General features: G+C 42.5%; 1 protein-coding gene across 1 annotated transcript; it reads left to right on the forward strand.

Moving 5' to 3' along the window:
* Window positions 1-26,510: 26,510 nt before the first annotated feature.
* Window positions 26,511-100,097, forward strand: TAF4B (TATA-box binding protein associated factor 4b). Its single transcript, XM_086609238.1, has 15 exons — window positions 26,511-26,829; window positions 44,275-44,423; window positions 45,198-45,305; window positions 49,556-49,723; window positions 49,828-49,950; window positions 52,132-52,221; window positions 55,544-56,137; window positions 61,263-61,401; window positions 61,998-62,103; window positions 67,217-67,389; window positions 70,127-70,257; window positions 75,838-75,963; window positions 77,023-77,079; window positions 89,685-89,804; window positions 99,930-100,097. Exons 1-15 carry the CDS (start codon window positions 26,511-26,513, stop codon window positions 100,095-100,097), a joined length of 2,571 nt encoding a protein of 856 aa, XP_086465364.1.
* The last annotated feature ends 11,893 nt before the right edge of the window (window positions 100,098-111,990 follow it).

A 111,990-nucleotide genomic window follows, 5' to 3' on the forward strand; every position in this document is an offset into this window, starting at 1 on the left:
TGCGGAGCGGCGGTGGCGGCTGGTGCTGTCCTGTTCTCCCCTGGCGAGGCCGCGGCGGTTTCAGCATGGCACCTTCGGGCCCGCCTGTGAGGGGAGTTCGCAGGCGCGGATCCGGCGGTCGCCGCCGGGCTGTGACACTTTGGCCGTTTGCGGTGCCGCTCCGTCAGCAGCGCCTGTGCTGCCGCCGCTGCTGGCGCTGACAGGTGGGGAGAAACAAACCATGAGGAGGAGAAGGTTGGAGGGGAGCAGCAGCTGGCGCTGTGCGACCCCCTGCCCGTTCGTGTGAGGCGGCTTCCCCTGCTGACCGGGGCGGCCGCAGCCTCCCTGTGCTGGGAACGACACGGAGCGCGGAGGAGCAGCTGCTGCTGCAACTTTAAAAAATCACAGAGTCTGAAAGTGCTAAAATTAGCCATGATTTTCAGTGCAGCCACTGGAGGGAATCTCGGTTTCGCCATAGGTCCTCATGTACAAGTTTGCAAAGTCTAAGACAAGTTCTTTACAAGGGTAAGAGTTTCAAAGGGTAATGGCACAGTAAAACAGAAAATCCCCAACTAAAGCATTTTAAATCTGCTTTTACCCGGGCACATCCGCAGCTCAGCCTCTGTGCTTTTCAGTGCTGCGCTGCAGGCTGTGAGTACTGTACCCTTCCCAGTCTATGGCCTTTTGTAAACCGGTTTCTGCGCTTGCAGTTGACAGAAGCGTGTGCTGCTGTGGCTGATGGGCACTGCTTGGTGACGTGACACTACACCACAAAACATGAATCTCGTTCCTTACTCCGTGCACTGCTTGCCCTCTTTCTCAGCTGTTGCTGGCTGAAGTCCCTGGCTCTTCCCTCAAGCCCTAACCCTTTTGGTTACAGCACACATTTGGCAGTGGCATCCATGGCCACCCTGTGGCTGTACAGCTGCTTCCCAACTGGCATGCTCTCTCCTCAGACTTTTTCTAGACTGGCTTCTTTCCCCAGCCCTATGGAGATGGCTCTTCCTGACTCTGCTGTGCTAGGGTTGACTGACTGCCCATCGCCCCCTACTTTTTTCCCTTGACAACCAGTTCCCAGGCTGCCAGCTCCAAGCTGTTCTTGTATTCGTACAACATCCCTCTCTCCAAGGGCCCACCACCTGGGCCTGATACTCTCTGTTACCAGAATGGCACTGCTTCTGCCCTGTCTCTTCAGATCATACAGGACCTTGAGTTGATGTGATGCTAATCTGGTTTGCTCTCCTCTCCAGAAAATGTCTCTGGCCCAGTTCTTACACTGTAGGTCATGCTAAGGAGAAGGAGTGATGCCAGCATTATCCATAAGGCTGTTTATATTTCTATTTCACTCATCACCATGGTATCTGGGTCCATTTTTTGTACTACTAGGGTTTTTTTTTTTTCTATCTCCCACACATTTTATCATCATCATCATCATCACTATCATAGTTGTAGGAAACCAAAAGCAAAAAAAGAAAGGGTTGAAGAAACCCATTTTTTCTAAAGTTGATAACACTTCATGGTGATTCACGGTTCTTCTTGTATGTTCTTGGACTGAACTCATAGAATAACTGTTGTAATAGCTCTGTGCTCAAATTGATACTATTTCTAGTTATGAGAAATGACAACAAAGAATCCAAGGAATGAAGAATGCAAGACAGCCGTGGCCAAATCAGCATATAATCAGAGGGTACCATCTCCTAGCCAGCTGCAAATAGAATCACGAAGACTTAACTTCTTTAGCAGAAGTACTTGCTTGGCTCTGGAGAACTCGTGAGGTATCTGAAAGTGTCCCAAGGCTGCAGGCATCTTCAGCATCTGGAGGGCAAACATGTTCTCATGAAATACTCTGAACACTGTTTTTTCTCTTCCCACAAGTATAACTTACCTTGCTCTCATCCTCCAGTTACCCAACCGCTGTTTATAAGGTATTTCACACTGGGGTGTCTTGGTGATCACAGAGTTTGAGACAGTGTGAGTTAGGTGTCAGCCACATAAATACTGCTTTTAAGATCTGAGTGTTCCATCATATTCTCCCGCATTTTCAGGTTGGTTTTGAATAGAGGACAAAAGAAGGCTTGCAGGATGCCACAGGTGAGGAGCCTTACAATGAAAGGAGTAATCGCTCACTGTATTTCCCAAAAGTGGTCCAAGTTAAATATGAGAAACTTTTTAGTACATTCCTTTTTCCATGCGAAATATGAGAGAACAATGTTTGGAATTCAACTGTTTTTAGAGGAAGAGACACATAAGATCATTCAGTCATACTATTTCTTTTGCTTAATTATTTCTGATGATTAAATCCATTTATTCCCTTTTGTGATGATTTTTCATTCATATGTTTAAAATGTTGGACTTCCGTATTCATAAATAGCAACAGATCTAAAGAAACAATGGAAAAAGAGTCTGCAGCTCCACTTTTTTACTGTGGAAAGGGAAATTCACTCTCAAAATCAACATTTAAATAATGGCACAGATGCACACAAGCAGGGAAATAGATAGCTACAATGGAAATGCGCCACATGTCTCAGAACACATAACCACAACAGGGTGTCTCTTTTATGACTTTCTTAATGCACTGCAATATGCCTAGATATCAAAGGACATATGGTATATTTTCTCTTTAATTGCACATTTCTTTGCTCTTGTGAGTTACTCACAACCTTAACATTATTTAATTGTAATTTAGATGCATAAATCTAGATCATCACCAAGAGTTTCAAATGCAAATATGTTTCAGTCAGATCTTCTTCCATCTCTGTTCCAACTTTTGTCACTGTACTGTCTTTTTTGTTGATGTGTTTCAGTATGTCATATTTTTTTGAGAGAAAAGGATGTAGATAGAGAAGGATGGACCTTTTCTAAAAGATTTTTCCCCATGTTTCCAACTCATTTCTCAGTTACAAGTAGTAGGTAAAGATACAGTTCCTGAGACTAGGGTCTGGAAAGCATTAACATTTAGTTCCTAGAGAAAGCTATCTGTTTGAAATGAAGTGCCAACAGTAGAGTGATTTTAATCTTCTAAGGACTGTGTCAAAATTCCTCATTGCAGAGGAATTGATTTAGTTTTGGAGAAAACCTATAATATTTGCAGTGATCCAGTCTTCCAACAATTCTGAGAAAAAGCGATCTGCAGTTTCTGTCTCCATTTTCTTGCATTTTTATTATCTAAGTTTCCATAAACTCTCTGGAATCGGAGAAAGGTAAGAGAAAGAACCCGCAGACATTCCCAACCACAAACAGGAAAATACAGAATGCTGATTCATCGTCATTTTCAAATTTACATTGAAAATTAAAATTTCAAACTTGGCATTTACAAAACTATGTATACAGGAAAGAGGACAGCAAAGAATTTTATGGTAGCACCATCTGCTTAAACCTGCTTGACTAAAGGTCTCAGTATCAAAGTTGAGAATGATTCCTGAGAGTTAGACTGTTAGACTGTTTCTCACACAAAGCCTTTAACATGTTGGTGATAGCACCTCGTTTTGTGCATTCACTTCAAACTGACCAAAAAAAACCCCACCCTCTTTACTACAGCAAGTATGATAGCTCAAGATCTACTGCTAATAGGATGACAAGGTGAATTTGAGCCTCTTTTTCAAGATTACGTTTCGGTCTTAAAATTTAAAAAAAGAAAAGGATATTTATGCATGTGTTTTTATCATCAGCAATACAATCAGGTAACAGAGCAGATCCCAAGGAAGGAGTATCTTTCAGTTGATGAAGAAGGAAGAAATACTATTTTGGGTTTAGTATTTCTTCACCAAATGAACTTGGTAGGATCTCATAACTTTGGTGGGATTTCCTATGTGCCATGTCTCCCCATTAATTCATCTTGTTGCAAAACAGAACTTCCCTCTGAAGGTCTGCTGTGTAAATGGTTGAGTCTTCAAAATGGTTCAGATTCTGTTTATTTAATAAACGGTAATTTGTTATCAAAATACACAACAATATCAGACTCTTGGTAGGGTAAATGGTGCTTTTTGCTTCCTAAAAGGAATCACACTAACAGGATAAATTTGTCTTCAATTTATTCTGTCAGCTTCTTGTCTTGTTATTTTGACATTTATATTCTGCACTGGCTATCGTAGAGAATATTAATAAGAAGTAGCACCTGAAACGTGAACCTATATATTCTGATATAAAGTGAAGTGCCCAAACAGCACTGCACGCCACAAAGATATCAGTGGCTCTGCCGTGTTCCAGAGGGGCAATAACACACTCAGAAAAAAATCATTGGAATGCTAAATTTTTATTCTAGTATCTGTCATTTTAGTCTGCAAATAATATGAATATTTAGAATAAAGAAACTCACAGCAGGTTCAGCAGTTTGCACTGATGGGAGTAAGCGCAACAGCTGCGGTGAGAAATCTTTCTGTGTCCTGATTTTATTCTTCAGAAGGCAATCTCCAGCTACTAGGAACGTACACTATAAATAAAGAATAGCAGAACATCTAATCTAAGCCTCCTTAGAGCTGAAAATTCTTCAAGAATTCGTAGAGGTTAATATTTTATTTTAGGACGCAGAAGCAAAGCACTGTGGTTCACTAACTTCCTCATTTTTTGGATGTCAAAAGCAAAGCAGAAAAGATAAACAGGAGAAGGTACTGCCAAGCAGTGCTGAAGAAAAGGTAGCAATGATCCTGGTGATCTGAATATTCCTATCTGTTAAAGGCAACACATTTGCAATGGAGACTTCTGGAGATGCTTCTGTGGACTCTCACTTCTGCATCATCTACATCATCATCTTCAGCTTCTGCCTTCTGGAGACTTGTGACAATGAAGGACAGAGGAGATGACTGAATGGCTAGAAGACAGCATGTCTATCTTACTGTCACGATCCTAATCAACAACTTGCTGAGGGAACATTGAAAGATAATTGTATCAAGTGCAGTTTTCTTTCAGCAAGCCTCATCCCATGATCTAAAGAAGACCTCCCTCATTCTGCTAGCAGTGCTGGTCCCAATGCTGCCCAGGATGCTGTTGGCCTTTGCTGCAGGGCCACATTGCTGGCTCATGTTCACCTTGTCCACCAGGACCCCCAGGGCCTTTTCTGTAATGCTGCTTTCCGGCTGATCAGCCCCCAGCATGTACTGATGCCTGGGGTTGTTCCTCCCCAGGTGCAGGACTTGCACTTCCCCTTGTTGAACTTCATGAAGTTTATGCCTGCCCATTCCTCCAACTTGTTGTAGTCCCTCTGAATGGGAGCACAACCATCTGGTGTATCAGTGACACCTCCCAGTCTTGTAACATCTGCAGACTTGCTGAGGGTGTACTGTCTCCCGTCCTCCAGGTCATTAATGAACAAGTTAAGCAGTACTGGCTCCAGTATTGCCCCCTGAGGTGTATCACTATTGATGGGTCCCCAGCTGGACTCTACACCACTGACCACAACCCTATGAGCCTGACTGTTCAGCTAGTTTTCAGTACACCTCACTGTACACTTATTTAATCTGTACTTCATCAGCTTGCCTATGAGAATGTTATGGGAGATAACTGTCTAAAACCTTACTAAGGTTGAGATTCAAAAAAAAATCCACCGCTCTCCCCTCTCTGCATGCTCAGTCAGTGTCTCTGTATTGCTGCAGCTCACCTGTCCCTGCTTCCACCTCTGGTATGTTTCCTTTTTATGTTTGGGTTTTCTCAGGAGCTTCTTGTTGATCCCTGCAGACCTCCTTGCTCAATTTTCTGCAGGGCGAGGTGGACCATTCTTGAGTTTGGAGGAGCTGATCTTTGAAAATTTACCATCTTTCTTGGATTGCTCATCTCTCCAGGGCCACATCCTGTGGGACTCTTTCAAGCAGGTCCTTGAATGAACCAAATTCTGGTCTCCTTAAATCTAGGGCTACAATCCTGCTTTTTGCTTTGTTCCTTCCTTTCAGGATCCTAAACTCCACCTTCTCATAGTCATTGCAGCCAATGCTGCCCCAGACCTTCACATCCCCAACCAGTCCTTTCTTGTTTCTAAGTGTGAGATCCAGCAGAGTGCTTCTCCTTGTTGGCTCCTCAATCACCCTTGTTAGGGATTTGACAGCAATGCACTCCCCAAAGCTTTTCCATTACTTGTGCCCTGCTCTGCTGCCCCTTCAGCAGATATCAGGATGATTGAGGTCCCTCATGAGGATCTGGGCATGCAAACATGAAGTTTCTTCCAACTGTCTGAAGAAGGCCTCTTCTACTTCTTCTTCCAGATCAGAGAGTCTGTAGCAGACACCCAGAAAAACTTTGCCCATGTTGTTTTGCCCTAGCAGCTCCCACTTGACTCCCCATCCATCCCAAGGCAGAGATATATGCTCGACTCCTGCTGCAGTCCCACATAAGCAATATTTGATTTTCTTCTCTCCTGTCTGCTCTCTTTGTGGATATACTCTGTATATTGCTTTTTAAATTACAGAAGAACAATAAATAGCCATTTAACATTGTGTTCTTTGACTTTCTATACATAGTGTATCTCAAAGTCATTGTGTGTTTTATCAGAACGTCTTATTAATTATTTCAATTAATAAAAAATAATAGATTATACAATGAAATACAAAGCAGGGAATACAGTTATATTTGACCAAAAATAGACTATAGTCTTGTCACTGTTAATAACCAGTGGTGCTATTTCTCTTACACAGCACCTCAGTGACAACAAAGCACAGCAAAAGAAACAACATACATTTCTGCAAATATGCTTTGTGAGTATTACCGTACTTGAAACCAATTTGGGAAAATACACTCTAACTAAAATCTTGTCGTATTGAATGTGCATTTATTGTTTTCCACTTTTAATGTCTGTGGGATTCTTGCTCTTGCTTGCTTTCTTCCACTTTTCAAGTATTTTCAAGAATTTTCAAGAATAAAATTATGATGACTGGAGATCCAGTTGCAGAGTGAAGCTCTATAACATTTCTTATATACACAATGCATACATTTCACTCTTACCATGCAATGACAGATACAGCACAGTCATATTTTATAATGTTTAAAAAGAAACCAAAATAAACTGATGCTGAAGATGCATATCGCATCATTGTTTGTACCATGGAATTCATCCTTCCAGAAGTGGCCCCATTTCTTTGTCCCGTTTCTGTATTTGGTATGTGTGCAGTAATTGAGTCACCGGGACCACTCAAAAGGCACATGATTCACTGAAGGACAAAAATCCTCCGTTCCTGTGAAAGTTTACTCGTTTATGCCTTTCTGTTCTGAGTTGTCCCATCATCAGTGGAAATACAATAACTGAGTACGTACGTATTTTCGAGAGCCGAGAAAGTCACTGGGACAAATAACTATGATATTTTGAAATACTTCTTTTATCTAGTCCAAACTACTAACCATAGACTGTGCAGGTACAGTGAATGGTTGCTTGGAATGGTAGTGTCTCTCCCTTGCATTACTATAATTATCTGCATAATATGTATCAATACATGTGTGTTTCTTTTCTAGTAGGAGCAAAACGGCGGAGGAGATGCTTCATGTGAATGCAGTCTGTGAGAAGAAGGTCCCAGGGTATAGGAGGTCTGCTGTTCAAAACCAGAGATTGCATCCATGGGGAGAAGTTGGTATTTACAAGGTAGGAACTACAGGCCCTGGTATGCCCTTGTTTTAGGTAATAGCAACAAGGGATGTGTCCTAGAAATAGGTAAACTGCCTTTGAACTACCCTACAAAGAGGAATTGACTGTAATTTTCTCTAAGCAACATATGAAACCAGAAAAAGATAATAACTGTTGATTTCTAGTATTTATTTTGCTTTAAGGAAGTAGCAATACTTTTTACCGCTCCCCATGTTTTCTTTTTATTTAGCATGAAATTTTAAAGCATGACTCTAGTCTGAAAAGATACTCTAGAAAAAGTATCACAGTGTTATTCCATAATTACTATATATTATTTTGCAAGTAAAATAGCAATGTATATTACTATTAAATTTGTCTGAAAATCAAGTTGGGTCTGCTCTGGATATCAGTAAGAAAAATTCTAAATTAAAATACTAATTAGAAGCCATGCTGATGGGCGTGTGGGCCATAATAATACCTATGCGTCTCTTTTATTGATTCTATAGGAATAAAAAATGAGTCTTTTGTTAAATAACGTAATCTGACGTCATCTACATGGACTTGTTCGAAGCATTTGACACTGTCTCACACGACAACCTTGTCTCTAAATTGGAGAGACATGGATTTCACGGATGAACCACTCGGTGGATAAGGAATTGGCTGGATGCTCACAGACAGAGAGTTGCAGTCAATGGCTCAATGTCCAGGTGAAGACCAGTGACAAGTGATGTTCCTCAGGGGTCAGTACTGGGGCTCTTGCTGTTTAACATCTTTGGTGGTGACATGGACAGTGGGATCGAGTGCACCCTCAGCAAGTTTTCTGATGACACCAAACTGTGTGGTGTTGCGAACACACTGGAGGGAAGGGATGCCATCCAAAGGGATGACCTTGACAGACTTGAGAGGTGTTGCCTGTGCGAACCTCATGAAGTTCAACAAGGCCAAGTGCAAGGTCCTGCACATGGGTCGGGGAAATCCCGAGCACAAGTACAGGCTGGGTGGAGAATAGACCAAGAGCAGCCCTGAAGAGAAGGACTTGGGAGTGCTAGTTGATGAGAAGCTCAACATGAGCCAGCAATGTGCACTTTCAGCCCTGTATCCTGGGCTGCATCCAAAGAAGCGTGGCCAGCAGGTTGAGGGAGGTGATTCTGCCCCTCTACTCTGGTGAGACCCCACCTGGAGTACTGCGTTCAGCTCTGGGGCCCTCAAGAGAAGAAGGACATGGAGCTGTCGGAGTGGGTCCAGAGGAGGGCCACGAAGATGATCCAAGGGCTGGAGCACCTCTCCTATGAAGGCAGGCTGAGAGAGTTGGGGCTGTTCAGCCTGGAGAAGAGAAGGCTCTGGGGTGATCTTATTGCAGCCTTCCAGTACCTAAAGGGGGCCTACAGGAAAGCTGGAGAGGGACTTTTTACAAGCTTGTGTTGTGACAGAACAAAGGGCAATGGCTTTAAACTGAAAGTGGGTAGATTTAGATTAGATATAAGGAAGAAATATTTTACAATGAGGGTGGTGAAATACTGGAACAGGTTGCCCAGAGAAGTTGTGGATGCCTCATCCCTGGAAGCGTTCAAGGCCAGATCAGATGGGTCTTTGAGTAACCTGATCTAGGGGAAGGTGTCCCTAGGTGTCCCCTAGATGATCTTGAAGGTCTGTTCCAATGCAAACCATTCTGTGATTCTATGAATCTACACTTTATTATTAAATAATACTAGTCTTTGATAATGCTAAAATGTGATTTTGCATATCTTTCTAAATACCTTCACATATTAGAGTGTATGTATTTTTTCAAGAATAAGATACTGTTGCTGAAATAAATTATTATGCAATTTCTAAATGCTACGTTCTTTCCTACTTGTTCCAAGTGGGTCTTTGATTCTGCCTTATGCGGTGCATCATCTTGTCCTGCTGATTTAGCTATTGGGAATAATTCAGTTTGGAACAATTCTGTTCTGTAGGATTCAAGGTTTATGTGTTTATTGAAAATATTAAGTATAGATTTTATTTCTCATTGATGATTGTCTTTCCCAGACTTCCTCATAGTGTTTGGTCAGCATCAACCCTAAAAGTTGGTTAGACACTGGCATGGGCAAGAAATTATAACCCATGAATCAAGAATAGAGGTAATCTTGCTCTCTGGGGATAGGAAACAAAAACCTGAAATTCATCAGAAATTATGAAGAGAAGAGCCAAGTGGAAGAGCTAGTGTTCAAATCTGGTGAACAGAAGCAGATGAAACCTCCTATGTTTTTTGATACTTATTGGTTCAGACCTAATTTTTGTAAGCAAAGTAATAAATTGTAGGGCTAGAACAGAGGATAAAACTTTTACTGGATTGAAAATGTAACAAGAAATTGTCTATGAAAACTTTTGCTGCCCATTTAAAATGGAAGTTATATGAGCTCTAAAACAAGTAGAATTGATGGCTAGATTGTATGTACCTGTTGGTTTGTTTTTTTTTTCAAGAATAAAGATTTATAGTAGAAGTATGAAACCATAGTCTATTAATTCTTCCTAACTGCCTGATATAACAACCGATATAATCAGCTTATGTCTTTTTAAAATAATGTGCAGTTTTCTGCATTCATTTATGTAGTATTTTACCCTCTGTGTACTTTGTGTAAAATAGTCACAGAAACTGAGAAATTTGATGCTGGTTATGATGTAGCAGAGCTTTGGTCTTAGTTGATAAGGAAAATATTTATCACAAGGAAGTTGTGTAAAAAGAGGTGAGTTTTGCAGGTAGTGTGCTCAAAGAGCTTTTCTTTCTTGAGTGCTGGGTAAGATGATAAATTTCTGCAAGGAACAGACTACTTTTTTGTTCCTGTAAGCCCTCTTTTGCATCAATTTCTTACTGTTGGTAGGAGAGCATCTTTGAGGAAGATTGAGAAAACAAAGGAGGAGATGCTTATGTGCTGTTTCAGTCATGCTTGAGACTTTCAGCTCAAAATCATAGTTTATTTATCACTGATCATATTGTTCATTTGTTTTCCTCAGCCCACTGTCAGACCTGACACAGTGCTGGTCTGTTTTTCTTTCTTTTTCAGTATTTATTGATTTGTGTCTTCTAAGAAAAGGGTTTATGAGGCGAAACACTGAATTTCAAATCAACCAAGAAAGAAATGAAGTTCTCTGTTCTTGAGATGTTGACCTTAACATCCTTTCCATTAGTCTTTCTGAGAAGTTTTCAAAGCGGCAGTCTTCGTCTTTCTTTCTACCTGTGGATATGAAATGTCTGATAAACGTCTGTGGTACTTCATTGCTTACCTTCAAAACTCTTCCCCACCAAAATACTAATGAAAGCAATGACAGCATTTAAGTTGCAGTCTGGTGTTATCTTATAGCTAAGTAAACCTCACAGCTAGCTGTTATCAAAAGCCACGTTTTTCCTTCGGCCCCCTCTACACTCGTGGCCACGTACTCCCACTCTGTCTCCTGTGCCGTCACATTTACTCATCTGATTGTGCGGGGAGATGTTTAAGGAAGCTAAATTAGCAGAAAAACAATTGCTTTTCTATGAAAGCTGTTTTCTGCCTGTTGAGTTTCACAAATTGGGAGCACATGAGTTTCAATGTCAAAGCAAGGGAAGACAAGTACTGGGGCACAAGAGCGGAGCAGCATTGCCCTTCTTTGCCAGCAGTTAGCTTTTAGGTCAGTTTAGCCATGGTTGCACCTACCAACAGCGAATAGACTGAGAATACTGCTTATCACATTGATCTGTGTTGTCTTGCTATCTCCCTGGGCTCTTGTGTCTGTAACCACCATATTTCCTTTGTTTTCTACTTTGGTTGTGAGCCTTTTGTTCAGGGGCTGCCTCTCTGTACTGTATTTGTAAACCACAACTTTCACAACTTTGAAACTTTTTGCTGTGATGTTCACCGCACCTTATCATTTTTCCTTCCTAACAGATGTCAGACTGTTATTTATTGTTCAGGGAAGATGATGGAGCCTCCACGTAGCTGTTTGCTGATGCCCTTGTGAAAATACTTGGTATTATAATGTCTCCTCTGCATAACATAAATAAAGTTAATATTGGAAATAAGAACAATTTCCTTATCCTTATCTAACAGGTTGGAATTTGAGGGCTAGATACAGCTCTGTTGGATACACAGAAAAAAAAATCTCTCACCAAGCTTCAAGAGGAAGAAACTATGAGGAAAATGGTATGCACTGGTTGATCATGTCTGTTTGGCTTTTGCAGGTATTGTTCCTAGTGCTACTGCTCCACAATTCATTCTGTTGCAGGTATGGAGTATATGAAAGTCCTTTAAAGGCTGGATTTATGAAAAACATTGTGAAGGTGGACACAGTGATTTGGGAGATTGGTACTAGGATATGAAGGCTTGGGTTCCTATATAAATGATTTGAACATAGCTGAAGGATTCTTATGGGGCCACTGGGAATTATTTTGGTTTTTAAAACTTATTAATCCCTCTTTTTTTTAAAAAATCATCTTATGCGGGTCTGTTTGCATCTCGTCATCAGAGACAAGCTGCTTGGATATCAGAAGCAGCTGTGTACTGGTTGCAGGCAAACTGAGAGGAACAAGAAAGGCAAACCTAGAGATCAAATTCAGCAAAAGAAATGAGGATGATATTGGAAATATTCCTGGAGAGTTGGAAGACAACTTTGGGCTTAAATCTGTGCTGTAATCCTCCTCCTCTGCCCTAGAAGCTATCTCTTGACATGCCTGTCTCATTTATGAAACCCCTTTTCCATATGTTAACTAACATTTGTGAACATTTGCCACCACAAGGAATATTTTCCTTCAGACGAGGACTGAATGAAGGCAAAACTGCATGGAAACTCAGCAAATTGGTTAGCAAAAGTGCCTAGAGCATACGCCTCATCTCAACATACAGTTCCATGTGACCACTAAACTGGTGGTAGCTAGTTGCCACTGCAAGACAAGGGTCTTACTCCGAGCTGTGCTCTTCCATCGTCACTTTTGTGCTGGCTTTGCTGCCTGGCTGAGGCATGGTATGCCAGGCTGGAAGCCTGGCTGGCAGAGAGATAAGCCAGGAAGAAAAGATTTCTTGCAGTGTCTAGCCAAGTTCAGGTGAAAGCCAGCAGAGGCTCAGGAGAAAGGGGAGCAATTCACAGAGGAGAGCCACAGTAGCACTGACTTAGATCAGTCTAAACTCTCATACAAGTGTATGTTCCTGAGTGGTGCCACTTCTTCCCCCTGTCTCTGCGCTACCCTAGGCACTGTCATCTCCTGCCTGGTGCCCTTTCTGATGCTTCTTTCACGTGTTGTGAACTGACTCAACTCACTGACCTCACAGAAAAATAACTCTTCATTTGCTTTTTGAATTGATTCAACGTGCAACTGTATGAACTCCATAGCTCTGTGAGAGAAGAGGGGAGTGAAGGAAGAAGTTGGAGGAGGAGATGGAACTGTCCTTTTTTGGTGGTCAAACTGTTATGACCACCCACTGAGGGTGCAATTTGATGTTACACCTAACCAACTGTGCAAGAAAACTGCTGCTGAAGAAAATAGTCCTAAACTCACTGATCTGATGCAAAGTGATTTTTTTTTTTTTGGTGAGTTGCCACAAAGTTGTGTGATTGGTAAATCCAGTTCAGGGGAAGCTGCAAGAATGTCTATGTAGAAGTGGCTGAGAAGAACAGAGCTGCTGCTTTTTGTGGCAATCTCCATTTAGGTCACGCTATCTCAAACTCACTCTTGAGAGTCCATTCACAGTAGAATGTACTATGCACTGCTTTGCAACTTTAGCAGGTAAGCAGTTCAGCACTCTTAGGTTTCCACTTAAAAGTGTCCAACGATCCTGAGTATTGAAAACAAACCAATTGTTTCTATTATAATCTGTTAAAAAAGGGAGTCAGGTTCAGTTTCCTTTGCACGACTTCTTTAAAAAAGTGAGTATCACTTGAGAAAAATAGCTCATTTTCACAAGAAAATAATCACCATTATGAGCTCTTTTTTAAGAAGCACTGGCAAACATAACTGTTCCTCATCTGTATTGATCTGTGAGAACTTTATTGTATAATTTGGAAATAATAATGCAGAGAGACCAAACAATATTACTGTATAAAAGAGCTGAGATTAAAAAATATACTTAAAAAGAAAACAACAAAACCCCTTACAGAAGAGAGCAATGTGAAAGGCCAAACTGAATGAAAAACTCACAGATACAGACTCTTATTTTCAAATACTAAATACCAGCAGAATACCTGTGAGCAAGCTGATTGATTGCAACCATCTGAGATGTTCTTTCAAATCTGTTCACAACTGTGCTTGAGATCATGTTAAAGGATAATCTGATTAAGCCTTAATTCCTGTAGTCTATGTTGTTTTAACAGGGAGTAGTTTCTTCACAGGGAAGTCTGTTTTGCCTCAGTCACTTGTGTGGGTCTCGAGTGGAGTTGTGCAACTATAACACTGACCACAAACTGACTTCTGAAGATCAGAAATAAGCTGTTGATGTATTGGAGATGAAGAATTTTATGGTGAATACCTGTATCCAGCCTTTTCAGTCTTGTGCTTTGCTTGTGTATTGGGCCAGTAAATATCTTAATTTGCTGGGATGCCAAAACTGGTCAGCTTTTCCATAGTGCTGCACACAAAGCAATGGCTGTAGACCTTGTGGTATGTCTGCTTTGACTGTGGGCTTTGATTGCAGTGGGAGTCCTGAACTGCACCAGACAGACACAGCTGGTACCCACCAGTCTTGGGAGGTAAGTGTGAACTTGATATATATATATATATTTGTAGTCTGTAATTATCTAAGTACTTATATCTAAGTACTGCGTATATGGACTGTATGAGAGTCAACTTTATGCATTAAAAGTTTTTGTATAGTCATTGCATGTCTCTGATGGTGGCTGTTGAATTCTGAACCAAATATTAACAGGATCAGAAGGAAGGTTCAAGCTGACTAAGTCACAAAAGCATAGTTGGTTTCGGAAATAATATTATAATAAATTATAGCAAGAATACAGAAAAAGATGTAAAAGCTTTACAAAGGCTTGACACTTGCCTCAAGAAATGGTAGCCTGTTCATACAGAAAAAAAAAAAGTAGATTCCATCTGAATGTTGTCTTGTGTTTCTTTGTGATTATGTTGTTCATGAGTCATTTTTTCTAGAAACTTTTCTATATAGATACTGAAAACTTGTGTATTAGCCATACCTCAAGGAACACAAACAGCAACTAGGCTGCTATTGGAGTTTTTATGCCAGAGAATTTTGAGTCATACTTTGCCCTTTATCAAGGGGTTTTGTAATTGACTCAAGCTGGACTGGAACAAATATGGTGAACCCTTCTGTGTATGGTCTGTTCACACTAGAAGCTCTCCTTGCCAGCGTTGCAGCTGTGCCACTGGAAGCAGTAGCAAGAGAGCAATCTAGATGATTATATTTAGGCTTCCATTCCACTTGCAGGGAAACTGTTGAATATGTTGGTTTGTTGTGGAGGCAATGACTAAGGGCAGTAGTAGTATTACTAAATGAAGACGGATAGAGGCAGGGTTGAGGAAGTCCTCTGAGTTAAGAAATGGTCACGTGACTGCAGCTGGTATTGTCCATATTTTGCACTTAGTCAGATATTTACCGCTTTAAATTACTCCTTTCATTGCTGAGTTTGTGCCTACTGGTTGCTGAAAGCTATTACAGTGCATGAGCTGATGGAGTGAACAAAACTGCCAAAGCCTGCTTTTTGTCCCTGAGACCAGATTCGTACCAGGCTCTCCTTGCCTCCAAAATGGGCTAGCTGCATCCTGCCTGCCTGATCCCAATGGGAGCCAGAAACCATTGTAGCAATGGAGGTAATCAAGCTCCAGTGTCTGAACCCATGCACTGACAACTTTTCTGTTCTGTCGTAGCTATAGCTAAGGTAGCTGAAAGCTGCTGCAGTGAATTGGTCTCTCCAGTGCAGACAGGAGCGGTGTCCACCTTTACTGGTCAGAAGGCTTTAAACTAATTCTCTTTGAAAATAAGTATATTCCTAACATCATAGGAGAAGAGGAGAGAGGAAGATAGTATGCTAGCGTGTTGAAATAGCTTCTGTGCTTTGGTTATGTGTAAATTGGAACAATTTTTCTGTAGAATGGATTAAAACCTGCAAACATGTAAGAGTATATGCCTTGGTGAAGGCAAAATCAAAGATCACATTTGCTTTAAGGCGAAGGACTGAAGGGCATAAGGATCCTTTGAAGTTTTACCCTAGTTTTATGTATGTTCTGTGTATTTTATTAATTTCTCTCTGTCTTTGGCCACCAATGAAATAAAAGATCCAAAGAGAAAGTTGAACAGTGACTATCACTTCTATATCCACCTATCTTTGTTTCCAAGCGGATAGTATTTCTCATTACTGTGTTGATACTGTAAGTGCTCATTTTATCCATTTGATATTTTAGCTATTTTTTTTACACCTCTTAATGCTATTGATGGCTTTAACGTAGCTGCTAGTACTGGCAAGTAAGTAAACACTTTGTGTTGTGTCTAAGAAACTTTGTGGGGAAAGTTGCCTTTAGGTACTTATGTCAAGTGACAGCCGTTCTTGCTGTTAGCATGATCTCCCTTCCAACTCCCTTTTGCTCCAAGATCTGGGTTCTTAACTTGGAGATTAGGACTTCTCCTTACCTTTCGCCCATAATTTCTTCTTTCTTCATTATTGCATGTTTGTTTGTTTTTATTTTTCCCAGGGCGAGCAGAGAGTAGCAGAAGAGTTACCTACCAATGCAAGTGGCAGTGTTTTTGCTTTGCAGTCTTCTATTATTCTATACTATTATGGGCCCATCATTCTGCCTTCTTGGTTCCCTACCTCCCAGTTCCCTTTTAAATGAAAAAATGTTAGAGTTTTTTTTTTATTATTATGTTAGAATATTTTTTTAATTCTTAGATGCCAGTGAAACTGATAAAAGTTTTGAATTCCATTTGAGAGAAACTCTCTGTGTGCCTTTTTTTCCTCTCATGTAAAGAAACAGGTACCAAAGTTTGGCAGTTCTTAAAAATAGAAATTCTTAGCTTTTACCTGAAAAAAACACCATAAACAACATGGCATTTGTAAAACTCTGATGTATTCTACATCCTGGCTTACTTGGAATGTTTCTTCCATGGACAGAATTTAATTTGAGTTTCTTCAATTATTGCTCACAGGACCGTGTTAAATGGTTTTGAAATTTCTGTCCTTCTAGCTCTACAGAAGAGTTTCAGCAAACACCGAGTTGCTAGAAAAAGGCATGGCCAGCATGACAAAGTTGAGAACTGCTGTTCTTATCTCTTTATGTTCCCAGATACCCTAGGATCAAGTATTGAAACGTTAGCAGAGTCTAAGTAGAAGCTGCAAGGGGGAATGATTGACCTGGCAGACAGGAGAGTTGTGCGCTGCATATGGCATAGTGGTGGTGAGAGGGTCTTAGTACGAAATGTACACGAGCCTTTATAAGACCGATTACAGCAGGTGAGTCAATGTATGTTGTGGTGAGATTTATAACTTCCTTTCTGTCCTCCACGGGCCAATGCAATTGGTGGCAATGGTAAAACTGGGTAAGCATTTTTGGAAAAGAATTACACAGAAGAAGGTACAGGAGCTCAAAAGGGCACCATGGAATTGGCAATCAGCTTTGCTAAGAAGTAATCCGGTGCAAAGCATGTGATAAATTCTTCAAGAAAAGCTTGGGCTTCTTTCCTTCACGAAAATGTGAAATGCTTGGTAAATATACTTGTTTCAATGATTTAATTGTTTGCAACGCTGTGAAATTTGGGGTGGAAAAAACATTGAACTTCCTATAATAGCAGAAACCAGCTACCACAGGTATGTGTTAGTGACTTTATAGGAAACGAGTATATAACTGGTATACAAAATCTTCATGCAAAAATTATTCCAGGTGACACCTGTGCATTCAACTTGATGTATGAAATCTCCCCTAACATCTGGTGGTACAATGTTAGGTGACTTTTGTAGTGTCTCTTTAGATTGATAGTGCTGGGAGCTATAGAGATTGCTGCTAATTTATAACAGTGTAAGACACTGTTGGGAACATTTCATGCAGGAAGCAGTGTAGGAAGGTGTATGGCAACATGCTACTTGCGTGGGTTGTATAAGACATTATCATTATCTTTGAAAATGATAAAACGATAGCAACGTTTCATCTTGTAGTGATCCTTATCACAGTATTCCTGACATGCTGTGATCTCTTCATAGCTTAATTGCTTCTATCACAAGCGGAAAATACAGGCTTTAGAGTATATACAAAAATTTGCATTAAAAATAGCATTGGAATACAGTATTTTAATTTTTTTGAACAGTTACTTTAACAGTTACTACTTACTACAAAGTATTCCCAGCAAGTCGAGGGAGGTGACTGTTCCTCTCTGCTCAGCACTGGTGAGGCTGCACCTGCAGTACTGGGTTCAGTTCTGGGCTGCCCAGTACAAGGAAGACATGGACATACTGGAGAGAGTCCAGTGAAGGGCCACAAAGATCAGGAAGGGACTGAAGCATCTCCCCTAGAAGGAAAGGCTGAGAGAGCTGGGACCGTTCAGCCTGGAGAAGAAAAGGCTCAGGGGAATCTTGCCAATGTATGTAAATTCCTGAAGGGAGGGTGCAAAGAAGATGGAGCCAGGCTCTTGTCAATGGTGCCCTGTGGCAGGACCTGAGGTAACAGGCACAAACTGAAATACAGGAGGGTCCCTCTGAATACCAAGAAACACTTTTTTTTTTTTTTTTTAAAACTGTGAGGATGACTGGCACAGGTTGCCCAGAGAGATTGTGGAGTCTCCTTCCTTACAGATATTTACAAGCTGTCTGGACATGGTCCTGGGCAACTCTTTCTAGGTGGCCTGGCTTAGGGAGGAAGGGTTTGGACCAGAGGACCTCCAGAGATCGCTTCCAACCTCAGCCGTTCTGTGATAGTTGGTGGAAAAAATAAAGACATCATCTTCAAAACTGTGTTCATTTCTCCAGCTCATCATGTTTTGGGCGGTATGTTGTTTGGGTTTTTTTTCCTCCAGTAACTCTCAAGTGTGGATGGAGTGAAGGGGTGGACTCAAATTTACCTGGCCTAACTACAGGTACCTAGGGTTTCCTATCGACTGTCTCTAGACCTTCAGCTTGAATAACAAATTTTAACAATAAGTGTGTGCTATGAAATCCAGTACGCATTTCATCTCTCCCAGTACAATAGAACAGTAAGTAACTCTGTCTTGGATATTTAGGAAAACAGCACAGAGAAAATGGGTGAGACAACAATATGTAAACACATTTTCCCAAATATTTAAGGAAGTTAAGGAATTCATGTGCTTTGCATTAATGCTTTTGACGTTAATTAAACTAATTTCTTAGTTTTAACATTTGCTCAAAGTTTAAAATACCTCTCCACCCCTTCAAATATGAGAACAGTGCAGGAGAGCGAAGAGGAAGGAAAAAATCTCAATTTTTTGATTATTCACCAAAAGAAGTAAAAAATAAATCCAGGTGTTCTTTGCAGGCACTTTTTATTTTTTTATCAAGAAAACCAGCTGGTTTGAAACATCCATGGAACTAAAAGAAGGAAACAAGATTGCACTTCCAGGTTCAGAAATCATGTATTTCCATGCTTTTATGTTTTGTGTGTGTTAAGGGTGAATCAAATTATGAATTCCCAGTGGAAGGCCAACAGTTCAGCTAAAAACATGCACGTGCTTAATCCAAGATGATATGCAAGCACAGGGAGGTGAAAATTAAACGCACCACTGCAGCACCAGTTTCCTACAATGTCGTACTTATGAAGGTAAAGGAAAACAAGGACACAACCTTGTCATTTGAAGGCGAATTCATGATTTACCCTGACAAAGCTGATTTGCTATGTCCTTTTTCCAGTCAGGAGTGAGGTTTTTGATTTTCTTATGGTTTGTTTTTTGTTGTGGGTTTTTTTTTTCCCCTTAGAAAAAAATAACTGTGCTGCAGGCTTATTTTCCCAACAAAGTTGGAATACTCACCAGAGTGTTAATTCTTGAGTGTTCTGTTTTCTTTTAGGAATAAAAATTTCTGATAGCTGGTGTAACTACCTATGTGTTTATAAATGCTGATGGCTTTAAACTGAAAGAGGATAGTTTTCGATTAGATATAAGGAAGAAATTTTTTACATTGAGGGTGGTGAGGCACTGGAACAGGTTGCCCAGAGAAGTTGTGGATGCCCCAGCCCTGGAAGTGTTCAAGGCCAGGTTCGATGAGGCTTTGAGCAACCCGGTGTAGTGAAAGGTGTCCCTGCCCATGGCAGGGGGTTGGAACTAGATGATCTTTAAGGTCCCTTCCAACCCTAACCATTCTATGATTCTACATTTTTAAATTTTGGAAAGTACCTGGTGGAGTATAGTTCCGACTGACATCTGAGCTTGTTTAATACCAGAGTACAGCATGAAACAACAGGAAGACATCCTATATGCTACAACAGAATTCTGGTCTCTCTTTAAGGAGGCAAGTGAACACCAAAACCAGTTTTAATTTGTCTGCAGTTGGATTTCAGGTATCACAGGCATAGGTTGTGTTGCAGCTTTCGCTCAGCCTTATCGTAGCTGGTGTTAAGGGGTGGGACGGGATGCAGCCCCGTTCAGCCTCTCTGGTCACTGCACTGTTGGTTACCAGTGGTCTTTTAATTCACTGTCACCTGATTAATAAATCTGATTCTGACTGTTTGCATCGCTTTGCAGTGCTTTACAAATACTTAGCAGCACAGGTTTTGCTATGGAATGTAATTAAATAGGTTAGAGCATCACAGTTGGAAATCAGTAGTATTATAATTTTGTCTTACTCAGATTTTTAGTGCAAAAGATATTGAAATGCAAGTTGCAGAAATACAGAAGGGAGAAAGAATCTGAAAAGAAAAAAGAGGAAAAATACCTAAGCCACAGAACAATTCTGATGACTACTACAATGTTATAGAAGTTCTAAGAGGTTGTAGTTGTCTACAGTGCACAGAGTTGCTGAATGAACTTGCTGCTTCTTAAGCTGAGTTCTGTAGTTTTCCTGAAACTCGATGGAGGTACAGTTTTGCTAAGCCCAATACGCCCATTTATCCTGCACTGTGCAGAGAGGCGTATATTCACCCATTCTTCCTTTTCCTTGCACGTGTTATTTGCCACAAATAGTTACTAACACGTTTTCCAGAAGCTGATGATTGACCCATATCTTGGGATAAGATATGTAAAGTCTGTCAGAACCCCTATTTTTTTTTCTTTTCTACTGTAACTTTTTGCAAATGGGATAATTACTGCTCAGTAATATTACAAGTCCAGTAATGTTCTTATTTTTGTTCTGTTTCTTTTAATGAAATTAATGCTAATAAAATTCATGCAACGCTGTATGTTATTCATGAAAAATAGATTAGCAATGTCACTTTACATATTGCTGTATTATTACAGGCCACTGCAGCTTCAGCGATAAAACTGCTTTCTTTCAGTGAATTTTACCAGACAGAAAGTGGTATTCAGTACGACTTCTTAATACAGTTATGTAATTCTCAAAATGTTAAGTCTTAGATAATTATTTTTTTACCCTGTGTTGCATTGAGAATATATTTGTGGCCAATGGCTAAGACTTTAATGCTGTGAATCTCTTTTGCTGAAGCATTTTAACCGTACCTATTTCCTATTACTGTATATTTTCAGCTACTCATTTCTATTGCTTGTGTCTGTTCCTTCCTTTGTTCTCCCACTGTTCTCTTAGTCTTCTGGTATTTCTTCCTCACTTAAAGCCCAGCTTGTGAGGTGCATCTGCTTCTCTGTGCTTCATCAGATCACTTTTGTGGCTGCGGGTTCCCCAAAACAGCAGGAACTGCAGGTGCACATCCAGGTAGGCTTTCCTCTGCTGGGACTTAGCATGCCTCACCGTGTGCCTAAGCTCCATGTTCCGTTAGCTCTCTTGTCATTTGTAGCTCAGTGTGGTCAACCAAGCTTTATAGCTTAAAACAACGTAAAAGTATATGCCTAATTCTTTTGTCGTACCTTCCTGTTGTACTTTTAAATGTTTTACAAGCTTTTGAAACTACAGTATATTGTACCTCATGGAACAAAGAGTTTGACTTATATAAATAAGTGTAATGCCTGGTTTGGCATCTGTCACCTGAATGTCTGAAAGAAAGAGGCACCTCTGTAAACGATCATTAGTCAAGACAGAAAATATAGGGCAGACTGTAACACTGATTATAAATTTAGGAAGAAAAAACCTCAAATCACAAACTTAATGTAGCGGTGTGATTACTGAAGATATTAAATAGCCAGTCATGATTTCACTTGGTTGTTTTCATAGAATCATAGAATGGTTAGGGTTGGAAGGGACCTCAAAGATCATCTAGTTCCAACTCCCCTGCCATGGGCAGAGAAATCCTCCACTACACCAGGTTGCCCAAAGCCTCATCCAACCTGGCCTTGAACACCTTCAGGGATGGGGCATCCACAACTTCTCTGGGCAACCTGTTCCAGTACCTCACCACCCTCAATGTAAAAAATTTCTTCCTTATATCTAATCTAAATCTCCCCTATTTCAGTTTGAATCCATTGCCCCTTGTCCTATCACTACACGCCCTTGTAAAAAGTCCCCTCTCCAGCTTTCCTGTAGACCCCCTTTAGGTACTGGAAAGCTGCTATAAGATCACCCCAGTGCCTTCTCTTCTCTAGGCTGAACAGCCCCAACTCTCTCAGCCTGTCTTCATAGCAGAGGTGCTCCAGCCCTCTGATCATCTTCGTGGCCCTCCTCTGGACCCACTGCAGCAGCTCCATGTCCTTCTTATGTTGGGGACTCCAGAGCTGAACACAGTATTCCAGGTGGGGTCTCACGAGAGCTGAGTAGAGGGGCAGAATCACTTCCCTCTCATTAGTACATGAATTCATTTCTGCAACTGGATTCCCATTAGTTAATCTTTTTTTTTTTTCTTATTTTCTATTTCTGCATTTCTAACTCGTTCTCACTTTTTTTTCATGAAATTTTCTATTCCCTGATTTTTGCTGCTCTTATCTACAGTATCTCATTTCTTTCAGCATCTTTTGCTGAAGAGCTAATCTTCTTTGTTACTGTTTAACTTGTTTCATGGTAAGCTTTTCATTTTTTCAGTTAAAAGTAACTATTTTAACTAATGAGATTAAATCTTCACGCATATTTCTTCCCTTCATGTTGCAGTTACATGCTTAAGTTAATTCTGTAGTGCTGCCAAGTCTCTGTCATTTAAGAAAAGCTTAAGGCAAATATTACAAGTTTCTCATTCCAGCTAATTTGCTGGTTGTATTTAATTGATGATTTATCAATCAGAAAGAATATCAAACTTTTGTAAAAAGGATCACTGACAGATTAAAAACCCTAAAGCATCTTAGGTGGGTTTTGTAGAATTGTACGAAACTAAAACTGAAGCATTGGATGTGAAACTGACTTAAGATCTGAGGACTTTATAGAAGTCTGTCTTTGGAAGAGTTAAGGCCTGCTCTCAGGACGGGAATTTTGGAGGATGGGTAGTTGGTTTATGTTTTAAATACCCTGTCTGAAACACTGGAGAAAGCTTAGTACAGCAGAGACTGATTCATTGTGCATGGTATAAGTCTCAGCTGTTGGAAGGGGGTTATGCAGACCAAACTACGGGCAGTATATAACTTAATAGCTCCTGGGAAGGAAATCTGAACTGTCGTTTACAGTAATGCTTTCCTATGCCCGGAAGGTAAAGAAGACACTTCTGCATGAACATCAGATGAGTCCATTCATTGGTTATTTGAAGTAGTAAAGCAGATCAATCTGCCAAGGCTGGGCATTCATGGAATGAGCAGCTAGATGTATCTTCAGCTGACTTTGAAAAGCAGTTACCATATTTATCAGTATGTCCTGGACAAGTTCTTGGGGAAAAAAGCTATAGACAAGAGTTATAACTTAATTCAAAATTTTTTTCAATGCACAGGTGTTTTGGTGGTAGCAGTCACCCAAGAAAATAAAGAACAAAAAAATCAAAAAAACTCCAGGTATTAACAAGAGTAACTTTCCTTACATGTGCTGTAACCTGTTCAGTTATGAAAATAGCTTTAAAATTCCAGATTCTTTGTTCCTTGTTGTTCTGAGTGACTTTTTGCATTTCTTTTACTCTAGGTTATGAAGCCTGCATACTGGTAATATATTACAACATGTTTTTCCAAATAAGAGGACCCACCCTTTTATTTCTTGTGCAGTTTCATAGATTGATGAGTGCATCTGCTTTGTTTGGAGACAAAATTTATGACACTTTAACTTAGCCCTGTATTTTTTTTAAGATATGCATATTTCTAAATCTTCTGGGCTTTGTTCAGTGTTGTGGGTTTTTTCCTCTTTATTATAATTGTGCTGTACCTTTTCCTATGTTTTCTTTCATATCACTTCCTTTGCTCATTTTGCAGCCTCTGTATGTTTTTCTCTCAGTATGCTGTATTTTCTGCTTCCTCTTTTCACGCTCTGCTGTGCCTTGCAGCTTTACTGCATACACTTCTGTCTTCTTCAGCTGTTTCTTTTTATCTCTTCCAGATACACTTTCACTCCTGAGCATTCGCATGGGAGTCTCAGAGATCCCTTCAGAAGTTGAATGGCCTCAAGAAGAGAAAAACTTGGTCTTAAGTTAAGCCAACTCTGTTCTACCTGAAGTCCAAGAACAGTGGGCAGTGTGCCTTCCCTCGCATCCTCCTCCTTCTGCCGTCAGTCACTGTTGGTCTTTGCTGGAACTGAAGTTTTCCTGTCTGCTGGTCTCTGAGCATCCTTTGGCACGTGGGAGGTAACTCACTGTACCTTGGTTGTTAGTGTGCGTAACACAGCTTCACATCTGTAAGAAGTGATGTAACTTGCTCAGATTTGGCAGAGCTTTAAGGGGTACAGAAACTGCCTCCCTCTTGTGTTATCCCATCACCTCCTCTTCCTCTGTCTTCCTAGCCTGGTCTCATACTTGGAAGCTGTAACCATTGCTGCTGCTGCCTCTTCGGGATTTTGGAGTGTTTGTTCTGGAATTGTTGGCATGGTGAGAGCTGTGGCAATGAGGGAGAGGGGATGCCATGTGAGAGAGTGAATGCTGGTTTTGAATCCTAAATAGGGTTTTTTCCTATGTTCTTGAATATAGAATTCTATGGCACTGTGTGTTTACCTGGCATGTTGCAAATGCAGGTGTGATAGCTGCCCTCCCTGCAATCTGTTAAAGCTACTGGTGTGAGAGTAAACGTGAAAGCACGGTAGAATGAACATTTATCCAGCTAGTCCATGTGACTTATCTTCATGCCTGTTGTTACCTGTGCTATGGAGTTTGGGAGGGTACGGCTACCCGTGTTGTAACCATGCTGGAAATTAAGCTGTGGCCATATGCTTTCAGTTCTCATCTCAAGCAATTTCAGTGCTACAGCTGTTTCAGTCGCTGCTGCTAGCATTTTAAATCAGTAACACTGCAAAATCAAGCAAGGCTGTGAATGGAAACGGTCAAAAAGAGGAGGCTTTCCTTTGTTCCTGCAGACTGACAAACCTGTAAGCAGCAGTGCGTGGAACTATCTATCAGGGCATGGAAGACAGCTGTATAATTTTTTGCGTTCTCTTACATTTTACATGATTTTTAGCGTATCCTCAAGTATTAGAATTTCTTGTCTATATTTCTACCCAAAAAGCATAGTTGCAAAATATGTTCAATACACAAGTAATTAAAATGAAAATAATTTATCTCCTAAGATTTTGCTGGTTTTTGTGCTTTTCATACCACTATAATGAACTCCATACCAGATCTTGGTCTTCGTAGTCAGTTACACTGTGAGCAATGCCCCTTAAGTCTTATGGGTAAAGAGAACCATGTGCATAAGCATGCTTCAAAAAACCTCTTGAAACTTAGCCCAAACTTGGCTATGGCAAGTAAAAGCCTCAAAACAGAATTACCGAAGGTCATGACCAAACGAGCAAGAACTTTGTTATTCTGGGGAATTGTTCTACAAAGCTGCGTTGTACACATCTTCTGACGAGTACGCTTGCTTCGCGAGGGGAGCGAGCTGCACGTCCCTCCTCAGCCTCTCGTCAAACCGAGCCCGGGGCGCGAAGGTCAGACGGGACAACTTCGCCCCCTTCACCCTTACAGGCAGGCGCTGCTTCCGCCTTTTCGGCCTGTCGGCAAGTTCAGCTCCGGTCCCGAGCTGATCGTGACATGGGGAGCTTCCTACACTTGCCCGAGCTCCTCGCGTTTTCGGCGGAAGCCCCAAGGCCACCTGCAGCCCCCAGGTGCCGCGGGAGGGCTGGCGCGGGTAGGCGGGCCGGGAACGGCACGGCGGCGGGAACGCCGCCCGCAGCTTCGCGGCTCCGCTGCGGTCACCCGCGCTCCTCCCGCTCACGCTGACCGAAACCGGGGCGCCGAGAGCGGGCGGGCTGGCAGCCGGCACTGCCAGGCGGGACGGGAGCCGGGTCCCCGCAGCAAGGTGGGGGCGAGGGAGGCGTCGCCGCCCCGGCGGGGCCCTGCAGCCTGTTCCGAGTGCGGGATGCCACCCCCGGGGCAGCACAGGCCGCGTTCCCTTTCTCCCAGGGGCAGAGCCCGGCGCCCTCGAGCCCGACCGCGGGACGCAGCTCTACGGGTGCCGCCAACTTTCTCCTCAGCGCGGCCCACCCCGTGGGGGAGGGGGGAGCCGCGGCGCCTGCGCTGGCGGCCGCATGGCTCTATAAACACGGAGGGCGTGGGCGCGCCGCGGCTGGGTGGGCGGGCTCTGAGGGGCGGCGGGGCTGGGCCGGGCCGGGCGCCGCCGCAGTAGGGCGCGCCGGCGGCGGGGGCCCGCCCTTCGCCCGTCCCCTCTCTCCTCCCCTGCCCGCCCTCCCGCCCGCCGCCGGCAGGGGAGGCCGGGCCGGCGGGGCCCACGTGCGCGGCGCCCGGGAGCCGGCAGGACAGGGCAGAGCGGAGCGGAGCGAGGCTACCGTGTGTTTCCGCGGGCGAGCCGGCGGCCGGGACAGCGCCTGAGCGTTCCTCGCCCGTGATGCTGCGGGGCGGCGCAGGGCTCTACGCGACGCAGCCGCCCCCCGTCCCCTCGCCGCCTCCGCCTCCATGAGCACCTCGGCGGCGGCCCCCGTCAGGCTGATGCCCGGCGGGCATCCGGAGCAGGCGGCCGCCGCGCCGCCCGCCAGGCTCCTCTGCGTCCCCGCCGCGGGCCCAGCGCCCGACCGGAGCAGCCCCGCCGCCAAGGTGCCCGGCGGCCCGGCGCCCTCCGCCGCCGCCGCGCAGCCGGCGCCGCCGCGCGTGGCGGCCGCCCCCGGGGGAGCCCTGGTGACGCGGGGGGCCGCCCCCGGGGGGCCGCGGCCGGTAGCGCCCAAGGGGCCGCCCGCGGCCACGCTCCAGTTACCGGCCAACTTCCAGCTGCCCCCAGGTGAGTGGGTGGCCGCCCTGGCGGGCTGCCCCGCCTTCGGGCTGGGTCTCGTGTCGCGTGTCGCGACTTAACCTGGCGTGTTGTGCTCCCTGGGAGCGGGTCGGGAGGACGGGGCGGCAGGCGGGCGTCCCCGGGAGCTCGCCGCCCTGCCCTTGCTGCGGGGGACGAGCCGTGGCGGAGGACGGGTAGGGCGGCGGGGGACACCGGCGGCTGCCGCTACGGGAGGAGGTCTGTCACGGGTGTGCCGAAAGTTTGGGCGAGTTGCTTTTCTGCCCCAAACTTCTGGGAGTTGGGGCGTTGGGAACGTTAAATGGGTGAAGTCATTTAGCACTTGGGGTGCTTATAGCGACTGAGATGCTTGTAGCATATCTGGAGGATGGGTCTGGAAGTCTCTGGACTGAGACAACTTTTTGCGCTGCTGGATAGATAGCACGAGGAGCAGGAGCACTAACCGAAAACTCGGTGGCCAAGTGACCTCGATTTGTGACTTGAAAAAGACTGCTTGAGGCTTTCCTGGAGCTTGGATGAACGAGTAACACGGGGAGCATGAACGTGGGTCAGCGGCTGCGAAGTAACTCCCAGTTGCAGTGGGAGCTCTCAGTTCCCTCCAAGCAAGCTGCTCTGGAGGAATTGTCCTCCCTGTTACGACCAGGCCAACGTGAACCGCTGTCTGAAGGAGCAGCATGTTGAAATTTCATTATGTGTTGCCCTTTGAAACGCTTTTTTCTATAAAGTATACGAGGGAAACGAAGAGTTTAGAGAGGTGCCACGCTTATGGATGTGCTTCCTATAGTGGCAAAGAAGATATTAATGTAGGAATTGCGTAGTGCTGATAAAGATGGCTTAACGCTTTGGATAGCAGCAGAGGGTTAGCTGGGGCTCCTACTTGTGCTTTCTCACATGAGGAGGAAGATGCTGTTGGTTCTAAACTTCCCACTCTTCCCTGTCAGGCTGTACTTTAAATGCTTTTTCAAAAAGAAAGTGACTTGGATTCCACCGGTCTTGGTCTCACTGTATTGGCACCCCAAGATATGTAGTCACTTTATTGCTATTGTTGGTATAATTATTTCCTGCCAGAACAGTTCCTTTGCTGGAGCATCTGTTGCAATTATTTTCAGGTAGAATGTTGCCTAAAAGGATGGGTGGTTTTACGTTAATTCCTGTGCTGCTGGTGCATATTTGCATTTTTTCCCTTTCTTTCTTTTCTCCTTTTTTTCTCCCCATGACTTCATCGAAGACATGCATCTCTCAAGGAAATAGATAACGCTAATGTAATTAAAAAAATAGTATTGTCTTCAATCAGTAAGTTTCACTGTGGATTTCCCAGCATTCGCGTGATGCTATAATATCTGTGTAGTGAGCAGTCAGGGATGAGTCTAAATCCTTGCCAACTTTCCTCTGAAACAAACCATGGTGAAAATATAATTTTTTTTTTTTTTGTAATAGGACTCCCCCAGATCTTCAGGTTTCCTATCTAATGTTTTGGCTTTCTGGAGTGTACTTGCATTCAGTTAAACATCTGTCCGTGAAGGTGAACGCTCATGCGAGTTGCCTGTAGTTTGAGAGCTACAAGTTAGTAAAACTTTTGTTTTTCCTGGTAGCTTGGGTTTGAGTACACCAAGGTATGGTGCTGAATGTCATCTGGCTTGTATTATGACTGTAGGCAGGTGTAACAAAAATAGTGTTGCCCTTTGGTTGCATCAGCTTGTTTTCTTTCTCCTGGGACAAGAAACAAAGCAAGTAGACTTTGTATTGGAAGTTCAGAGGTGCCGGTACTGTGCAGCATTGTAAATTATAAGTTAACTGTATGGAGTTAGGTACTTCAGAAGGAGAACAGAAGTTGTCGAATTTCAAACCGATCGATGTTTCAGGGCAGCTTGTCTAAATAAATGTCGTAAGGATGATTTAAAAATGCATTCTGGCTTGAGTAAATGTTAGTATTCTACCTCCAACTTCTATGTGAATTCAATTTTTAATGAATAATAAAACCATTCAGGAATTTAAATAGAAGATGAATAGCATTAAAGCTACAAGTGTTAGCATCCTTGGGGAAAAAAAAAAGTGGAGTAAACCACCAAATTCTTAGGCTTGAAAAGTTTGTATTTCAAAGAAATTGCAGAATCTAGCCAAGCACGATAAAATAAAGAAGGGAGAAAGCGCCTGACTGGAATCAGGGCATTCAGCCTGTGGCACCTGCCAAGAAAAATGCATACAGAAAGCATTCTCCCCCTGAGTTTCAAAGGGAGGTATTTGAACTGGCTTGTTCTGAGGAAGGCTGGACAGCACTGCCCTACTCATCATCCTGACGTACCTGTGAACTGCTTTGTGGCCTGGAACAGGCACTGTTCCTGTGCTTCTACAGGGCTGCAGTCTGGACGAGGAAGGGCACCAGAGGAGCTGTATTTGTCCCCATGGCTTGGAGGGCTGTGGACGTTCATGGAAGTCATGGATTTAGGCTGTTCTTTCCCTTCTGTCTCTACTTCCCCCTCCCTCTTGCCCAAAATAAAGCCAGGGGGGTGGGAAAGGCTGGTGACCAGGTATGACTCCTCACCTCTCTGAGCACAGATTGTCCCTCTGCCAAGTGCCACTTTACCCGGTTACCCAGGAAAGATCGCTGATCTTTGCAAGTTCTCCAGGTCTTGCAGGACCCAGACTTGCTCATGAGTAACAACGTTTTTTGATCACCTTCCTATGTTTTCTCTGACTTTCAGCTGAGTAGCAAGTGGTTAGACCAGTGCTGGTACTCGAGACCTTCCTCCTCTACCACCACCCTCAAGATGTGCCCTATGCTAGCAGTCAGGAGATGAGGGTCCACCCCTAGCATATGGCTGGCCACCACTGGGGGTTTTAGCACGCAGTAGGACATCAGCTGGGGACCAGTAGGACATCAGCTGGGGACCGTGTCCTTCGTACACCTTCAGCTGGACAGATTCTGCCTTGAAGGTTTGGTTGTGGCATTTTGACCTTACATGCCATCAGCTCAGATTGGGCTACGCGTTCCTAAATGGAGGGAACTTGTGTGATCTACCAAAGGGACTCTGCTTCAATTGCCCATTTTGTTGACAAGGACACGTTAGCAGCGTTTCAGAAGGCTTTGCGTGTAGCAGTCTGTGGGACTGGCAGAGAGCAGACCAGCATGGCCAGTGCGGCACTGCCTCAGTCCTGAGTTCTGCTGGTCTTCTGGTCTGTGCTGATGCTCACAAAACTGCAAACGTCTCGTGTCATGGACCACCTGCTTAACAAGAAATTGTGTCCTTGGTTCACTCAAGCCTAATGTGGAGGGTAAAATGCTTGGGCTGTGCTATTAACAGGAGGAAACAGTTAAAGACTTGGGAAGGGGAAAGGAGTGACAAGGTTTCCATGGGCCATGATGAATGTCTGTAGCTCACCTTAGTGTCTTTGGGCCCTGCACTGCTTTGGAGAAGTGGAGAGTAGAAAAAGAGCATAAAAATAACATGGGAAATGTTGTTCCTTGACTTGCTTTCTTCTTTACTTTTCTTGAACTTATTTTTTTCACTTCTGTGTCTGTTCTTGTGGCTCTCATTCTGTCCCTGGCTCTGGAATGCTTGTTATAGGCAGGCGTTGAAAGGACAATTAGCAGATGTCTGCTTCTCTTGTGGAAGGACAAAAAAATACAGAACTCGACCAGACGCCAGGGATCCTCCGTTGTTACCTTAGGATCTACTTGCAGCAGGAAGCTCTTCAAAAAGCTCACCTGATGCCACTGCTGCTAGTTAGAGGGCTGTGACAGTGACTGCCAGTGCTCTTCACTGTAGCATCAGTTTTCTCTGCTGCGTGTATTTCTGTTTTATGCTTTCCGCTATTGCCAACACCAATGGGCCTGAACAAGTACGGTGTCAGCAAAGAGAAGGTGCCCTGAGTCTGCCTTGATTTGCGCTAGGAAGCTGGTCCAAGGCGTGGCTGTCACAGAGTTTCCTTTGCGCCTGACTTGGAGGGGAATGGCAGCAGGTAACAGGTTCTTGGTTTCTGTTTGCAGCTCCATGGACTTCGCTTGGATGTTTTGGCTTGTCCTTGGCAGGTTTTCCACTGCCTACAGCTTATCTCGGCTGATAGCGGGTAACTGTTCCGAAAGCACAACCGCCGTTCATGGCGGGTGGCCAGGGCTGTGAGGCAAGAGGCTGGCAGTCGGCGTGCGGACACCTGCGAGTGGGAGGGAGAGACAGACCTGGTGCGGGTATCCCAAAGCTGCTGTGGGGTGGTATGGAGCTTGATCTCTTTGGGATTCTCTTAATTGGATATAGAAACTAAGGTAACCTGAAGAGGTAAGGGCTGGGAAACATCTGGATGCTGCCACCTTCTGCTTTTGAAGTTGTCCTAATACCTTTCAAGTACAGTACTCTGAATCTCCCTCTTCACGTTCTGGTTGTTACTTCTCGGTTGTAAAGCTACATGAGGAATCTGATATTTTCTTATTTACATCTAGTCCTTCACTTTGGAATAGGGGGAAGCGCTGATTTTAAGATACTTCTTCGTTTTTATTATGTTTGGGTAGGAGGAGGCTATCTAAAGATTTCTTGTTTCAACGAGGCAAAAAACCTAGAAACTACTTCAAAGTCTGCAATCTCTGGATGTTGATAATCTCATGAAGTCTGAGCCTAATACTTCTGCTAAGGGCTAGATAATATATGGTTGTAACCTTTTATATCCCAATAGTGTCCTCTGTTTAACAGGTTTATCAGAACGGATTCTTTACAAACTTCTCTCTTCATGTTTAGTGATATTAGTCAACTTTCTTTTCTGAGCAGGGGTCAACAAAGCTGTGACAGGCTTGAGGAATTAAGTCAAACTTCAAAAAAATAGTGAGTGAATGTCTTCTGCTGTAACCAGTAGAAATTTTGGCTGCTCTGTAGGACTTGATTTTCCTTTCAGGACTGAATGTGCCTAGCAAAACAATGCCTTCATATCATTAAATGCACAACCCTGTGGGAATTAAGATTTAAATCTTGGCAGAAGATATAAAGCTAACTTCTAGAGTTATGATATTCACAAAAAAAACCCAGATGCATTCTGAATGCCGATGGACTGAAATATGATGCTCAGTAAAATTAATGTTAAATGCTATTCAGATTTTATAATCAATTGGAGTGTAATGCAAAGAATTACAGCTAGACTGATGAATAGTAAACTCTTTTTCATCCTTAGAAGAGAGAGAATGTGAGCCTGACTTCTGTTACTTTTGCAGTATTTAAAGGACCCTCCAGCTTGTAGCATTAAAAATAACATCATCCACGCACAAGTGACAGCTGGAAGAAATACTAATTATATTTCAATATTCTTTTCTCAAAGATGCTGATAAAGTAGGTAAGTTCATGAGTTATTTTGAGTAGTTTGCAATACCAGGTTTTTTTTAAGTTAGAGAACCAAGTGTTTGTCATGCTATGTGGTAGAAATCTACACTGTGCTTAGTGGGTAGGATTATATGTCACAATTGTATATGTGAGTTTTGATGTAAGTTGCAAAGCCTCTGATAACTATCAAAGATGAATAATTAGTACTGCCCTAACCACTTAGACAAAAACCCAAAGGCAAATACTTTTTTAAAAAATTCTTTTTGCATGAAGCTACTTCTCTGAAAACTATGATGACTTCAAAAGAAAAATGTATGAAATTTGCGAAGTGGAAAAGATCACAATAGATGTTTCTAAGTTGCTTGCTATTTTGTCAGAGTTAAGATCTGTTCTGCCATCTGGGTCACCTTTAGAACAAAGTACACTAATGGGTCTTTTCCACTAATGCCTTGAGGAAGTAGTCTCTAATCACAACTGAAGCAGGGTAAAAATGGCTGCATATGGAAGATCTTTGTTGCTCATGAGCAAATCTAGGATCTGTTAAGACTGGAGAACTCCTGAACCTCAGTGATCTTGCTGGAGTGATTTGGTGAGCTAAGAACAGCGAGATGTTCTCAAAGAGTTGTGGTCAATGGTTCAATGTCCACGTGGAGGCCAGTGACGAGTGGTGTTCCTCAGGGGTCGGTACTGGGACCAGTGCTATTTAACATCTTTGTTGGAGACATGGACAGTGGGATCGAGTGCACCCTCAGCAAGTTTGCAGATGACACCAAGTTGTGTGGTGTTGTGGACACGCTGGAGAGAAGGGATGCCATCCAGAGGGACCTTGACAGGCTGGAGAGATGGGCCTGTGAGAACCTAATGAAGTTCAACAAGGCCAAGTGCAAGGTCCTGCACGTGGGTCGGGGCAATCCCAAGCACAAATACAGGCTGGGCGGAGAATGGATTGAGAGCAGCCCTGAGGAAAAGGACTTGAGAGTGCTGGTGGATGAGAAGCTCAACATGAGCCGGCAATGTGCACTGGCAGCCCAGAAAGCCAACCGTATACTGGGCTGTATCAAAAGGAGTGTGGCCAGCAGGTCGAGGGAGGTGATTCTGCCCCTCTACTCTGCTCTCGTGAGACCCCACCTGGAATACTGTGTTCAGCTCTGGAGTCCCCAACACAAGAAGGACATGGAGCTACTGGAACGAGTCCAGAGGAGGGCCACGAAGATGATCCGAGGGCTGGAGCACCTCTGCTATGAAGACAGGCTGAGAGAGTTGGGGCTGTTCAGCCTGGAGAAGAGAAGGCTCTGGGGTGATCTTATAGCAGCTTTCCAGTACCTAAAGGGGGCCTACAGGAAAGCTGGAGAGGGACTTTTTACAAGGGCGTGTAGTGATAGGACAAGGGGCAATGGATTTAAACTGAAAGAGGGCAGATTTAGGTTAGATAGAAGAAAGAAATTCTTTACATTGAGGGTAGTGAGGTACTGGAACAGGTTGCCCAGAGAAGTTGTGGATGCCCCATCCCTGGAAGTGTTCAAGGCCAGGTTGGATGAGGCTTTGGGCAACCTGGTGTAGTGGAGGATTTCCCTGCCCATGGCAGGGGAGTTGGAACTAGATGATCTTTAAGGTCCCTTCCAACCCTAACCATTCTATGATTCTATGTTACGATGGCACTTGGTTTTCATAGCTCGTGTTTGCAGACCTCTTCTAGCACACACTTCCAGTTTGGTGGAGACAGAGGAGATGGCTTTGTTAGCACTGGCTGCTCCCTGGAGTTACCTTGGGTGGATGTCCACACTAGGTTAACAGGCGAGTGAAACAGCATGCCCTGGTTATTGCAGTGCCTGAAGACACTTGCAACGGGCCAAGTGGCAGTTGCCATCTAGTTCAAGCGGAGCCCTCGGTGCCAGGTCCAGCTGACTGCTTGGTGGTGTGTTACTAAGGAGTCTGCTTAGGGCCACCGATGGTGTGTTGAAGGCGGTAAGTGTATTCAAAATACCTTTATATATGACTTGCGTACTAGCCACGTGATAAATGCCACACAGTTTTGGTGACAGTTTCCACAGCACCTATGTAGATAGAAGTTAATACTTCCATGAAGGTTTTGCTGTCTTCTACAAGAATTTTTGTACGCTCCGTCCCACTTAGAGCAAGGTGATAATCAGTGTTAAAATTCAGTGTTAAGCCCTTGCTTGCCCTTCTGAAAAAAGTGAAAATCCATCCAACAGAGGGTTGAATATGTACTTTTAGAGGAAATCAAGTGGAATTCAACCTTCTGCTGAACACCAAGGAAACAAGTGCCCCTTTGCAAAATTGATCTGTGTTGAGTTGATTCTCCTCTTATTTAAAGGAGGCTGATCTTGTCCTTTATTAGAACCCTACTAAGACACCAGTTGCGTTTTTTAGCATCTCTTAAGATTTATAGTTCAACACTCTTTAAGTTTCAGGTTTCTGTCTAGCAGCTTAATAGCTCCCAGTGTTTTAGAAATGTTAAGTGCAGGGCATTGGCATACCTTCTGGTCCTTAGAAAGCTATGCACTGTATATATATGGCTGCAATGTGACAAGCATCTAACTTCCTATTTAAAGAATTTCACTCCAGTGAATATTAGGAGTACACTGCAAACTTGAAGAGGGTGTGGTGTATAGATTCAGTGCCTTTTTCATTGCAGTAGGAGTGGTTTCGAAAGTAAGGAAGTGTTACTTTGGCTCCATGGAGGTACTGTTTCACTGCCATCAGCCGAGTCATCTGCAAATATTTGAAGCTCCTTCATGAAGTTACTTGGGTCCTGGAGAACTCTTAAGTCAGATCATCTTATCTGTAGACAATCCTGGAACTGTCTGATTACTCGGATAGGAAAGCAACCAAGCCTCAAGTAGCAAAGTTGCAAACCACAAAGATGAGATGGAGAAATGCTGATGGGAAATGATTCCGGTTGCTGAAAGACATGGCCCAAGGAAAAGGGCTAGATGTTCTCATGATATCAAATAAGACTCTGCCTTGTGGAATGCAGCATTGGCAGGGAATCCCGTGTATCTACCCACAGTAAAACCAAAACCTCTTGGGATTCAAGTGTAATAAATACACTTTGAATTTGAATAGAAACAGTAGTGTCATCTTGGAACTATGCCCAGAAGCATCTATGACCTGTCAGTAATTTACAGCCCCTCCAAGAATCAATGCAATGTCCAGATTTTCTTTAGATGGTTGGTATGGACATCCGCTGTTTACTATAAATAGAAGGTATACTACCTTGCCAGTGGGACAGTTATATTTTTGCACAAGAGTTCTACTATAACTGTAAAATTGTGTGGTTATAAATGTATTCTGAAGTAATGAAGCTCAACTGTGCTTGCACTTGAGGAAGACTCTCAGGTCTTTCCTAAAACGTGGGCTGGTATTCTGTGAAAAGGCATCAGTACCATGGAGTCCAGTTGCTCGTCTGTTAAATAAGGATACCCATCTGGGCACCGGAATGCATTGATGAGCAGCTGGCCTCTAACAGCTTGGATAAGACTTACTGATTAAGCAGTGTGTGAAACCTGTCTTCAGATCTTTGTGTTTTTTAGCACTTTGTGTCTAGTTCCTGGAGGAAGGGAGGGACAGGGGATGTTGTTTAGACTCTTTGGAAAGATTGTGGTGTCCGTTGTTCTGGACGATTTGAAACAATAGGTTGTCAGACTCTGCTCCATCCTGTCTAGAAAAGATATCTTCATCCCTTTCCTGGCTCCCTACGCTTGAAAAGGCTGTGCCTGTAGTGGGCATCTCAGGAGCTGGTGCCCACTGTTAGCATGGAACCTTGCTGGAGAAAGGTTGGAGTTACTGGAGACAGAAGCCTTCGCTGAGGCTGTATGCCCATCCAGCTGTTAGTGTGACAGAGTTGTGGGTGCTTGGTGGTTTAAAAATCTGCTCACAGGAACCCAGGCAATCTGGGAAACAGTAATGCTAGTGAAGCAGCGCTACCAAGTGGACAGTGATGTATGTGAGTAAGGCTAGTCCCTGGCCTTGACAAGGTGAGATGTGGTCAGACATCTGAGGCCGATGCAACTTTAAAAGTTGTAGGCCAGAGTCTACAAGAATCTGCAGTGTGGTGTTTGTGCAGTTGGCAAAGATGCGATCAACTTCTTTAAAGGACTTGCCGGGTATAACGTTGTATTGTATTTTATTAAGCCCATCTGTGTTCTGTTGCAGCATGAAAGCATATTGGGATTACGCCCTTTGAACTTTTCTCCTGACCTGGAAATTAATGAATTCCCTCTCTGTGGGCAAAACAAGGTGTCTTTCATTGAAACTCAAAATCAGACATCTCATCGTGACACTACAGTATCTGCATGCTAGTCACTCGTCCTGAGCTGTTGCTACAAAGACCCATCAGGATAGAAACTTTGTTGGAATAGAGGGAAAGGGCACAGAGAGTGATTTCTGAGATACGTAATGATTTGGTTAGAGAAATGACATGTGAATGGAATGAATTGGTTGAGGGCCTGGTCATGTGGTAAGTGATTCTGGTTGCTGCCGTAACAGTGTTGATTATGGGTTGGTCATTGCTGAATTCTTCTTACGTCAACTGAAATTGACTTCCAAAGGTAGGAATGATTTGTTGTACACAGTAAAATGCTTTGTGGATGTAGTGTACAAGCTGAACAACTCAACTTTACTCATATGGTGTAGATGAGAAATCTGCCTGTCTGGGAAATCTAAGAGCAGTCGGAGATGTTTTCCCAATGAAAGCCCCAAACAGGCAATCTTTGTGGCTTCCCAGAAGATCAGTTATCCGAAGTCAATTGTATTTGATTTAAGGATAAAAGTTAGAGCCCATCATTGGGAGCCTGTGGTGAGTTATCCTTGAGCAGCTGCCAGATCTTCGTTGTAGCTTCGTTCCTAAGACAAAAAGAAGCACAGCTAGATGTTGCCTCCAGATTGGGCTGTCATCTTTTTTTTTCTTGCTCTTCGCTACAGAAATCTGCAGTAGACATCTAGGAAAAGTCGAGCACCAAGTGAGGGTCATGGGGAATAAGTAGTTCTCCTGCATGCAGTACAGTCCATACTTCATCTGAAAACATACAGCCCCAACATATTAGAAAGGTTATGTAAAAGTTAGGTCACTTCAGTGTCGGATTTACCTATCGTGTCTTTGCACAATATTTCATTAGCACTTTCTTCCTCTTTACCAGTCTTTTACAGTCAATCTACAGCATAACACACCTTGATATAATCACTGCCTGAGCAATCGATGTCTCTAATAACATCCACTCTGAGTCTGTCTTATTCAGTCCTGTAATGTGTTTTTGTAACTTTTAAGTGATCTGTTCTGTAAGCCTCAGTAAATGGGATTGAAGAAGAAAAAAAATGTATTTTTTTAAAGGATGCCTTTAGAGAGAAAAACTTTTCAAAGCTGTTGCATGGATTAGTAGTATTTGGCCGTTTATTTTCTGAATTTTGAGTCATCCTAAATAGTCAAGCTAAGAAACTTAAAACCAATATTTCTTTCTAGTTGCCATTCAGTTTCCTACAAGAACATCCCCTTTAAAGCTTGGTCTTACCTTGTAACTGCCTTAAAAGCTATCCCTTTGTTTTGAGTAGTTCAGTGAAAGAATGAGATTTGTTTAGGAACACAGGGCACTGAAATGTTACTGTTGTTTTAGAACAGTTTTTGTTGTTAAACTGTTCACCTACTGATTTGGAACCTGAAAGTCTCATTTAGCTCTGTATTTGTAGTTGGTGTTAAAGTGAACTTTGTTATGGTTGGCAAATACCTGATGGCAGGCACCCCTTGTTTTGAAATAAGCTAAAGTTGCCCTTCTTCGAAGCAGCTTTTGTGACTTGTGTTCTCTTAAATGAGTCGGGTCTAGCGCAGTTGTTTCTTGCTTGCATTTTATTTTAAGAGCAGGAGATTTTTCATTTCATCCTGTTGCTCCCCAGCCAGCAGTTCCAAAGAGCTGTTATGTTGAGCAGTTGTGTTGGAAACCACATAATCGGAGTGGTGGCTTAGCTTGACAACTTCAGCTTCACGTGTGACAGCATGCGGTATATCTCCACCAGAGCATGTCTGCTGGCCGGTTCATCTCAGGAGATTCCCCTTAAGAAACGGCCTTAGGCTTGTCTTACGTGGCACAAATTTAATGGTGGAAGTAGCCCTTACGGTGGAGTGCTTCTAGCGTATATTGGTGTTCAGTGCTGCTGGATGAAACCTGACTTTGGTTGACAGCACAACTTTATGTTAACAGTGTGGTTTCCTGAACGCTGTTGTTTGAAATACGGTGATGCCCAGGCAGGTGGCCTTACATACAGTGGCATAAACAGATCTCTGCCACGATCCCACAGCACCTTGTTCATGTCTCTGGTGAATTTTTGGTTCTCTGTCTGTAGTTACAGTGAAGAGGTGTCTGGAAGCTGCTCCTCCTGCTAACCTGTGTTTCTTCATTCCTGAGTTGGATGCTGAACCCAGCTACAGCTTAGAAAATTTGAAGTGCATTATAACCAAGTTCAGAAAAAGCTGAATTTCCTTGTCTGGTAGTGCTACAGCAATAATTTACGGTGGAGGTATCTCAGGTTTGAGCAGCAGATGGAAATTTAATAGAAGGCCTCCAGTTTTCCATGGCATGCACTGCTGACCTGCCTAGGTAGAGGCTGTTCTGAGTGGTGGCTGCCTGGGCATGCAGGAGTGATGCTGGGTGCTCTTTCTGGAGGCACGATTCCTGGAGCTCCTGTTCCAGGAGAAGGCAGGTCACTGAGGAGAAAGGGTACACATCCTCACGGAGATCTCTTCTATAGTGTGGCTCCTTCTGGGTAGCTTTGGAAGAAGTTGAGACGGATTTCGGTTGTCAGTTCCTTCCCCTCCAGCCTTCCTGCAGGATTGCAGGGAGCAAAGGGCTGAAATAGCTGATTTTATTTTCATAGAATAATAGAATGGTTTGGGTTGGGAAGGACTTTAAAGATCATCTAGTTCCAATCCCCCTGCCATGGGCAGGGACACCTTCCCCTAAATCAGGTTGCTCTAAGCCCCATCCAACCCGGCCTTGAACACTTGCATGGATGGGGCATCTACAGCTTCGCTGGGCAACCTGTTCCAGTGCCTCACTGCCCTCAGAGTGAAGAATTTCTTCCTTATATCTAATCTAAATCTACCCTCTTTTGGTTGAAAGCAATTTCCCCTTGTCCTATCACTCCATGCCCTTGTAAAAAGTCCCTCTCCAGCTTTCTTGTAGGCCCCTTTAAGTACTGGAAGGCTTCTAGAAGGTCTTCCTGGAGCCTTCTCTTCTCCAGGCTGAACAACCCCAGTTCTCTCAGCCTGTCTTCCTAGGAGAGGTGCTCCAGCCCTCAGATTATCTTCGTGGCCCTCCTCTGGATCCACTCCAACAGGTCCATGTCCTTGTTGTGTTGGGGACCCCAAGCTGAATGCAGTACTCCAGGTGGAGTCTCACCAGAGCAGTCACAAAAAATAAATGACTTTCCAAAGGATGTTTTTGGCAGGACAGGCAGAATTTCTAGAGACAGAAGTCTCAATTTATTGTATAAAAAGGGCTGTTAATCTCTGAGACACACCTGGTCCTCCAGTGAAGACTGTAAGAACTGATCCCTGCTGGTAACTGGTCGCTTTGGTTTTCTGTTTGTGATCCGAAAATAGGAACAGCCTTGTAGCCATAAAGGGATCGCACCTTACTCTTAGTATCGAAGTGCATGAGTGGTGAAAAAGTCTTTCCTATTCTCTGAAACAACTTCAGTGAAACTATCAAACTGTGTATCCTGTAAACACTGCTTTCTTGGAAATGCTACTCAAAAGAGAGCACCTTTGGTGTTAACAAAGATGCATGATGCTGTTCAGTAACTACAGCTGATGTTGATATGGTCGGAGTTTGCAGATATCTTTTCTGCTTGTAGATGCTGTGCTGAGAGGTGTTAGCTGAAACATCACTGTTTCAGCTGTTTAGTTTTTTTCCCCCCATTTTCCTGTGGAGTTGCAATGTAGTGACTGACTTCAAGACCTGATCTGTTGTCACGTTTAGTTTGGCAAAAAATTGCTTTCTAGTGAATGTGAAAACAGCTCTTGAGAAGCAATGTTGTTGTGTTTGGGGCTTTTTCATATTCGTCTTTTGTGTGAAGAAGGTGAATTCTTGCACTTCTCTTTGGTTCTGATGATATCTGCATGAGTCTGTTTACGTAACCTTTCTATTGAGAACCTCAAGGTTATCATCACCTGCTATTCCTTCACTTCACACATGTGCAGCTGTATGTAGTGTATGAAACTTCAAGTGTTGGTTTTGAGTGCTGTGGAACCTTTTCTTCTGGCAGAAGACTCCTCCTGTATCTCCTCTTGGAGACAGCACTGTTGACTTCAGCCTTGGATCATTGCTTTTGTTTCAAGGCAGAGGGAGTACCAAAAGATTTGAAGTATTTTTAAGTTGTGAAAAATGTAAGTAAATTGCAGCCAGAAGTAAATTTTCCACCAGAAGTGAAAAATAAATGCCCTTCCAACACTAACCGTTCTGTGATTCTATGATTCTCAACAGCTTTCAAACCAACGTGTCAGTTTACTGTCACTCTGTGGTGATATAGATTGTAACTGCCCAAAACTGTGTTTCATGCTTGAAGTGATGTCTTGTGGCTCTTCGCTATATGGATCTGTAGCTATGACAGTTGTTTCAAATTTGTCTTCAGCTTTATTGTGCTAGCATCAGACATTTACAGTATTAAGGCTACAATAATATTGGTGGGCTACCATAATATTGGTTTTGTAGTTCTAATTTTGCTATCTATCACGAAAAGCTGCCATGAAAAGGCTACCACCATATTAGAAGTTCTGCAAAATTGAACAAATATAGGGAAATTAATGTTTGTTCCAAGTGGGACAGGTTCTGCTGTAACTTATACGGAAGTAAACAGGATTCATCTTAATCATATGTTCCAATCAAGGCTATGGCCACTGGAGTGGCCTTAGGTAACTTCTTCTGTGGATGCTCTCACCAAGTATAAGCCTAAAGTTATTTTGCACTGTTTTGCTGAAGTATGGATGTATTTGTGTTGACTAATCCTGTTACTAGGAGGAAAGTTGATTCATGCTTCAGGGTACAGCGCTGTTGGGGAACATTGCAGTCATAGTCAAATGTAAAGGGACTACTGGGATTTGTTAGTCATAGAATCATAGAATGATTTGGGTTGGAAGGGACCTTAAAGATCATCCAGTTCCAACCCTCTTGCCACAGGCAGGGATACCTTCCACTAGATGAGGTTGCTCAAAGCCTCATCCAACCTGGCCTTGAACACTTCCAGGGATGGGGCATCTGCAACTCATCTGAGCAACCTGTGCCAGTGTTTCACTACCCTTATTGTAAAAAATTTCTTCCTTATATCTGATTGAAATCTGCCCTCTTTCAGTTTAAAGCCATTGCCCCTTGTCTTACCACTATATACCTTTGTAAAAAGTCCCTCTCCAGCTCCTGTAGGCCCCATTTAAGTGGTGGAAGGCTGCTATGAGATCACCCGGGAGCCTTCTCTTCTCTAGGCTGAGTAACCCCAGCTCTTTCAGCCTGTCTTCATAGGACAGGTGCTCAAGCCCTTGGTGCTTGTTTTTTGTTTACTCTTTTTTTTAGATGTTTATGAATTCACATATGAACTGTATTGTATTCGCATAAGCTTGCTAGCTGTGCTGCTCTTGAGTTAATTTCAAGGCAAATGCAGTCTACAGGAAACTCTACCCATTCCAGTGATGGGAGGATGGGATATTCTTCAGGCAGGATCTCCATCTGTGGTGAATGCTAACTGAAACTTCAGAACAGTAGTGCAAAAAAAGCCAAATCCAACCCTATAATCAAGTTGACTGGTAAAGATGCTGTTTCTGATATGCAGTATGATTTGGAGAAGTAGCAATTGTGCTTCTGACAGTTTGACTTAAAAAAACCAAACATAGCGAGTAGTGACAAGATATGCAATATATGAAAACAAAACAATGCATTCTAAATCTCTAAAGGAATTAAATGATAAATTTATATGTGCCTTCTCAAAGAGTAGAGCTAGCAATGACGTTTTAAAGCAAGCTTAGAAAAGAAAAGCCTAAAACCTCCAGTAGCAACACTTCTGCCATCCTGACTGTAGACCTAGAGCAGAGAGAAAGTAGTAGCTATTGCTATCAAAAGTGTATGGCATCATCAGTTTTCTCTCTTCCCCTAGAACCTGCATAAGCATGTGATGTGAACACGGAAAAAAATGCACGTTTTTGACTGAAGATAACTTGTATGCCATTAATCACTGTCTAAATAAGATGGCATGAAAAGAAGATTAGAAATCTGATCTGTTTTCTGTGAGTCCGGGTATTCATTGATTAAATTAGAAGATCCATCTGTACCTAAATATAATTGTAGTCAAGAGTTCAGTGGCGGAGGAGGAAGCTGAGTTGTCAGATGGAGTAACAGTATTTTCTGGATATGCAGCTGCCTTGTGCGTCTGCCTCATTTAGTAAAGGCTACTTGAGGAAGGGGGGAATCACTCCAGATGCTGCTCTTGCAGTCCCGGTTTGTGTGTGCTATGTAAATGGCAATATGTTGATGTTACAGAATTTTATACCAAGTTTTGTGTTGCCTTGTGATATCCTCTTAATGCTTTTAGATGTGGAAGATGAAAAGCTGTTTCTAAGCATATGGTTATAGCTTGATTTTTTTTTTAAAAAAAAAAAAAAAACAAGGAGCTTGTGGCTTTTGCTGTTGTATTCATTTAAACTCAGACAGAAGCAGTGTTTTAGGCTGCACCGTACTACAATATTTTGACAGCTTCCGGACTAACCAGGTAGTAAAGACACTATTCCATTGATGCAGGCTTGTTTTATGCTGGGAAAGATTGTAAGTGTTCGTGGAAGATCTGGGATTCTTCAAATATTGGATAGCTTGCAAGAACATTTAGTGCAGGCCTCAAAAATGTTGAGATACTCTTATTTACGTATTTGGCGTTCTCCTTTACCTTCCCCCTTTCTTTTATATGAAAAGCCTTCGTTAAGTGAAGTGTTTGAGGACAGAAGTTTCAGTGGTGGACTCTGCAGCAGCTGCTGTTGAAGGTAAAGGAGGTGAGGCACCAGCAAAAGTAGGGTGCTCTGTACCTCCCTTGAAGGATCTGAAGCTGTTCAGACTAGGAATCCAGCTAGTATATTGTATTTGTGACCCTGATGAAATGTCTGCGTTTTCCCGGGCCTAGCCCTTAGGGGCCTGAGGAGGAGGAGGAGATGGCATTGGTAGCTGAATGGTTTCCAAATGCAGGGAGGACGGCACTGTGGTGTGACATCTGACTGATTCGCCTTAGGGTGGCTTTCATTTGAAAGCTGTAGTAAAAATACTCCTTGTTTGTTAACTGTTTAATTGTTTGTTGTTACAGATGATGGGGTAGGAGAAAGGTGGTAGGAGTTGAATTGTACTGGGCTGACATAGCTGTAGGTTTGAAAAAATAACAAAAATGCAAGGAAACAAGGCAGAAGAGTCTTCCTCCCCCACCCCCTTGGAATATCCCTATTTGGCTGTACCCTGCTTTGATTAAAACCATGCATTTTAATGCTTTTGGACAGATCCTTGACAGAGGAACAGCTTCACATGTCTGAATGGCCTTGGCCATTCAGTGTTCTCTCACTAAGGGGGATGGTCTTGATATAGGCAGGTGAACTGATATTAATCAGGCTTCGATTCCCATTGAAGGTTTTCTTTAAACCATATCTTCATCTGTAAGTATGTGCCTAAATGTCCAGAAAGTGGAAATTAATAGAGGCAGCCAAGTCTGATAATGGTGATGAATTTTGCAGGTTAAAGAACTGCTTAAAGAAGTTACTGTTAAAGTAATCCCAGAGCGTGTGTATGGAGTGTGTATGTCTTTTTAACATCCAAAATATCTTTTTGACTCAAAAGATGAACTACTTTGCAATTTGCGTCTTGTTTGCACATAGTGTTTCGATGTAGCTGTCTAGTTAAGTTTTTCTCTTGACTGTAGGAATTGTTTTCTGTCATAAAATGCAGAGTAAAGCTGGTGTACATTTACGTTTCTTGGCAGCTGTTCCTTGGAGTAAGAAACTAGATATTACATTATCTTATGAGTATGGTCTAGTCACTTCTTCTACAGAAGCATAGGAAACCCATAATATTGCTTAATTTCTATCCGTCTGAATGTTTTTCTCCAACAGGATCTGTTCTTATCGGAAGCAGTAATGGCCAACTGATGCTAGTATCTCAACAAGCAATAGCACGAGCGCAGAGTCAACCACAAAATAACACAAGCATGAGACCATCTGTACTGACCACCACACCTTCAATCAGAATATGTGCGGTACAGGTAACTTCTTTTGTAGCTTTTAATTTGATGTAGCTGTATGTCATGTAGTTACAACAGGGCTTGCAAATAAGTTATGGAGGTTTAAATCAGCATTTGAATGCTTTCTGCACAGCTGATGGTGTTTGGTTTTGCACATGAACATCACTGTCCTTTGCTTTCTCAGTTTGAAAAAGTGCTAGCCGTTACATATGGTGTAGTTCAAATTAAGGAATTCCTCTCTGATAATGATGTAAAGGGTTTTAAGAAAAAAAAAAAATCCTGCCACAAAACCAACCCAAAACCAAAAAATTTACTTGTGGTTACTGTTAGCAACTGCAACCTTGTGATCCTCTGGTGAGATGTTTCTCAGAAGCTGAGTGAAGCTGAGGACCGTTTCTGTGTCCCCAGGATGTTCCTCCTTCCCTGAGCTCTACTGGCTTTTCCCTTCTCTCTCGTAAGGTGGTCAGCACGTGAGCGGGTACCAAAAAAGGAACCTTCTGCATAGGTCTCACCAACATGCTTGTTCTTTAACTGTTTTGTTCTGATTAGGTGTTGTGTCTAAATGTCTCTGACTCTCTTCTTGAGTATTAAACTGGTAGACAAATGGCTTTGAACAGTGTTTAAACTATATGGACTATGTGAATGATGCCTGTATTGTTACTGTAAGACTGGGTGTCTTGGTTTATATCGGACAAGAGCAGGTACGTACCAACTTCAGTGTCTGTTTTGTGATTGACTTATCTGACAACTGTTCTCTGTAGATGTGTAATTATTTTTTATTTTTATTTTTTTAAGAACTCTGGCACCCAGTTACTGAAGAAAGTAGCAGCTACTCCTGTGAAAACATTATCTCAAACAACAAGTGCTGTGGCTTCTACTGTTCAGCCACCTGCTGTAATACAGGTAGGTGGCAAGCTTTATAGGGTGGTGGCATAAGTGACAGAACTGAAGAAAATATGGGTGCATTCTTGTTATTTTTAACTCTAATCTGGTTTTCAGTAAGCTTGGTGACTTTTGCCCTCTCAATAAATTCTTTCCTGAATGTCTTTTTTTAAATGCATAATTTAATTATGCTTCTGCCAGTGCATGTCAGATCATCTTCTCTCACTACAGTAGAAAGCATATGAACGATGGATAAAATAAATACTTCAGAGAGCCATTTCCAGTGATTTTTGTACCCTGTGACAGAGCTCCTTCAAGCTCTACCTGAAGCTATTCTGGGAGATGGAAACTTCATAATGCTCTGTCTTGTTGGAGTTCCCTGATTCCTTAGGGAAGATGTTGTTGAAGATGTTGTTGAAGGGAAAATGAGCTGTCTGCACCAGTCAAGCTGTTTTTCTTATGTACGGGTTTTTTCCCCCTCATTAAAAGCTGAAGGAAGGTCATAGCTGAAGACCACTGTTCTCTAATTGAGTTTGACAGACAGGTTCCACAGATACGACTGTAAATAGACAGTGGAAATGCCTCATTACTTTTAGGTAGTGTTTTTGTCTTGTTTCCTAGGTCTTATTTCTCTCGTTCCAGAGCAAAATGTTGCAGGACTCTTCGGAAGAGGCTCTTGACACCTGTAGTGTGTGACACTTCGCCTAGATAGAGTTCATACTCTGTTCTTGGGGACGAGAGTTCTGGATAAGCACGAGGGATAAAAAGAAAACTACTTCTTTCTGCAACTAAAATATTCTGTTCTCCTCATCGTCTGGAAGAAGTCTGGCTTGTACATATCTTTTGTGAGCAGGAGCTTGGAGGAAACTAGGCTGTAGTGGTTGACCCAAGCACTCAGTAGATGAGCAGGATCAGACATTCAAAAAAACGTGCTGGATCTATGTTCTTGACCTTGAGGGTGTTTGAAGGATTGGGAGATATGTTCACTGACAGCGGTAACTAACAGTCTGACTCACAATTTGTCCTCCTGCTGTTCTTCTGTATCAGCAACTGAAAACTATTCACAGCTCTGTCTGTGATCTTTTTTCTCTTTTTCACTACAGATGGATAATATTGAGGCTAAAGGGGAAAACCAAGAGGCCTCTCTTAATACATTTTCTATTTTGCTTAGAATGGGAAGAGCATATGCTTTGTGTCTAAGAACAGTAACAGGTATTCCTTACCCACTTTTATTTTGGAATACTAGCTTGCAAACCATGTGCTTGTGATCTCTGCATAGAGATCTTTAGGATGTAAAAGCCATAGTAATCTACTATGCTGCCCTTGCGCTGGGGAGAAGAGATGCAGGCAAAGATTTCTTTCATCTGATGAATGAAGCTGCCTGCATCCTCACACTCTCATGTGGATGAACCATGAGATTCATCATGCTATTAACTTTTCCTTTTTTAACTTACATCTGCCTTTGACTTGTTTCTTCTGTACTTTCGTATTTCAGTTTTGATGTAATCAATTTAACTTGTGTTCTTCTGAGATATTTAAAGAGGTAAACACGGAGTATTTTTTATAATCTGTATTTTTTTCTGTGTAGAAACTTGAACACTTCTAATGAGCCGTAGGGCTGGGTTTAAACAGCAGGAACAATGGCTCTAGGGAAAATTAATAGTGCTGTTTCTTTTGGAGTGGCTTCCTCAGAGCCCCAGTTTTGCAGAGGATTGCAAAGCCGTCTGTACAAGCTCCTTGTACAGTAAAGAGTAAACAAGTGCAATATGGATACATCCTGCCATCACAGGGCCACTTCACTCCTTGCCCTGGGGTGGACAACCGAAGAGTGCTGACAAGGGAATCTGTGCATAAGGTTGCCAGGAACTGTCTGAAGAAAGAAAGGAAGAGCCCTTGGATCTGACTTCCTTAGCAGCAGTTCATTCATCAGTCCTAAAAGAACTTGCTGATGTTAGCCTTGACAGTTTTTTGAGATCACAGGAGAGGAGTGTTGGTGTGGAAGTATGATGTCATCACAGAAAAGTGGGAGACAGTAGAGAAGAAATAATCCTTGGCTTGGTTGTATATCTCCTATCCTGTGCTAAGTACAGCTTGGAACACTACTATCTGCAAACCCTCTCTAGTTACGCCAGGATTATTCTCCTCATCTGCAAAAATATTTCCATTTGTTGCCATTCCTGAATGTTCAAGCTTTGAGGTTAGACAAAATACCTGCACGTTTTTATTTTTTACCTTCTTCCCAGGTGGGATAACGAAGCTGCAAAGTATCTAATTAGCATCATGCTGAGGCACTTTCATTTAGATGCAGAGCACTTCTCTTGAAATTACTTCAAAATATGCAGGATTAATGCCATTTTTTGTGGCAACTGTTTCTCTGTTGCTCAAAGTGAGAATGAGAATTGTCAGTAGTGAAAAAGGTTGAGGGCAGATGACAGAAGTTAATTCCCATATATTCATCTTCTTGGGAAAAGGGTCCAGCAGACTTCCTGTTGTTCCCTCCCTCAGCTGATAAAATGCTGTTCTGGTCTTGATGTGTAAACACGTTGGAATTTGCAAGAGATCAGCTCCCGAGAACCTCATGTTTTCGGCTTTTAAAAGCCCAGGGCATTGCAACTTGACAGATCTGTACTTCTTCCCTTTCCGTCTTCCTCCCGTCCATCTGTTTGTGGGATTCTCGTGCCCAGTTTGCCTCCCTGTGGTCTTAGAGCTGTTGAGCCTCATCCTTGGAAGAGGCAGTGGTGGTGGCAAAGATCCTGCAGAGAGCTATTAAAGTGTTACCAACAGTGGGAGCCTAAGCTGGAAAGCTTTCTGGTAGCTGCCTGCTTCTTTCATGTCAAGCTGGCAGCAGCTTGGGGAGGGGGACCCACCCAGGAAAAAAATAATTTATAAATAAATTACAAAAGTGTCAGTGTTCTGCTTTAGCTTTAAATATTTGTTCATTAATTTTCCCTATCCTGCAAGATATAAAAGCACTTCAATGTTCCATATGATGTATGTCCTACTCTTAGTTTTTGTTTTATCCATGGTAGGGTAGGTCCGACTCTTCTGCTACTGTCTTATCATTAATGCAATTAGCAAGTATTAGTCTGTGATTGCTGGATTCAACTGTGCAAAGTGTGTTAAGAGTCAGTGAAAGCAATTGTCGTGCGGATTGGAACCTGGAATTTGGCCTACAAAACCAGACACCCTTTCTCTTGAGAGGTTTGGAGAAAAAATGGTATGCAACTTCAGGTTTCAAATGCTGACCTGAAACTCTTGCTTTTCTGTAACCTGCAGGTTCAATCTGACTTTTTAAGTTTTGAATTGAGAAACTAAAAGTAGCGATTTTTGTAGAGGCAAAGTCTTTTACTCATATTGTATTCTGTTGTATCAGAAGAACTGTGTTGGGTTTTTTTGGTGTGTGGTTTTGTTTTTTGTTTGTTCTTCTTTAAAATCTGAAGTAGAAATACATCCGTTTAGTAGGTTTTCCTTGGGAAGCTACTATTTAGCCTGGTTTGCAAAGGAGAGGCAATTGTGTTCTTATTTTTTTCCTAACCCTTCGTTGCTCTCCTGTTGCTGGAGTTTCTGAATCTGTAGGTAAATTCTAATGAGATTTTTAAAAGAGGCCTTAAAGTAACTGACTTCTGTGAGAGTTTGTGTCTGGACAGAGGAGAGAGAGATCCAGATTGCGGCCCACAAGGAAAAGCCTGAAAGAACTTATTAGGTGCATTTGCCCAGCTGGCTGCTTCTGCTGGCACATACATCCTCCCAAAGCGGACACGATATCTTTTGCCTACTGCATGTGTGATAGGAACAGTAAGGGATATTGCAATTGGGAGAGGAGCTGCCAGAGAAGAAAGGAAGATAAAGAATCTTTGTCTGAGGACGTACTTGTCTTCAGAGTAGTAGCACCTGGCCTAGCATTGCCCAAAATTCATTAGTCTTAGGCTGTAGGAGCCTGGCAAACTTAATCTATTGGTTTCTTCAAGACTTTTACCTTTGTCTCTTCACTTGAAGTTGCAGGGAGTGCTTCAGTCTGGGTGAGCCTTTGTCATTTCTTCCCTGTGCCCTTGATTTAAAAACAGAATTATGGCTGTGGGGTTTCTGTCACTTACTTTATTAAATACAGCCTCTCAAAGCGAATGAATCCAAACTTTAAAAACAAAGGTAAAAGCCGTCTATTTACATTTTAAATAGTAATGTGGAGTGAGAGTATTACCTTACATGCTAACTGAATATGGTATGTTTGTCACGTTAGTCTTTGGTCAAAAAGTGTTAATTTTTCTTTTCAGCCAGCAGCTGCAACAGCTAGTGTTACTACTGTTACTGCTGTAAAGCCTTCGAGTACTGGAACACCTGTAAAACTTCCAGTTACAGGCCCACCTGCACAAGCTATCTCCCAAAAGGCAGTCTCTGTGAAAGCAGAGGGCACAACAGTAGCACAGACCAGCACTTCTACAGTAAGGAAAAAAAAATTTTAATTAAAAATCAACATTCTCTATATTCATCAGAGGTTGGAGAGCCAGTGCAACATCTAACTGTCTTCTCTTTATTTCCACACTAGGAGATACTAGAGAATGTCAAGAAATGCAAGAATTTTCTTGCTACGCTAATAAAACTGGCATGTAGTGGACCTCAAGCCCCTGAGATGGGGCAGAATGTGAAGAATCTGGTTCAAAATCTATTGGTGAGACTTTTTTTAAACAAAGTCTGCATTATTTGTGTATCATTTTTGACATTGAATTCATCATAGTTTTGTTCCTTGTCTTTTTTTCTTTTAACAGCTGAAGAGTTGGATTTGTGGCTGAGTACATCTGACCCTCTTACATTTTAACTCTTTTGTTTTTAGCTGGATCCCATGCTGTTGTTTTTCCCCCTCACATTGCTGTTTCATTTTATGCGCAAAGGTAACTGACAGAAGGAGGAGCTGAAAGTGTTAACACAGCTTCTGAGTCTGAGCTGCCTTTTTTTTTTGTATTAGTATAGTTTTGAGTTCTCAACAGCAAGAGTATTACTGTGGAGGTTGTAGTGCATACTACTAAGTCCATACTACTGCTTTTCTCCAAGACAGAACAGACTTATAGGTTGATAGTGAGCTCCAGTGGAACAAGCATGCCATTATCTCTGTCTTTAGCCAATGTGATGGAGAAAATAACGTGGTGGCTGCCAACTCCTCTCTCTCCTTGCAGGTGGCTTCCGTATGCTGCTTCGTGCTGTACCCCAGCACAGCTGGGTTTTCTTGGTAGCGATTTCTCCTGCCACTTCTCGTCTTGGCATTTGACCGCTGCTGCTGTTTTGTTGTTCCACTGTAGCAGAAGGCTGTGGGCTGGTGGAGGGGGTTGGCTTTGCTAGTGGTACCAAAGGACTTCTCAGACTAGAAAAACGTGGTGTAGACAGAGGTGTAATTTCAAAGAACAGATTATTTTAAGATGCAGCCTTGCAAAACTACTCGATTCCTTTTCTTCCTCTGCCTTTGTGTCGCTGCTGGACTGTACACCTTGATTCTGTAGGAAAATACTAGAATTGTTCCTTCATGTGCTTACAATACTTGAATTCTTTTTTTTTTAAGAACAATTTTTACCAGACATCAATGCATCATTTAATTGTGCATTTGTTTGCTTTTGTAATACTTTTAAAATGCTGCTGTTCTGCCATTCAATGTGTGTATATGATTTAAAGGCAAAATAAATTAATGTTTCCTGTGCATGAGGGAAACAAGTAAATGGCAGCTGTGAAGTAAAATGGTCCTTAAGTCAGCATCTTGTCAAGAGGATGTCAAGTGCCTTACATGGATTGAGGTGTAGTGTACCAAATCACTGCATCTGTATTGGTGAGACCTCAGTGACCTATATCCACGGCTCAGTGAGACCTAACAGGCAGCAGATCAAACTACTAAATAGGAGAGATGCTGTAAGTTTTGTTTGTCTGTGAATATACAGTCCTTAAAACCCCTGCTCTGGTCATGTGGCTCCTTGGAACGGTTGTTCTGAAGGAGAATATGGGTGAGAGGAGCAGTTTCTCTGCAGACAGAGATTGATGCTGGCGTCCCCCTTCCTTGTGTGTCTATATACCTTCTTGGAGCAGATAACGTTCTTGGTGACTCTGTGGCAGGGTCTCACCTGAAAGGGTGGGAAAGGGCAGCAGTGTCTGGGGCTACCCACCTCCTTAGCCCTGTCGTGATGGCACTGAAGCAGTGAGTGGGAGGTCTCAGAAGTCTACTGCAGCTTCTCAAGCCCTTGAGTCAGCTGTTTGTGTTGGAGCAGAGCAGAAAGCATTAAGAAGGGAGACTGTGCTCCCCAAGCCAGAGGACTGTTACGTAGTGGTATGCAGAAGGGATGTTCAGTTTCTCCTGCTTTTGAAAGACGATGTTAAGAGTTCTGCTTTCTTAGGCTATGTATGCATTAGACTAGAATTGTTTTACAAAAACTACTGAGTTGTCTTTTGTCTCCGGTCTCTTTAAATTAATCTTTATGCAGATGAACTTACCTTTACAGGAAAAAAGTGCTCATGGTGGATTTTAAGTATTTCTGCATAACAATGAGGTACTTGTTGCTACTCAGTGCTACTTGTAAACTTTTTTCTATCAGTTCACTTCAGTGAACTGTTTGAACAAGTATCCTTAAGTGTTTTCCTTAAACCTGCCTGGAGTTTAAGAAAGTAATTTAATTTGATAGTACTGTATCTAAATTACAAGATCATTTTGTCCTAAACCCTTTTGTTCAAAAATATAATGGGAAAAAAAATTGAGTGTAGACATTGATCAGTTCCATGATAATGTGAATTTCCATGAGTTTTTGATACATCTGAGAAAAAAAATACCGTAGATTCATAGTTATAACTTACCATTGTAATTATACTTTCCTTTTAGGAAGCAAAAATTGAACCAGAAGAATTTACAAAAAAGCTATACATAGAACTCAAGTCATCTCCACAACCATATTTAGTTCCTTTTCTCAAGGTAAGTGCCTGATTGTGAATATGTAGTATTTAATAAAAGGAAGCAGGAGGACCAGAAAAAGAGAGGAAAGAGAGCATTCAGATAGGTGTTTGCTCAGGTCAGTTGAGGGAATGGTGTTTAACCTAGCCCTGTGTGACTGTTGCTCTTGGAAAGACAATTTTTTTGGGGGAAGAAGGATTTCAGAGGAGTAACTTATACTGTGTTCTTAAATTGGAGAGTAATTACCCTCTAGTCATTAGTGGAGACTAATGTTTTGGAAGCTGGTGCATCTACAGTAGAGCAGCTATACTAAGACCACCATTTACTTTCTCAGCAAAACTGTAGCTCTACTAAATTCTAATAGGGAAGACTGATAATGGAGGCTGTGCACAGTTTATGCAGTATTTAAGCTCAAAGAACCTACATAAAGCTGGTATTCATCTGTCTGCTGCTTTGTGTTTAACTGGAGGCAGAAAGACCCCCAGCCCTTTCTCCAGAAAATCTGACAGGACTACTGCAACTTAGAAAGAGTAACCCAGGATAACTCTACCTCCATTCAAGCAAATAATCATGTAAATAAAAAACTTTTAAAATCATATGGTAGAATGGAATTTATTAGCAATCAAAATAAAAGTGAACATCTTTGTTTTATAGCAAGCATTTAATTCCAGTGAAAATACGGAAAACTCAGTTATATTTAATTGCAATGCACATAGTATTCTTAGGCTTGATAGATCTGTACTTTTCCTTGCCATTTACTGTAAGATATAGTTGAGAATCAAGGAAAAATAGTTACGTGCAAAAGCTAGGACAGAAGTTTTCTGGAGTTTGTCTTCCTCTGTATTTGACAGCACGTATAACAACCATATGCTGATGTTGATATTACTTTAGATGGCTGATGTTAATCTGTTAAAGTGTGCGATGAATATTTTTGTTGCAGTGGCAGCCTTTAAATGCTTTGCTAGAAAGTTTGCCGTGAGTCTAGAAGACTACAGTCTTTTCTGCAGGGCTTTAGATAGAATTTTCATATTGATCACTTATTCTCAGTTTAATTTTATGGAGGTTTCTTAAAAGTCCATGCAAAATCTTAAAAAAAAAAAAAAACCAAAAAAAAAACCCCAAAAAAAACGCTCAGAGTACAGGCCTTCCTGCATCCCGTGTAGCTCTGGCTGCAGAAGGACCAGGTTGTGAACGCAGGGTCTGTGTGACTGGCAGAGGTTTTCTGTGAGCTGTGTGAGGCCTCAGCAAACTGTAACTAACTGCCTGGGCAAGTTTGGCTTCAGAAGTAGCGTAGCTGCCTTCTGCAGGACCATGGCTGGTGAATGCATCTGGACGTGGGCTGGCTGCTTGTGCGTGGGGCCAGCTCTGTGCTGCGTTTCTGAAAAGAGCGGAGGTGAACCTCAGTAGCTCCACACAGACCCCACCCAAGTCTGACGCAGCTAGACCTCATGAGGGCTGGTGAGCCCTGACAGCCCCGGGCTAGTCCACACAGAGGAGCTGAGCCAAGAGGTGGCTGTGCAGGGCTTGCTAATGCTTCTGCTCCTTTGGGTCCCCACGGGTTTGTTAGCTGGGGCACGGTGCTGTCCTCATGCGCTCCTGGAGGTGCTAAGCCATCCCACAATGTGGAAAGCTGCGACATGGTGCACGAACCTCGAGGCAGTACCACAGGAGTTAAGTTGGCTTCGTCAGCATGGGTCAGACTCTGACCCATCACCGTAGAGGCATTGCACGTTTCTCCTGTGGCATGCTGCCAGGTGCTGATATCATCTAGGCTTTTCTGTTTGGGGCAGTATCTGTACCCCATAATCCTTGACAAGGTGCTCTCTTCCTGTTGTACTCTATATTAAACAACGAAATACTATGACTTCAAAAACTTTGACCGTGACAGTGACTAAACAACATTAGCTGACTATGGTATTAACCATCCTTTAAAATATCTTGCACCCTGATTGCCTTTTTTTCTGAAATACCTTAAGGATGTGTATTTGATGCAGACCAGACTTAATTGGTGTGTAAGGCTGAGCAGCTGTGACAGGACTGAGTGCCAAATGGAAGATGACTTGAGGAGCCCTTCTCTAAGGTGCTATGAGGATCAGTGCTGGCCTCGTTTGCGGGGGAAAGGCTTGCAGCTCGAGTCTGGAAAGAAATGTGATACGGCTTATTGCCAATTGACTTTCAGCTAGTGAAGTGGAATTTTAGGGAGGACTCTGTGGAGTTGTCTCTTATCTTTGAGCTGCAGGTTTTTGATGAAGTCTTTGCATGTGTTTTCATTTTGTCTGTTCCAATAGGTGGAAAAATACAGTGACTTTGGCTGTAAAGCCTGCTTGATTTTCAAATCTATACTGGATGTTTTTGGCAAATAAATTGCATCAGGAGCATGAGGAAAGCTCAGCAGCCTTTTAAAAGAAAAGGAAGCGAACATTAAGGATAGGTGTGCCACGGCAGGTCTAGATATGCAAACAATTTGTTCACTCAGTATATTAGCATGGGAGACAACACGTTCCTTTAGCACGAAGCCCGGAGCAACAGCACTGTGCTGGAGACTCTTAACAGACTTGAAAAACTCGTGGGGAAGGTTTGTGAGAATATACAGGTAGCTGCAGAACTGATTTCCCCTGGTTCTGAGCCATAACGGATTGTAAATAGTCAAGGAGAAAAATCTATAGAGGACTTGAAGATTATTCTGTCCATTAACCTTCTCAGACATAGCTGTAGTAAAAATGAGGTGTTGCCAGATACCTTTACTAATGTTCTCTTGTTGCAGAGAACTATCTGGCTTCAGTTGTGCTGCTGCTGCTATACAGACATTATTAAAGTGGTATCCCCCCCTAGTGTAGATACAGCTGTATTGGTATAGAAGTGCTTAGCTCTTCAGAGCTTGTTCTAAGACTTCCTCAGATCATGTGGAGTTCTCTGTCAGACAGGCTCCATGGAATAAACACAGCTGTTAAAATATAGCAGGGGGTTTTGGTAAAACAAATTTTTGAGGTGTTAAAATGGTGTTCTTTTTTAGAACACAAATTTCAAATTGAAGAAATTTAAACAAAAAGAACAAGTTATAGGTGAGTTTACCTATAGATGGGATTTGCTATGTGCAGTGAAGTCGTGGTGATTGTTGACCTTTACTCAGCCTGTGTTGGTGAATCCTGTGGTCTTCTCTGAGCAGTATGGTCATCAATTTAAGCGTGCCTGAATTCTAGCAAAACTTATTTGGAGTAATCCATTTATTGTCTCATGAAAAATTAAATTAGAAGACGAGGAAGAACATTCAGTTGCTAATGTATCAGTATTGTGGAAGACTCTGCTGATATTACGTCCAGTGTTTTTTTCGTTTTTCTTCTAGAAAAGCATGCTTGCCTTACGGCAGCTAATGCCCAATGCTCAGAGCTTCATCCAGCAGTGTATGCAGCAGCCAGCTCCCACCCAAGAAGCTGTTTTGACTTGTACCTCTGCAGCACCAGCTCCTTCGATAGTAGTGGCAACCTCATCAGTGGCAACTTCAACTGTAGCAAAAACTTCTCTTCCAGTTATAAAACCAGTGTCTGCCTCTGTAACAGTCACAGCCTCTCCGGTTATAAAACCAGTCCTTGTCAGTGCGTCGGCAACAGCTTCTCTGCCGACTGTGAAGCCTGTTCCTGCCTCTGCAGTGGTGACAGCATCCGTTCGTCCTGCAGCTTCAGTCCTCACCACAACGATGGCAACATCAGGGCTGACTGCCATCCAAACCGTCAAGCCAGTCTTCACCTCTGCAGTAGCAACGTCCTCTCTCCAGTCTGCCAAGCCACTGCTGGTCTCCACAGCGGCATCTTCAGCAACGACCCCTCTACAGACTCTGAAACCAGTCATTGGAACCCCAGTCAGTATTAAAATCTCACAGCCAAACTCCATCGTTGCGCAGTCAGCAGGTGCTCAGCAGGTGGTTAAAGTGAAACAGTTGGTAAGATGAATTTCTCTACTTCTCTGTAACCAGGTTTCTTTACTTTCGCTCTTATCGTTTTGTGAAGAGGATACCAATGTGAATCTTAGCTCTTTTTTTAACATATGAAGCTAGTTCTGTCATGAGTTAACCAGTCATGGTTGTCACAATTAGGGATATTGAACCTTTGCTGAAAAGGTGACTCTAAAACTGAGCTCTTGCAAGACGTGCTGACCACTGTTCCACCAGACTGAACATCCAGCTTTGAGACAGGAGGGAACACAAGTGCTGACCCCTGCTATGCATGCAGCCAGGCTAGATCTGCATCTGAAAGAAAAAGCAGGAAATGCTAGTGACAGAAACAGAAATTGCTGATGGGATGCTTACCTTAATTACAATTAGATGTCCTATTAGGGCTATGCCTCAGCTAGCCACCCAGGATTCCAGTCTCTCTACCTTTGTAGTTTCTACCCTGGATACTTAGCAGGCACAGGTGGCTTGATGACATTTAGTGATACGTTAACTGAAATGTACAAACTAGCTCAAGGAGCTTTTCTGGGCAGAGTTCTGACCTCTGAATTTAGTAAGACATGTTAATTATGGAGTCATCCAAAAGTGAGCTTTTTCCATCAGGCCTCATTAGCTAACAAATTCCAGGAGGAATAAATGTCTTATTAAAACAATACCCTCAAAATCAATGTGTTAATATATTTTTCTTGGCACAGGTTAACTTCTTGCTAATGTTAATGTTAAATACCAACAAACTGTGGATCACAGGTATACCCAAAAGAGCAACATTGTGAAATATATTAGGCTTGGTTTATGGGTGTTTGAGATACCAAATAGTATGCTATTTGACGGGTCTGCATGCAGATAATGTTCTCAAATATTTTGAAAGAATACTCTCCCTTTGGCAGATAAAGAATGTGATTCTTGAATAGGACTTCTGTGTAAAGATTTCTTCCTTAAAAAGAGGGGAAAACGTTAGACTTCCTATGAAACTAGATTTACTTTCCACAGGTATAGTAGGGCATCTAGTGTGTCAGTTTCCTTTGTAGCTTGGTTATTGTGTATACTTGATTTAACAGTATTCAGACTTCTAAAACATTTTGCATTTTTAATTTTCTGCCTTTCAAAGTGCGTGAGGTGGATGTAATACAAGAATCCTGCGTTCTAAATAAAGATATTATTCTACCAGCTTTTCGCCTTTCAGACTGGCTTAAAAAGAGCAAAGCACTCAACTATATGGAGGGGATGGGGGGGTCCTTTTTATGAGTGGGTTTGTTTTAAAAACAGTTATCAAGCATATGCACTAACAGTCTTCAATAGTAGTAGCTAAAGCCAAGTTGGAAAAGGATTTGATATCCTTACTGTCTTTAAGGACTAAATTTGAAATTTCAGCCAGAAGGAAATGAGGACTACTTAGGTTGTACAAGGGCTGGAGAGCTGTTTGTTGGCTATGCAGCAAGCCATGTAATCCAGGGGAAAGGTTGACCATCTGTACAAATAGATGAGGAAGCTTAACTCTACACTGGGGAGTCGAAACACTTCTTGAATATGATATTGGTGAACTCAAGAAATGACTTCTGCCTCCTCCAATTCTGCTGTGTGGCAGCCTATTGCAATCGTTCTTCTTTGCTGTGCCTTACAAGCATGGAATTGCATACAAAGCATGTTTTTATCCTCATTTGCATAGATCCCAGGCACGGTGATTAAAAAACTTACTCTTCAAAATACCTATTTAACTTTAGTCTTGTAGTTGAAGGCCTGAGTTGACCACTTTGCAGCTTAGCTGTATCAGGAGCTTGGTGTTTGTTCAGACAACTGATTAGCATGAAGAGCAAGTTAGTAGAAGCAGCCGCATCTTCTAGGGCTTTGCTGGTGCCTTCCCTTGAAAGGACAGAGGGTCTGTTTTCCTCCCACAAGAAAACAAATCTGGACCTCCCCTCCCTAAACAGAAGGGTCCTGCTGCCAGCTGAAAGGAAGCGCATGCCAGCTGTGCAAATCTGTCCACACAATGCTGCCAGCAATTTCTTTCCCTTTCCAGCCCGCAGGGTTGTCTAATGCCATACACTCCCGCTGCATGCCCATTTCTAATTTAGGTCTCTTGTGCTTGGGAATGTAAAGCGAACTTTCATCTGCCAGCTCCAATGCAGTGTTGATGCTGCTTAGGAATTGCAGCACTACAGTATTTTAGAATCAAAATTGTGACAGGAGTGATGCAAAGTGTAACTGTCTTCTTTTGTGGCATGGTTATTGATGCTCTGGGTTTGTATGGTGTGCACTGAGGGACCTGTTCTTCAGGGATGCTGTTGGGATTGATTGTATTCCTGTGCTGCAAGAGGAATAAGCAGCCTCGTTTAAGGGCATTGGCATACATAGAAGTTCCATCTTGGAAAGAAAGCTTGTCTTGCTGTAGTATTGCTTTGTCTCTTGTTTAAAGCACAATAAATGAAAATTTACATTACCAGCCACTGGCTTCCAGTGGTGAGAAAGCTGCTGTGAGACTATGACTTCATGTTAAGTATGAAGAGCAAGAGTTTTATAGTATTGTGCCTTCAAATACCAGTGAGACGTGCTCCCTGGACATTGCTAGCGGTTGAAGCGAGGAGTGAAGTGCCTGTGCTGTTCCAGCCACTTGTTCTTAGTGAGTTGTTGTTAGTGTGAGTTCCCTCAGAGCTGAGCTTTCTTGAGGAGAATCTCCTCTGCTATTTTTCAAGAGGTTGTTTTGTCCTGGATGTATGCTTTTGCATTCAGCTGGTGAGGCCTCCTTCGTGAAGCTATACTCTTTGTAGTGTGTGATGATCCCTTGCCATCTCTTTGCTGAACTCCGAACTTTGCTTTATGCATGCAAAACAGGTTCAAGTAAGGCTAATCAAAGTCTCTGTCAGGCAGCTGTCCCTATGCTGTCAGCTGGATGTTACATTGCATTTTTTTTTACTGAAGAGCGTTGGTGCTTTTTATTCTGATGTCTCTGTCAACCTACTTAACGGGGCACAAAGGAACAATCTCTTTTCTTTATTACTTCTTGCTGCTAACCTGAAGAAAAGAGGCAATAGCTCTTTTTTATGGATATTACCTATTTTTTAATACTCTTTCTGGCATTAGATCCTTGTCGAAAATTCTAGGATTGTTGCCCTGTTCTGTTGCAAGTCCCAAGGACTTCCAGCTTTTGTCAGCCTAGCAGCTAGAATAGCAAGCACAACATCAGCTTTGCTGCCAACACCTCCTTTCTGTTTCTTGTTCATCTAGTCTCCTTGATTACTTGACTTACTTCTCAATGTCTACCTAGGCTATTGATTTAACGTTGGCTATCTTTGTTCTTTTTGTCTGCTGCACCTTCATCTTGAATGCTTTATGTGTTTTCTCCTGTGCTGTTTCAGTGTTTTGCATGCTGAAGGTGAAGCATCATTCTCGCTGGTGGTAGGGAGGGTCCCTAGGTGCATGTCTGTGGGTGCTGGCAGAGCCTACAAGTAGTTTATTCAAGCTGGTCAGTGGTTCAGTAATTATCTGAACATATAAATGATGTTGTTAACGTTATTTTTGACTTCCGGCTTATGAAAACTGGATCTTTCAGAAAGATCAAATTGTATTTTCATAAAAACACGTAGAAGCAAAGTTAGTGTGAGTACCAGTTCGCAAGGCAATGCTGCGTGTGTGAGCCTTGACTCTGTCCTCAGTCCGCCTGTCCCTGTACTCCTGTGGTTCTTGCCTCTGCACAAAAAGTTGGGAGATAGAGATCTTCTGGTTCTTCTCAAGAACTACCTGTTTGTTGTCTGGTTTTCAAACACCACCTTCAGCTTAGTTGTTCTATGTTATTGCTGCTATGACAAACTGTGATGCTATTAGCAGATTAATAGGGGGGTGAGTGGGGTATATCTTGACTATTTGATATGTAAAGTACCTCTTTTTATGAATGTGTGATACTTAATGCTGATGATGTTTACTGATAAATCTGAAGTTACATGACTGGAGGAGACAGCCTAATTTCTGAAATATTATAAATGTCAATTCTTTATTTGATTAAACTTGTGCAGTGTTGCTATACAAGCACTCTTCAGAAAGCCTAAAGTTAGAATAAAAGATGTAGAGGAGAAAAAGTGGCTTCTTTATCCCGAAAATTCCTTTGTATTAGCTTTTTGCTGCTAAAAAAGTAGAATTCAATCTGAAGATGTTGATAATCTTGTGCTTTGGTAAAAGCACATCTTTCTACTACTTGTAATCAAGAACTTTTCCAAAGAATGTATCAAAAGCTGCAGGCCACATTCTTTTAGCTAGGAGGCTTATAAATGAGGCTTTCAGTGATGCTGCAACTTTATTACTTTCTTGCATTTTAATAGCTACCCCTGAAGAGTTAAAATTAGTATTTATGGGCTGTGCCTGTAGGTCTGGACAGATCCTGCTGTCTGGTTTTGTTTTTTTTCCAAGAGCCTCTTTAAACAGAACTATCAACCCCCTTCTTTTTTACCTTTCAGCAGTGTACCAATGTTTTTGTGTGGAGGCTCTGCTTGTTATAGGTGTTGCTAGTTGGTGCTTCCTGTTCCTGCCAACCGATATGTTCAGTGTACTTTTGCTTAACACTTTGAAACTCAGCATCTCGATTTACAACTGATGTTGCAGCTCCAAAAATGCATTAGTAACTTTACAGTGCGTACTCTTAATTCTTGACAGGAAAAGGATTTCATGGAAGACTTGTGACTGTTTTCATGTTCTCTCTTCTTAACTAGGTGCTCGTGATTCCAACCCTTTTGAACTTGTTGGCAGGCAGACTCGATATTCGATTGTTAGTCTGTAAAGCAAGACGTAATGGAGAGGAAAGCCTCTTAGTGTAATGGATTGTGTAGTACTTAGTGAAACTCGTATTATATAGTTATCAATAGAGAGTAGGGGTGAAGTGTTTGTTAAAGCTCTCTGAATGAGCTGGAGCGTAAAGCTCACCACCAGTTGTTAAGATTTCGTTTCTTGTCACAAAGTAAAAAAAAAAACCCTCCACCTTTTTTTTTTCTGAGCATGCTGCTTGCTTTAAACTGAAAGCTAGACATGCATGCATGCCCAACGGCACTTCTGTCTGTCTGAACACATCAATGCTATTTACTTCTCTCTGTTTAGCTCTTCTCACTCTTGATATTGGATATTCCACTTCCAGGTGGTCCAGCAACCATCAGGAGCCATTGTAAAGCAAGTATCCACACTCCAGCAACCCTCAACGCTGACCATACAGACATCTGCTGAGAAAAGGATGCCACTGATGAATACGCTTGTTCAAACTAAGCAGTTTCCTGCAGGTACAGTGGAACCTCTTTAGGGACAGGACTCCTGAGGTGTAGAAATGAGTGCAGGGTGCTAGTAGATTGTAGGAATGTAAGAAGGTGGTTGTCTATCGGGAGCAACCAGCTCTGTGCAGCAAGTTGAACATTTTTACTGTCTGCTTGGAGTTCTCATAAGAAACTCAGTGCCATGTCTACTTCTGGCTGCTGTTAAAAGCGTGTCAATCAAACATTTCTACTTGTTAAACTACTACGAGTAAGCTCCTTGCAGTAAACTTCCTTTAAACCGTGATGCTTTTGGGAATCGCTTTGTGAGACTTTGCTTTTTCCTTCAACATGTCCAAGTTGATGAATAGTGTGAGTGTTTGTCTCAGCCAGTTTTCACTAAAACCTTTCACTCGTCAGCACAGAGAAGGGTGCTTGCTAAGAGCGTGTAGGGTTTTTGGCCGTACAGAACATGCAGAACGTAAGACTCTAGAGTATCTGGTTTTCAAATGGACCTAATTAGTTGTTAATTCAGTCTGTGGTAGCCTTTGCTAGAAGTATGAAACTGACTAAACAGTTGTCTTAGCATTTTGCTTTCTACTATGTCATGTTCTTTTTTTTTATTTTAGGTTCCATTCTGAAACAAATTACTCTGCCAGGAAATAAAATTCTGTCGCTTCAAGCATCCCCTGTTCAGAAAGCAAAAATAAAAGAGAATGGAGCAACATCCTTCAGGTAAAATAGACAATATGAGAAGTTTACTATAAGAAGGAACAAAAGGAACAGACAGCAAGTATAAAGGTGGGAACAGAGCCCAAATAAAAGCAACTTTCTTTAGAACTTGTTTATGATAGGTGGTTTTCATGTTAGAATACTAATTGGCAAGGGAGAACTTAAAAATTTTGACCTCATAGCAGATGTTAGTTATTCTTAATATAAGAAAACTGTCCTGATGAGGCTGGACTTTCATCGTGCTATCACAAGAGACTAATTATCAAACAGCGTGCATCAATATGTATCAGTTTTTTACATGTAGAGAAGGCATGTTGGTCTCTATTGTGTGAGTACTGTTAACTAATCTAAAGCAAATACTAATACTTTGTATTAAAAGGTCTCCATAGGATTAAAGCAGATATTGCCTCTGATTTTTACAGACCACCAGATAGCATTGAACTGTTGTTTGGACTGACTGGTAACCTGTCTAAAGCGCTATGCTGTATTACAAAATCTTTTATTAGCTCCTCTTACAAGCTTGTTCCTGTATGTAGAGGTGAAAGTCTTTGACTAAACCTCTAATTATGGCTTCTGGCGTATTCTCTAGGCCTTTAGATTGCAAGAATTTGTAAAGCTTTTAGTTCTGGTAACTGATTAACTTTTCAAAAGCAGAAATTATTTTTGTATCTCTGAAATGTGATGTTGAAACGGAGGTACAGACTGCTGTAGGCCTTATTGGTCTTATGACCTTAATGCAAGCTTGAAGTTACTCTTCCAGGGATAAAAGCAGACATGACAGTTTTGTCTTGTTGACCAGTTGACTTCTCATCTATTGAAAGCTATAGCTTTGTGTGCACTGATACAGAGAGAGCTGTTGTTATTTACAGTAACCTACAGTGTACACTGAACGCTTAGAACATGGGTAGCCAGAAGTTAAAATGAAAAGTTGATGTTAAAGCAATAGCTCTATTCAGCTCCCTCAAGCTCTTATGAAATATACTTCAAAATATAACTTGATATGTAATTTTGTGTATAATTTAAAAAACTCCAACAAAACAAACAAACATAAAAAAGGCTAGAAAGACTTTTTTGTGATCTTCCAATCAGAACGTATCAACTGTCTTACAGGAAAATGTTTGAATTGTTGATGTTTTTCCCTGAATTGTTAAGCTCTTAGTGTAGGAAAAACTCTGTGTCTACAGTGTGATTCAAGATGGATTTCTGTTCCTGCTTTTGGATTATGATTTTCAAAGTAGCATAAATCCATGAGAATTCAGATTTCAAATCTCTGTCTCACCTTAAATATTTCTGGTAAGTCTCTTCTCTGAAGAATTTCTCTCTTTGGCTACATCCCTGGTGCTTCTATTCATCAATATAACCAAACTTTCTGACTTTGAAAACTACCTATGAGAATCTTCATATATATATGGGAACCTGTGCAGCGTGTACTTGAATGTTTGGCTTCCCTAGGTGAAGTATCTGTTCTCCAAGCAGGTCTAGCACCACATAGTGTTAATCTGGCCTGTGCAACAGACATTCCTTGCTCTCTTCTATCCTGACTTCTATTATTCCCAGCCCAGCTGTTCTTTGACCTGTGATCCATCAACTGGCCAATCACTTGTGAGCCAGTGAGAAGCACCATGGCCCCCTTTCAGGTTTTGTGGTGAGATTCATAATAGGCAGAGAGCATGTCTTGTCATTTCTGTGATTGTACGTGTGGCACTTCAAACTGTGGCTTCTCATTGCAGTCAAGGCCGACTGCCATTGTGTGACTAGGTTAGGTCAGGGTTCGACAATGTAACACTCAACTAAGCTGTACTTAATGAGCTGCAGTTTGACCTTGCTCTTTAGTGGGCTGTTTTGATTGCTTGAGATAAGCAGTAGAAAAAATGGTGATACCCATCCCTCAATTAAAAAAAAACCTCTAGAAATGAGATTTCCGCTAAGCATGGGCTTTGCTGGCACTTGATTGCCCCATGGCATGTATTGTAAAGGGCAGCTTAAAAGCATCAATATTTTTATAAACCACTGTGCGTAGTTCTGTAAAATACATGCTGGAGCACCCTGGAAAAAATAAGACACATATTTGCATCTTCAAATATTGGGGTTTTTTTGCATCTGTTCTATTACAGAGTTGTTCTCCAAAGCACATACAACTCTGACTTGTGCACTTTGTCTGGAAGGTATCAGCAATTTCAGCTAGCAGACAAACTGGAGTGAGACAGTGGAGTGGAGAACATCTGGGCAGCTGCTCCTCCTGCCCCATGGTGGTGGGGAGCGCTGGTGGGTCTTGCTCCACTGGAATTTTTCTGTCCCATGTAGTTGTCCATGATGGTGCATGGAGGTTTGGGTTAAGCGTGCCTTTTTAGTTTTAGCTTTGACTGTTGTATAAAACAGAGTAAATAAACATGGATTCAGAAGACATGTGCATTTATCAAACACCAGAGGGTGCCACAGACTCACTTTTCAGCCAATGCAGGCGCATTCATAGGCATGAGGTGCTTCTGTATTGCTTGGGCTTCATTTCCAGTGGAGTGTTCAGCATAAATGTCAAACCTGACTTCATGCAGGGTAGTGCTCAGAACTCTGTGTTCTGTTTCCCCCATTGTCCTGATAAGCTTCAGTCACTTGAGATTTAAAACAGCTGGGAGAGTTTTTCCTGTTGAGTTCTGGCTGTGACATGATCAAATGCAAAAAGCATTAAAGGAGTGGTGTAGAAGAGGGTCTTTATGGAGGGATTGCTGAAAATGAAAGCAAGTCCATACCCAACAGAAACGTCTGCTTGTATACTCTGGAATATTTAAATTTATCACTTTGGTAGAATGACTTTTATAGCTTACTTAAAGTACATGATACCTTACTTAAAATGATTGAGGTTTGTTTGAACAGCAAGGAAAAAAGAATAGTAAAAAGTATAAACTTAACATCACTTCTGAAACTTACATTAATCGTTAGTGAGCACTACTACTAAGGAAACGTAATGATAGTTTCTTTAGATTAAGTAAAATAAGTGCAGCAGTGTTTTCATAGGTGCAAAATAATCTTTTGTCAAGGCTAGTGACTCGGTGGCTTAATGCAAACTTATATTCCTCCAAGTTAGAATTGGTCCTTAAAAACAGTACGGGTAGAGATGTCTATTGCATGTAAGCTCTTGTATGTGTGTACTCACAAGAGACACTGTGTGCATAGAAATATTAAATAGTAACCTAATAAAGACTGGTTTTAGAGAACTGAAACTTGAGTATGTAGAAAGATAGATAGATAGATAGATAGTATAGAAGTTTCCCTCCTTCTTGCTTGAATGTTTGGAGTGTGTGCCCAGATTAGAAACTAAAATGATTTACTGAAACTGCATGCTATACAATTGTACCTGAGGTGCAAGCATCCTTACTTGGATTCCATAAACAGCTCCATCAGAGTAACGTCAGGTTCCAGCATCTGCAGCTCGGATGGCTTGTGATGTGTGTTCTTGGTGCTAGTTGTGCTGACTTTGTAATCTCCTGTATCAGCAGATCCGTGGCAGTCACTGCACTTCGGTGGGATTCTTGTCTCTGCCATTAGCAAAAACTTCTCTGTAGCAGTCATTAAGAAGAGAAAATTGGAGTGTACTTGTGAAGATCAGTTAGCACTCAATTAGCATGCAGTGAAGCTTCATTTACACACTTCTTGAAAGATCACAGTCTCTGTTAGGCTGATAGAGCATGAGTATACACTTGGAACTGCTCAGTTGTTGGTTGTGAAGGGGTAGGAGGAGGGAAACTGTTCTGCCAGTGGTGACTTCAGCTTTCAGTCATATCTGAGGTCATTTAACTGTTCTGACAATCCTAGGATTTAACGCTTTTCTTAGCATGATGGAGTTGGGGGGAGAAGACTTGCATCATAGAAACCGATTGAAGCCCAAAGGAGAAAATGCATCTATAGTTTAAGAAAAAAAAATCCTGACACTTTCTTGTGTCTTTTGAGTATTACTCAAACCCAATCATGTTCTACTTCATCTTCTACCTATTGACAGTTAGAGGACAGCCTCCAAGATATCCTATTTCACCTGAGAATGGCAAGTTTCTGACTAACCCCTTGTTCAAGTAGGGCACACAGTATTTTCTGAAGATGAACTCTATCAGACTCTGCCAGTGAGTACTTTTCCGGAGGGATGTGTATGTTTTGGTTTTGGTTTTCTTTTGTTTTTCAAATCAAAATACCTTCAGACTGAGTGCTTCCACCTGTCTGTATTAACAATGCCGATTTGTGTTCTGATTCTAAACTCTTGAAGCCACCATTAGGGCCTTTGTCACTTTGTGAAACAAAAAAGGCGTTCTTTTGATCATCTAAACTTCGTTGAAAATAACTTGGCTATTTTCATTGCTAAAGTTTTTCAAAAACTTTTCCTATATAAAATTCATTCTGTATTTTAATTAAAATGATCTTTTTAAAAACAAAAAGCTGAGGCGCACAGGCTATTTGCTTAGCATGAGCTTTGTCATGATTATAGTTAGTCTTAGTTAAGTTAGCCCTAAGTATGCCAGACTTGAGTTTTTATTTTAAACATGTAGACCAAAGCTGCTACAGCAGAATCCAGCTAACGGAGGGCTGGAGCTCCGTTAAGAACTAGAGCTCTGCCACTGTTTTTCAGAAGCATAGCATCCTCCCCACTAGGTACATTAAGTACTGTATGGTAGCACTGATTCAAAGGGCAAGGTCTCTATACTACTGACAAGGAGTGTTTGTATCTTATTTTTTTAAGAGAACTCACTAAAAAAAAGGTGAAGATCAGGTTTGTGCTAGTATACCTGTGCTGTAAGCTTCAGTTTCTAGGATAGGCATCTCTGAACATGGGCTTGTTTGTAAGTTCCACGAGCCAGTATTCGACTTCATTCACCACTTGGTTCTACCTGGTCAGTTAGAGTTTTAGAACAAATTTCAGGCTGTAAGAGCGGTGGTGCAGGGTGGGAGGCTTATGGGGACCTTCAGTCGAGATTTACCTCAGTCCTTGGTTTCTGAGCTTGCTCAAAATTTCAGTTTCATGTAAAGGATTTGCATTTCTAGCTGCTGAGGTTGTGGCTCTTTGTTGATAGTCAAGAGGCTTTTTCTTTGTATCCATTCTGAACGAAGCATAAACTGTTGGTTTTCTCCTTAGTAGAGATGAAGATGACATAAATGATGTGACTTCTATGGCTGGAGTCAATCTTAATGAGGAGAATGCATGCATTTTGGCAACAAACTCTGAGCTCATTGGTACAGTGATCCGCTCTTGTGCAGATGAACCTTTTCTCTCCTCGGAAGCGCTTCAGAAGAAGATCTTGAACATAGGTGAGAATAAAGCATATGTAACAGATATGTATGAATGTAGTATTTCCTTGCCCATTTCATCAGCCAGCCTCCAGTCTTTGAAGAAGGAGCTGGAACTTAAGATCTGCCATCTCAATTCATGTGTTTCTACCAAACCATACTGAGTTTTCACTTCCCCTGCTATGAAACAACTGTTCTCTAAGTTTTTTATGTGGAAATAGTCTGAAGCATGACCAGAAAAAAGAAATTGGTGCCACTTTTACTTGTGAAAACTGAGCAACTTTATTACTCTTGATGGAACACACAACAACCATGTAGATGCTAGTGTCAAATCAAACACTTAAGTATGATTTTCTATTTCTGCAGCTCCTAACTTGATGTGTTACGCTGACTTTCCTAACAGCTTTTGTATTCCTTAGCCTGTTCAGATATGTACTCTTGACCAACATCACAGATCCTGCCCATGTGATTAGGAAGAATTTTCAAACTGCCAATATGCACAGGGCAGACTTCTGTTTATGACTCTCTCTATGGAAAAATCTTTAATTATGCGCAAAAAAAAAAGTTAAAGCTGTTTGTATCAGTGAATAATACTGTGGAATGTATGTTGAATGGCTGAGACTAAACTGTAATAGAAAGTTTTTAGTGTATGTATCATGCCAGCTGTTAGTTTCTGAGCAAAATTATAACTGTTGCTTAGCAATGTTGTTTGTGTCAGAGCAGGGAGCATTTGTACAGCACCACATTCACTGGTACCACTGCTGACTACAGCAAACCAGATGAATGTTGCTCAACACCTTGCCCCTGCTGTCTGCCTGGTAGCTGGTCATACTGGAACAGTGAGTTTTACAGTTGAGCATTCAGGAAAGCCTGCAGTTCCTACATGCAGTCATAATTCTGACACAGCGGTTTAACTACGTGATCTCAAAGTCTTTCTACACGCAACTTGTTCTTAGTCCAGACTAAGCAGCTAGCCTGTGAGGAGCATGTAACCTGCAAACACTATCTGCTACCTCAATGCATCCCACCCTAGTTAGCCAGGTGTGCCATCTAAGCTGTGTGGGGCATAGTTGAGTGAAGTAAGTGCTAAAGGAAAGTGGAAAAGAGAAAATACATTTTGAAACTGGTGTCTAGAAGCTTTTCTCAAAATTCAGTAGAGGGTTAACCAGTCATCCATGGGGAGTAGATACCAGGAAAAATAGAGCTCTCCAAAAACATAAAGAGAAAGCACTTCTAGAATAAATGTCTGGTTTGGAATATGAAGACAATTCATTTAAAGATGGAAAATATAAGCCTGGTTGTTTGATGGCTGGCGTGGTAGCTGTTCCATGTTAATAGTAATAATAATTCATGTCTTAAATGAAAAGTGTTTTAATTGCAAGGAGAAGAGTACTGTTGGGGAGTACAGCAATTCAGAAAATGAACTCCTCTACTCTTGAACCACGCCCTCTTTGCTTTAGGAAGTGTGCGTGTGTGGAGGGAGGTCTTGAGGTTTGGGGGGTTTTGCTTTATCTTTAAGTCCATGTTACAGTATTCTGATAGTATAGTGGGAAACTGCTGAGGAAGCATTGAAAGGTGCTTGAGCAAAACAAGCTTTGCACTCAGCTAAGGTACAGGCCAGTGCTTACTGGCCAAGATCAAACAGTGGGAACGCTTTGATCGTATCTCAGAAGGCATTGTAGATTCTCCCTGTCTTGGTGAGATTGTTATTCATTTTCAGTTAGAGTAGCAAAGGCAAATGAAATAGGTGATTAGTTTTTTTACAGTGTACTGTTTATCCATTCTTAACACTCCACTCAGTCATAAATACCAGAATGGGTTTCGAAGGTGTACTGTATATTGCATCATAAAGTATTACAGCGCCGTAAATGCAGCGAGGGTCAAGGAAAAGGCACTTCTGACGGGTACGATGTACGAAGTGTGTGAAACTGCTGCCTGCCGTGCCTACCAGGGAAAAGCTGCTGCCAGCCAGGTGTCTTGATGGAGTTGCGTTGAGTGATCGATGGTGTCAACCACGGGAAGGCTTCTCTGTCGACAGTCTGCAGCCGCAGGGAGGTTGTGGAGGTGATGCCCAGCTCTGGGCACGGAGCTGGGACAGCTTTGCCTGGAGCTGTTGCCAGCCTCAGTCGCAGCTGCTGAAACACAGAGGCAGTGGTAGCCTGAGAGAAAAGGTTGAAGGTGACGGCATGATGACCCTGGCTGGACTTGATCCGTGTTGTCCGAGCTGCTGCCGTGGGATGATTGGGTCTGTCTGCCCTGTGCCGGTCGGTGGAGGCAGGTGAGGGGGTCCCAGAGTGCCTGGAGTGCGCTGTGGAAACCATCCCCGCTCATTGAATAAATGTCATGAGTTGTTAACAAGCACGGTGTCAAGCAGGGCAAAATGTAATTCTCCATTTTTTTTTAATTACTGGAATTAACAGAATATGGCACTAATTTCTACAGCTACTGCTTCTCCCCCTCCCCGAACATGAAGCTTGATTTGTGTTCTTATTAACTTTGTCCTATAAATGACCTTGCAAGGAGAGTGGTTCTGGAGGCTAAGTGAAACAATGTCTATATTTTCTGAAGCTCCAGGCTAAGTTTTATTAATGTAATGTCTAAGATCTTTGAAGTTGTGACTTTACCAGGAAAATCATAATCTCCAAACCTTTATTCATAATGGGTATGACTTCCAGGGGGAACAGAATACCTGCTGTGCTAATTATTTCAATTATCAGCTACTACTAAAACACGTAATGGATTTTCTCTGCTTCCACAGGTAAAAGGCATGACATTATGGAACTTAACTCTGATGTTGTGAACTTGATCTCCCATGCTACACAGGAGAGATTACGAGGGCTCCTAGAAAAACTAACTGTAATTGCTCAGCACAGAGTATCAACCCACAAGGTAAAGGAAATCATTAAGCAAGTTTTGCACCAAAGTTTTCCTGCTTTGCAGCCTTGAAGGTAAACCTCTTCCAAGCATAGGCACATCATATGCAATATGTGCGTTTTCAGTATCTACCAAAGGCTGGTTTTGTTTTAACTGTTCATAGCCTCTAACTGTTCCTTACATTTTCCATTCGGCTTGTTGGATAGGTGCTCTTAAAACCCAGCATAAGAGTGAATGCATGCATTTCTTCTCTTCCATAGAAGTGGTGGCTGTTTTACAAAATCTGTCTTACGTGGCAAATGTAAAGCTATTTTTGAATGCTCTTGGTGGTCGAGTTGATTTGTGTTTGCTTTATGCGTTTACTGTTGGTAGAACTGCAGTATTAGCTCAGTAAAAAGCCTTGGGAAACTGAATTGAGTATTTTATTTTTAGAGAGTGCTTCATGTGAAGGCAGAGACCCCTTTGATCTTCAGGTTTCTGGAACTTTTTTTCCACCAGGGCTACTTAAGATTCCCTCTCCTCCTTCTTGTATTAGCTCTATTGAATATAAAGTATATTGGGTTCTAGTAAGCCAGTATCCCTTAAGATGCTTGTATGGTACAAATGGGAAGCAATAACTTATTAGTGGCCACAATAGCTCTTTGAGACTTTTTTTTTTGTCATTAATAATAAGATATTAGTCCTTACTTTTTTCAGCATCAAGCTGTTTTAGAGAAAAAATTGCAAGTTAGAAGCAGATGTATCTGTCAACTCTTAAGTTCTTGTTTGTTTAGTTTTTTTTTTTACAGGAACTTTATACTTAATGAAATTTAACAAGAGCAACTAACTGATGGGATAGGAGTCATTTTTGTACTGAACACTTTTTATAGGCTTTTAAGCTCTGGAGAAGCAATAGTAAAGAGCAGGAACTATTTGGAAACTTTCAAGTATTTATAGTGATGTCTGGAGGAGTTGGAGTATGCTGTTCCTTGCCAGAAGAAGATGCAACAGAAAAATAAAAAATCAATGCAGAAAAAATATAGCATTTTTTATGAGAAGTCTTTAGAAATCTGCACATATTCTTTGTTGTCTGTCCAAAGTGGGAGATCCAATAGAGCTTGTGAGCGAAAGTGAAGTGGAAGCTGAAGTCCTGAGTAACCAGTAGGACTTAGTGTCTTGCAGATACCAAGGCCACAAGGGAATGTTTTTGGACAGTGGGCTTGATGGGGCTGATTTCTTTCTCGTTGAATTAAAGCGATAGAAAAACTGATAGGTTTTTATCTAATTGAATTGCCAGAAGCAATAAGATTGTAAGACTGCAATAAGCTTGCTTTCTTTTCTGCTTTTCTGAAAAACAAAACAAGCAAACAAAAGGGTAATGGGCATAATAATCCTAGAGGCTCAGGTACTCTCTGTCATTAGGAAGATGGTATTACATAACAGAGGAGTATCCTACAAGACTGTGTTTGTGAGTAATATTATTGAGAGGTGCTGACAGGCTTTTAGAAGTCTAAGCTCAAGAACTGAACACTACAAGGTTTTGGAGTCCTGTTAGTTATTTGTATATGTATTTACACAGCCCTGTATTCCATCTCCCCCAGTGCTTGCCCCTGTCCTCTTTTCCCTCTAGGCTATTGATAGGTAGCAGCATGCAATGTGGGCTCCATGTATTCAGAGAATTATCCAGAGCCTTTCCAAGAGAATTGGGTAGTTGCCCTGTAAGGCTTTGTATTGGCCTATCTTCATTACAAAAAGATGGACAGTAATAGGGATAGGTGTGGTGAAACCAAGGTAACTATTGTTAGGGTAGAAGTTGGTGTAAAAAGCCAGTAACTCATGGAATCATACTCAGGAAACTCTTCTTCTCAGTTTGCTCAACTCATGCCTAGCAGTTTATATCTGATGGGTTGCCCTGCAGAGAGAGTTGGCAGGGTAAGAGCTTCATACCATGCCACCATGTAGACTTGCTGACTTTTGCCTTTTTTTTTCTAAATTCAAGGGGAAAAAAAAATATATATATCATCGGAAGTTTCTAATTTAATTAGGATAAAACTATCATGGTGGTCTCTTTATCTGAAAGTAGGAATAGCCTTTCATATTGTTGTAAGCTGCTTTCTGTGCTGTGACTTGTTGCACTGGCTTTATAGAGTCTTGGTAAGACCATAAAGGCAATTGGCTAGCTGATTTGGCTCCTCAGCTGCTTCCCTCATATAATCTGGAGAACTGCTAAGATATAAGAGTGTGCATGTGACATAATGTGATACCCAAGACCAGAATTAATAAGGATAACTAAACAGTACATCGATTAAAAAACATTTTTGATGAAGGTGGTTTCAGCACATCATGAGATGACTGCTGTGCTCCTGTGTTTGGAGCCCGTGGGCATATGGCTGAGAGGCATGGTATGGTGCTGTGCTATAAACATTGCTCCATGAAAACATCTTCCTCATGTGCAGTAGCAGTAAAACATTGTTTTAATGTTTAAGGGGTGAGCTCTAAGTGTAGTGAAGGACTGAGAACTCCTAGATGTGAAAACAGCCAACCTCCTCCTACCCACCTGTGCCCCCATCAAGCTGCAGAGTGCAGAAGTAACTTATCAGAAGCTTTTCAGTTATTAAGTTGGTTTAGGAGTTGACTATATAAAAGCTAAAGCTTAATAGGTTCCCACATAGTAGCTGAGGCTCTGTAACTGCCAGTGTTCCTGCTCTGTCCTCAACAAAGCTGTTCAACGTGACTTAAATTGTTTAGATTTCATGGGAGCACTGATCTTTGTGGGATTCTCCTAAGATCTTTCCTGGTGGACTGAAGCAGAGTGAACCTTCCCTGTATGTGGGCTTTTATTTTGTGCCCCTGGACACGCAATACATTCCCGGTGCTAAAGTGCAAGCGGCTTAGTCAGGTTGTCACATACCTGCAAATGAATCTGAAACCTAAGGAGGAAGTTGCAGATCGCAGACAAGGCGTATAGCTGTTCTTGAACTTGTTGCCAGCTTGCTTCTCACTAAAGACATACCTGGGAATGCTTTGCTTCAATGCTGCATGTTTCAAATACGCGTAAACCTAATGAAAAAATTTTGGTAGGAATTGACTGTGCTTTAGAGCGCATCTGTGGAGAAGTCTTGAAGAAAAAGAAAAAAGTGTGGAGGAGTGAATTTCATAACAAGATGCCCTAATGTGCCATTGTTCTGTGAAAGTAATAGCTTCTTTCAGGATAGCGAAGTGAACTATGGGTTAGGTTTAGCTCGGTTAAAGTAAAAACAACTTTTTAACTGTCAACTATACAGCACCTACAAATCTAACGACACCCTGTATTGTGGTTACATGCTTTATTTATCACTAAGCTAAATTCTCTTCTCGGTTACACTTGTAACTTGAGTTTTGTTGGAATTGCACTGTTGTAGCTGGGGACAGTTTGGCCTTGTGTGAGGAAGTTAAACTCTTATATGGACAAAAACTGAACCAACTTGCTTCATCATAGCAGTAACAGCTACACCTTATGAACGGTATACAATATAATGTTTTCTGTCCAAACGATTCAGTACTAAATGATCACAGAGAAAAAGTTTATCGAGTAGGACAAAATATAACTGCAGGTGTTCCTGTTCTAAAAAGACCTGAAATAATGTATCTCAGAACAGTCGTTGCTGAGCTGGAATACTGTTATGAGTGCACCTGTTTCTTGTCCCATATAAGCTCATGGTAGTGCATTGGGGTGCTTCTGGTTGAGTGGCTTACATTCCTAATTGGCATAGGGTCTTGGATTTGGCTTTAAAAACATAAGCATCTAACTCCAACTTTGGGCATTCCAAAGCAAAACACTTCTAAACTTTGGCAAAAATAATTTTCTGGTAATACAGCTTTCTTCTTTGTCTCTTTAAAAGGATTTTGCGGCATGGTGGTGTGTTATTATAAACTGCTGCTTCAAATCAAATTGTACTACTGTACTGAGACTGACTCAAAGTAGCGTATGTTTTGTGGGGAGCAGTAAAAAAAAATCTCAAGTAGTAACAGAAGTCAGGTGATGGGGGAGGTTTGTTGGACTTTTTTGCAGAGCCACAGACTCTGATTGGGAAAGAAAGCCTCCTTGGTTGCAACACATGGTGTAGTTTGAGCCACATTGCTGATACATGACAGCGTGGTGGCTCATGGAAAAGGACCCAACTTAATACCAGAAGAGGGATTGATTTCATGCTCTGACTGGGTTGTGAGTATTCAAATTGGAAAACAGCGGTGCCCCATAAGAAGGCTTTCACTTTCCTCCCAGCTTTTAGAATTATATGACTGGGTGTGAGAAGAAGAGTCTGAGTATCATGTGTTTGAAAACTAAAAACTTAGCAACTGAAGTCACTGATAGTCCATATACTTAAAATATACCCTTGCCTAAAATACAGCTGTAAAATATGCTGTGCTTATTCCAGAACAGTTGTGTGTCAAGGTTGCTTCGTTAAAGTGTGAGACTGGGGTAGGGTAGAAAGAAAGGTTGCTGAAAGTATATGGTATGTTTAGCTGGTAAAAGCCCGAGGATAAATTTCTCAGGAAAAGCCAAGTTCACAAAGTAACAGAGAAAGAAGATGATTCTAGGACATGCATTAGAGTGGTACAAACAGGTGGCACAGATGTGCCCCGTCTAGAATGGGCTCCCTGCCTTTTTTTGCCTAATGCCCTCTGGCCAATGCATGGCTTAAATAACCTGTCTTTGGAAGAATAGAACAATAAAAATAAGCTTTTTGTTGCTGGTTGACCATGCTTTAGATCTTTCCTTTCTCTGTCTTGTTTCCTATCTAAAGTAAAACTAAACTCAGACTTTCCAGTGAGGGCAAAAATAGCATGAAAAACAAACTACTGATTGTTATTTTCTAGACCGACAGGACCATAGTCTTGTTTCAATGCATGCATGTCCAGTGGAACTATTCATTAGTATTCACTGGCCCAGCTTTGCATAAGGGGCTGGACCAGATGACCCACAGGTCACCTTTCAACATAAACTGCTCTGTGACTTGAGAGCATACACTGAGGCAAAAATATATATTCCTAAAGCTATAATAAACCATATATAATTTTCGTCACTTTCTCCACCCCCAAGATTCATTATAACTAGTTCAAAACTACCCTTCTGCCTCATAAAACCTCTTTTTGGAAATACCAAATGAGGCTTATTTCAAATTCTGGATTAAATGGCTGAAGCTAAAACACCAAACACTAGAAACTCAGATGTCAAATTTTTTTTTTCACCCTTTCTCTTTAAAAGGAAAAGTATATGATGTTCTGTTGCTTTTACAATTCTTTCTCCTCACAGCTTAACCTGTCCAGAAGACAGTCTTGTACATGTGTTTAGACTTTAGATTTAGACTTTACTGTTGTTATAGTCAATATAGACTAAATGTTGTTAATGTCACTTATTCAATAACCTCTTACTAGTAACAGATGCCAGGAAACATGCTTCAGTGGAAAGGAGATGTGTAAATGACTACCTACCACCTGAAGTCTAAGGCAGCCTACAGTTATCAGCTTTGAAAAATATAGTGGTGTTCTTTTCAGGCTGTTCCCATTTGGTTTATTAGCTCTACAGTGGTGTATATAAAAGTCTCCTTGTCTCTAACAAACTTCTCTTTCCAGGGGAGTGATAGTTACATCGTATCTAGTGACACCAGAGCACAGCTGAGATTTCTTGAAAAGCTTGATCACCTAGAAAAACAGAGAAAAGATGAAGAGGAACGTGAAATGTTGCTTCGAGCAGCTAAGGTAAGAACTTCACTTCTTGCTTTCCAAGGAAGTAGTGGTGTCCTTTAGACTGGTGAACATCTTCAGGTTTCTCCTATTTCTGCTTTAAATGTAGTAACCATTAACCGTGTAATTGGAAATCTGTAATGTTTAGGATAGCTTAGGCTATACAGAAGAGGATTTTAGCTTTTTACATTATGTAAAAAAATCACAGGAGCTCTTTCAAATATGTGGTGGGTTGAACTCTTCTTTTGAGGTTATTCCTACTAGTCAAAATGAAATAAGAGAAGTATTCACATAGCCATAAACATCCTTCCTGGCTCTATTTCTGGCTCTGAAATCGATATATCTTTCTCCATGTCTGTGTATGGCACCGTTCAAAAATATGGGTTCACTATGTTTGTTTAAGCTGGAGCCTGGTGAGATCCACTGCCCTGCCAGATGTATTTGTTTTGGGTAGTGAGATCAAAAGGCTAACCTTGGAGCTGGTACCCTAGCATCTGCGAAGCCCTGATGGAGCCACCGCTAGTACAGAATAAGTACCTTTCTTCCCCCTTTCCGCCCCTCAAGGACAGGAGCGAAAAAAAATAAAAGTATTAAATCGGTAGTTATTGCTCCTTGAGATGTGACTTGATCATCTTCTATTTGTTGTTTTTTCTGGTTTTGTTTCAAGCTGAATTCTGGAGCCCCTTGAGTGGAAGCCTAATCTAGACTTGCAGGAATCGTGTTGTACTTGCACGAGTACGACTCCCTTTCTTTCCTATACTTCATGTCCTTTTTAAGTGTCTGCTGCTGACATGAACAACATCATGCCTAGACTGGACCTGACTGACAGTGTTAGCATCATTTTCAGCTTAATCTTGCTCCAGGCTAGAGCAGAGGCAGCCGGCCCAGATGAGGAGGGGGGTACGCGTGTGTGCGTGGAGGGGGAGGGAAGCCAGTCTGGATTGAGGCGTTCACCCCTGGAGCTAAATCTTTCAATCACCAAAGAAAATTGTCAGTTATTAAATATTTTAACGGATATGATGGTGTTTGGATGCCAGTAATTTCTGTTCAATCTTTTTCCTCTTCCTTTGATAGAGCCGTTCCAATAAAGAAGATCCAGAGCAACTGCGGTTAAAGCAGAAAGCGAAAGAGGTAGGACTTCCCAGTTACCATGCTTGTCTTTGTGTGGTGAGAGAAGGTTGGCAGCCCTGTCCTGGCAATTAGGTCAGGGTTTATTTTGCTGCTGCATACCATTTGCAGAGGCCTTGGGGAAGGACAGGAACTGCCACAGGCAAGGGCAGTGCTTCAAATGAGGTCAATGAGTTATGAGCTCTCTTTTTTAACATTTTATTTTTGTAGTTTCAGTCCTGTCTAGAAACGGTCCTTTGTAAACTGCAGCGGTACACTTGGTAGGAATATAATGTGGGATTAGGGGGAAAAAAAAAAAAAAAGAAACTTTGAGATTTAGCATCTGGGACTGTACAATAGGCTACATTTTTCCAGGGTAATTGTTCGTTTTGTAAATCTGATACTGCTTATAATTCTTTGGCTGGGAGGCGGTACTGGGATTTAGTTTTAAATGGAAAACGCCTCTGGCTTTTAATTTTCTGGGCCCAGCAGTTTTCTGTTCTGGAATGGAGCCCTTGTTTCACACAGTTCATGTTTAGCTGCAGGGGTTTTAGTTTATAGCTTAGACTGGTTAAGCTTTTACTCCCAGAGGCCTCTGCATAGCAACTGTAGAAATCAACAAATAAGTTCATTTATGTCTGCAGCCTCCTCTCAGTAGCTGACTTTTTACATTTCCCAATATCCATTTCCTGACTTTTCTAGCCTGAGAGAAAAAAGCTCCACTAATTGGAGCTTATTTTAATTGAGCCTTAATATTGGATCTCACTGGAGTTGCCCCCAGAGCTACTGGGAACAGAATGAAATGAAAGTACCTAAGGTTGAAGATGTGTGTGCATGTGTATGTGTGTGTGAAATTTTTCACTTGACCTACAGATTCTTTTCCCTGCTGAATAAATCATCAAGCCTGTTCACATTTCTGATTAAGGATCTGACAGCAGACGATAATAAAGACAATTGAGGTGTGAGACGTGTGATACAGAGCTGAAGAAATTGGTTTCTATAGTTACTTGACTGATTTCATGCAATTTTTAAGGATCTTTGTGCTAAATGAGAGTGATTTTCTGAGCAACCTTTTTCCTTAACTGTGCCTCTTGAACTATGAAATTTGTTGTTGCTTAACATTGCTGCACTTGGCTCCTAGGTGCCAGCAGCAGCAGCAGGTTATTTATGAATGCTTTAAAGGCCCTTATTGTTTGGATTAATGTAGGAGCCCAGGCAAAACAAATGGAAATCCAGTAAAATAGTATTAGAATCAATGCTCTGAATTTGTACCATAGTAGAAGAAATTTGTAAAATAAGAGGAGAGAGAAAGAACTTGCTTTACTATCTATCTTTTAATTCTTTCTTTCTGCTTGCAACTCTTTCTTCATGCTTACAATCTGTGAGTACAAAATTGCCCTAAAGCTCTTCCCAGTTTGCCTCTAGTGCCACCAGGATCAACAATCAGTGGGTGATGCTAATTTGTCTTGTTTTGTAGATGGCTTTACCTCTGCATCATTTGGTTGTTTCTAGAGGTTCTTTCTTTTTATAAAACACTGCAAAGTGATTCATTTATGCAGCTTCTTTTCTCTTTTCCTCTGAACAATAGTGTGTAGGATCTTCAAGTATTCCGTGATTCGGATATTTAGAACAGAAAGAAGGTAGATATGTCTTTTGAGTCATTTTTTTAGATTGGTTCATATCGTTAATGAGATTTCTTTTTAAAAGTGGCATATAAGTGTACAGAAGAGGAGCCAGCAGAGTGGAGATGTCTAAGTTTAGTGTTTGAGTTCACCTCCTTCAGTGCATCTTGTCTTGTGCCAGACCAACACAGCCTTCATCTCACTTGTCCTGCGTATTTCTCTGTGCTGTGCTGCTCCCAGAGTGACAGTCTCCAAGTGCTTCACTAAAAGAGGAGGAGGCAGATGTGCCTCTTGGGACAACGCAGATTTTTGTATTGGTATTGCCTTGCCTTCCCCTCTGTCCTGCTGCTTTGCTCTCTGGAGAACAAGGCAGCCAGAACTTCTCCAGGCTTCACGTGCTGCATGGGAAACCTATGTTCTGGGACAGGGGTGTTTTCTTATCTGTGAGACCATCTCAAGCTTGACTAGAAGTGAGCCCAAATGCAGCTGGTCAATTTTTGCACTTTACTGATAGTTCGGAGATAAATGGTCGGCACACATTTGCATTAAAAAATGCAGACATGAGTAGAGCTGCAATAAGAACAAAATAAAAATCAACAAATAACCAAAAGCTGAAACTGGTGAGGCAGAAGCACAGTGCATACTGGGCTGAAAGCCTGAAAAGACTTGCCATTGTCTGTCTGTCTTGTCGTGTTGTGAATGTAGCCAGCTCCTAAGAAACCACACTTGGGAATTTTGATGCCTCTGTCAGCTGGAATCAGATGATTTCCGGGCCACTCTGGTTGAGTATCCGCTGGAAAGCCTGATCTGATCCACTTAAAGTTCTTTAAGAATTAATATGGGCCTTCCTTTCTCAAAGCTGTCTCTTATGTGTTGATGATGACCCCCGGGAGAAGGGAGAGGGTTTGGGGTAATGGCACTGGAGCACGTTCTAAAGCAATATTTCCCAAAATGCAGAGTGTACATCCTAACAATGAATACTTATAAATCCAGGATACGCTGTCATCCAGCAGCTGGAGGCAACATCTTAACATTGCTGGAAGTACATCCAGAGACTTGGCAGTGGATTCTTTTATCCAAAAGGCTATACATAATTGCTGTGACCTTTTCATCCCTTTTTGCATGACCCATTGCCTCAAACTTCCCCTATGCTAAGTCATTTACTTTCCTATATTCTTAGTCTATGTAGCTTGCAATGAATTAAGTCTTCATTTACTTCCCCCTTTCACCTGTTCCAGCAGATTTTAATACTTACAGAAAGTGCGCATTCCTTCTGAGACAGCTGCAAGGCTTGCCCCAAGCTGCTCCTTTGTGCACTCAAGAATTTTGTCCTTGCTCACCTCATGGGCCAGCTCTTTGTGCAACAGCATTCCCGAAGTCTGGGTAAAGTACCCCTGCTTTTCATTCAGCCTGATCTGCCACTTCAAGCTGAGAGGATACTGTCCTTGCGTTGTCCCTGATGCTTGCAGTTTTAAACCATAACTTTCTTTAGGTTCTTTCTGCTGTTTCCTGTTCTACTTTCAACTATGCTTCCAATTACAAAGATGTTCAGTTGATAAAATTCTTGTAGCTCTGTTTATAGTTTATATCTAACTTCACCCCTTTTCTGGAATGAGCTTACTTAAGTTGAGTAGGTGTAGGATACTGTCAAATGCACAAGCACACCATATGAACAGTGCATCCCACAAGACCTGTAAAAATGTCAGTATTAAACAGTGTGTACTGTAAATTTAAATATAAACCTTGATCTTTTGTACTTCGGTTTCTCATCTTCAAAAGTGAGCGTGCTTGTAGTGTGGCTTCAGAAAGCTTAAGGCTGAGGCTGGGCAAACCTTTCAGACTGTAGTGTGCAAGATTGCTGCTTGGGGTTGAGCAGGTGAACAGGTACCGTACTGATAGCATCTTTGCTTATTCCATAGTAACTACCTTCATCTCTGCACTTACCTTGTGGCACCTTGCAGCATCTACTGGTGAATAAAGGTGAGCAGCCCCATCTTGAACTAGGGGAAGAAGTGTGTGGAGCAAGCACCTGATGGACAGCAGACTTGCCTGCCTCATTATTTGCCCTTCCAGCAGCTCTGCTCACTTACGGCTGCACAGGTCTTCCCAGTCTGCTGTTCCTGCCTGCTTGATGCACTTGTGCCTTTTGCTGTTACAGTTTTGACACAGATGTCACAAGATGGCAGCAGATGAGATGCAGAGAAAATTCAATACCTTTATTACTCCCACTGACTGGGAGGAAAATAGCAAACCCTAGTTTTTTTGTAGAGACAGAAAAAAAAAACATCAAAAACATCGGGGAAAAAGTCTACATGATTCCAGAGAGTTCCTGGGTTCTATGTAGTAATGGCTGAAATTTAGTTGTTCTGCAATACCTTTTTTCAAAAAATCATCTTTTTTCCCTATTTCATGTGTCCATCCTAACCTTCTCTTATTTCCTCTCGTGTTCTCAGATAATAAGTAACTGTGACCTGATTGTCTGCTGCTTTTCCTATTACCTCCAACTCACATATTCGAGCTGTTGGTTTCCTTTTTTCCTCCTACACCTTTTGTGCTGCTTCTGTGTTTAGTCTTCTGGACCTAATGGTCCAAATTCTTTAAGACCACTCTTGTGATAAGGGAAAAGGAAACTCCCTAGTTAACCATAACCTCTCAAAAACTCAAACGTGATACTGCGGGCAAAATAAGGTCTCATTGCAATGAATTAGCTTTTTGTGAGCGTTCAGTGACATCTTGAGAGCTTCTGCTTAATTATCTGGTTTATATTATCTTTATTGTTCTGTAATGTTTCTTACCTGCTTCTGCATGTTTGAAAAAAAAAAGCATGATTATTGAGCAGACATAAATTTTGTTACCTGCAGTGTAGCCCTGCAAAATAGCCAAGGGCTGTCATCAGAGATTTGGTGCGTTAAAAGTCTTGCAGAAAGTCAGGGATGGAAATCCTGTAAAGTATTAAAATGATTGAGCAAACTGAAAAGTGAACCAAATCCCAGTTTATGTAGCATTCATCTTGGTGTTTTGAAGGAGCATAAGACAAGAGCAGCTGACACACTGCATCGGATACCCTAAAACCAGCTGACTCTGAGATGATAGCAACTATCTTTAGTGAAAAACAAAAGCCGAACCACAACTCCATTAAGCTTGTTCTTGGATTTTCAAATGCCTTTTCTAAGTTTCTCTGAAAGACTATAATGGACATGTAACCTTGGATTAGAAGCTTGCTAACAGAGGAAATTTTAGGACTAAAATGCAACAAAAAGATGATAATGGAGAGCCAGAGTTCTGTTCCAAGAACGAGTGTTGGGTGGACTGCACGATGAGATGGAGAAGCCTGCAGGTGGGAGATAAGTCTTGAACATTCGCTAGCTTTGAGACCTCAAGAGTGAGTGAATGAGTACACAGTGTTACAGCAGCTGAAGATAACTCAAAATATCATGCGTTCAGAAGAATTGTGATTGGTTTTAAAGTAATGTCTTGCAACTGTCCCATTGTGACAATGCAGGTCTGCTGATGGTCACTGAGCAGTCTTCTCACATGTAATAGAATCTGAAACAAAACCTACAGAATATATGGCTTTGTTGGGATGTGCTGTAGCCTTTTCTCGGCCTTGCAACAAAAGTAGACTGGGCTGTGTCTGAAAACACACATAAAGAGAGCTCGATGCTGGATGCTAGACATCCAGGACCTTCTCTGGGCCTCCAAGGAAGTCAAGCTGATGAGACTGCACAGGCGAAAGCATGCTCCAGGTGTTCTAGAATACACAGATGTGCATTGATAGTTGTTAAACAAAATGACAAAAGAAACCCCAAACTAACAACCCTCCTAAAAGGAAATACACACTCCACACTTGGGAAATTTTTAACAAGAATGGGCAAAATTAGGAGTCAAGAAGTCACTGCACTCTGGACGTTTTTCTTAAATTCGATGGGAACCTAGTTATTTATATATTAGAGAATGTCAAATATCAACTGAAGGATTTTTTTTTTCTGTGGGTAGGTTATTTCATGGCTATCCTGGAGAAAGTTTCTGTTGTTCTCTGAACCATGTTATTGCACCCTTTGGTTCTAGACAGACAAGACACCTGGTCTTGGGGCAGACAGCCACAGCAGGGGCTGTTCTGCCACTGAAGCATACCTACAGTATTACAGACAGCCCTGTTTAAGTTAGGACTGCTTATCAAACCAGTGTGTGCTATTCTGCCTTTCTGCTGTTAAATCTAAATTACAACAGAGGGAAAAGTCAGTGGAAACTAATTGTATGGCTAATTAAAACAGTTTGAAAGGAAGCAATTGCAAGAAGAGAAATTGCATTATAGGCAAGAGGAAAGGATGGTACATGTTTAAATATGCAGCCTTCAAATGTCAGTTTTCCTCAGAGAACGTCCCCCATATGAGAAGTCTGCTATTCAGCTGCATTCAACCTGTAGGGCAGAAAATTTTCTATAGGAAAGGTAGAGGCTGTAGGCAGTAATGCTCATTGAGCTTTATGGCAACCAGTGCGAGAGGCATGGGATTGAAAACAGATTTTTAAGGTTTATTTTTCATTTTCATCACAAGTTCCTTAAAATGCTTAAAGGGAATGCGAAAAAATTGGAGTTCTTTTTTTCCAAAGACAATGAATGGAGAAGTGACTGGGAGCAGTAGAGAACTTTCAAAGCACTAAATGGAGGACACAATGAAACCCAGTGAAACTTTGAAAAAGATGGTCAGAAAAAAGAATGGATAGAGAGAAGAGAGAGAAGTTGGTTCGGTGGGATAAGTGGCCCCACTTAAATGGTACCTCAAAATTCAGCTCTTTAAAAATGTACGGTAAAAGGCAATAGGAAGGACCGTGTAGGTATTCAGGTTCCTTTTTCACTGGCGCAAGCTCACAGTCACTTTGACTTACTTTGGATTTTAATATTCATTAATTTATTGTTAAATTTCTTTATTGTGGAAGCTGAAAGAATCAGCAGCTTCTGCCTCTTTTGTATGCTTATGTTCCTTGGTTTTTTCCCCCCGCAAGTCTTACACAAATTCTTGTTCATCTATGTTAGTGCTTTTATTACTCCTGATGTACTTACTGCACACATAACCCTTAGGCATACATTAACTTGTCTTCAGCCTTCCCTGGTTTCCTTTCCTGCCAGTTTTTCTGTTACTTTAAATATTTATTTAATCTGTCCCATACTCTGTCAGCCTGCAATGTCATATGTGGAGACATCCCCACTTTTTTCTTGATATTAAACCCAGCATCTTGTACATACGCTTTTTAGTCTTTCCCTTATATTAATTATAACCAAGTCCAGAATTGTGGTGTTTAGCTTCCCCATCTGTCTTCACAGCATTTCTTCTGAGCTCATGTATATCCATACGGCTGTATTTATTTGTTATTGCATTGCCAAGACTATTTTTGGGGTGGTTGTTTGTTGTTGTTTTTTTTTTTTAACATAAGTTCCTAGCACTTAAATCTGAGAAGTGGGGAAAAGAAATCTCTGTTTATTTCCTAGTACTTTACATATTGAAACTCTTGCAGAAGTGGGCAGTGGTATGACTTTCTTGAGATGCACGTCATGTGCCAGCATCATGCTGGACAAGTGCCACCTGTTTGGCTTTTCTTCAGCCTCAGACCTGTTACTGCTCTGTTACTGTGTGTGCCCTGGCTAATACAGATGCTCAGTTTCTTGTCTCTACCTTTAGAGAAATCTTCCCTGGTAAAACTATTCTTGAGGATCTAGAGAGTAAAGGGTTTTATGTGCTTCGTCTTCTCTGAAAGCTTATACCAAATACCCTGCTCTGCTTTGGGTACTTGTGACCAGACATGAGGATTTTCATTACTCGTTTTTGAAGGTCCAATGTGTATTCAGCTAGGTAGCTCTTCTGTTTCCTCCCTTCAATAATACAACCACATGCTGCTGTACACACCATAGATTAGCTGGTGTGAATTTGTTGACTTTATTTGTAGTACAGTATACATTTTCCTTTCTTCGATTGTGTTTAAGGATTCTTCCTTGCAGTGTTTAGGGAAAATCTTGAGAGATTTGCGTAACTTGGAATTTTGGATATGTGCTAACAACCATGTACCATGTACTTTATAACTGAAAGGATTTAAAACCAACTTGCAGTATTGCTTTAAAAAAAAAGTCTCGGCATCTCATAGCTGAAGTACTTCTTGTCTTCTTACACAACTTGAAATTTAATTTTTAATATTAAAATGCCACAAAAATGTCATTGGTGTAGTAGTAAAAATAGATTTTGCATATTTTCTGAAATGTGAAGTATGAGACATAGACATAAGTGAGAGAGAATTTCTGCGAGCAGGAAAAGAAATATTTTTCTCAGTAGAGGATTGAGCGAAGAACAGAGAGGTCAATTTTAAAACCTTTCATTTTGTGTGATTACAGCCATGCTGCAAATGCCATTTCACTATAAGGGAGGACTTTAAAACATACCTTACTTCTTGATTTGTGCTGCAGGTCAGATTAACTAAAATGGTTATTGTGTCACCCTAGAGATTCCTGCTCGCTGCAAGACCAGACTTTAAACCCTATTTTTATTATTAAAAAGGCCAGCAGCAACAAAGACTATTTTGCAAGTTCTGAGACGTTTTCATAGCAATTTGATCTTTATACACAGGTTTTTAGAACTCTTTGTACTGTGATTCTTAGCATATGTAAAAATCAGAAGGGGGGACAAGGAGCATGAACATTCATTTGCCTCTTGCCTGGAGACTGTCCGCTCTCGATGCCCTTCTTGAGGAATGAATTTTGAACGGAACATACGTTGGTCTCCTGTGTCGTGGTGGAACAGCAGCATCTTTCAGCAGATGAAGGAGGGCAGGTTGAAGGGAAACCTGCTAGTTCGTGGGTCCGATCTATGGCGCAGGTTCCCCCTGCTCCTCTTGAATTGCCATTACGCACTTCTGTCTTCAAGGGGAAAAAAACCATCTGTTATCAAGATACAAACCTGAGTATGACAGTTTCTATTTGTATCCTATTTTAGGCAGAGACACCAATATTAGTAAAACTGGCCCCTAGAAGGGAAACAATACTAGATGCAGCTTCTCTATGTTATATTTTAATAAAGTGTATGTACTACTTTTACTGTTTCACTTGCTGCAGTGATCTTTCTGCCCTAACTTGTGTGCTGCAAAATTGTCTATTAAAGAAAGATTTGACTGAACATTGAGTTGCCTCTTGCTCTTTCCTAATCTTGTTCAAGAAAATCCGGCACTAGTTAGCCAGCCAGTATCCTCGGGTATCCCTTGATGTTATCTGCCTGTCTTCTCCTTATCCTGTGCTTTTAACTGCTCACACAATGTTTGGACATTTAATCTCACACTTTTTAATGGAACAAAACTTGATGAAAAGATGATTTTTCTGGCTTCAGCAGAGTAATTTGGATGCCTGCCCATATTGCTTAATGGGGATCTGTTGAGTCCATTATGGAGATGAGTATTTAAATTTATTTGTCTTAATTATGTTCTCAGAAAAATCCCCGAGATGTCTAGAATGCAACAAGACTATGGTTTCTTTTTTTCTTTTGCTCCAAAACCCTGATGAGATTCTGACCAATTTGAAAAATCCTTTGACTGATTATGAGGTGGAAAACATTTTGGGGAGATTAGATGATGGTAATGACATGCGTTTCCAGCATTGTCTTGGGAACCGCGTGGTCAAAGATGTATCAGTTCAGTTTCTAGAAAGTGTCTTTTTCACACTGTCCACCAAGTGTCATCCCCTCCTTTGTATCGATGAGGTTTCTGCCGGCACTGCCCTCCAGCAGCAGTGCTCCCTTCTGCAGGGCGTCTGTGTTGGCAGCACACTTTGTCAGCTTGAGTTGTGTGGGGTAAATGGTGATGGTGCCCAGACCCCATGCAGCCCTCAGCCGGAGCAGTGTTGTGATACTCCACCAAGGGGCACTCAACCCACCCAGCCCCCTCCAACCCGCACTGGTGCCAACACAAAGTCCCCTCAGAATTTAATTCATAGCTCTGCCTCTTGTCCTCAGTCTTTACCGTGGCTGCCCATCAATATCAGCTGTAAAAAGGAGAGGAGGGGTCTTATTTCAATGCTGCTTCAAGCCAGTGGTTTTCTTTGTCACTGGAGCCTTTTTTGGCATTTACTCTGGCCCCAGAGGGATGCCATGTGCATGGCACCTTGTAATGCCTCTTCTCATGGCAGGAAGACTGTGCTGTACATGTGACCACCGTGACAACTGAACTAGTTGCTAGCAGGAAGGTGTACTTCCACAGGGGTGCTCTGTAGCTGCCTGTAAGTGAGGGTGGCTCCAGGTGTTGGAGGACTGGACCACTGGGGCTGGAAGTCAGCATCTGCCTCTGCCAAAGAATCTCAGCATTTTATTGCTCCTGATTAATCCAGGGAGCAATGAAGACATTGCATAAAAGTAGTCATTATGAAAGCCTCAGTGTTTCACAGAATTTGTGAAGTTTCAAATTACTTTTTCAGATTCAGTCTTATTTCCCCTATTCTTGACTGATTGCAATGTGCTCTTGAATATAAATATGCATGTGTAAGACTGAGATTAAAATGAAGTTTATGTTAAACACCTTATGCTGGAGCACCTCTTCTATGAAGACAGGCTGAGAGAGTTGGGGTTGTTCAGCCTGGAGCAGAGAAGGCTCCAGGGAGATCTTATTGCAGCCTTCCAGTACTTAAAGGGGGCCTACAGGAAAGCTGGGGAGGGACTTTTTACAAGGGCGTGGAGTGATAGGACAAGGGGCAATGGATTTAAACTGAAAGAGGGCAGATTTAGATTAGATATAAGGAAGAAAGCTTTTATAATGAGGGTGGTGAAACACTGGAAGAGGTTGTCCAGAGAAGTTGTGGATGCCTCATCCCTGGAGGTGTTCAAGGCCAGGTTGGATGAGGCTTTGAGTAATCTGGTGTAGTGGAGGTGTCCCTGCCCATGGCAGGGGGGTTGGAATTAGATGATCTTTAAGGTCCCTTCCAACCTAAACCATTCTGTGATTAGGAAATTGCAGAACTGTAGTTTTCAAGTTTAAGAGACAAAACCTACAGTCTCTAAAATATTCTTGAAAGAAATACTTTGAAAAAAGACAAAAATCCCCAACATTCAGAACTGAAGTAATTCTGATAAATACAATTATAAATGTTTACGCTCCACACAAATGCAAGAATAGTGTGTGTGGTAAGTGAGTGATGATATCTAGTGTTGAAATAGTACTACTACATTTCTGTAAGGAAAAGCCTACATAGTGTGATCAAAGCCGGCTTGCAAATGGTGTTATTTTCATAACTAAATCATTGGTCTCATCTTCCAAAAGAAAAACCACCCAAAAAAACCCAAACAACTACTTTCAACATATGTATGTCATAAGTCTTGCATTCCTAGATTTCTGTTGAAAAATCTTGAGTCTGTGTATAGTTTGAGTCTTACAGGACAGGATGTCCTTTTAGGAATCTTGCACTGAAATATATTTTTCTTAAAATAGCCTAGCTGGCTGCAATACTTGGTGTGAAGCTGCCAGCGTCACTACAGTAAGAACAAGTCTTACCAATCTGAAGTAAAATAACAGACTTGACAAAAATAAAAACAAACCCAAACAAAAAAAACCAAACTAAACAAAACCAAAAATTTGGATTCTTACTTAAGTAGTAACAAGAGGGGGAGTAATGCTGTGTGGGGCTACGAGCTCAGTTTTTAACCAGCTGAATTTCTCTTCTCCAAGTGGGATCTCTCAGAGCTGAAAAGCAAGCAAAAACATAGTGTATTGCAAGCTTAGTAAGCAAAATATCTGTACTGACTGAATGAGAAATTCCAATTAGTTGTGTTTTTTGTTTTGTTTTTTTTTATTGAGTGTGGGGTCGAGGGAAGGGAGGAGAGTTGGATGCTTTGCTACCATGATAGGGCTGCGCTTTCTTTAAAGACTTGGACATGCATGAATGTAGAGAATTCACATCCAAACAGATTTTGTAAGTCCTGGGAGTGGAGAGAACTCCTTAAGCAGTTCTAGGTGCATGTCAGATCATTTAAGGATTCACATCAAACCTGGAGGTTTGTATTTAAAGACAAACTCAACCTGAGTAAATAGGAAAGCCTTCTTCCCTACAGAGAGAGAGAATGCACTCCCTTCCACCCATACTTCAAATTGGGCAGCTGGCAAATCTGAAAGCAGCGTGGTTGCATTAGCAAGGTGGCCAATCCAAGCTAGTAAGTCCATTAGCAGACTCGACCGGGCTGCGCTCCAGAGCAGCTGGTATCTATAGTCATAAAACAGAATGAAGTAGTATGTACCTTGAAATGCAGAGGTAAAACTGTTGTTTTTTTTTTTTAATCCTATTGACTGTGGGTTTCTCTCCCATCCCAAGTTTACCTAACCCAGGCGAAGGTTGTTTCTAAGGATTTCTTTGTCTTTAACAGTTTTTGGAGGCGAGTGAAAATAAATGTATGTAGTGTATCTCTAACTTGCTTCATATGTGCCTGAAGATTCAAATATGTACTGGGAAAATAAAGATCAGTGAACTGACAGCGTCCTGTTCAGTTGGATAATAAGATGTTTCAGAATGGTAATATTGAGTGCTGGGTTCGGGTAATACAGCATGAAGAAATTGAGTGTCTTGCTTGTGTAGTCATGAATTGAGATTTTGAATTGAGAATATGCCCACTTCACAGAACTTCGTAACTTCAACTTTTAATACTAATCTGACCTCATAAACCAGTTCTGATCAATGTTTTCTGTTAATCAGAAATGGTAAAGTTTACGAGCTGAGGAACCAGCAGCAAGGCTCCTGTTAAGTCTGCGTTGATACCACAACGCGATCTCCATAAAAAATGTTCCTTATGCAGTGCTATCTATAGGGCCATTAGCGTTAAGCACAACTGAGTATTGGAACCTGTCAAAAGTGTCCAGAAAGACAGGAAAAGATGTTGTGATGTACATTGTTTCAGTAGGGACTGCAGAGCTGTCTGAAGCTGCCGTAAAGAGAACAAAGACCTTTAGAATACTGTATATCATAATTAACGTAGGTGTTTTCTTTCAAATTAGATGCAACAATTGGAGCTAGCACAAATGCAACAGAGAGACGCCAACCTCACAGCTTTGGCAGCCATTGGACCAAGGAAGAAAAGACCATTGGATTCGTCAAACGTTGCATCTGGGCTGGAGGTACGGAGATGACTTGCATGTTGTTGTATCTTCATACTGAATTATTTTTGTCCTTCCCTGCAGGGAGAAGTGAGAATTCTCTTACACAAAAAGGCTGGTTACTTACTGTAAGAAAACTAGTCTGTGCATTAGATACTTTAAAGGATTGTTTCTGGTAAATTTGATGGAGATGTTTAATTATGTGTTATAGGAAGAACTATGGATAAATCACTGTGTGTAAAAGACTGAATGAAATGATGGCTCAGAGAAACTTATGTCTGCAGTGGATGTTAACAAAGCTGTGGTGGTCTTCCACAGCAGCTAGTTGTTATGGCCCCTCAGTTGAAGTCATGATGGCTGTTTTGGATGGCTTTTGAAACTGCTCTTGCTTTGACATTTGGCTGTGGACTTTTTTCTATACACATAGGGACTCTTTTCAAATATACCGTGAGTTTGCCTTGGCTAGATCCCCCCAAAAAGCAATAAATAAATAAAGCTCTACCATTCAGTTCCTGCAGTGAGCCAGATCACCTTTTCTGGCTCATGCTGCATTTTAAAAGTGCCTTGAAGGTGCTTTTAACAAATCTTGGTCTGAACAAATCTCTTAATGCTGTGCTAGAGATTAACTGTTTCTGGGACCTGGGAAGCTCACGGGGCTGCAGAAGTTCTTTCCAAGGAGACTGACAGCTTGCTTCTCTTACTGATCGTCTTGGCTGGAGGTGGGAGAAATGCGTTACGGGCTGTCATTCAAGTGTTGTTGCTGGTTTTGCCCCTCTTTCTTCTGAAGCCTCAACATTGTCCAAGTGAATGGCTGATTGGCCTGTGACCCAAGCATGGTGAACAGAAGCCTGGAGGGTATCTCTTGTGTGGAAGAGGTGATGGTAGAGTTGTCCTTTGTGATAAACCTTAAGTTTTTTTCATTTTTGTGGCCGAGGAAGCTTAAATAGATGCTAGGATTGAAAATACTCCGGTGGTTTTGCATGCTGGAGTCTGGAAGAATGTTGTATAAAGCTCAAGTATTTGCAGCATAACTGAGATGGTGGGACAGTGGTGACATCTCTCCTGTAGGTTTTCTCTCAGCCTGGGCTGTGACAAGAGACCTCTCTAAGGAGGTGAGGTAGACCTGTTTCTCTGATTTTTTAATTTTTTTTTTTATGCAGAGACACAATTAGCTCCTTGAATGTTCCCTGTTTACCACAAGTGAAGTGAAGGAATCTGTATCTAAACAAGCTGCAGAAAGCAGTGTTCCCAGCTTTTGAGTAGCTATTCTTCACTTCAAAGAAGTTTTCTAATGCACTTCACATGAAGCTGAAGATACAGTTATTTTTTTGTAATACCACTGGCAAAACTTGAAAAAATAAGTCTAGCACAAGAACAGTTTTCCTCATCCTTTTTTCCTCTTCCCCCAAGCTTCTATCGAGTAACTATTCCTGTTCTTCGTAGTGGTTTTCTGTAATTATGGCCAGATTTGTTTCTGAATATTTAACAGGTCTGCCTGTTAGGTACTTTTCAGTTATTTCTCATCGTCTGCGGTGTGTCTGCTTTATTAAAAGCTTCATGAGACTGTGCTAAAGTGAGACAGGTAAGTGTTGCTATTGAAAGGTGGTGATCCATTATTTACGTTGCCAATTTAAAAGAATGTGGACATAACATGCCTAAAACTGACCGTAAACTTTGACAGCATTTCATTGCCACAAATTTACCTGCTGTATTTGAAGATGCTTCTCCTATAGGTTGCCTTACTAGACTGAGTTGTAAGGATCGTAGGTGAATGTAATTCTGCCAGTGAAACTACTTTAGTTTCTCACATGCAGTCTTGCATTCCAGTGCCTGATAGTTTGCTTTCTGGTAGCATGAAGCATATTCTTCACAGATCTTTTTTCTTTTTTGTGAAATTATGCAGGATAGCAAACTTGAGAAAGATGTTTAGACTTAGACTTTTAAGTGTCCCAATATATCTGAGCAGGATTTATAAAAGGCTTAAGACTTCTCATGTAGAATAAAGAATGGTTTTGACAAACACTCTCTAGTTCAAGAAGCAGAACATTTGTAATACATTCATGATAACATGGCAAAACATCCTGAGCAGTAAACAACATTCCATTCTTCAGAGATGAAAGGAGGTCTTTGAAACTGAAAGCAAGTAATGTACGGCCTTAGGCTGATACACATTTGGGCATCTTTAAAATCATCTTTTGGGCAACCTGTCTGAGAATAATTTAAACAGGCAGGATGTACTTTCTCATTTCAAATTGCAAATACAGACAGCTTTACTCTCAAGTAATCTTAAATGTCAGAACTTCCTGACTATGCAATGGCAAGGAGTAAATCTGTGCATAATACTCCTGTGACCTGTTTTTTTTTAAAGCCTAATATCTTGGTAGACAGATATGATGGAAAAAGTTATTCCTGAATATGAATGATCCTTTGACAGTATTGAATGAAATCACTGATGGTAACTGCATTTGTTTTTTTAACTAAGGCTTCAACTTTCCTTGGATAATGTTCTTTGTACAAAGTTTTTATCTTATGTCCCTGTTAAAGTTGACTCTGTTCAGCTTCTTTTTATCATTGCAATAATTAAAGGAATTGTTTCAAGCCATTATTGATGAACTAACTACTACTAACTACTGAAGCCCTAAGGTATTTGGGGAGGCAGGGAAGAAATAATCAGTTACAGTGTGTATTAAAGAAGCGAAACTCTACAAGCAAATTTGTTATGTATTCACCTTTCTTTTTTCAGTACCAAAATGTAATGGGTACTGGAAGAGTGCAGCCCAGCAGACCGGGTTGGTATGGATCTGCTACCTTCTGTTACAGTACCAGTAAGCGTGAAGGGTTAAGAACAGCATTTGATTAGCGTACCATGTTTCCTTTTTCCACAAATGAGTATCTGTGTCTATTTGGGATGGTTCTTCAGCCCTAGGTGTCAGCTTCCTCCATGCTCTGCCATTTGATTTTGCACCTCTTCTAGAAAGTCTTTTTCCTGGGATAGCTGAATGCCTGATTCCTGCACATTTGTCCTATCTCGTTATCTGAAATTCTGCTTTTTTTAGTTGGTCTTTTAAGGAGACCTGTTATGAGTTATTTTAATCTAGGAACTAGAACATGTGGTGACATGAGCACGTGCTTCACAAGAAGCCTGCTTACTGGCAGCCACATCACTCTATAGTGTGGCAGGTACCAAATAAAGATAGGTTCTTGCCCAGAGGAGTGTCTGTCAACTAATTGGGACCTAAAAGTAATGTAAAAAGGGTAAACTGCGTCTTGCCATGATTATTGCTGATGTATCGCTAAATTTGAAATAGCAGTAGGAGCAAATCCATGAAGATCATGGAATGAAAACATAAGGCTAATGCTCTAGGCCTAATTAAAACAAAACACACACACACAAAAAAGCATCGATATAATGGGAATGTTTTTCCCCTTCTGGTTTGAAACAATCGTTGGGGTAGTTTTGCACATTCTCTTGACTACAACTTAACATTTGAATGATATTGTTCAGAAAGAGTAATTTGAGAGCACTCTGGTAAGAAAATCCTACTATTGTGAAAATGTGTTAATGAATGCTAGTTGTATTCCAGAGGTGGTAATATCTTCATCTCTCTCATTCTGGTCTCTCTGGTCACTTTTGCGTACAATGACGGGGGGAGGCCTTTGGATTTCATTCATATATGTTTTCAGGTTTGTCTATTTGTTACCCATCTCTTTTCCTTTTTTGAGGGGCATGTGGTGAACAGTAATGAATTAAAAGGGTGGGGAGAATTGAAAAATAACTCATCTTGAGAAGGGAGAGCACTTCTAAAACTAATCAGAAAAAAGTAAACTTGAAGCCACAGACTTATTTTCCCAATTCTGTGTTCTGTTTCATGGTTTTTCTTGGTTGGTAACATGCCTCATAATGTTTTCAATGCTGAGAAACAGTCAAGGATGTTTTTGGATTAAGTTTTCCTGCTTTTCTGATGACAAAGCTATTTTGGAAACAATTTTGTCTCATTCTCACTGTAACTGGAGCCTTAGAAGTTTGGAAACCCTTGCAGATATTTAAAGCTTTTTTCTGTGAGAAAACAGGCTGCAATTCTGAGTTTTTAAACTTTCTTTCCTTCAATCCAAAGGTGTCCCAGGTCCCAGCTCATCTTTGGCCTTCAATTAAGAGTAGTATATTTGTGCAGTATCACCCAGAAGGGAGGGGAAAAAAGTCTAGATATGATTTTGAAAGTAGAGTTAGGAGACTGGCTGTTACTGTTACGGTCAGCTTCTGAAGACTATGGTTGGACCATTCTTCTGCTTTATATGGGAAAACTTATTGGATGCCTGCACTTCTGCATGGGTTTTTTTGGGGGTACCGCCTGCTTCTCATCCATTTTCTGGCTTAATGATAACACATTAACTACTTGGAAGCAATGTGGTCTATCTTGCCCCAAAGATGTTGGTGGTGCGTCCTTCACTTGCCTTCTTCCCAGTTGGTCACATTGACTGACTCAGGGGTGAATCTTGTGTCTCTTCTTTCTTTTTGCCTGATCCAATGACAAAGGAAATTTCCTTCTTCCAAATACTGCTTGTGGCTGTTCTGTCCTCCACCAAGGCCGGCTGCTCCACTAGTACATGTGGGTGTTGCCTTGCCACCCGCAGTCCACCTCTGCTGTGGAAATTTGGACTGCTGCAAGTAGCTGCTACAGAAGTTAAGCAGTGCTGCTGATATCCTGGGGTCAGTGCAGAGCCATTGAACTAATTTCTTTCTGTCAGACTCCTAGCTCTGGCCAACATGCATAAAATAATGTGATACTTCCAGGGTGATGCACATCTTCTAATACAGCGGTCCACCAATAAGCTTGTATTCTCCTGCGTAGAAGTTTGGCAAGAAGAAATGAGAGAAATGTCTTGCTTACCACACTGGTCATTGTTCCATTTTTAGTATTGATTGTGGGTGGAGAAAACAAGCTTGTTGTCTTTTCTTTTGGGGCAAGGTTTCTGCCACATCTGATCATTGTTAGCAGAACTTAAACCTACCCTTCTTGCTTTGCAGCTTAGCATGCCGGTATGCATGTTGATCAAACGTATTCTGCATGTGGTGCATGTTTAAGCTTTGGAAACACTCTTTAGGCTGACCTGGGAAGAACTAAGCTTTTAAGCAACAAGTCCTTTCCTGCAGAATGAAAGAAAAACCCAACTCTTCCAAATATTTGCGTAAGAGAGATGCTTTGGTTTTTGTACTGCGTGGTAATCAAATCACTCCTTTTTTTGGCATTTGCGGGAGGGATGTGTGGTAGTTAAGGGGTATCTGGCTTTACACTCTTATAAGCAATAGCTGTAGAAGTTTCTTCTGCCTTTCTGGCCATAAGCTCCTCTGATGAGAGGACACGCTAACATAATTCATCAACTTCAGTATTGGTGTTAAGGACATGACTGTGTCTAAATGTGAATTAAATGCAGAAGTTGGCTCTGTAGCGAATGGACGATAGGTTTGCTGCTCCCTATATATCCATGGGGCACCGAGAGGCAGCTGGCTGATGCTTGGCCTTGGTACATGATATTCTGCTAAAGTATTTTCTTAAAAGCTGCAGAAAATGAATTCAAAAGCAATCACTTTAAATTGGACCTATACTACTTGCATGTAAGTAGGTGTTCAGAGCCAGGCTACAAAATTTATTTCTATACTTGAGGGGTTTCCGTCTCTTTTTTTTTGTGTCTCTCTCTGTCTCTACCACCCCTTCCCCCAGCCCATTTTGAGATTTATGTCTGAAGTGATACAAGGTTTTTTTCTTTTTTCTACTTTGCATATGCTTAACATACGCAGACTCTTGATTTCAGTTTCTGGTTCTTATTCAGGCTGTCAGAACAATTGAAGAGTCTACGGCGTGGGTCATACCTTTGGGGAAGAGGGGAGCTAAAAGTGTTACTGCAATTATAAAATATGGCTTCAGCAGCTTACTTATCTGCTGCAAGACCTAAGCACAGCCGTGTCAGCTGTTTCAGTTCAGTTTCAGTGCTGAATTTCCTGGCTGCTGTCAATCTAGGCCATACACTTGATGTGAATTTTTCGCCATGTAAATAGGCAAAAATATTCTCGACTGCCATTCACACACTTCAGAAATACAGTTCATTGGCCCATATCGTGCCTTCTCTGTGCAAGAGATGAACTTAATTCTTCTTATGTGCGAAAGATATCTGCAATTTAAATGACTAATTGCATTGTAGCTTTAGGCTGAACATATTGGTAATGCGCAAATGTTGATGACATGTGAAGGGTCAAGAGATTTATAATTTAGTTGACAATACATTGCTTAAAATGATGTGGCAAAGAGCCAGAAAATTTCAGCTTAATAATTGTCTATTAACTAACATGACGTATTTGTATAGTATTCATTACCTCCAGGTACAGATTAAGCATCTGATGTAGCCATACGAAGTGACATGCGTACATGAATCTTGGGCATAATAGTGAATAAACTGACATTACAGTCGCAGTAATTTGTTTCAGTATGTAAAACATGTTGTTGCCTACATTTGAAAGGACTTGTAGGAATGTTGCAATGAAATCTGAGGAAAAACGCGTAGCTGAATAGTGTTCTCTATTACATAGATCTGACAGCTTTGTGAGGTTTCTTTGCAGACTGCAGATGACATCATAAATATACATGTTTGTTTTCAGCTGCACGAGGAGCAGCCTGGAAATAGAGATGTAAGCCTTTCAGACATTGGCTTGATCTACTCTAATGGTCTATGAGGTTAAAAAAACCCCAACAACAAAACACAACACAAAAAACCAAAACCAAACAACAAATGAAACCGCCACCCAATGCCACCACCTTTATTTAAAAAAAATAATAAAATCATATTTATATAAATATTGAGTAATGTGGTATTTTAGCATTGTGAATGTGGGAGTACTTCTAGCAGACTAAGGCTTGTTAGAAGAGGCAGAATCAGTAGGCTGGCTTGTCACCAAAGTAGTACCAACTTCTTCCACTTTGTGTTCTCTGGCCTAAATTATTCGTACTTATTTGTACAAGCAAAACTTCCACAGTTCTGACAGGGTCTCTTCCTTCTTCCTTGCTGCTGGGAGAAACCCAGGAATGTGTTTGACCACTCCACAGTGCATTAATGCCTCTTTAACCCTTTTTTCTTCCCGTGAGACAGGAACGTGTTCTGTGTTTTGCAGCTGGGAAACTAAGGTACAGGATACATTAAACATCACAGACCTCAGTGTGACCGCAGGTGACAAAGCTGGGAGTTGAACCTGGATGCATTTGCTCCAATTAGCTAGATACTTTTACCACCTTCCAACAACATCTCTGCTGCACGCAGCTGTAATTATTCAGTGTTTGGAGATGACATTGAAAACTGTCTTATGGCTTTGCTTCCTTCTGCTGGTGGTATTTTTATAACGCGCAGCAGAGCTGCAGTGACAGTTCCCTCTCTTGGACTCTTGGCTCTGAGACTGGGATGCGTTTATGCCACGCCAAAAATTGAAATGAGAATTCTTGGCTTGACTTTTTAACATTTGACTGAACGCTTTGCTCCCTTAAAGTGCCCTCCTCTTAGGAGTTTAAAATTTTGAACATGATTGGTGTGAAGCTATTGAATTTGAGAAGGGGGAGCGTACTCTGCCAGGAACAGTTCACTGAGCCTGACCTGGACTTGGTGGGAAGGAAGGTGTCTGCTGATCCCTCTGAGCTTTGTATTGGGGGTCTCTAGACTATCTTTGAGCAAGTTTGATATCCTTGTCAGTCCCTGTGATCCAGACTTGTAGATCACATGCTCCAGATACCTTGGAGACTAGGAATAGGGTGGTGATGGTAGCTTGGGTAAAGGAAGAGCCTTGTCGTGAGCTGTCACTCTGAATCAACTTCACTCTTGCCTTTTCAGAGAGAGTTGGTATTTAATTCTCAGTCCAGCCACTGGAGAGAGCTCTAGAGGTCTTAAAACAGGTTTTGGGAGCAACTTCTTACAAAACCAGGCTCATCCGGGTATAAACTTAGTTCAGAGTGAGTTCCCCAACGCAGTTCCAGTCTGGACAGGAATGACCTAGGTTGTCTGTTGACTTTTTTAGCTTTAAACTGTCATGCACTTTGAGAGAAGGACCTTTTCTTTGAACTTGGATGTGGTAGCAGCTCTTTAGATATGTTCAGTAACTAGTCAAAGAGCCCCTGAAATGCTCTGCTCAGTACCTCTGATAAGCTGGTGTGATGCTATGTGAGACTTAGAAGTATGAACTGGCTGCCTTTAGCAAACAAGAGTCCAGGATAAGCTTTGGATGTGATATTACAGCATAACATCACTTGATGTCTGTGCACTGGGCATGATGGGTAAGAATTTAAGAACAAACAAATCCATTACGCAGTCTCAAACGCAGGCAGCTTGGCGCTTCTGCCCTACTGTAGCATCTTGCAGCTCCGACAGCTTCCAAAGCGGGCTCAGGGATTTGTGCCGTCCGCCTCCTTTTTGTGAGGGAGTGAACAGGATCGAGGTGGCTTTGTTTGGTGCCTTTTTCAAGGTAAGGCTTCTAGTCTAGTGACTATTTAGAGAGAAAATACTTTCACCTCCATAAAGTTCTTTTGAATTATAAAGGACGTTGCTGCTGGGTTACTGAAAACCCTTGGGGTTTGTTTCATTTGTAACATTGCCTCGGGCCTTCTGCTGCATCCTGTTGGATTGACCTCCTTTTCAACCCGTGCTGGCAGCTGCATTGCAGAGCTATCTTTTCCCTGGATCCTTCAGGGTTGTCATATGACAAACTTGAACTGTGACCCTTTTGTGTCTTACCAGGACAGCAGTGCCCTCTCCATGCGATGTGGCCAGCAGTCTTCCCCACGCACGCATTTGTTCCGAGCCATTTAACAAACTGAAAGTTTCAAATGATGGCATTTCATAGTGTTTAATAGTATCGACTGTAAAGCAAATGAAATGGTGCTGAATACCCTGCATGCCGCTAGTAAGAAATACAGCTTCCATTTCTGCAATGTGCCCTGGGTTTTCTGTGGTTAGTGCACGCTCTCTGGTGACTTTATTTTTTTTAATAAATTTCAACGCTTCCCCCTAACAACGGTAGCGTTTGCTGCTATAGATAGTCCAGCACTGGTATTTGTTTCTAATATATGGGGTTTTTAACCAGATTTCTCTAAGCAAAGTGGGCAAAGTCATTTTGCTGAAGTCTTGCAGAGAGTGTTAGGGTAAGAATTGATAGAGTTAACACGGCATCCAAGCAACACCATCTCCAAGTGGTGTTGATGCTGGCAGGCATTGCCTTGCTGAAGTTACAGAGACTGAGCACTCGTATTTGTACAAATTGCGTTCATTACCAAGAACCCTCCAGTAGTGATAAGAGACTGGCGGCGTAGCATAGATTGGCTCCAAGATAAGTAGCCAGTCTATTGTGCAGCTCATGGTAATCTTCCTCTTCCCTGCCCCTAATAATAAATCTTGGGGCATTTTGGAATGCGTGGGGGTTGCTCATTCCAGTAGCCTGAATGTGTAACTATTAAACATTATCATCTCCTACCAATTGTGCTTTTGTAACCAAGCGAGGCAGCTGACTGGTACAGTGTTCTGAACACGCGGATGCTTCGACTGGGTGTGTTTGTTGCTCCCTTAAAGGACAATTCACAGGTGGTGGCCGGGGTCAGAGTTTCTCCTGGCTGTGTTTCAAGGCTAGAGCCCACTTGTAGTGATGGTTTTCTCCAAGAAGAGATGTGAACATCTGGAGCTTGGGTGTTTGCAAGTGGGACAGAGCCTTGCACAAGCTGGGGCTCTGCATAGGAACCGTGGTAGTAGCTTCTTCATAGTTAGCTTGACCTTTCTCAGTGTGTTTATGTAGTATGACTTAAGTGAAATGGCAGTTATTTACCTTACCATAATAATATAGTTTTTAAAAAAGATAGTTTTTTATTTTTACAAAGAATTTTTTCATTGCTTTGACTGAAATAAACCATTAACTGGCAAGTGCTTGTTTTGTCTTTTAAGGTATCTAATGTACAAGGACATCTGGATTGCTGGTTTTTAACATGTAAATCTGAACATCAGCAGGCTAGTTTTATGCAAGTAGGCAGTATAATCCAACCAGTTTGGTTAGAATTCTACATAAATACAAGTTTTTAATGTGTGGATTTTTTTTCCTTTCTCTCCCCGTGTGTCCCCCCCCTTTAGGATTTGAAAGGCAATGGAATCACTCCTGGATCATCAAGTTTTAGCCTTACAAAACAGCTGCTGTGTCCAAGAATAACCCGCATCTGTCTCAGGGACTTGATATTCTGCATGGAACAAGAGAGGGAGATGAAGCATTCTCTGAACTTGTACCGTGCTCTTCTGAAGTGATTTGAATTTTACATTTCAACTTGCTGTCTACTGCCAAAGAAAACACTGAAGCATTGTTGCACTGTCTTGAAATTCCAATTTCTGGAAGATGATCCGTTGTAAGGATAACTCTTGTTTACAGAAAAACATTTTTATTAAATACCTAATTTAGCATCTGTAGGGTTTTTAATAATATTTGGCTTAAACCAGTCTGTAAACCAGTGAAAACACTGAGCTGCACACACAGGCACCTGACTACCTGCTTGCATTTAACTGTCTTGCAGGCTCCGAGGGCTTGATACGTGTCCCTAGTTTATGTATGTTGCTTGCTTCAGTACTCCAGAGTCTGCAACATCTGTTCGATGTGTAGTGCCTTCTTCTAATCCAACCTTATTTAGGGAAACAACACTTTAGAGGCACTGCATAGCATGGCAACTGTATTTAATCATGAACCAGCAGTCAGTCAACATGCTAATGTGTTGCCTGTCTGAGTCAGCATCTCCTTAAATTTTCTCTGTTTAGAGTTACTACTGGATGCTTGTTTGTGGAGAGCCAAGCAGCAAGCAAAAGGAACGAGGGGTGCTTTCTCGCCCCCACCTCACCTCAACTGCCCTCCCCCTTTCCTCTGAGAAAGTGACTGAGGGAAGTTGAAGAAATGGGTTGTTCTTATGATTGAAGTACATCAGACAGTGTAGTTAGGGCACACTTCAATGTTCAGGGCAAATTTGGAGTTAGTAAACTTGCACACTAGGAGTGAAAGAGCCTGAAAAGGAAGGGTAAACGGAAGAAACAGTTTGTCTTTCTGTAGATACAAAAAATAGCATTGAACTTGAGCATAGATGTAAAAAGAAATGAACAGAAGCAACCTGTGCTGACTACAAAAAAGGGAAAACTTGAGACGTATTGAAACTTTGCAGCTGGAGACTCTTAAGGAGAAAAGCAGTGTTTGCAAAGCACAAGATTCACTGCTTTATTTAGAATATTGTTTTAATACCTTAATAGGTTCTTCCTGAATAGAAAGTATTTAGACAGTTGCCTGGTTTCCATTCAGTGAGGAGGAGGACTCTGGATTAGTAAGACTGCTTGAATATATTCAAAGATTTTTCTGCTTGCTGGTAAAGACTGCCTTGTGGTGGCAGGAAAAACCTCTGGGTCGCCCTTCTCCCGGCCTCCCATGACACAGTGCTGTAGAGCATGGCTATTTCCCAGGACTGGTGGGAAAGGCACTGACTGTATTGAATGGCTTCCTGCTGAAACTTTTTTTCTTTTAAGGAACAAGCTTCCTACGGTTATTTGGCATGCTACTTCGAAACTTGAAGTGATGATTCAAACGCCTTCCACCATCAGAACCATTGCAGATAGTTACCAAATTCACTAAGTTTCGAATCAGTTACGGGTTTTTTTTGTGTTGGAACAGTAGTGAACAAATCTGGTAAATGAATGCTGTAAATTATTTATATATGTATATATAGCACATATATATATATATATATAAGAAAAGCAGTACTTTGACTAAGCTATAGTTTGCAAGATATTGATGGCATCAGGCAAAGTTGTTTTGTATAATTAAATGCTTAGCTTTACTTTTTATGTAAAGTGCAGCATTTTCCATATTTGTGTACTGTATCTTATTGATCAGATGTTTAAAATTATTTTAAATACTGCATTAAAGCAATTATTTTATTAAAAATAATACATTGGTAACTTTGTTTCCTAATGTGAGAAATTCAGCGTCTGAAGCTGTCATCACCATGACTAATGGCGTGGCTCTGGGAGCTATCTGCCCATCACAATAATTGGCACGGTTGCCCCACGTGACATATTGGCAATAAACATCTATATTCTAAGGTTTTTAAACAGAACTAGGTGACAGAGCAAAGAATTTACTTGAAGAGGGGGTTATGCAGGGAGAAAAAGAGAAAAAGCAACCTCCCATTTGCCTGACTTACCCCAGTATCTCAGCAGAGAGGCCGGGGTGTTTTTTTTTAAGAACTGGGCAGAGGTGAGTGTTTTGCACGTGTTCTGGGAAGTAAAAACACAGGAGCTGTCTCAGACTTCAGCAATGTGCAGTGGAAGCATTGTCCTAAATTATTTTTAAAGCAACTCACAGTTAATTAAGTGCAGGTTGGAGAACAAAGATGAGCATCTGCATATTGGCCTGCCTCTTTGTCTTCTTTAAACCAATGTGATACTTAAAATGAAAGATGTTGGGGAAAATAACTTAATTGATAAATAGATATATATAAAGTGTGACAGATGATTCAAGTGTTTTTATGGCCTGCCTACGATGCAGATTGCATGCTTCCGTTGCTGCCCCAGCAAGTTGCCTCTTTCACCAGTAGTTCCTCCCTGTGTGCCACCTCTTCACCACACCCCAAACACCAAAATTTTATCCTGTCAGGAGCAGCAGACATTTTCAGAAAGGTTTTCCAGCAGTTCTTAAGGCCTAATTTCAGACAGGGACAGACAAGGCCTTGGTGCAAAGGCTAAAAATATTTGTCTCCTTCCACCTGCCTCTCGTTTGAGCTCAACTTTGTTTCTGAGAAGAACAAGTGTCCTCTAAAGTGGCACTTAGAAGACACCTGAGCTTTGCTCAGCCACACCAGGAGTGAAAGGAGAGATAACCATGGGTTCACTTCCCACCTTTTCGTTACCCTTTGTGGGAAGGTGGACTGCTCTTTGTGTAAACACTAAAAGCCCAGTCATAAGGTGACGAGGACAAACACTGCTGTCCTACTCCTTTGCCTCTTAGTTCTCATTGCGTTCGTGTTCAAGCTTGGGGACCTAGCAGCAGAGCCGTCTATGCCACTGATGCTGCCAGGGCTCTAGAGCTGTCCAGATGGCCTGCTAGCCTCGTGGCTATTTCTCACGCACCGAGCTGCCCAGGGAACTATCCCTGCCTCTCGAGTGTTCTCCTTTAAAGAAAATAGAATACACAGTTGGGGGGGGAAAGCTGTTGTTGCAGGCTCTTATCTTAAAAGCATAGTATGCTGAGTTTTGTATGTTACGTGGTGACAAAAGGGGTGCTGTACTATTTCTTCTCCAGATGCCGCTTTTTCCCTTTATTGCCATTTTTAAGTCCTACCACTGAATCCAGCCCTTTGCACTGTCTTTGACTCCAGCTTTTCCCTTCTTCCCCTGGGAAAGACTAGCCAGAGTGCACTAACACACCCCGCAGCTTTGTTCCAGGATTAATGAGGAAGGTAGCGGGGGGCTGGTGAGAGGTTGCTAGATGATTCCTCAAAGCCATTGCACTCTCTTGGACACTTTGACACAAGTAGCTGAAGGCTACTGTTTGTATCAAGTTGTTCTAGGCCCGCTCTCTAGTAGGCACCTGTGTCCTGCCATGTGAGTACACTGCTTGGCAAAAAATGCCATCAGCTGTTCTCCACGTTCATCTCTCTGCTCTGTTCTTGGCTTTCCTCTCCTTTGTAATCACTGGGGTGAGGAAGGAAAGACTAAGGCAGATGAGGGTGTCCTGGAGGAGCAGACAGTCCAAGTGATCGGACTCGATGAAACGGGGTTGCTCCCAGCAACTCCTCAAATGAGGGCTGCCAGGTTTCTGAGACCAAGTGCTGCATATGCTTCCCTCTGCACATAGCACATGTGATGTCTATGCGTCCTCCAAGAGCTGGATCCAGCTGCTGTTATCCAAAGTCCCATGGCTGGAACCTGCAGCTCTGGAGATAACTGCAATCTGCAGTGAAGGCTTTACTCCTTTGACGAGTGCAAAATTGAGTTCCGAGACTGAAGAACGTAGCACAGCGGACCTCTCTGTTTTGCCACTTTTGTCACTGGGCTTGTTGCCACCTGTCAGTGGCTGGTCCTACCCTCATCTAGTAGGAAGGCTACTTGCATGCAGGCCCAATGCCAGTGCCTCACTTGGTGCAGGCCTTTTGTAAGCTAGGTGAGCACCCCTTTCAGCTTCGTAACACTTTGAAGGAATAGGCAAGAAAACCGGTCTTTTCCTTCCAGATACATCAGTCCGTGTTCCTACCACCTCTTCTTTCGTCTTCTACTGTAGGCATGAGCTGGTTGCTCCTTGCCTGCTCTCTGTAGCTATTCTGGTATGTTAGCTGCTAACTTTGCTACTCAGTTTCTTCTCAAGATCCTCTGCTTCACAGTTCACAGGTTGCCTCCAGGCAGCCTGCTTTTGAAAGGGTTTTTGCTGTGGAGGAGGGAGGAAAAGGAAAGTTGAAAGCTGAATGGCTGTTACGGAGTGGAAGGAGGTGGCGGTGGTACAGGTCAGCTCACGTCAGCCCCGAGGCTGCTACTTTCTGTGCAGGGCACAGATCCTCGTAGGAAGTTTGTGTATTGTGGTGGCCAAGACTTCTACTGTTAAGTCTTACTTTGGTCAAGGGTTTTCTACAAGGTCCTTGCAGCCGCAGGTACTTCCCACCTTCCAAGGGGTGTTTCCTCGGCAAGATTGTTTCTTCAGAGCCACCTAAGGTTCCTGCCAGAGACCCCATCAGAGCCAGTCATCCATTCTCTTCCCAACCTCCATCTCATAGTCCCACAACTCTGCCATGTATCTCCTCTTCAGCCTTTTTCTGTCTCAGAAATCCAACTACTTCTATACTTCTAGAGGGTATAGCTATATCTTGCATGATTCAGCTAGACATGATGTGGTATCAGGACCTGTGATGAGGCCCAGCAGCTCACCAGTATGTATCTCTCCAGAGCTCTGCCCATCAGTGGTGTTGCTGAAAGACTGCTACAGGGCTGTGCCCTGGTGGGAGGGAGCAAAGGTGCAGGAGTCTTCTGCGTGAGTACTGCTAAGGCTGAAAAGGCTTCTTCATCTCAGCAGCTTGGCATTCATGCTCCTGCTCCGCAGGCTTTCCTTGAAGAACTTCAGTTATCGATAAGCAGTTCGTCTCTCTGACAGATCACAGGGAACAGTATTTTAAAATCTACTTGGAATAAAAAATTATCTGACAGATCATCTGTATCTGGTTTTGAGAGCGAGTTCATAATTATGTGTAGTTCCCCAAGCTTCTTGAGATACTTGCACTTCCACTTTGAAGTGTTTAGCGTGACGGGGTTTATTATTTACAGTTATTTGAAGGTGTTTCTTATTTCTGTCCTTAGAAGCTGGAAGGGAGGAGGGAGAGTATTTTTTACAAGTAATTATGTGTGAATATACATGTACTCGGTGTGTGTAAGGACGGCTAAGGAACTTTTTAAAAGAAATACCCTACTTCTTGTAAGGGCTGAGTTATAACAGCTCCCAGGTGTGAAACTCCAGCAACAAGGAGAGAGGAAGGAAGGAGACAAATTCTTGAAGAGGTTGCAAGTTTTAATATGTTAGAATCCTTTGATACCTTTGTGCAAAATTGGGCAGAGAATAAAGACTCCCTTGAAGAGCTGATTAGCAGGACTTCTCAGGAAGCGAGGGTAGGAAAAGGAGACAGCACTCGGAGGATCGAAGGCAGAGCTTACTCCTCTCTCCAGGAGCTTCGGTGATAGCTTTATGTGCGTTCTGGCAGAGGCTTTCATTTACTGAAATGACAGAAAAGAGCCTTTCTGAAAAAAAAAAAACAAACCATCAAAGTAGGTAGGTATGTGTATGCAGGCGATGTATTTAATGAAGCAGACTTACTGAGTAATTTCTATTTGGCAAGACATCCTTACATCGCTGCTTCCTGTTCAATGCAGTTTTCCTTCTTAACTTCACATTTCCTAAAATATGGAGAAACCCTCTGTAATCATCTCATCCCTCTCTGAAGGAGTGGTAGGAAGGATTATTGCCAGCTGCGGCCCTGTGCTGCAGTCCAGCCACAGAGCTGAAGCACTGTGGGATACAGGGACAGGGGGGACACATGCTGTCCGCAGGAGTCGGTGGTCTGACTGATACTGAAAGAGAGAGGCTGGAATGAGCAGGAGCTGGGTAGATATGGCATGGGCTATTCAGCATAGAATCATAGAATGGTTTGGGTTGGAAGCGACCTCAAAGATCATCTAGTTTCAACCCCCCTGCCATGGGCAGGGACACCTTTCACTACACCAGGTTGCTCAAAGCCTCATCCAACCTGGCCTTGAACACCTCCAGGGATGGGGCATCCACAACTTCTCTGGGCAACCTGTTCCAGTGCCTCACCACCCTCATTGTGAAAAATTTCTTCCTTATACCTAATCAAAATCTGCCCTCTTTCAGTTTAAAGCCATTGCACCTTGTCCTGTCACTACACACCCTTGTAAAGGGTCCCTCTCCAGCTTTCTTGCAGGCCCCCTTTAGGTACTGGAAGGCTGCTGTAAGATCACCCCAGAGCCTTCTCTTCTCCAGACTGAACATCCCCAGCTCTCTCAGCCTGTCTTCCTAGGGACTGAAGCTCTTTTCCTCTACTGACGTGAATAAACCACAGATGGAGGCTTAGAGCCCGTGTGAGCATCCGCCTCGTGTCGAGCTGGCGTGGTAATCAGGGTTGTGCTACCTCTTGTCAGGGCCAGGGCTGTAATTTTCTGCACCATGCCTTTCAGCAGCCGATTCATCAGCCCTCTGCAGCACGGCTGACGGGCAGTGCGAACTCAAACAAGCCCCATCTCACAGAGCTCCCAGAGTCTTTGCTTCTAATTTGAAAGCCTTAGCCCTCTTTCTTTATTACAGGGGAAAAAAAAAATTGAAAGTGACCCAAACTTCAGGTGCGGAGGGCAAATATTAAAAGTAAGGTTGGGTTTTGCCTTTGAAATTCCTCACTGTTGGTGAGTGATGCCCCAGAGCTGGGAAGGATGGCTCCAGAAAGTGATCCCTTCTAGTGGGTAATCAGCCCTTCACAGCAGTCTGCTGGGGATGCCGAAACAGAAATCAGCGTTTCGAGTTTTGGTTTTTTTTTTTTCCCATGCCATAAAGAAGAACCTGTGGGAAGGTTCTGCCTGTGTCCTTACACAAAACCAGGATATCCAGTAATTAGTGAGAGATACCTCCAGGGCAAGCTCAAATTTTGCAACACTTCCCAAGGCAGGGAAAACGCCCTGGGCTAGGGCAGTCTTGGGAAGAGACTGAGTCAGGAGGCTTTTTTTTCACTTTTTTTTTTTTTTTTTTTTTTTTTTTTTTTACGCTATACTGTCGATCAAGTCAAAACTTAAGAAAACTTTGCGGGGACCCGACTCTTCCAGATGTCCCCATGTGAGGCTCCTCCACCTCCCGGGGCACATGGCTGCCTTTTCAGGCTTTTTCTCTGTAACAGGCTAAGGATTTTTTTTTTTTTCCCCAACGGAGCAAGCTGGGCAGGCGCAGCCAGGCGGCAGGGCCAGGGTGCCGCCTCTTTTGGTGATTTTTTTTTCCCCCCAGAAACACGGGTTTGTGGCGGAGAAGGGATTTAAACCCCTACGTATCTGTCACCTGCCCCGGGCGGCACTCCGGCACGCAGGAGCCGAAGCGGTGCGGGGTTCAGGCAGGGTGGGTGGCACAGGGGCCGCCGGCGACTCGGCCCCGGCTCCTGCGGGCGGAGCCCGGTGCCGGGCGGGGCGGCGGGGCTGCGCTGGCGGAGGCGCCCTTGGGAAAGCCGCCTGCCTGGCGCGGGGCCCGGGGCAGCCAGCACCGCCCCGCCGCCCCGGGGCCCGCGGGCGTGCCCGGCCCGGCCCAGCCTGCCGGCGGCCCGCCGAGCTGCGGCGGGACTGCCCTGCCCCGCGGCTGCGCCACGCCGGGCCGGGGCGGCCGGTGGCGCTCGGCCAGAGGATGAGCGCCGGGCGGGCGGACGGGAGGGGGATGCCCGGCTGCGGGGGCTCTGAGCCCGCGTTGGGCGAGATGATCCCCCGGGGCGCTTCTTGGTCGGTCACAGCACACTATGCTCGGCCTCCTCCGACGTGTCCCACCTTGAGGAGATCTCCTTGCCAAGTCCCTCTCCATCACGGGCAGTCAGCCCTGCGTAAGGGGCTTGAGCTCCTGGCGTCAGGATGCGGCACGCATCCTCCCCGGCTCTGCGCACGGACATCTCCGGGAGTGTCTGGCTGAGGTGCGGCCGCAGCGGCCCAGCTTGTCTCTCCCGCTCTTGCCTGTCACCCCTCCGCCTGGTTTCAGTGGTGGCGGATCTCCTTCCCACCTCCCCTCGCCCCCCCCCCCGCAGCTGCCTGAGCTTTGTGCGTTGCCCCCGCACTCGCGCCTTGCAGCACGAACACGCTGGAGCACTGCCTGCCTTTCCTCGCTGCTCTCCCTGGCTGCTGCCCTTTCTTAGTGTTTTAAGCCCTGGGAACGATTTGTAAGCACAGGGTGAACCAGCTGCTTCGTCCAGGCACCCTCCGGCCGGGCTTCAACTCCTGTGCTCAAGTGAAATGCTCGCAGCCAAGCATTGTCTAGAGCAGGTGCTCCCACCCTCATCTTGCACAGCTTGTTGGGCACTTCTCTTCCCAAAAGCTTGCCTCCCTCTTCAGCTTCCATGGCTGCTCCAGTTCTCCTCCTCGCTCCTTAAATAACTTATTTCCCTTGGCTGACTTCTGTCCCTTCTCAGCCTTCTTCAGGCTCGCTGCTTTGATTGCCTTCCATAGGAGACATCTCCTGCACAAACAGCCCCTCAGCTGCCACTTGTCTGGGCTAATGGCTCACAGATCTCGATTGCAAACCCCTTGTCCTCTGCACAGGCAGAAATTGTGAGCACCTGGAGACCCTCTGTGCAGGCTGAGACGTTAAACCAAATTCATCAGGGCTAAAATAGGACTCAGTTTCTTTCTCTTCCCACAATCTTTGTTGATGCCTAGGCAACGTTGCTCATAGAATCACAGAATGGTTAGGGTTGGAAGGGACCTCAAAGATCATCTAGTTCCAACCCCCCTGCCATGGGCAGGGGAAACCCTCCACTACGCCAGGTTGCCCAAAGCCTCATCCAACCTGGCCTTGAACACTGCCAGGGATGGGGCATCTACAACTTCTCTGGGCAACCTGTTCCAGTGACTCACCACAGCTCATGGTGTGCTGGCCCTCTCAAGAGCTGCCAAATCTTGGACGTGACTTCTGGAGAGCCTCAAAGAGTGCTGGCTGCAAAGATCTCCACTGTCATCTCTGGCCCCCCCTTGTGTCGGGGATACGGTTACCCTTTTCTCCATGGGAGGACAGCCAGTGTCGAGCAGTTTTCGTTTCCTAGACCCCTGTGTGCACCTACCACAGAAGGGAGGCGGACTGTCCCAGTCAGCCGCTCTGCTTTGAGGCTATTAAGCTGTTCCTTTTCAGATGTCTCCTTTGAGTTGAGCTCTGCCATGATGCCAACAAAAACTTGCTGTTGTTAGGCTTCTGCGGCATCACAGCAAACACCACGAGAAGGAAGCGCTTACTTCGGGGCAGCTAAAGCCCTGCTTTGGGGGCTTCCCTTCACCTAGTTTTGGTAGTTCCCCTTCCCAGTGTGACATCTTCTGAGGATCTCCTTGGCGCATCACGTGAGGCAGTGGAGTCCCAAGATGACAGGGGCTGTTTATACCTCCGTAATATTTACCACGATGGAGCCCTTCCCCGGGATTAGCTGCAAGTCTCAAACCCACCACCAAGGCCACATCTCATAGCACCTCCGGAGCCTGGCCCCGCACGCTCGGAGCCTGCTGCTGCCCAGTTCAGGGCTGGCACCCCACAAACCCTCTCCCTTGCAGCGAGGCTCCCTTTTGCTCCCTGACTGCTGCTCTGTCTCAAGTAGGGAGGGATCCCTCACAGGGAACGGAAAACAGTCTCCACTCCCATGGGTGTGAGGTTTTGGCCTTCTGTTGTGCCAGCAGCAGGCTGTCTATGGCAGTATGAATGGCGCTCAGCACAGGCTTCGGGTAATTAGTACTTTTTCTTGGAGCTAAGGTAGCATTTATGCCCCTCATTGATATCTGCGGCGATAAAGATGCAGTCCCTGACCACAACTGAATGAAAAAAATATTTGAGAGGAAAAAACCAGGATTTTTTACTACCTGACTGAATATGGGTCCAAAATGATCACACTTAATCTCCCCAAACAAAATGATCCTCCTTTTGTACTTTGTACCCCAGGAGAGGCCCGTAGATGCTCTCCTAGGGGCTTGCGTGCCTGCACGTGCCCCAGACCTCTCTCCCCAGAGCACCTGATGGAAGCAGGAGCTCAGCTTGCCCAGAGAAACACATGGGGACAGATAAGTCACGTCCACCACGGCGGTCCAGGGCTTGTCCTACACCCCCCAGCGTGGCTGCGGTGGGGGGACAGTGTTTTCCCACTGCTCCTTGGGGAGTGGAGCCCTTGCCCCGTCTATCCCGCCCCAAGGCAAAGCAAGAGTGGGGAGGAGTCACTCCAACCCGCTGTGGTTATTTTAGACTATGAAGTTATGGGGGATTTTTTTGTTGTTGTTGTTTAGTGAACAGCTCACTGTGAATTTAATAGATGAGTTTTGCTATCGGTAACAACTCCCCTAACCCCCGAGCAGTTTATTTCATGTATACAAGAGTGAAAAAGGGAAAAGTAAGAACACCTCTGGGGAAAATAAGGGGTTGGGAAATGGCTGTGAGTGCAAGCACACAGTATTGCCAAACCCACACGTTCAAAAAGCATGAATCAGATCTCCAGGAATCACAAGATTGGTGGTCTGAATTTCAAATACAAAATCTGGGCAGTTTCTGAAGGGTATTTCCCTCCACGTTTTCAATGCTCTAAGGGAAGCCGTGTGCCCTCCGTTGGGGAGAGAGTGCTCATGGGCTGAAGTAAAGGCTTGCACGTGCTTATAGGAACCCATCCTCCCTATGCTGGAGCCCAAGGTGATCATCCCACCCTCTCAATGCCCTAAGCCTGCCTCGCTGCAGTGCTCTCTCTCCCGCTATGGGGAATCGCTGCCGCTCCCTCATATCCCTGCCTGGAAGGACAGCCAAGTCCCAGTGCCCATCTTGCCACGGTGGGGAACAACAGCTGCTTGCACCAGAGGCCATCTTCTTCCCATGGCTATTATGTTCCACAGACTTTAATACAAGAGAGCCACCGCTTTGAATAGTTCAAAGATGTACGTAGCCTGGGACATAAAACCAAAGCAGCGGTGCCTGAGACAGGGAGAGTTGCGTGCCACGCTCGTTCTGGAAGGACATGAATCGCTTTCCATGCTATGCGAGCGCTCACTATAAGACAGAGCTGAAGATATTTTATCTGGGAGTACAAATTAATACCTCCTCCCCCAAAGTCATCCAAACTGCCCCAAAACCCAAGATGGAGAGTGCTACGGCAAACTTCCTCAGTCTTCCGAGTCGCCCAATTTGTTGGCACCTGAGCCCCTAGGCAGCGAACAGCTTTCACCCACACCTCCAAATACGGATGTGCTGGCAGGAGAGGGAAGCTTCCTCTGTCTCCTGCCTCACTTGAGGGCCTCTAGATCTATAGCTGATCTAAACTACTGTTGCCCAACTCAGCCTTGCAGAGTCAGCTTTGCTGCAAGTCCTTTCTTGTCTATCCCTCTGGAGTCCCTCAGCCACTGCCAGCACCGCGATGTTGGTCCTTGCAAGCTCTTTGACCGTGCTACGGCTGCTCAGCTACAGCTGTCTGCTGGAGGACTAGAGGGTTGACCTCCATGGGATAGGACTCCCAAGGATGATTGGCTACACAGCACCATGAGTTGGTCTTCCCAAGCCCATGCATGTTAGTGTTGCCTCCCCGCACTGGACCACCATCTCTTCTGCTTCAGCAGAAGACATTCGCATCCTTGTATGTTGCCCCCTTGTTGTCATAACATCATGGCTCACAGTTACAGGAGCATACCCGCCAGGACTCATTGGTGTGAAATGTGGGGAAATCCCGGACTGCGTGGCTCTTCCTGAGCTCCCGTCAGGTAGGCAAATTACTTGTTGCAGGGAGAGGATTCAGAAGTTAGAGGGAATTGCATGCAAATGGGAAGAGCAACCAAAGAGCTCCAGTTCTCCCAGACCTGCTGAAGCTGAAGTCTGCAGCTGGCAGTTCACCTGCTTTGGTGAGGGGTGGAGCTGCAGCCATGCGATGGGTAA

Source organism: Tauraco erythrolophus, chromosome 3 (assembly GCF_009769465.1).
Source record: "Tauraco erythrolophus isolate bTauEry1 chromosome 3, bTauEry1.pri, whole genome shotgun sequence".
NCBI lineage: Eukaryota > Metazoa > Chordata > Aves > Musophagiformes > Musophagidae > Tauraco > Tauraco erythrolophus.

Excerpts from the sequence above, each read along its gene's own strand:
- TAF4B (XM_086609238.1), top strand. The coding sequence starts at position 26,511 with ATGAGCACCTCGGCGGCGGCCCCCGTCAGGCTGATGCCCGGCGGGCAT. Across the intron at positions 45,306-49,555 it reads AGCCACCTGCTGTAATACAG|CCAGCAGCTGCAACAGCTAG; the intron begins GTAGGTGGCAAG and ends TTTTCTTTTCAG. Across the intron at positions 49,724-49,827 it reads CACAGACCAGCACTTCTACA|GAGATACTAGAGAATGTCAA; the intron begins GTAAGGAAAAAA and ends TTTCCACACTAG.